At 40.9% G+C, this 144,179-nt stretch overlaps 2 protein-coding genes across 20 annotated transcripts; one reads left to right on the top strand and one right to left on the bottom strand.

Moving 5' to 3' along the window:
- Nucleotides 1–70,571: 70,571 nt before the first annotated feature.
- On the top strand, nt 70,572–111,926 carry COL4A6 (collagen type IV alpha 6 chain). Its single transcript, XM_080624703.1, has 41 exons — nt 70,572–70,616; nt 76,534–76,650; nt 77,518–77,586; nt 78,301–78,336; nt 78,760–78,822; nt 79,457–79,492; nt 79,619–79,660; nt 80,396–80,488; nt 81,523–81,576; nt 82,980–83,039; nt 83,788–83,832; nt 84,751–84,804; nt 85,472–85,541; nt 86,470–86,580; nt 87,369–87,518; nt 89,068–89,172; nt 90,061–90,221; nt 90,948–91,127; nt 91,697–91,880; nt 95,758–95,829; nt 96,255–96,362; nt 97,423–97,644; nt 97,885–98,046; nt 100,022–100,192; nt 101,127–101,270; nt 101,538–101,663; nt 101,992–102,173; nt 102,442–102,505; nt 102,997–103,071; nt 103,479–103,586; nt 104,312–104,419; nt 104,854–104,925; nt 105,454–105,579; nt 105,928–106,044; nt 106,660–106,821; nt 107,658–107,756; nt 108,030–108,176; nt 109,263–109,379; nt 110,123–110,314; nt 110,484–110,770; nt 111,618–111,926. Exons 1-41 carry the CDS (start codon nt 70,578–70,580, stop codon nt 111,876–111,878), a joined length of 4,791 nt encoding a protein of 1,596 aa, XP_080480829.1. The 5' UTR covers nt 70,572–70,577; the 3' UTR covers nt 111,879–111,926.
- APOOL (apolipoprotein O like) lies at nt 105,127–143,720 on the bottom strand. 19 transcript variants are annotated; one of them, XR_013957525.1, is made up of 22 exons: nt 143,681–143,714; nt 139,723–139,827; nt 139,001–139,120; nt 137,348–137,402; nt 136,353–136,451; nt 135,541–135,632; nt 134,847–134,933; nt 133,433–133,589; nt 125,613–131,709; nt 122,591–125,336; nt 121,841–121,946; nt 120,207–120,380; nt 118,950–119,049; nt 116,974–117,062; nt 116,151–116,289; nt 114,649–114,732; nt 114,194–114,275; nt 109,477–109,518; nt 109,314–109,390; nt 108,102–108,164; nt 105,431–105,602; nt 105,127–105,328 (listed from the first exon to the last, which is right to left on the bottom strand). XR_013957525.1 is itself a non-coding variant. In XM_080624704.1 (9 exons), the coding sequence occupies exons 1-9, from the start codon at nt 143,690–143,692 to the stop codon at nt 131,612–131,614; spliced, it is 825 nt and encodes a 274-aa protein (XP_080480830.1). In that variant the 5' UTR covers nt 143,693–143,714; the 3' UTR covers nt 125,364–131,611. The 19 variants fall into 19 exon arrangements, 1 of the variants encoding a protein (XP_080480830.1); XR_013957526.1 differs by lacking the exons at nt 109,314–109,390; nt 109,477–109,518; XR_013957536.1 differs by lacking the exons at nt 105,127–105,328; nt 105,431–105,602; nt 108,102–108,164; nt 109,314–109,390; nt 109,477–109,518 and having other exon boundaries at nt 113,319–114,732; nt 125,613–127,306; nt 128,778–128,798; nt 129,509–131,709.
- Nucleotides 143,721–144,179: the final 459 nt, after the last annotated feature.

The raw sequence follows: 144,179 nt of genomic DNA, 5'->3' as shown, positions 1-144,179 counted from the left end.
TGTTTATATCAGATCTCCAGTGCTACTGCAACTTTTCAGCTCTATTCAAGGATACTCTATAAACTGCAAACCAAAATGTTTGCTGAGTGTTTTGGATGGCAGTCATGCTATATTAAAAACAAACAAACAACTGAAAAATGCTGTGATTGTGACTGATTTGTGGTGGGATTTTGTGTTTGTTGGTTTGGTTTTGGGTTGGGTTTGGGCTTTTTTCTTTATTTTCCAAACATAAACGTGATTCGTAAAACAATAGATCAATAGATATTGGGCAAATGCCAGCAAACTAATTTTTTCTTTTTATTTAGAAACTCAGTAATAGGAATTGAATAATTTTCATTCTGAGCTGCTGGTACCAGAAGTGTTCTGTAGCTGGCTGTAGCTGTCCAGATCTATTCCCCCTTTCTTTCTTTCTTATCTCTGAGCTTGTGAAACAAAGGAAAAGGAGATTTTGAGGTGGGTTTTGTTTTATTTATTATTTATTATTTTTATTTATTTTTTTTCAGTCATCTTTGTGCGGTGATATTGGTTACAGATTTTGTTTGGATTCTGTGATACCACTGAATTTACCAAACCTTAATTTTGCTGAGGTAGCTGTATGTTGTGTGGTTTGTTATACGTTAGTGCTTTGTGTGTGTAAGAATAAACAGGCAAAGTATTTCCAACATCCGTTTCATTGAGATGTGTGCTTATAATTTCCATTTAAGAAATTCCAGTGAGAAAGTTATTTCCCTCCTCTTCATTCCAGTGGGATAAGCTCACTCATAGGAGGGCAGAGGGGTACCAGGTTTCGGGCCCGCATTCCTTTGCCAGAGGAATGTGCAGTGAGACACAGGTACAGGCTAGCTCCACGACACGCTTGTTTAGAGGGGCCCTTCTGCAACTTTACAGCAGCTTACAGAGCTCAGATTTACAACACTTCTTTATCTGCATGGGTTTGTTTGAAAAAAGAGGAGTCAGGAGGATTAATCTTTGTGAAGAAAGTTATTTTCTTTAATTTTCAAGTAATGCATATCGGGGTATTTTTAATTTCCCTTTTACAGAGTGGTGGTAAAAGTGTATTGTAAGACCCTTAATTGTTGTAGATGTGATATTAAGAAAGGTAGAGGCAATTAAAATATACTCGCTCTGCTGGCAGATGTACTCTATGCCATTGTGCTTGACTGAGGTCAGTGAGAATTCAGCCTGCACCTTACACAGTATGTCATTCGGGGCCTCCTCGAACTGATTATACTTTTAGAATTAGATTTCATGTCTGGCACGGGTAATCCTTATTTTCCTTATGTATTGAATATCAGTGGCTTCTTATGCCTGATACTTCACACTGTATCAACCTAACACTTGTACCAACTTATATCTGGAAAAAGTTGCAGAAGAGAACTAAAACTTATCCATTAGATAAGTTCATCGTAAAACTGCATGGGAAAGTAATTCAAATTCTGTTTGACACTGGATTCTCTGTGAGATGAAACCACTGCAATCATTTAGTTACTTGGCAGAACTGTGAAATTTACCATGCTTGCTCAGTTTATATCCACTGCAGCCTCTGGTAAGCTTGAAATCACTAATTCCTGTCTGATGATAGCAAGAAACTGTATTGAGACATTGACTTCTGGCAGGTACTTTATGGTTGGGGCAGGAAGCTGGTATTTTGCAGATAAATCACCAGGAGTTGGTTGTGGTATAAGGAATAAGCAAACCTAGTTTCTGTTCTCAACATAGCTTGATAAAAGACTTCATGTAACTTTCTTCAATGCTCCATAACATGTTTGTAGCTACCTGTAAAATAGCCATGCATATGCTGATCCGGGGGGGCTCTGTCTCTGTTTATCAAGGAAAAGAGAAATGTATTTAATTTTGCTTTCAAGCTATTGCAGTAGAGAGAACAGAGGAGCCTGCAGTGCAGGTGCCAGGAATCCTGTTTGCTGTTGCCACTGTCTGGCAGGAGGCTGTGCCTATGCCCTGTGTATGTCTGCCTGTGTATGTAGGGAAGGACGGAGGGCAGCTTTTATTGATGGTTCCTCAGCAGGCCTCTGTTATGTCCCCTTTTTCAGTTCAATGTATAATTTGGAGCAAACTTCTACACCTCCAACACAGCAAACAGAGTGTTGTGTTCAGCGTGAGGCGTATTTCTGTTGCTGGTTTATATCCAAGTAAGTTGGACAATTTATACCTTTAAGATAACTTATCTAACTAAATACATTAGGAAACTTCTTAGTCCACCCTTTATTTCCCACTTGTACCACTGTGAAAGCCTATGTGCTTTAAAAATAATCAACTTCAATCGTAGGGTTTACTTTAGGTAGTCCTATGAGGAGCAGGAAGTTGGACTTGATCATCTGTATGGGTCCCTTCCAACTTGAGATATTTTGATTCTATGAAATAAAATGTGTTCTTCCAATCAGTTACTCTTGTAACTGCCTTTGCTAACAGTTTGTTAGTGAAGGTCTTAAAACCTGAATTCATTTGGTGAAAAAAAGGAATTGAAATCTTTCTCAGTCTGTACATTTGACTGAAATTTGATGTGAATGAATTTAGCCTTGTTTGCCAAGTGCCTGTGGTGTAGAAGCTGCTGTTGTTAGGGGACTTTTGCAAAATCTGAAATGAAATATTTTCTGTTGAGTTCACTGCTCATGGATAAGTGAACACCCGTGTAACCTTTTGTTTGGTTTTCTATAGAATTTAATTTACAAACTTTGCTGGAAAGAACCTTTTGCCCTTATTAATGTATTCTGTAGCACAAAGGAATCTGCAGGGTGTCGGGGTGTACAATGTACAAGCCCTGCTCTTCAGCTGGAAGTTGCTGTTTGCCTCTGAGGGGGAGTTAGGAAGTTAATTCATAGGTTGAGGTTTTAGCTCGGATTGTATTTTTCCCATCGCAACTGTAGGTCTTGTACCCATCACAGCAAAAGGTTAATCTGTGTGATGAATGTGCAAGTATGGATAGCTGTGATTTTTTTCTCATGGCTAAAGGAAATGTAGCACTTATCAGAAGTCCAGATGAAGCATTTGTATTCAGATTTTACATTTCAAACCATGCTTATATGAACTTTGTTAAAAATCCGTGAGGTTTAAGTATCTCCATGCACACATAAGGGAATATCTGTTTCTGAAACATCACTTAGTGAAGTGAGCTTTCTCATGTTTGTATTACCACTAACGTAATGCTCACACCTGTGAACTCGGGTCACCAGGCCTGACCCTGCTGAACTCTTGTGCACGAAAAATGAGAATTGAGACTCAAACCCTTCTCCAAAAGATTTAAAACCTGCCAGACACACATGTAAAAACTAAAGAAATCATGGGAAAATACTGCTCAGCAAGGGGCAGTCTCATCACACAAACCATAGAACTGCACGGCTGCTGTTTAAGGAACAGTGGACACACTGCTTTCTCTGATAGTCATTCTGTTCAGTGATGGCAGCGCCTCTGCCTCATAAAGCATAGAATGCCTGAGCTAAATATTTTTTCTCAGGGTATACATATGGAGGTTCAAGCCTGATTAAAATCTCTCATTGCAGTAGGAAGATGATGGTAGTTAGCTGAGCAAAGTCGTGGAAGCAGTTGTCATTTCTCCCAAAAATGTTCTTTCTTCTCAGTCTTGCAACTGAGCAGTGTCAGGATGGTGAGCTCAGAGCACAGCTGTGCTTTGTGCTGTTGGCATGTAAATAGAGACCATAAAAAAGGAACCTTCCCGCAGCAGTGTTTTATTGTTAAGCTGAGTGTTGATGTGATAGCTCAGGTCATAAATCTTTTCAGTCAATGATCAGCGATCCAAAGGGATCATTCTCTTCCTTGCAACAACAGAAGCATTACTCTTCCAGAAAACATCAAAAAATTTCATATACTCAGGAAAAGTCTGCCCCTGTACAGCCACAAAAATGCAGGAAACCAGGTCAACCCAGAAAATACATCCCAGTGTTCACTCTAGGAATGATACACATGCCTCTTACAAAGGGAGTAATTAATCAGGGTTCTAATCCTTGGGTAAGATTAACATTCGAGTTTCCAAAGCTATTATACTTGATTCAAGTAAAAATGAGTGTGGGTGTATGTTGATATTCAGCTCTTGCTTAGTTTTTGACTTGGAAATCTCGAAGGACAGGAGCAGCAGGTGGACGGAGTTTTCAGGGTACATCTTGCATCATCTTCAGATTAGTTCAGTATCTGTCACTGACTTTTCATGATCTCTGGAAGAAGGCTAAAGGAGGAGATGATATTTTGCCAGTTTTGAGCTAATTTCTCCTTTTAGCTGAGGTGTGACTCGGAGAATTGCTGTTAACAACATGAGTCCTTTTATGGCCAAAGAAGGGTGGTAAGAGGGATAATTTGGAGCACCAAGGTCTGATGACTGGCTGAGACAGGGCATGTAACTGCTTACCTCTGAAAAAAAGATTCTATGTGCTATGAATAATGCTCTTGTGAACTGGTGTGTGGATGGGCAGTACATGGGAGATCAACAGAAAAGGGAGCAAGAATGGTGCACAGTACAGATGTTCAATTATTCTTTCTTTGCGGTGACACTCAGGCAACTCTAAAGGATTTAATCCATGTCCCATTGCAGAGGGTGTGCAGCCTGTCCACATTCCATCACTCTGGAGAATGAGGGCTCAGGATGGGTGAGCAGGTAGCAAAGTCTATTATAGCCTTTTTTAGATAATAAACAAGAGATGATGCAAGTGTTCTATCACTGTGGAGTACAGTGTATTAGATTCCTGCAGTGTTTGTGTTACAGCATACCCATAAATATTGCACAGCACCCTTGAATGGATAGAAGAATATATGATTTTTTTTCTGCAACAGTAAGGGATTTTAAGGAGGCCAAATATAATTGTTTGTCTTGGAATATGACCAGGATGCAATGTCTAATAACTTCAATATCTCTGGTTTCCTAATGGCCACCAGATGCCAGGACCTCTGGTTTTTATCTCATCTGAAAGAAAGGCAAAGTCATCAGAACCCCTGGTAGCTCAGGATAGACTGAGATAGAAATGCTTCCTGCTAATTCCCAGTCCTGCCAGTTCTATCACTCACGTTTCTGGTGAAGCTTCTTATGACAACACGGTTGTGCTGAGACTGGGATTTTTTGATGGGGGTTAGGTGCAAAAGGTTGCAGCTTTCCTGTGAGATACACACATTCCTTCATGTCAAGGCAAGGGTTATGGTGATTATTGTCATAACAAAGAAAAAAATACATCTAAACACATTTTTCTGAAAGATTTAAAAAATATTTGAGCTCTCCCTCAGGAATAACTTAATGGTCAGTCCTAAAAATGAGGATTTGTGCTCAGCGATGAATTCAGAAGTAGTTTTGGGGCCAGAATTGATAGAAACCAGCTTGCTGCTTGTAATTTCAAGGTGACCTTTCACTATTAGTTCTCTTCTTTCCATGAGCCTTCATTTCTGCCCTTTTTTCTTCAACTATTAAAAAAATTGGTCAAATACTTGACCATTTACAAGAAAATGTTTCATGAAGTTTTCTTTAGAAGTTTTCTTTCTGGTGTGTTTTGCAGATGTGTATTTGTTGGTGTTGTAGGGAAAATATATAAACAATAATGCTCCTTCTTCACTCTGATTGATTCCCTCACGCTGCTGTGTCACACCTTCACTCAGGAACTTGAGGAACAATAGGCTGTAAAATACTTCTCCAGACTTTAGGCAGTAAGGATATTTCAATGCTTTACTATTATTAAATACGTTAATTTTCCTTGCCTCTTAGGTTCAATAGTGATTATATTACATTGCATGCTGGCAAGAGGATAAAACCAATTTTGTTTGTGAATTGGAATACATGTAACATTTCTTCAATACAGTCATTTATTAGAAAGAGAACCTTAGTGCTTTTTTTGGTGCTTTCTGTATTTCTTTAGCTATCTAGATGCATGTGAAATACATAACCGGACATGTTTCAGGCACATTAAATAACTTTATCATGTTAGATTTGTTAAGGAATGCTGGGCTGGCTATGACCATCTACCTTCAGCTATAAAGAAACAAGTCTTTTCCTTTGAACTTCCCTTCTTGCATGCTGTATGAGCAACAATGTATGTCTTGCAGCCCCTGAAATTTTGGACACTATCTAATGTTCGAAAGGAGGATGAACAGCAAGAAGAGTTACCTTACTGAGCCCGCAAGCAGTGGGTTCATGTTTTCAGCCATCACAGATCCCTTAAAGTACAGGAACTGACCACTTATCTTCCAAGTGACTAAGTAGGAACTTTCCATTTGACCACTGTTTTGAAGTACCATAAATTCCATATCCTGTGGCATGCATCTTTGTTAATTGGAGAGTCGTGCCAGAAACAAAGTCTGTTATCTCTCTTCTTAGTGGTGAGTGGGACCTGATATGCAGAAAAAGCTACTAAGAGATATTATGGGACAGTATTGAGTCTGTGAAAAGTCATCCTACCACCTGCTGCGCTTCAGGATATTTCACTCCAGCTCTTGTACAATGCAAGTGCAGTGAAATAGTTCACATAAACTCAGTCAAACCAGAAGTAGAAAGAGGAACCTTATGGTCAATCACCTCTGTCAGCCAAAACCTGATCCTTACGTATGACTACTGGACATCTTCTGTTTCTCACTCCTGAGAGTGAGGCTGGCTTTACAGTGGATGTATGCAGAGGAGCGATATCTGTTCATGGGAATGGAAAAGCTATTTTATTTATTTCTATGTAAGTACCAATACTGTACTTTACAAGAACATCTTTAATCCTTAAAGCCTTGCAAAACCAGTTTGAGATACCTCAGCATTTGTGGAAGAGCTGTGAGCAGATTGAAGTTTTCCTGGTTTTATTCCCCTCTCCTTTCCCTGGCTAAATTCCAGCCCACATCTGCCCTTCCCCTGAGAGCTTTAAACCTTTCTTCCTTCTGTGTGACCTTTGCCCTCCCTCTAAGCAAGTGCTAGAGTGAGAGGGCCAGGGCAGGGGTCACAGGTCTTGTCCAGCTCCTCCCAGCAGCAAGAGTTCTTCCTGAACAAGGGCAAAATCCAATGAGAGAATCAGGATGTGCATTCAACCCAGTCCATTGTATGTTAAAGCCTTGACACTTGGATATTATCAAAGTACTATTGCCAATATTGAGCTCTGTTGTAGTCCTGTACATTTTTTATTCTTAAAATCAAGGTACAAGTGGGTACTTCTGCTCTTATTTTTGGAACTGAAGTACTAAAAGCAGAGGGTGGTGTGAACACTTCCAGGAGTTCCATCAAGAAGACAGTACTGCTACTGTCAAAATGTAATTGTTCGTGCAGCTCTTCTATCTCTAATCTCTCATGAAAATGCCTTAGGGTAGGCTACATTTGTACTTGGAGGAATCTGCCAAGAGCAAGACCTTATACGTTCCCTCTTCCAAACTGCATGTAATTTATTTTTTTCTTTTCAAAATGAATGATCTCTTTTCCTTTTGACCTTTAAAGGGGGACTGAGGACTGGGAGCTGCAGCTTTGAAACATGCTTCTGAAGTCAGAATGTTTGAAGCTGATAGTTACATGTTTAGTTAGGTGTTCTGAATCCAGTTCAGCATACGTGAACCGTAGGTTGCTGGTCAAGGTAGTACAGAATGACTAAAGAAATACATTTCCTCTATTCAAAATTCTGTTTAAACCACATGAGAAATGGATATTTGTTTAAACATTTTAGATGATATTGGAAAATCTTGAGAATACCCAGAATACTTCAGGGTTAAATTTACATGAAAAGAGTATTCGAACAGAACTTTTCCATTGTTCCAAGATGATGCACGTATCTACTGCACAGCATAGATAGTGGGTTTTGCTCAGAAATAGGAGGTAGGAAAAGTATGTGAAAAGTTAAATGTGTTGTATTCTGGCTCTTACTCTTTTTGTATATACCATTCTAGTAACTTTTATAAAGCACGAAAGCAGGGAGGGATAGTTTACAGTATCTAAGCTGTGAGATGGCTACCTCTGTCTATTTTGGGGTTTTGCTGAGCTATACTAATGCCAGGCTCATACACTTGCTATGTTATTTAAATCTGTTAAGAGATAAATCTGTCTTGTAGTTACTAAATTTAAAGGGGGATAGTTGCTAGGTATAGCAACTCTGGGAAGGTCCTCAGATAAAAAAAGAGTTGATGCTTTGAGGTACTGAGAGACTGTTTGGCCTTAAATAGATTTAAATGACCCGTTACATCACAGCAATGTGTTTTGTAATGAGTAGAACTGTAGTCCTGTATAAAAAAACGTGGAGGCCATTCCTTTCTGCTACATGCTGGAGAGCGTCAGTACTATTACTTACAATGCTAAGATATGCAAGGGTGCTCTAGTTGTATGTATTCTATTCTGAGCATGTCAGTGCCAAACAAACATGAGGCTGAAGGAGCAAGAAAGAGCCAAATGTATTCTTGGTTGTGTTGACTTCAGAGTCTCTGCTTGCATCAGTTGTGAATTTGGATGAAAGAATTCATGCAAATATGTATTTCTTAGAGACAAAATAACAAGGCCGGATGAGGTGTGTGTATTTTGTCTCTCCTTTCAAATCTCGACTCTCTTCAGGTTTTGACAATATCTAAGAATGACCTGAATATTGGGGAGAACATATAATATTCATAGAATATCGTGTGAAAATTATTGGCCAGTAAGACTCTTCAGCTAAAATGTGTGAGAGTTTGAATATTCTTAGAAGAGATGCTGTTTTCGTTTGAAAGGAACTGTATTTAAAAATCCCAATGTGTATTAAAAAGATCTGAAATCATCACATTTTATCCATCAATATGCAGTCATTCAGTCTATGGGCAAGGATGCCTTAAAGATCAAAAAAACCCTCAGCATTTGCCTGTATTCTTATGCTTCTAGCTTCAGCTACTTGGTGTGTTCTGCTGCCTTCAAGCTGGGTAGAAGTCACAGCTCTTCCTGTAGTACACCTATTGAGCTGCATGGGGAGATTTTATGATTAAAGAGGCCCTGGAGTGTCTTCACTATTTAAAACGTCAGTGTTTGTAAAACTATCCTTGAGCTGTCTTTAAACATGCTGGTCACATTCCTCACTGGAGAAACAAAAAGCAATCCTAACAGATACCCCTGACAGAATTCTGTTTGCTTTGCTTTAACGGTGACACCAAGTATTTGTTTAAAGAAAAAAAGATATATGTACGAATGAAGGCAGAATTGGCCTAATCGAAATGTGGGTGGGTAGGAGGTGAATAACCTTATTCTGTGAATGAATGTAAATTACTGTGGTATGGTGCCTTTAGATGGTAGTCTCCCAGATGTGTTCTTGTCATTGTTTGCATCTCATCAGTTCCTGTTTTCTGAAAACACTTGTTTGCTTCTCATTGCTGACATAAAAGGAGTCTTTGAAGATGGTCTGCTGTAAGAGAAACAGCCTTGAGTCGTCATGGAAGCGCCAAGCTGGGATCCAAAAAGTCAGACTGTGACTGTGGAAGCACTGTGTGACCATGGGTCATTTTTCTAACTCCCCTCTGCGTTTTGCTCTACAGCTGTCAATGGGAATAGTGACACAGTTGATGAAAAGCTGTTGGCTTACACTGATGAAGTATATAGTATTTCCAACATACTTTAAACTCTGAGTGTCAGCAGATGCTAACATTGAGAAACATTTTGCCAGGAAAACAAGTATAGAAGATGTAACTGTGCTGACACTGACGTATAAGTTGTCCTCAAGTTGTATGTTGCATCCGCATGTTGATTTTAAAATGACAGTCTGATTTTTGCAATGCTATTTCTGCTGGCCTCCAAAAATCGACCATTAGAAAAGGCATTTGCAGAGAGAGGGAGGAATCTAGCTAGGTAAATTACCTGAAATATTTGTGGGCAGTAGAGTGTGGTAGGTAGCGAAGAGGTTTTTTAATGCAGCCCAAGGATTTAGAGCTTTTCTTCTACAACATAAGGCAGTGCAGCATTACTGCAAAACCATGAAGAGAGATATTATTTCTGGTGATGCGCCAGCAATGTGTTAGGAAAGTGTACTCACTTTTAGTCAGGAGCTTTTACAGAAGTGTGAGTAAGATGATGTTTATGTCAGATTCATTTAAGTATCAAGTCTCTGATGTTACTTAACAGTGGTAAACTATGTTCAGGATAAATTATGCTTTCCCTTAAACTAGTGGAAGCACACAAGAAATCTGGAATGGTAGGTTCTCTGCTGAACTACTTTTACCTTCAGACATTAGTGGTAATTTTTCACTTCTGAAGTGATATGAAATCAGAAATGGGACTTGTATTTCTTTCACCCCACTGTCCACTTTTAAGCCAGTCACCTTTGCTGGCTTTTACTAGTCCATTGCTTCTCTCTTTAGTGAAACAAGTTATTTACTAGCCTTTGGATGGCAAGGAACTGAAATCTCTAAGCTAATTCAAGAGGAAAGACATTGGGGAGCTGACTGTCACATATACTGAGTACCTTCATCCCAGCTGGAGCCAGATGGGATCAGGTCCTCTTGAAACTGTAATCATTAAGACAACAGGCTCCATCCTCTGTGATATTGAGCTTCTTTAATCATTCACATGTCCACATGTGCATAAATAGTAAAATTTCACTCAATTTACTTTTAAAGTGCCATTTGAACCCAGCAGTGGAGCCAGTTTTCAGTGCATCTCACTGTCTGCTTGGTCAGCCTGTGCTTCATCAATTTCATTTTGAGGATGTTAAGGCAGACAGTGCTGGACATCTTCCTAAAGTCAAGATAACATCCAGTCCTCTCCCCTCATCCATCGAGCCTGTCATCTCATCGTAGAAGGGTGCTAGGATGATTAAGCATAATTTCCCATTCACAGATCTGTGCTGACTGCTCCTGATTATGTTCTTGTCTTTCATGTATTTGGGACTGGTTTCCAGAAAGATTTGCTCCACTAGCTTCCCAGGGACTGAGATAAGGCTGATTGGTTTGTAGTTCCTGATCTTCCTCCTTGCCTTTCCTGAAGACTGGAGAGACATTTGCTTTCTTGCAGGCTTTAGGCATCTCTCCTGATCATCATAACTGAGATAATCAAGAGTAGCTGCACAACATCAGCCAGTTCCCTCGGCAGTCATGAGTGCATTTGTCTGGTCTTATGAACTTGTGGATGTCCAGTTTGTTTAAATGTCCTCCATCCAGCAAGGGAAGTCTTACAGACTGCAACCAGTATCTAAGAGATACTGGATCCACAAGCAGGTTAGGATTCAGTAGAGGGCTGAAATGTTGTCTTTGTAAATGTAGTTGCGAAATGAATGAGCGTTGCTATTGTGATTTAGTTTAGAAAAGAACCTAATGTGACCTTTAAAACATCTGCTTATAAAGCGAGGGTGTTAAACAGTACTATAGGCCAGAGCACTATGTTCTGAAAATGACACTTTTGGAACTTCTGTTACAAGGACTGGCTGTTCTTTGCTTTGAGATAGAGCTTTACTGACATGTTAAATTACCCTCCCATACTGCTGCTTCTCTGGGCTGCTGTACTCCTGCTGTATGGTCAGGCAGAAGAATTATTTGCTTATAGGTTTGACAATAACAGGAAAGCTATTCAAATGGTGAAAGTTTACTAGTGCTGTACAGAACTGTTTAGTCTTGGCTTAACTTCCAACAGCTGAGGCAAGGAAGTTTATCAATCTCAGTGTAATTATTTACTGTCTTATGATGGTGATCTTGATGGTCTAGTAGCTAATGCATTGCTGGGAAAAATGCTTTTCCACCTGATGTAGTCTTTATATTAAATTCTGTGTAGGAGAGAGTAGCATAAGCAGTTTAGTCTGGAATGACATCGGTAGCTCTTACACACCACAGTTCAGTCTTGTGAGACCACTAGATTGCAGTATGTATATACAATGACTGGTGTCCTGCATAACATGTAGTTGTTGAGCCCTTGCTGTCATGCTGCAAGCTTAGCACGGCAACTTTGTCCTGTCATCTTGTGTGTCAGATCCACCCACTGCTCCCTTCTCTACATAGCTTTTGGTATGGAGTAAATGAAATGTAAACTCTACCATAGCATGGGAAGAAAGTAACCCTGAATAACATTAAAAACACCTGATCTTGAGAGCTGGATAGCTGTGGGCCCTCACAGTGCTTGGGCAGGAGATGGCTGGGAGGACTTACCAAATGCCAGGGAGCTGCAGTGTACCAAGTTCAAGAGATGGAAAATTGCTTTTGTTCCCTGATCGCTAAGAAGAGACAAAAAGAAAATGAGGAGCTGAGTATGTGAACTCCTTTCCTACATGGGGTGTGTTTGCTGAGGTCTGTCTTTAAAATCCATAGATCTTATCTTGATGCTGGTAAAGATGAAGATACCCACAAAAAGCATTTAAATATTGCTCATGGCTGTTACTTATAGATAGCTTTAAAATGTGGGCTGTATGGATTACTGTTTTTTGGTAGTTTTATATACATATGTATAGTTTTGTGTGTGTATGTATATACATAAAAAATACTATTTCTCATGTATGCCCGATGTACTCTGTCTAAATATCAGCTGAGGGTTGGGCACACAGTACAAAATATGCCCCTGAGACACAGCCTATACTCAGTCACTGAATAAAGTGGCATTTGGACTTGCCTGGGAAGGACATTTTGATAACAAGCCCGATCTTGCCTCTGTTGGAGTCAGCCAGAAGTTTCCATTGACTTCACTGAATGCAGGATTCACAAGTGCTTGCAAATCTTTAGTGAGGTCAGATTCTTTGCCCTTCATGCCAGTGCACCCAGCAAAGAAAAAGACTAATCCTGTGAAGAGCTGAGCCCATCAAAGTGAGGGAACTAAATACAATTGAATACTTAAATTCAAATCTTGTATACCCTGTCTTCTATGAAGTGCAGTCTTATATTGCACTTAATCCAATCTAAGTGTGGGCTACCCTATGTCCTGCTTATGATTTCCTGCCTCCCTTGTGTTGGATCAATTGATTAAAAAGTGAGTTGGATCGGTTGATTGTTCTGACAGAAAACTAGTCCCTGCTGCTGATGTGACCTCCTGTTAGCACTCATGTGGTTGCTGGCTCTGAAGAGGTGGAAATGGGAAGTGACAAAAGAGGGGGAGAGGAATCTGAGAGTGGAATTGAGGCTTGGGACAGCAGCCCAGAGTCCTGTGGAATTAATGTGAAACTAAGGATAATTATATGAGTAAAAGTTATCAACTCAAACCCGAGTCTGGCCTGTTCAGGTACCAAGAACTTACTCAAACTTTTATTGACTGAGCAGAGTGAAGGAACAAAGTCCGCTAGAATTGTGGCAATGAAGGTACTCTTCATGTTGTAGCAGCTGTGTTTTGTCCCTTGTATTAAGGGCTGCCATAGCACCAGTTTCCAGTTCCATCAGGTTGAGACTAGCCCAAGTGTACAGGCTATTTTCTTCAAGGAAAGTTTCGTAGCTGTTTAAACACTGTTCTTAGTAATCTACTAAAAAACATTCCAGCCTTTCACAGGGTTTACTTAAATTTCAGCTAAAGGAAGGAAGCAATGCGTATTGATGTAGTTTGGGTGCGAAAGGTGGAAAGAGTAGTTCAATCAATAGTTCATCCTTTCTTTTTTTTATGTGATGATACCAACTTTCCAGTCACTTCATGTCAGGACAAGACAAGTACATGGTGGTTTCAGTGGAGACTGTATTAATAATTTTCCGAGAGCAAATGAGTAAGATGCAGAAACTTTAACCCTGGAGTACTGTGCAAATAAAGAGGGACTCAAACAAACGTGCTTTTTCTGTCTAGTGCTGCTAGAACCAGGCAGTGCTGCGTGTCCTTGTCTCATAGGTGATCCTGTGGCAGAAATACCCAGAGGTGTGTGGAGGAGGTTGCTGCTAGCAGGATGCTTTCAGGGACTGAAGAACTGTACAGCTCTTTGTCACTATTGCTTGTTATGCTACCTCTGGAGCATGGTGCAGTGTTTGCATTTCATTATAGGTGTCCTCAGAGCTAAAGCCTGGAGACTCAGGCTGACTGTTGAGATGTGTATCGGCAAGAAGGTAGAGGAGCGCTGGATGCCGTAGGAAGCATGGCTGCTGTGAGGGTTCTTACTCATGTCACTAGTCAGTGGCAGTAAAAGATGTGACTGTGCACTGAGGCAAGGATGATTGATTGTGTATAGTGGAAAAGAACAGGTTTTGAAGTTACATTTTGCTGCTATTTAAAATTACTTGTTTCAGCTGGAGTTTTTTCCAATCTTTTTTTCTCCTTAATAATTGCTCAAAGAAATTTTTCATCATGCCTGTGTTGTGCTCCAGAGTTAGGTCTGTCGTGTTTGTGGTGGAAACCTCTGAACTTTATCAACTTTTTTTGCGGTCTTTTAAAAGGGAAAGGTCCCTATAAATGGTTGTTGCACTCACAGCCTACTTTCATGATTTTATTTGGTTTGTAGGTCTGTAGTTCTAATGCTATTTTAATTTTCCTCACTAGATTAAAGACCTTCAGCTCTTCCTGCTGTTTTTCCTCTCTGTAGAGAGCATAGTAAGAGTAAAAACCAGGGCTTTCAAGACATATTTTGTTTTCTGAAGTTGCTTTGACACCTTCAAGAATCTCAACCAGAATTTGTGGCTGGTTGGTTTGGGGATTTTTAATTATTACCATTATAATAGAGAATATTCCCTAGAGCTTTCATAGCTTTCTTGGATGTTTGCATACTGCAAGTCCAGGAAAGTGATGTCTCTGCCTTGTTGCATTTACTGTCTCCCCATCCATCCATAGCTGAAACAAGAAAGGAGATAGGGAAGAAAGGAGGCTGGGGAGTTTAACTAAAGTGTGTTCTGTGGCAGAACACACCTGGTCCGTTCAAGCCATGGGTGTGAGGTACCTGTGGTCTGTAATTATAACCTGCAGGGTAATGGCCAGGTCTGTCTGCAGGTATATGACTGCTGTAGTCTTGCAACTCTGGGAGTCACAACTGTTGAGAGCTGATGAGTAAAATCCTCTGCTAAAAAGGCAAATGTATTCAATCTGAAGTTACCGAAATGACTCTAGCAGACTCATTCTTACTGGCCAGTACAAAGTATAAATTCTTTCAACTCCTGCCTTTTCACAGGTTCCAGGGAATAAGAAACTGACCTTAAATTTCAGTCTCTCTGTTGTCCGGATCTAATCACTCTGTGCTGCTCCCATGTTTAACCCTTTTGAGAGGCTGTGCACTGGGAGCGAGGCAGGTCTTCACTTGGATGGGAGGAGGAATCTAACACATGGCCTGTGTGTTCCCAGTGCTAGTAAAACTAACAGAACAAGACAAAAAAGCCTCATCTGTGTGAAGGACTGTCCAACACAAAATTAGCCAGCTCTTTACAACATGTGCTCTGGTTGTCACCCAGCAGCTATAGTCCACTGTCACTGAGCACCTGGGAAGCCTGACAACAACCAAAGAGGAAGGAGGTGCTGGAGCAAGCGTATGAGGAGGCAAAGCAGAAGGTAAAGGGCCAGTTCGACCACGTTGTGGAATATCGGACCCCACAGAACTTAGTGTCATGGATGCTCCCTGGGGCCTACAGTCAGTGAACTGCTGAAACAAGGCTCAGCGCAGGCTGGCAAGGCAGACATGGGTTGTTCTTCCTCTCCCTGTACTACATGCCAGCATCAAGACTCCCCATTCTAAGCAGTGGGATTGAGATCCCTTCCTCTCAGACTGTCTGAGTGCATTGTCACCCTCCACTAAGTTTTTCCTGTATAAGTAGGAGAAACTGGAGTTGAAAAGCAACCATGAATGGTTCAGTGTGGAGCAGAGCGTTGTATTTAACCATGATTTTGAACCCCTTACTACATGACTGCTTTCAAGCTGGTTAAACAGTATGCTGGTGCTAATGCTTGGATCATTCCTAGGCTGGATTCTCTCAAGGAAAATAAAGAGAATGTAGGATATGTCTTTGAAAAGCAGTGATAAAGCATACAATCAAACCCCAGAGGCAGGCTGTCATGAGCAACCACGGTCTTGAAATATTCTCCTACATTGCAGTGTGTGTAAATGTTACTATGTGTGTTAATGTTTCTGATGGCTAGGGCAGAGCATTGGGAAATTCATTGCAGGTCTCTAAGTGTTCTGTCAGTTCACGTGGATAGAGTTTCTTTTTTTTCATGCTAGTTTTCCTGATTTTCCCACAAAATTTCTCCAGATTTTCTTCTTTAGGGTAGCAGGTTATCCTGGAGGCCACCCCTTTATCCTGGCGGCTGTAGGATCAGAATTCTGAAGTGAGCCAGGTTGCAATCAGTTGGCAGGGCTGCAAGAAATGTGGCTTTCATTGGGCCGTATGCTGGGGATTTTTGGGGCAGGGTTGGTGTGTGTGGCAAATTCAACAGTGTCTTAATAACAGGCTCCAAAATCAAATGAACTTGTGCAAGGCGAATCTATGGTGTGCCTTTTCTCCTTGAAAAAAACCCCCACCCACTGGCAACTAATCTGAGAGAACCCAACATCTCAATAGGACACGGTCCCTCCCCTCTGCCTCTTGGTCTGAAAGGAACCATTGTTTCCGGGTTTCAAGGTGGGCTCATTGACTTTCATGTTGCCATGGAACCAGCGTTTTTCTTCCTGAATGATACTTGCTTGTAATCTCAGAAGCTCTTTTGGCAAATTAGCACAGGTGATTTGTGAGTGGCCTCGGTTGGGCTGAAGGCCAGAGAAGGACCTGTGTGATCAACCAGATGAAGGAATACGAGGAGTGAAAATAAAAGTCTTGGGATAAGCCTTGGTTGAAAGAGGGAGGGCAGATAACCAGAAATGTTAACTCCCAGCTGCTATTCTAATACAGAAGGGCTGATGAATTTACCTGCTGGTTGGCTTAAATACAAGCAAAGCATGTAAACCTCTGTTAAAGCTTAGTACGGCTGGGGATTTAAAATTCTGTGGAGTTACCTAAATGAAAATGGGACATGGACTTCTTATAGTAATTAATGGCCACACAGTTACAAGCAAGATGATGTTAAGTTGTTTAATAAAGCCTACGCATACATTTACGTATTTTTCCCAATGCATATCAGCATCCTGTCTAATACAACTGCGTTTAAAAATCTAGGTGGGATAGTTTTTCTGCCAAACATGCTGATTCAGTGAACTCGAGGAATTTGAGGCAGTGGGCCAATTTTTGCTGACCTTTTGTGCAGGAAATGATAAACATTTTGATAAAGTCAAACCACTTTGCCTCTAGTCCTGTTGTAGGACTTTGATGTTTAGATATTCAAATGAAGATTGAGTGATTTCCTTAAAGATACATTGGAGTTCAAATAGGAATTAAATTGGGAGATGGTACAAGATGACTGAAGATGTGACTTTGTAGCACTTGATAATGTGTGTTTGAGCTGGGAGGTTAATCCTGGCTGTGGCCAGGTTGGTCTGGAAGGGACAAAGGTGAGCAAGGGCTAAAGGAATTTTGCTTGGACCCAGACTGACTTCTGTGATTCCATTCGTGAGTCTATACCACATTCCCTGGCAGTCTGGAAGAGTTCAGAGATGGGGTGGCATGATTTGGTAACGGGGTGCCAGCACCAAGCCAGTAAACCAGCCTACTGGGAAAAGAGGTGTAGCACCAATGTGAATGAATCTGCTTAAGTCTGGCAGTGCTGCTCAGTTGAGTTCAGTGCTGGGAATGACAGGCTTGGGTGCTACAGGCGTGTATCAATCTCGCGGTCAATAAAACGTAGTGATTTTTCAGCAGTATTGTTCGGTGCCTTATCTATTGGTCCTGGGAGAGTTCTTGTGCTGGTGAGCGTGCTTGTCTCACAGGATCTCTACAGGTTGCTTGGCGCTTGGTAGGACTAGTCCCTGGTGGGCCCAGTGTCAGTAAGAACTGTTCTTTTCTCTTCCTAGCATTTCTCTGTCAGTGATAATGGATGGACATAGCTGAGCCTGGTATTTTAAGAACATCTGTTCTTTCACATCACAAACCATGGTATTTTTCAATGGGAGCCAGTGTAAAGGTTAGAATCCAGTTTACCAACTAAGGAAAAAATGGAGTAGTCCTTTCTTAAAACAGTACAACTTGGAAAGTCTGGTCCTTTTCTGTCACCTGTTTGGTTTTTTATTGTCTCGTTTTCCAGTTTAACTTCTGTACTCTATTCCATTTTTATGTCCAAAAGTTTCACACTAAAAGAACATAGGACAACAAGGCAGGCTGTACGAAAAGCCACGAGAGAATTAGTAACCAATATAGAGAAAAATTATTTGTTCTTCCATTAGACTTTCTGCTTATATTTGTCATGTTGTTATGATGCTGGTGGCCAAAAAGAAATGCTTCTGAAGTTGACCAAGTCCTTAAAACAACTTGTTTGAAATAGTGTGGGTGCTAATTTCTCAGGAGAGTCATCTGTTGCACAACTGGATGGTGATTTTTTTTGCTTATAGTAGTAATCTTTATTCCTTCTATGTTTATTCATGAATTGCTGGGTTTGCTGTTCTGAGTGATGATGTTGAAGGTTGGATATTAAATTACCAGGAACATTCTAGTAGTATGCTTTTTGCACTGCATATACAGCATCTCTGGGTCTCATTGGTAGGTGCTGTGTGTATAGTGCAGGTTATCCACTATCATGCTCTGCCTGTCAGCTAACAACAAAGAAGTGCGCTCAAATTAGGACATTTTGAAAGCTTTAGATGAGTTTTTCGGTGGTACTGATTCTGTAAGATAATATATTGTGACAGTGTCCATTCTGAGTATTAACTCTCATCTTTTTTAGCAGAACTTACTTTGGATATGGTGGTTACTGCTATTTGAATGAAAAGCTTTATGCTCCAGGTCTTCCATGTTTGAGCAGTTCTAACTCTCAACAATAATGCAGTCCATCCTGAGGGACTGCTTGAGAGAGAGGATTTACAGAGGCAGTCCTAAGATGTTGATTTCAGTGGAATTTTGTGATTTTTATCACTGCTGTGTTGGTTTTCCCTGTTTAGGTGACATCTGTCCATTGTTAGCTTTAGTGGGTGTCAGGGAAGATGGGCAAGGTAATGCCTTAAACAGAATGAATGTGTTCTTAGAGGATAACTTGGCTATTTTACGGACTGACTTCTGTAAACTTACTTGCCTGGACTTCCAGAATCAAACCACTGTTTAGCTTTGCCCATTTCTTTACACTGATTGGTTGAGACTTCATTTTAGCTGCTCTGAGTTCCCGAGCTGCTTTTTCTCATCCTCCTGTGTGAGAAGTCCAGGCAGTCTGCCTTTAGTTAGAGAGCTCTGTACCCAGTAGGTATATGGGGGTTAGAGGGTATAAGCATTTTAACATGTCACTACTTCCACAATTGCTCACAAGGGCACACACCTATCGATAAAGATCTATGCCTGTGCCAAAAAAGAGTTATGGAGATTATATTAAGTAGGCGTTTCAGTTCTAAATAGCATCAGACTCCACAACTTCATTTTGTAGATAGTCTGTTTGATGATGGATTTTCCTTTGGGTGGTTTAATAAAGACTGGAAGAAACAGTTCTTCAGATTTTGTGTCAGATTCTGTGACAAATGAGACCTCTAAAAGTTGATGTTGCAAATGCTTATGATAGGCCTTTTCTTGTCTGTAAGACTATCTGAAGACTAAAGCCTGGCTTTCCATCCCCACACACATAGAAAGTAATACAAAAAACAATAATTCTTAAAAATGTTACATATATATAGAAAAATGAAGATTAAAAGATTAAATTAATCCTTTACCTTGTTTTCAATGTGTGAAGTTTTGTTAATGATGTCTCAAAAGATATTTTTCTTAGCTGTTGCTAAAAATAGTTTCCTTTTGTCTCAGTTTTTCCTTCCCTTATCCAGTCCTAACTAACCGTGACATTTGGTTTTGTAACATATCATTCTAAACTTAATTGTCTGCTTAGTAACCTAGATACACATGAAAAAATAAGATATTTGTAAATAAAACAGTACAGTTATTCTGCCAGTTCTGTTTTATCCTTTTTTGGTTTCCTTAGTAGAAATGTTTGTGGCGCACATTGTCTCAGATTTAATTAGTACCTATTCCTCAGCAAGCATGCTCTCATCCTGTCAAAATACTGCATCAGGCTGTACCTCCTCCCATCTGTTTAATCTAGATAAATGGTATAAAGGCATTTTGTCTTTTCCTGTTCCAGACAGGTAAGATTATCTGTAATGGAGCTTGTACATTCTGTCTTGGCAGAAGTTTGCAACATCCACACTTGATGAATAGACATCTGCTCTGCTTAGAAGTGTTACTTGAAATTAAATAGGCCAAACAGTAAATTAAATGTATGGGTACACGATGAAACTACTTAAATTTCCTTTGACATTTTATAGTTTGCTTCAGTTTATATTTTTCTCCCTTCCTCACTTCTCCTTTATCGGTGTCACTATGAAGAGGAGTTAGCATGAGAGCCATGGCCTTCTCTAACATGTGGAACACATCCTTTTTAGGCTTCTCAAGTTACTGTCTAATTTACATCTGGCTTAACCATGTAGTAATGTACTCTCTGGGTAGACAGGAGAAGAATCCTTAAGCAAATCAGGTCTGCACTGCAGGGAAGGGCTGGACTGGCTGAATTACTAGAAGGGTTGTTTTACCATGAAAGGACAGTTTGCTTGCCTTCTCTTGCAAAAGCAAAGCCTCAGTGAAATGAGAAGGGAAGCCCAGAAAATCAGGCTGAGCTAACAGCTGTAATACTAAATACAGCATCCTGTTGTGCACATTGTGCTGTATGCAAGTATGATGAAAGGGGAGTTATTCTGTAGTAATAAAATTATTAGTTGCTTGAACGTCTTGGATTCATTAGATACATCACAGTCCTCAAAGTCTTGAGTGATCATCTGGAATTGTGGACTGTGGTGCTATGTTCATTCACATGCATCCAACCAGGCTCAAAGAGAGGGTCCTGGAACCTTTTTGGGGGGCTCTGCCATTGTGATGAGAAACAAGTGCAGAAAAACACACTTGCATTTAGAGGTTCCTCTGCAAATTTGGCTTGCCCCCTTCTTTGAATTTCCAGGGCCCAGGATCAGGTCCCCACAGAGCTGTTGTATGAAAGCAAAGCTAGGACAGGGTAAATGAGAAGGCAGGAGCTGACTCTCTCAAAGCCAGATATACTCTGCGGGGGGGATAGGGAGCAAGTAGACTTGGCCGTAGCTCTGTTTCCAATGGGGGGTAGAATTTGAAAGGGGCTTTCTCTGTCAGTTAAGTCTCAAATCCTCAGCCCTGTGTCCTCCAGCCCTTTGGTATTCTTCACTGACTGTTCTGGAGCTGCTCTTTCTCCTTCGTGCACCCTTTCAGCCTTGCCATTTTTATCTGTGTTTGGGAATGGTACTTGCTTCTGCTTGCTTCCAACTGATGGTTGTTTTATTGGCCACCATGGGTTTGAAAAAGCTCCTTTTCACTGAGAATGCCGCTCAGATAAAACTTGAAAGGCCAAGGAATCTGTTGATGTAAATGAATGCTGCGAAGGAAGTTTCTCTATAGAAAACCCACCTGGTCTCTGGCTGCTTTTCTGTCTTCCCAGCAGCCTGTGCGTCCAGGTTTCACATGCTGCGGAGTATGAAAGGTGTGACCACAATTCTTATCCCAATGTTAAAATTAATCCATTTGATTTTATCCTGAAAAGACTAAATTTTCAGGATTTTTTTTTTCCTAACCTTTGTTCCATGTGGAATGAAAACAATGTCTGAAATGCAGTATTTCCAGTAGATAAAATTTTTGCCCTCCCTGTCTCCTCCCTGAGGTGGCTTGTTTGAATAATGCTTTGCAGGACCACCACTGTGTTTGCAGAGGACTTTGAGATAAATGTGCTACAGATAAGGTGCGCTTAGAAACACATGGTTATTATCATCAGTATGGTAAGAGGGCTCATCAAAGTCACTGTCTACAACAGTGGCTAGAAGAGGAGAGTTGCATAAATCCATGTTTAGTTATGTGGCCCTGCTTGCGTGGTGATATATCATCTCAATTGCATACTCTTGGGGTTTTTTAACATAACTTAGTTTTCCTGATTTTCCACTTGTTGGTTGCTTTTTGGAATTCTGATAATTCTATAGTATTGGAAAATTCTTAATTGCCAACTGATTTATCCTCTGTTAGACACTAACTGGGAAGCCTTTGTACTTCAAAGGGCATTTAGACTGCATTTGCTGCTTGGATGGGCCTTTTATGACATTTTTCTTTTGCAGAGTTGTAGGGCTACAGAAGAGCAAGTCTTTTATTATTTTTAGCGTGTTTGCTCAGTTTGGAGTGCATACAGAAGTATATACAGTTTTAAGGACATACTAGAGGCATCATTCATTATTTTTATTTCAACAGAACGGAACCGATTTTTCACTGACATTTACACTAGTGCAATATGTTTGCAGGTGGTACAGCTGACATAGTGGCATCTTGCCTTTCTGCTGAAGGGTAAATGACCAAATCAAGATTGCAAAGTAGTTAGCAGCCAAGAGTCAACACTTATAAGTTCCTGTGAGAAAAGCATGTTCTGACTTGTTAAGTCCACTCCCTGAAAACAGAAATAGTATGCTAGAAATAGCATTGAGGATGGAGAGGAACAGCTCCAAAGACCAACAACAAAAAAACCCAACAACATTTTTCTTGATTATGCTTACTACTACGGTGTCCAAACGTTAGTTAACAACAAAGACCCACTGTGCAGTGTCCAAAAAAAGCATAAAAATAAAAGACATCTTTTTTTCCGAAAAGCACAGCAATTTCTCAATGATAATACTCTTTGAAGTATTTTGTTGGTGGAGCACAGAGTGATTCCCTAGTTTCTTTTTGCTGTTTCATTAACCAAGAACATGCAATGTGCTTAGTACTTTCCAGAGTTCATGTAGTAAGCCTTGGTGACCATGATACAGTGGGATGCCTCACTGTGCTGTGTGCATGGGTTTTGCCTGTTCTTATTTCAGTTGTTGACAAAACCTCTAGAGATATCAATGAGGAGGTATCCAGGTATAAGCCAGCTCATATTTACAGGATCACAGAGTATAGGATTAATAGAGAGTAAATGAATAAATGGGGAAAGAAAGCATAGTGGTGAAGCTATAGAAACAGAGGTTAAAGGTTTAATCATGTTGGTCCTGTAACAGGTAGTTTTAGAATCATAGAATGGTTTGGGTTAGAAAGGACCCATCTAGTTCCAACCCCCTGCCATGGGCAGGGACACCTCCTAACAGGAGGTGACTGCGTATGTTTTTCTTTATAGAGACTGGGATTTTTTAGACTTTCAGCTTTTTGGGCATTTCGGCCCTTTTGTAGCTTGTGATATACATCCTCTGTTTAAAAATTGGGATGAGAGGTTGAGAGAAAATGAGTTGGCTAAGTTGTTTATCTGTCCCATCCCAATAAGAAGAATGACTGAACTTGGTTTAGATAGTGTAAGTGAACTGGAAAAGCTGGCTAAACTTTATGCCTGTGGGCCATAACGCTTTGCTAATGAAACCACTTCTGCGCATGGGAGTGGTTCTTAGTTGGGTCCTCCCTGTCTGCAGCTGATGTGTGCCATCCTATTTTAGAAATCTGATCTGGGGTAGGTGTATTAGTAACCTGAACAGACAAGTGCCACAGTTGTAATCATTAATTTGGGATGCAGGCTAATTGTTTGTGTATAAAATGGAAATGCCCAGTTCATCTGTGTATAATTCCCATTATTTATGACAGACTCCCAGCAGCAATAGTTTCCTGTTACAGGAACATTTGTTAAAAAGTAAAGCCAGTTCTTAATCCCTCATTTTCATTTTCAAAACTGCAGGCCTTTGGCCGTTAAGGATGGGACATAAGCGTCTCTTAATCAGTGTCTATTGATAACGTGACAAGGAAGTTGAGTGCAGGGCTCTGTGTTAGACTGTTCAGTGCAGATTGAAAGCCCTGCTGTAGTTATTGACAGGAGTGCTTGCATTCCTTCCCTAAAATAATGGATTTTTGTGTAAAGAATTATATGTCAAAATAATGTGGTTGTTGAAGGTAGCCCCAGGCATTTTTATCACGTACTGTGTCATGGGGAGGGATACGGGAGGTTTTCTGCGTAAGTACTCTGGAAATACTAGTGGCATAAAAATATGACTAAATCAGGATCATTTTCATCACTTTGCTGTGGAGAAAAGTATCTGTTTAGGTATTTTGAATGTATATGAAAATGTGCATACTTGGGTATTCAGTGCTGAGGGCAACCTTTTCCTAATCCTGACAAAGAAGGAATCTGGAATATTCCAAACAGCTTATTTTGTTCTTTGGGCTGATCACAAAAACCCATGTGCCACATTCCAGCTAAAAGCTACGTGGCATATTTATTTAAAATGAAAGTGTCAGATAAAAGAGGGAGTTCCACACGCTTCCATCGCTATGTTTTGGACTAACACTGCTTCTGTTACCTGGTAAAGGTATTTTTGTCATTCTCAAGTTCATTATTCCTAAGAGGCAATAGTGCAATTTGGTTTTTCTTCCCATGTCATGTTCAGAGTGATCCCTAACAGGGAAGGGCAGGCAGCGTGGTACTGCTTTGGTCTGAGGGCAACCATCGTGGGAGCTGAGCAGATCGAGGCTGCTCTCATCTTCTGCGCAAGAAAAGAGGTACTATAGACTCTCAGTTTTTTGCAGGATTGCTCTATGCTCAGGTGGAAGTGGATATCCTGAGACCTTCCCTGGGCAAAGCCACTGTGTGCCTAAGTTGATTTCTGTTAGTTAGATGTTCACCGATGTTCTTTGGTCTCAGTGAAGTCATCAGAATCAAGCATGGACCTTAGTGCGTTAGGGAATTGAGTCTTTCAATTTTTGCTTTCTTTCACTGAAGATATGTTTAACAGTGTATGGCAATGTGGAGCTTTGCTTTTGGGAAGGTAATGTTTTCATTAGGGAAATAAAGTAATAGTAAAGGCATTCAGAATACTGCTGATCTGTGTACTGTGTGTGCACAAAGTTGAAACAAAGCAGAACTAGGGGAAATTTGTCAGTTTCTTTTGCTACTAGTTGGTTTATTCTGTTTGGAGAGGATTTACTGGAAGAAACTGGAATGAAAATAATTGAAACCAACAGTGTTCCTCTGCACAGAATTGGTGATGTCTTCAGGAAGGGATGGTTACACAAGTTGTACTTTGACAATACCTTGAAGGATGCAAACTGAATAGCAAAGGAAAAGGAACCTGACTAGAATCAGTGCACTTGTTGTTTATTCAAGTGCAGCTCCTAGTTTACAACTTCCATCTCTGTAGATAGTGTTTTGGTGCTGGCTGAGCCAGCTCAGCCTGCAGACCACTTTGTCTGAGTGCAGAAATGGCTTAAAAGCCACTTGTGTTACGAGGTCCACTCATGTTCGTAGCTACGTGCTTCCTTGTGCTCATCCCGCTTTCCGCTGTCTCCCCAGGAGGCAGATCAAGCATCATGTACCAGCTGTCTCCTACAGCCAAGGCTACATTGACCCCTAGTGTAACTCCATTGGAGAAAGCAGTTACATCAGATATATATTTTTGTAATCTCTGACTCAAATCCAAAGGATACAGAGAGAGATCGGCAGTTAGCTTTGAAGTGACAGGTCAGGTACAGCTCCTTCCCTTGCTCCTTAATCCATCAACGTTTTGCCAAGAGCATCACCAAAATCACAGCCAGTTTCTACCGATGTTTTCCTTGGGCTTTGCCATTTGATTGTCAGCTCTGAAACTTTAATTTCAAAATGTTTTTTCACAGATGGCTTTGAGGAATGATGCCTTTGAAAATGAAATGCAAATAATGAATTGCTGCCATATTTTCCAAGTGGGTGGTCTGTGTTGCCTATAAAATTGGAGGATGAATCACAATGGACACGTTCCAGTTTATCTTCTGAGATGTGTTGCTGATAAGTACTGTGAGCATCCCCTTGCCTTTTGGTGAATGTTTTCCTCCTTTAGTATTTCTAATTCTTCATAAGATGAAGGAGCTGAGTCACTTGCAGGGCTGATCCTTGTCCACTGACCCAGCTGTATCTGGAATGAATTCAAAACTGTAGAAAGGTAATAAAAACACATACAAGGAGTTGTATTCACTTTGTTTATAGAGGCCTCTGGACAAGCAGTTTAGTTGAAATGGATGAAATTACTCAAGTTATTATTCTCCTGGTTTCTGTTGCGGTTGAACGAAAAGCATTTCTCTTCCAACCCAAACCCTTCATACCATTTAGAAGAAATGTCTTCAAGTGAGGAACTTCTCATGCAGCAGAACTGTGCAGATGTTGAGTATGGAAAAGCAGACTTGAAAACCTCAGCTGTTGTTGGAAAGCAGTGCCCTTAAAATATATACTGAATGCAGGGCTTTCCCCCCCTTTAAAGAAAGAAAACTCGATTGTGTTTGACAGGGCATGGTTAGTGACTTTGCAGTGGAGTCTTCTGCAGGATTATAATTGCCTGGGATTTCTTTTTGAAAGTAAAACATTATAGTGCTTGCAAATGCTTTCCAGTTGTTGAAGTTTGTGTTCCCATTTTGGCGACTTGTTAGAAGAGATGAGACTGTTTTAACGATAGCTCTAAAAGATCCATGTTAGTATGACAGGGTGATATCTGTAAGAGGACTTGAAAACTGCCTACAACACTGAAAACTTCAGCAGTTTGGGGGGAAAAAAAACCCACTAATGAGGGATTTTTGGGGGCAAAAAGTCATGTTTCATCTATTACACAGCTTTTGGAAGGTACTGTAAGTAGAAGAGGAGCTGGAATCACATTGTCCTTTCAGTCAATGAATGAATGCAGCTGTTCATGAAAACTTGGTTCCAAGCTATATTCATACCTGGAAGGTTATGTGAAATCTTCTGTGTATCACAGGGACATTTAAGGATACATTGAGAAGCTGTCTGAAAATGTATTGTTTGATGGAAGAGTGCACATTGTCTGTTGTGAGTAATTTTGGGTTTTTAAGACTTAATGGATTTACTTGTGTTTAGAAAGGCTTGGGTTGGTTCATGGTGCTATGCATCATCTACATACACTGCACAACATGTATTGATCGTAAGGCCCACCTCCTAGGACAACATTACTGATGCCTTTATCATATCCAACTAACTGGTAGCATGGGTTTTAGCAACTTCAGTACAAGAAATACCTGCACCAGTAGGCAATGCGTGTTAGATTTAGCCAGAGGGCTGTGATAGAGTTGTGTGAGGCTTAGAAAGCTGTTGGGCAGGTACAAACTTGGTAAATAGTTGTGCTAAACGGTATAAATAACACAGTTATCTCTGACTTTGGAATCACTGCTTTAGGTTTTATAACTTACAGCTCTGGGTGGCTGTGGAACTGGAACAATGCTTTTTCTTCTGGCATATCCCCAGCTTTGATAGACAGTAATGTAAAGAAAGAAGAATCTTTGCCAGCATCCTTAGTGCTTTTCAGTGTTATGTGCTTCAACAGTATGTGAATGGGTCTTAAAAATCACTTTTTTGTAAGTTTCATGTTGTTTCTCTCCATCTAAATGGACCTGTTTTGGGATGCTTAAAACCACCAGTGCCAACTTCTCTTTAAGTTAAAACAAGCTGACTGTGCATTTCTTTTTCCCTGAGGTGACACCATGTGTTCTCTACAAGCATTTTTCACTGCAACAGGATGCAATAATTCTGCTGGTCCCTGTTGTTAGCACTGCTGCATTTGCATGATAATGGATCGCATGGGTAGCTCTCTGCTGCCTTTGCACTGGTGTTTTGTGAAGTTAATGCAGAGAACTTCCACTCCACAGGGTGCAGGGAATGAAAACCTCTTTCCCTTGGGCACCTCAGCACTCTCAGGCACAGCGTGGCCTTTAACAGAGGTTCACTTTCATGGCTGTGTGTGGGTACTGCCTGCAGCCACATACACATTCTTTATGCCTGGCTGCATTTCATCTGTTAAGGAATACATTGTGAATTTCAACAAGCAGGAGAAACAAAAAATAAGTAAAGCTTTTACACAAGTTTGTTATGTATTAAGGGTTATAAATGATCTAATAGGATCTGGCGATGGGGTTGTTGCTTTAGAAGGGCAAGCTTCTCTCACAGGATCCTAAAGATCAGGAAACTTTCTCAGATTTTATAAAGTCTTTAAAGAAATGAGGGTAGTGTATAATGTTTTATAATACTTGCTGTAATACTGAGGATTTTAAGACTGATGGATGCTTATTGCCCAAACATGAAGCTGCTGGTCCAGTGCGTGGGCCACTCAGGTTGTTGCTGGTGTAACTGAAGGATACGTGAAGTCTGGGCACTGCCAAGCCTTGCAGGCTGGGGAGACCAGGTTGAAACATAGATGATGCTGATGACTTTCTAGCCAGTAATAGAGACCTTGGTAGACATGAGGAAAGAAACATTCCTTCTGTGTAGCTGCAAAGATAAAGCTTGTGATTTTCTAAACCACATGGAGCTATTTGGAATTTTATTACTCATGTTTTCAGACTAGGTAATCACTTGTTCTCTGCTTATGAATTTTCTAACCTACTAACACATATAATGAGGTTTGTGGTCATTTGTATGCCCCAGATGTAATAGTGTACTTGGCAGCTGTCAGAGGGGAGGTTGTGCTCTGAAAATCCTTTACTGGGAGAAAACTTCCATTTGTAGAAGTTGATCACATTGCTGTTGTGACTGAAAATTACTTCAGTGAATAAAAAGCCTGCAAATTCTATTGCTGAATTCCATCCAATGGATAAGAAATGCACATTTCCTCAAAACCTGGGAGTCAGGCAGCCCTTCTGTAGCTTGAAAGACATTACTTAGTTTTTGCTGTGTGTATAAAGTGTAAATTGACCTTTACTGTTTATTTTGTTTTAAATCTGTTTTTCAGTGCAACAGCACTCCTGTCTCACTTGCAGGAGTGAGAGCAGGGAGTGAGGATGCGACTGGATTTGCTTCAGTCAGAATTTGCCATTAGTTTCTGTAGGCCAGGATTTCCTTCAGGTTCTGTAACCTTATATGTCATTGAATTGGAGGAGGGTTGGGTTCTTGTAGTAACTATCATTTAGTCTCAGCTGCCAGTGAAGATGTTTGCCAACTCTATGAAATGAAGGAAAATACTTGAGTACATTGGTTAACCGAAGAAGTCGGTGAACCCTGAAATGAATTAGTGTCTTAGCTACAAATTCACGATTAAAGTGCCATTTGAAAGTCCTTTTGTGCAGTAAAGGGTAAGCTTGTGGCTTTGTCTTGTGTCCTTGCTCATGTAAGCTGTAAATAAACTGTCTGGATTTAACGACGTGTTCACTGACTGATAGACTGCTCAGAAAAAAGCATCTACAGCTTTGTGCAATCCTACCAACAAAACTGAAACATATTAGAAGATGGAGCTGTTCAGAGCTGTATTCAAATCTCTGGTCACTTTTTCTCTTGGATTGGGTGTACAGCTATGATGTAGTATGATGGTGTGGCCTGAAACAGATGAGTCCCTCGGGTGTGTCAGGTGAGGCAGTTTGCGCAGAGGCTTCTATTTTGGTAGTTACTCAGGACTTGCTCTTCGTGTGCTGCTTCCCACTGTTTACCCAACCCCACAGTTGGAAAAACATTCCTATTATTAGTTCCTAAGCTTGACCCAGCTCTTCATGCTATTCAAGAAACCTGACCAGACAGAGCAAGTCAAGGTTTGGGGAACCTCACTAAGGAAAGAGTTGAATTGAGTTCAGGTTCTTGATATCCTTCCTGGGAAAAATGTGTTCACATTCTGATTTTATTGAATGTTTTGCTGACGTGATTGATTTTATTCTCACCTGTTCTGTATTTCACTGCCAAACAAATCCCAGCGACTGCTTCCATACAATCTAAGTGGCAAGACTGTCCGTTTATTTCTGCTCCGTGACACCTCATGTTGGGAAGAATTACCGAATCCATTTGCTGCATCATGTTATGCTGTCTTTGATGGGTCACGCTGACATTTCTGAGTGCAGAGGTGGCTGTGGTTCCTGCTTTATCAGTTTTAGCCTTAAAGAAGCTCTTTCATGTCAGTAAGGCAATGACGTATTAACACATGCACAGCAAAGTAGAATCTGCTGATTTCAGAGGGAGGAGTTGAACGTATGGATAAGTGTTTTTAGAATTGGGCTTTAAATTCTGTGATTCAGCAACTAAAAGAATAATAGATAAAGAAAATGTTACAATGAATTTCGTTCCTAAAAGCCATGAGGGCTAAAAGAGGTGAGGTTAACACAGCAGCATTACGTAGCTTATGAAGTAGACAGAGATATTATGTTTCATTAGTCTTTTTCACTGTGAAATTTTACAAGACTGTCTGAATGTCTGGTGGTATAAATATAATTTCTCTGTTAGTCATCAGCAGATAACAGGATCCTGCACTATATAAAAGATGTTTATTTGAAGTATCCAGAGGTTTTCGTTGTGTTCTGTGTCCAGCTTTAGATAATGAAGTTTCACGTTAGGATTTTGCTTTGGACTGGGACAGTCCTTAGCTGGGTTTGCAAAGTTACTGGAAATAGGTCTTGGAAAAAAGTTTCATTCTTGCCATATCTCTTCACACAAGTGTGAGATTCTTTCACTCTCTGTTTTATCATCATCCACTTCTTTTTGTCGTCATCATTTTTTCCTCTTATCACAGGCGTGCTCTCCTTTTGGTGTACATGCTCCAATATTTGCATGCTGGCATTCCTTCGAATCCTTTCTTTTCTAAAAGTTTCCAATTTATTTTCCCATTATCACCCCTGCTATATTAACCTCATGTTAAAGATGATTTTTTTAACCTTTCTGCTGGCCTTTCCCCAAACATGCCTTGCTCACATTCCTCTGCTGGCTGTGGGTTCACCCTCCTACCTGATTGAAATCATGGTCTTCAGCCAGAGCATGTCACGTCTGCAGTTGACCCTTTAATACAGAACAGAAGTTTTAAGGCAAGATTGAGCCTGAGCTCATCCATCTGAGCTGTGCTTCCAGAAATCTCCCACCGAAATCCTGTGCTAGTTGCTTTACTCCTGCTTGTGCTGCAGGTACAGTTCTCTTCGAATGTGCAGGCAAGGTCTTCAGGATCATTTGCAGCTGTTCTGTGGTCCTGTGTGTTGCTCTAGAGAAGCTGGAATGAATGTGAGTCTGAACACCTCTTATGGCACCACAGCTGTTAGGTTTCTTTACTGTTTGGCTTCATTCCAGAATAAGCTGAAGTCTATGGAAAGGTTGGAATGGCACTCCATCTGAATGAATCAGCTGTGCATAAACACTTGATGGAGGTACACCAGAAGCGGGAGAGGAAAATTGTCCTTACATTGATTCTTATTTTTAAATGCCTTTTCAAAATAGTTTCTCACTCATATCAATGCTTCGTAAACAAAATGGGATTTTCCTACAGTGTAATACAAGTTATTTGTATGGAAGCCTGAAATAACTCAATTAAAATCAGTATGTGTTACTCAGTTTATATTACGGTTATTTATATCTCAGAGAATGTATTCTTTTTTTTAATAGTGCTGCTATTTTATGGTCATGTTTTCTGCTTTGAAAACCTTGGTCTACTTCTAGCCAATGAAATTACAATAGTTTAATTCATTTCTGTTATAATGGTAGTGCTTACCACTGTAGCTAGTACCCTTCTTTCTTTAATTCTTATTGTTTCTGAGAAGCCATATTCTTCAAGCTGAAATATCTCACAGCAGCTGGAAAAATCTATTCCATGCATACAGAGAACAAGTATGAAGGGCCCATGCTTGTGTTCAGATGGCAATCTATAAATATTCAGATGACCTGTGCATTCATATGTTAGAATGGAAAAACGTACTATACCTTTTCAGAAGAGAGCATTGTGGTCTAGAATCTTATATGAAGCCTTTAGACTTGTACTCCTAAATATTATGCAGATGGCTGTTTGCTATTTAAGTAGCTCTTGAGTGTCTGATGTCAGCTACTTCCCCTAAATAAAGTACTTAGGACATATAACACCTGGTTTGGAGCCAACTGGCTTTGGTTTGCTTCCTTTCCAAATGCTTTCATTCACAAGTGGGCAAAATGATTCCGTGCTGTTAAAAGAAAGTTGGAAATACATTGTGAACACAAATTTGCTCAAAAGAGGGACATATTTTCAGTTTCTAATAAACCTCAGTGAGAGTTTCATCCAGCTTCCAATTTTCCAATGGAAAGATTTCTTTTGACTTTGGGGAATTTTGACTAGAACCATATTTGCTAACTGTAGCGTGAGCAGTGGGGATGGAAAGAATCATTGGGTTTTGTCCGGTCCTCTGCTGCTGGGAAGGACCCAGTTGCCACCAGAGATGGGGGATTTCTAACAAGGTCAGCCTCAGTGCTCTGAGACAGCAACTACTGTGACACAGTGAGCCTGGAGGAATCCAGACCTGTGAGGAAATTAGTTTTCTTTGTCTCTACTCACTCTTAGGAGGCAAGCAGAATAAACAGTCACAGGACCCAAAGGCTTATGCAAATGACTGTTGGGACAAAGAATAATCTGGAGGAAAAATTAATTGGAAGTTGAAATCCTTGAATTATTTAAGGTTGAATAAATGTTTGGGAAGGTGTAATCTGATTGCCTGGAGGCATAATGCTCTCTGCTAAGAGTGTAAATGTAAAGTTAAGTGTCAGGAATAGAGGTGTACGTTGGCTAGCAATGAGTCCAAATTTCCACTGCTAAATATGCGTATAATCACAGCAAAAGGTGTGTCTTAGTGCAATACACTCTTCAGTCGTCTTACAACCAGATCTTAAAATCTTAATACCTGTGGTCAGAAATGACCTCTCAGCAGTATGTCTATTAAGACAGGGACCAGTTTTTATATAGTGAGCCCTTGCCAAGGTACATTGCTGACTCAAGTTCATGCTGATCATTCCTTGCCTGAGCAGACAGTTTGGAGATGCTCTTACAGTCTGTTATATCACTTCTAGATACTATTTTTCTCCTCTTCTTTGTTCTGCCTAGGTAGTCCAAAAGCCCCATATCTAATGGGATCTCATCTGAACAAAGCTGCCAAAAAGTCTGCAAAAGTACTGTTTGCTTGGGTTTTTTTATATTTAATGCCTCTTAGAATCCCTTGAAGGTTGTTATGACTATTTTGCAGCAAGAGATAATGTTCCCTTCAGGCTAGGGAAGTATGGGAGATTGAATTTAAGGCTTTTTGTTAGTATCTGTTTGTTCTATGCTGCCTTAAAACCAGAGGCATTTAATTTAGCAAAACAGTGCAAACACCAGGGTGCATAGAGGGATTTTTATGTACATTTAGCAGAAAACTCATCAAGTGATATCAGACTACTAGTTACTTTCTTTGAGAAAGCTAATGCAAAGAAGTTCAAAAGTACATGAGGAACTTGCCTGAATTGCTTTTCATTTTTCACGTTCCTCACTGACAGATGTCAGGACATTTTAAAGGCTTTTGAAATATTTTCTGTGGGTGCTTTTAGCAAGGAAATGTCCATTTCCAGTCTCAACTTGTTTCTGCAATTAGTTTGGTCACCTTGATATGAGGCACTTAAATGTTTATTCCTTTCAGAGTTCCAAACCCTAAGGACTGTACCTGAGCACACTTGGCAGTGAAAAGGGCTCCTTAGAGAGGTGTGTGGCTGAATTACAGTGCTAAATTGAGCTTTTCTCCAAGCCTGTTATGGCGTTGTCCATAGTGTTGCAGGGGTTTTGGTATCCCAGGACTTCAAGCCTGTTGACTGTGGGAGGGAGCGGGTCAAAATCTCTGAAGTAAACTCATGTAGCTGACTTCCATGTACTGGCATAATCTGTATTAGCTGGGAATTAAGTTTAGGATATGGGGACTTCAAATTTCCATAAATGTTGTAATTAGCCTTGAAATAACTAATGCTAGTACAGCAAATTCAGAATATATTTTCAGATTACATCCAAATCCATGGTGCTTTCCTACTGTCTTCTGTGCACGTCTATTCTTAGTTTAAGAGGCCACCTTGTCTCATTCAGGAATTTCTCTATTCTTACGTTCAGGGGGTGCAGCTTCTTGCTCTTAGAAATGTACAAGGATTATTAAGTTAAAATTTGTCTTGGTAGTTCTCACTGATGTAGAGAAACTCAGTATGCAGGATGGCTGAGGCACAAGTTCTGATTATTGCTTGTGATCCTAGTTAATACTGTACTGAGCATCCCAAAACATGATCTAGTTTTATGGGGCTTGGTAGCCTTAGAAGGCTCTCATCACCTTGCAGAATAACACCAACTTGTGTAAATTCACTTGTCCTCAAAAGATTTCTAAACCAACTCTTTCTGTCTGTTTGGTGATTCTGAAAATGACCCAATTATGGAGAACCTAAAATGTAACTCTACGTTTTGCCACTTCCCAGCAAGTTCACATGACAAATGTGACATACGTGGAAAGTGCTGAAACAAAAGGTTTCAATTCAAGGTCTTCAGCTGAAAAATAGTTACGACATTAAATTTTCTTCTTTTTTACTCTTTAACAGGGTGGGAAGAAGTCTTACAGTGGGCCCTGTGGGGGCCGCGATTGCAGCGCTGGATGCAAATGCTTCCCAGAGAAGGGTGCGCGGGTAAGTTTGTTTTCACGAATACAATTTGTCCTTGTGTCTCTTATCAACCTTTTTATAAATAAATAAATAAACTCTAAGCTAATATGTGTAATTCTTAATCTAATGACCTCATGAAACAAGAGGAGTGATGAAGACCAGCTGCATTTCAAATGTCCCTGGCCAAGATTTCCAAAGCTGCTCTGAAGTTTTACAGATTGCTGCCTTTGCAGTGAGTCTTCAATGGAACTGCATTTCTTTGTGTATCTGAGCCCTAGCTCAAGAAAGTCAGATGGTTTTTAAGTAGATTACAATAATTAAAAAGGAAAATTAAAATAGTATGGGCTTCCAGTACAGATTTTTGTTTGTGGAACTGTTTTTGACTTTAGCATTTGTTTGTGAAGGAACAATAACTCTGAATGAATCTGAGCTTTTCCCTTTGAGAGAGTCTTTTGTTTAGCTAAAGCTGCTCTCTGAAGTCTGCGTTTGAAGCAACCAAATGTTTAAGTAAGTTTTCTGTGAAAATCTTTAATTTATTTGTATTTTAGGAGAAGGTTATAAACATTTTATCTAAATGCAGCTGGCTATTTCCTATCTTAGGGTAATGCAGAGCTGCTGGTTTGACTCTGCCTTCAATTACAGTGTTAATTTTGGTCCAGATACCATGTACTTAGTTTTTTGTTTTAAGGTCTCTGTAGTATTTTAGCAGTTATCAAATTGAATCTTACGGGTTTAAGTTTTATGGAGATGAAAGGAGGTGCATTGTAGGTGCTTGAAGAATTAACTTGGAAGGACTTGAGGAGAAGGAAAATACACTAATTGTCTTGTTTAATAAAGCAGTGATTTTTGGTGAAATCATATTGAATAGTCATCCTCTAAGGGCAAAACAAAAGAAGTTAAATCTTATTTAAACACAAGCAATCCTGATTATTTTTCCCTGTGTGTTTCAGTGTCACTGTGCAGCTGAATTCAAGGCATCGCTTTCTAGGACTGAACTGAGTAAAATGTTGCTATTTAGAAATGATTGTCAGCATGGGCTTAAGTGTTTTTTTAATTGCAGACAGACTTGAGCATGAATTGTTAATTGATAACTGATGATGTGTTTGCTCTGGAAGTATAAAAATTATTTCAAATAATTATGTGGCAGAGTGAAAACTTGTCTCAACAGATAAGAGGAAGAACTTTGCAAGGAAGTTCTCAATGTAACCTAGAATATGAACAAGAGCCAATTGTTCAACACCTTTTGTGGTTAGGTACAGTAAGGGACAGACCTCATTTGGTTCTGGCACACAGTATCCTGTAAATGCTTTGACGTTTAGATGGCAATGAGCATCATTCTTCTGTCTCTTTCCATTCCCGGGCTTCAACTTGATTGTTTGAACTGGCCACAACACTGTTGACCTTGCAGTTTGAGCTCTTGGCATCTCTTTTGTTAAGATGTCACAAAGATTTTGGGCTGTTTTTATTGCTGACCTGAGAATTCATTTGGCTTTTAGCTTGTTTCTTATGTGACCTGTATTGGTAGGCATTTTCAGTCCTTCAGACTCGTGTTCCATCCTACTGAGACCTGTCTGTGGAGGAAACTATCTTCTAGAAGTGGTAATCTTTCCCTTTTACAACACTGCTTCCATGAAGCCATGCTGAGCCCTGCTGACACCTTCTTGGACATCTGCGGGCAGCTACTGGAGTCCTGCCATGCCAGAGGATGAGGAGGTGACTGGCTGAACTGGGAAAGGAGATGGTGTGATTATGTACCCTCTAGCACAGCTTGTTTCTTGGAGGAGACTGTACAGCCTGAGGCTAATTCCTTGGCTTCCTGCCTAGCTTCTCCTCCATTGCTACAAAACCTTTAAGTTCAGCACAGGCAAATAGGAAACAGGACTTTGCCAATGCCCTGAATCCATACTTTAAAAAAATACTCCAGCTGTCAATTTTGTGCAATTAACCAGATGACAATGAAGCTAAGCTTTCCTTTTAAATGAAAGGGAATAAAAGCATAAGAAAAATGACAATAAGCTGACAGCTTAATGAAAATAATATAGGCAGTGTCCTTAAATGTCCTCCTCCCTGAGTGCAGTTCTGATCTCATCAAGCTGTGATGAGTCTGTTTCTGATCAGACACTTCAAAAAGTGAATTTAGGCAGAAAAATGTTAAAAGTAAAAAAATCTGTTATGGAAGCGTCCTTCATCGCAGCCAGTGACTCAGAATAGGTCCTCTTATGTAATGGTAAGTTAATGAGAAGCCTGGCTCTATGTAATTGTATGGCTGTCATGGTTTAAACTCAGTCAGTCAATTCAGCCACGCAGTCTCTCTCTCAATCCCCTACCTTCCTCCCTCCAGTTCCTGGAGGGATGGGGGAGAGAATCAAAGGAATGTAACTCCCATGAATTGAGATAAGAACAGTCCAGTAACTAAGGTAAAACACAAACCACTGCTGCTGCCACCAATAATAATAATGATAAGGGAAATAACAAGGGAAGAGAATACAACCGCTCATCACCCACCAACCGATACCCAGCCTGATCTGAGCAGTGATCTAGCCCTTCTGGGTAGCTGCCCCCAGTTTATATAGTGGGCATGATGTGCTGTGGTATGGAATACCTCTTTGGCTAATTTGGGTCAGGTGTCTTGTCTCTGCTTCCTCCCGGCTTCCCCTCCACCTTGGCAGAGCATGAGACTCACAAAGTCCTTGGTCAGACTAAACATTACTGAGCAGCAACTAAAAACATCGGTGTTATCAGTGCTGTTCCCAGGCTGAAAGTCAAAACCACAGCACTGCATCAGCTACTAAGAAGGATTAAAAATGACTGCTACTGCTGAACCCAGGACAACGGCAAAACTCCTGGGCCACACTGTAGCCATTCTGCCATTGTCAGTTCTTACCCTGTAAAGATTCCTGGGTAACAGCCCAGTGATTTGTGTGGCAGTCCAGCTCTTACTGGGGAAGTGTTACCTTTATTTTGAAATATTTAAATAGTGATTTAGACAGATCCCAGCTAGGACCTTTTTTGGAGGTTTTCTTAGAGGTCAAGTGAAAAGATTAACCCGAGTTTGTGGCTTTTACTACTTAAGTGCACAAGATGTCCAGTTAAGCGTACATGTCATATGACAGTTTAAGAGTAAATGTAACAGCAGGAGTAGTCCACCAAACTGTTTTTGGCGAGTTATAAATCTCAGGTTTGGATATGGTTGTTCAGCTCCCCTAAACTGGATTGTTAGAACTTACACTGACTTTAACATGAAATCTGACATAATGCTGTGCAAAGAAAATGCCAAGTAGCACCACAGAGAACATGAAAGCCCCTGCCTCCAGCTGGAGTCTCCAGATGAATCTGTGGGTCATATAAACAGCTGGAGTACCACCTATCAAACTAGCACGACAAGGCAATTTTAAAAGGAAGTCTGCTATAAGAATGGAGGTACCCAAATGCACCCTGGTGCAATTTTTTTGGGGAGGGAGACAGTCTGAACACAGACTTACCCTTACTGAGCCCGCTTCTTGCGTACAAGTCTGGCATACAGTCCTCTCTCAGACCAACATTTGATGGGTAGAGAAAGCTCTTAACTATGAAGGACAAAAAGAAAGGTGGAAAAAGCAACTGTATGAAATCGTAATGTGAGGAAGGGAATGTGGATTCTGATGCTAGTCTCTGTCTAGTGCAGGGCTGAATGTCTAATATGTATAGTTGCAGTGCAGGGGAGTGATCTACTGGTAGAACATTTTTGGGACTGTCAGAAGAACTTTTTGTGTCTTAAAAAAAATTGGTGTTCACTCCCCTTTCTCACTATTTGATCCATAGTTTATGGGCAGGGGTAACTCTCTTTGGAAATTTCTTGCCATATTGAGGGCTATTTAGCTGAGAAATGCACTGCAGATAAGTCAGCAGAGATCAGGAGGGCATTTTCCCTTGTTGAGGGTTTCAAGAAGCTAGTAGACAGCCTGCACCATTTCATCTTTGCGGCTCATTTTGCATTTGTTTATGATAGCGTGGGCTTTTTTGTTTTTATATACTGTCATCTACTTTCAAACACTCACAAAGATAAACCAGCAGACACAGTCCTTGCTGCATGTATAGCCTCTCCTGATGCCTGTTCGCTTATCTTGGAATTTATAATAGTATTAGGGATCGTTTTAATCTTCGCTCGACGTGTGCTGGAGCTCTTCAGCTGATGCTAATCTTTCATTTTTTCATTCTAAGTCCTGTTCTCACCTCCCCCACCAAAAAAAAAGAATTTCGAGGAAACAAAAAATATAGGAATTGTTTCCAAGGCTTCCCAAATCACTCAGCAGAGGCTGTGTCCCAGGCAGCTGGGACAGCTTAGCATTGCTGTAAATTGGGAGAATTTGATGTTACCAATTCTATTTTGTTTTTTCCTGTGATCATGTCAAATAATGTATACATTTAATGTACACAAATAATGTATACATTTTTATGCATTGTGTGTTCTTGCTCATCTACCCTCCTCCGCTGGGTGGGATGGGGAAGAGAGTTGGAAAAAGGTAAACCTCATGGGTTGAGATAAGAACAGTTTAGTAATTGAAATAAAGTATAATAATGATAGAAATAAGAATGATAGGGGAAGAAAAAAAAAACACAGAAGGAATACTAAAATTCAGGAAACACAAGTGAAGTTCTATACAGTTGCTCACCACCCATCCCTGAGCAGCGGTCTGCAGCTCCCAGCCAACTACCCCCAGTACATATGCTGAGCATGACATCCGGTACTATGGAATACTCCTTTGGCTGTGTTTCCTCTCAGCTTGTTGTGCACCTGGTCACTGGCAGAACATGAGAAACTAAAAAGTTCTTGATTTAGAATAAACAGAACTGAGCAACAACCAAAACATCAGTGTTATCAAAATTATTCTCACACTAAATCCAAACCACAGCACTGTGCTAGCTACTAGAAAGAAAATTAACTCTGTCCCAGCAGAAACCAGGACACTACTTTAAAGCCTCTTTAAAATATGATGATATGATCAATTAGAAAACTACTAATGGCATTACAGAACCTCCTTCCACACAGAAGCTATTTCTAGCAACTGGTGTGGCTGGAAAGGGATGTATCTGTAGAATGAGGCAGTTGGTCTGAGAACATGACAGACACTGTAAGTAAATTGAGTCTGGTCCCATGAAGTGAAGCTCCATTGGAGTGCATCAGGTGGAGCCCATCTCTTGACCTAGTCTCAGTCAAAAGAAATCTTATTCTTGTACTCCAAAACTACACTGCAATGTGAAGTAAAGCACAGTAAGTAGGAAGGATTAAGTAAGATTGAAACATTATACTCCAAAATGCAGTCGCTATCTGAATTTAAGGCTAGTGTAGCCAGAGATATGTGAGAGTCCACAGGCTTTCTTTGAAGTTAAAATGATGATAGTAAGAGGAGTGTAGATTATCTGTGGGCAATCAAAAAGTTTTTGATAGAATTACTGCAGATCAAGCAAGCTGAAAAAGATAGATCCCCAACATCCATGCACTGAACAGCGTAACTTGAGGTCAGAACTTTGCGTGATTTAAACTAATTGCTATCTAGCATAAAGTAATGTCACATTGGCAAGAGATCTTAGATCAACTTTTGTCTAGAACTAATCCCCTCAACTTAATACTGGGTGTACAAAGTGTCTGTCTTTGATAATTAGTTGAAGATCGGTTGCCATTTCTTTGCAATTGAATTGTAATAATTACCGCTTGTATTTCTTAATGTTTGCTGAATTCTGCTTTGGCTGGTTCAACACTAATTGAAACAGTGTAGGGATTTCCTGATGAAAGGTCTTGGACTTTTGTATATGTCTACTTCATGACACTCCATCAGCCTGTCCACTTTCTCTCCTTTCCTCATCCTTCTTTCTATCCAGCAGATTGAGCGCTATCTCTAGGTTGAACACTCAGGTGGACCGACTACAGGGTAACTGAATGTGCACAGCAGCTTAGCAAGGCAGGTGGGCTGCTGTCTACCAAGGCTTCTGAGCATTAGCAATCAGCCAGCAACCAGACCCTTGTCCTCCAAATGTGACTGTAAGAGTTATACTTTGTTTTGAAGTATTTTGATGTGTTGCAGTTTTGACAATATGGCAGTACTTTCACCTTTAGTAAATACCACTCATAGAATATATGTAAATGATGCCTGATTTTTGTTCAAACCCTCTTCTGCTTAAATAAAATGCCATCGTTTGATTTGGAAGAGGATTATCTGTATCACTGAAAAATGTTGGCCATCTGTTTGCTGTCACGAAGTTCTGGCAATATTTTGAGAGAAAATGAGGTAATAGCAAAGTCAAACAACTTATGTGCCAGCTGCTTTTATTAACAACTGCCAAGATTATTTTTATTTAAGTAATAAAACTCACTTTGCCAAATGAGGCATTAAGCAATTATTGTACATGTCCTCCTGACCCAACCTAAGTACATTGAGGCTAGCTCTCTGATGGGAACCACACCGTATACTGACTAAACCAACTTAAATAGATCTCATTGTGTTTGAAAGTATCCCTTATGCAATGGGTATCAGACCAAACCTGTTCATATGTACAGTCTTGCCTCATCTCTCATAATCTCAAGTACATTTGTGAAGACTTCTAGAGGGGACAGGCATCCGTCTTACAGACGTCGTAGAATGCAGTAATGGTGAACAACCGTACTTAAGCAGGAGTATCTGGTAGCAAATAATGTTTCCATGCTTTCTTTTGCAGTTTGGCCAAAAGGACATGTGCACTAAATGAGTCTTAAATATATTCTAGGAAACATATCCCATTAAGAAGACTTCCACAGCTTTCATAACTAACCAAAACCATAGCATTGCTGTATCACTAGGGTGGCTGAGGGGACTCTGTGACCTGAAACTAAATCTGTTTCTAAATCTGCCTGCAAAGGCAGCATATTCTGTAACTGCAGTGGGAACCTGTGTTTACTTTTGAAATCGGCCAGAACATGGGTCCTCAAACTGTGCTTTACAGAACACTTCCAGATGTCTTCGAAAAGCCAAGCAAAGAACTATCTGTCACTGTTCAAATAATTGTGCTTCATGTGAGTTGTAACCCAGGATTTTGAAGTCTTTCCAGTGTTTTGGGAGGAAATGGAGCATTTTAAAAGCTCCCTGCTGCATCCTATAATGCTGTGAGTTGTCTTAGCTTGGGAAGTAGTTATGTAGTCTCACTATACCAAGGAGATGTCTTTTCTGTTTCTCCTTTCTAGTGTGAAAAGTCTCTGGTTTTCTCAAACTGAGTTTCTCAAATGTGAGAAGTTACTGGCATGGGTTTGAATTGAGGTGACTACTGAAAGTTTTTTGGTCAGCTGGTGGCGGTCAGATAGCTCTGCTGTGTGTTGTGATACGTCCTCCTCATCTGAAGACATAGTAAACTGTTACTCTCTCTGTTCTGATGCTGGCATTGTGAGCTGAGAGCACAGGCATGTTGCCCTGGGAATAGATACTTTATTATTTCTTGTTTATATAAGCTGTCACAGCTACCACTGGCAATCTGGGTGAGTAAAGCACTTGAAGCCAATGCCATCACTCCCATTGATTTCATTTTAAGTGTGTAGACAGATGAGAAGACAGAACCAGACTAATCTTCTCCCTCCCTCTTTGGAGCCTTGCCACAACTGGCCTTCTGTTCTAGCTTTGTATCTGTGGCACTTTCTCCAAGACCAGTATGACAACTTGTGCTACAGATTTGATCCGTATGGACAAACCAGAGTTCAACAAGAGTTTCCAAGTAACCTCCCCTGTTTCCTAAATTCTGGAGAGTAAAAACATCCCCATGTCCAATGTTTTCTTTATAAAAATGGTGTTTTTCTTGGCTATAGAAGGAAATGTTTGATGAATCTGTGATGTTTTGTTTACCATAAAACTCCTTAAAGCAGAGCTACCACCACTAGTCGTTTTTTCTTGTTCATTTGCTTATTCACAGTAGGTGAAGAGTTGTAAGTATTCTTAGAATTGTTTTCTATCATCCACTTCACCTTGCAGTCAGAAAGGCAATGAAGAGTTCCTGTAGGAAGAGAAACTCTCTGGTATCCTACCCAGGATAGGAAAAGCAAATGCTAATGTGAGTCTTTGGAACATATTAAGCCCAGTCTAGTTGGGCTTTTGCTGCTTAAAAGCTGCAGGATTTTTTCCTAATGATTCCTGCAATGATGTTTCAGTTGAAAAGAGATGATTAATGACCTCTTACATCTGAGAAATGGCACAAGACTTTGCCTTTCCTCTCCAAGCAGTTAACAGGGAATCATAGAATAGTTAGGGTTGGAAAGGACCTTATGATCATCTGGTTCCAACCCCTAAAAGAAGAAGGGTTAACTTATATCCTGCCTTTGGCATTTTCGTTCATCATACTCAATATCATTTGTGGATAGGATTTGCCACTTAGACATCTCTTAGTAGCCTTTTTCTTCAGGTTAAGTTCTCTTTAATATCTCGTTTTCTTTGTACCTCCCTTATCTCGCCCCATCCCCAAACTTGCCTATCTTCTAATTAAGTGTGAAAGTTTCAGAATATTCCTGGTACTTATTATTTTTTAAAGCTTCTTAAGATTAGAAGAGGTGTCCTTTGGAGAAACAAAAGTCTTTTTGAAAGAGTTTCCTTTGGCAGTAAGTGAAAGGTATGGCAGAGATTTTTCAGCGTGATCTCCCGAGTAAGGAATCACAGAAGAATCCCAGAACCAGTCTGTGAGCAAGACCCAGTTCTAAGAGATTTGGCCAACGGTCAGGTTAGGAGCCAATCCATGAGCCAGGAAAACAGCCGACAGCAGGGATTACTACAAAGCAAACTTAATTAGGCAACAGATAGGCAGGAAGTACGCCAGTCATGGAGCTTGCAGCCAGATGGAGCACACAATGGAGATGGTTAACCAGGCAAAGCTGTGTTTGTAGTGGTAAAAGAGGCTGTAGTGCCAATTAGTTGGAAGTAAAGCCAAATGCATGAGTCCCCCAGGCTAGCTGTGAATCCTTGTTTCTTTGGAAAAATGGGTAGTATTTTCAGTGTGAATGGCAGCTTTTCCCGATATGAAATCATAGGTTTCAGAAGAGAGAAGAACATCACGACATTTCTCAGCTGGTGAGTGTGATTGAAAAGCTGTTTAGAGGTGGTTTCACTGCTTCAGAAGAGAAAAGGTCATGTATACCTACAGCAAAAAAGAGTAAGACTTGTGAAGTAACTGTAGGTTAATGCTAATACCAGAACATAGTGGGAATGAGAAATGAAGGAATAGCATGATAATAAATACAGATAAATTCTGATAAATGCAGAACAATCTGCCTGAGAATCTGGGTATAAGCCTGAATTGTATAAAAATAGCTACAAAATGATGGAGCACGTAATCCTTAAGAAAGATGAGGGAACAGTGGGCAGGAATGGTCTGTTCTGAGCTTGTATATAGGAATGAGAGTGTAACATGGCAGTTTCTAAAAGATCCTGTATGAAAGCCTCCCAGGTTTAAGCTTCATGGTTTAATCTGAAACCAGGACATAAAGTGTGGAGAAAGAGATGCCAGTAAAACGAGGTAAAGAAAGAAAAGTATCAACCTTTCCCTTGACCTAATTCTGCAAAAACAAGAGGAAAAACTCAGGTATTTGCTGCTCTCCTGCTTTTAAGCTGTCGATTAGGGGCATTTTGGCTGTTGCTGTCAAATAATTCATTAATGCGTTACATAGAACAAGCATATTTTCACAACTACCTAATGTTAAGCTGTTTTTATGGGTGACATATTTCATATTCTTTGGCCAACTGTGGAATTGTCAACTTAAAAAATTTTGGAGGAAAGGTGTGACTTACATCAGGAATAGGATGCCTGAGTTGTACCAGGTATCTCATCCAGTTACTGGTTTTGTAAATAGGAACGTTTTAGTAGTCTGAAAAGGAGCCTAGATACAAATGTCATTATTATTCATGGGTGATTTTTGAAAGATTTTTTTTTGGTCTTTCTTTAAAAAACAGCAGAATGTTGCGAAAACTAATAAAAAGTCCAAGTAATTTGAAAATGTCTGGTTTTAATCCATAGTAAATACAGCACAAATGATACACAGCTTTTTAAGGACTATTAAAAAGAAGTCTCTGGTTGCCTGTTAAAGCTTCTCGTACTTCTTTTTAACTGATCAAAGAAAGCTCTAAAATGCCTCAGAGTGAGCTGAATTCTCAGTGTACAGTAAGTGAAGAGTTTTTTAGTACCTAGTGATAGCACTAAGGGTGATGCAATTCTGCCCTTAAGTTTTCCGAAGATCTATAAAGTTGTTACCTTTCAAGACAGAGCTTAGACTTGTGTTCACATCCATAGTGTTCTGCTGGACCTGTAAAGCAGAGCTTGTTCTGCTGCTTAGTTGAGCTGTGTTCTGTCCACCTGCTCCCAAAGCTGGGCTCTGTATTAGCACAGCAGCAAACCTGCTTTAACACAATGTTTGTTCTGCTCACATCTCTCTTGCCAGACCAGCAACATCTGCCTCTGTGTGTGCCTGGGTATTTCCATTTCCTGTCAGGTTCCCAAAACACAATCAAAGTTTCTAAACATGGAAAAAGAACAACAAATGCATCAGACAAGCTATTGCCCTAGCTATGTTTGCTGCAAAGTGCTGCACTTGAAATAGATTTTGGTGTAGAAGAACTATAAGCTCTTAGATATGCACGCAGAGCCCATGCTCTGTAAGGCAAAGTCACTATAGATAGCATATTGTCAGACTGTACGCTGTGGTTGACATAATGAATGTAGGTCATAGAAACAAAGAAGTGTCTTGGATCTGAGTGTCCTGTCCCCCTGTGGTCACAAGACTCATAAATAATCCTGTTCAGTAAAGTGGGTATTTTGTTTATAATGAATTTATTATTTGTAACTTGAGCCCTTAAGTGCAGTGATGGCAGGTTTGGATTGATGAGCAATGTCATCACACTTAAAAAGCAGAAGTTACAGCTTGTATACTTTGGCAGATACTTCCTGGGAGATGTGCAGTGTATTGGCTCCATTATCTGGAGTGATGCTCACCCTCAGCCCTTCCTGTGAATCACTGTGCACGCTTATCAGGAATCTTCTCATTGGAAACACTGTTTAATGTAGTTCCACAAATATATTCCACAAATATATTACCCTGTCATCACAAATCACACTTTGTGAATAGCTGGAATGTATATCAGGATATTCTCATATGAGTAATGGGCATTTTCTAGCAATTTTTTAAGCAGATCTTGTTTCTTCTTTGTACAGCTTGATTTCTCTTGATGGTGACTGTGTTTGGCCATTCCGAATACCTCTATGATGATGTTGTGGCATTTCTTTTATGATGATGACTAATGACTGAGAATCCCAGCTGAGATAGGGGAAGGTCCTGCAGTGCAGGGCAGTTGCAAACATACAGTTGGAGACAGTTGGTGCTCCAGAGTGCTTTCACTCTGTGAGAATTACTTTAGTTGTATGTTTTCTCAAGTTTTAGCTAAGAAATCTGTTACTTATTCAACTTCATTTTTCAGGAAAGTAGGTGAATTAACAGAACCTATTTTGAAATAAACCACCAAAAAGCTAGAATTCTGTACTTCTTAATGAGAAACCTCCAAAAATAGTTAATTCTTATGGAATTTATTTTCTCCCCAAACTCGGACACATGTGAAAGAGGAGACAGCAGAAGAGGTTGTTCTTGCCTCACTTTAATTAGGGCATGTCTTCCTAACAGTACAAAATGTTTTGGGAGGCTATCAACCTTTGGAATCTTCTTAGCAGTGGAAATGGAGCCCAGCTTGTCTCACAGCCCATTCTAAATAAATAAATAAAGTCTGCGTACAAAATCTAGGCAGCAGGTGGTCATTCCCTGTCTCACTCCAGCTGCACTGGAGCTGTAAATCCAAGAGCATTACAAAACTAGCAGTGGGACACCCAGTGGTTCCTGGTAGGCTTGGATCAGTGTTCCTGGGACATTAAAGGGAGTTTTCCTAAGACTTACTGTTTTCTCTTGAAACAATAGATGACATAAATGTTATCTCCGGACTTTTTCCAGAGCGGTGAAGTAATTGAACTTCTCCTGTTTTTCTAACATCAGGACTAAAACCTGAACTAATCTATTCTAACCATTGCCTTCTTTTTTATCAGCCAGAATGTGCGTTAACTCCTCAGAACATTTGGGTGAATAATAGTTCTGCTTACAGCGGCTTTATTTTGTGCGCTGGGTGACAGAAAGCAGTCAGGGTTTCCTTCACAGCATTGATGTAGCTGCTGTATTCTGCATTGGTTTTTCTTTCACAAACACGTGTCAGGGGTGCCACATTTACGTGTCTTTAGATTTGATGTTACCGGTATTATGAACTCTTCAGTCTATACTGAAGAGGAAAGCTGGGTTCCATTGGTGTTACTGAGGGATTTCCCATCAGCTGTAAGGAAGCCAGGATTTTAATTTCCAAACCTTTAAAGCAGTTTACTTTCAGGCTTCTACAAATGACTGCTCACCCAACCATTTACATGGGCAGTTTTAAGTGAATTTTGCCTGGGGGCAGTGGTTTCAAGAGAAATACCTTCCAATGTATTTTTCTTCACACTTGTTTAAAAGAAGTAGTGTGAAAGCTCTGCACAGTGTCGGCAGGAGGTTATAGCTGTAAGAACTGTATTTTTGTTAACCTCACCTCCTTTGCAAAATGAAGGCTTAAAGAGGTGAAGATTTTCCCTTCAGCAGATGGACAAATGGGAAGGGGCAGGGAACATTGTGGGAGTTTTTTCCTGTCATCATGGTGTAGTTTGCCGTGGAGAAAAGAACAGGCTATATGTGTCCCTTAAGGGTGCTGAAGCTTGAATAGTCCTTCCATCTTGTGCAATAGGCTTCTTTGAAACCTCCAGATATATGATCTTTTCCAGACCTCCTCTTTGAGCAGCACAATTCTGCTATGGCTTCCAGAGCCACATCAGGAGAAGCATTTAAAAGTGGTTTCATTGCCTTTGCAAAATGGGCTTGGGATTTTTATGTTCATTTTGTAAAATGTCTTAATGACTTCTGAGCAATTGTGGTGCTTGTTGTATTTGGTTCAATGATATCTCAGTGTTTAAAGACCTGCAGAGGAAAATGCAGCTTACACACAGTCTTTTAATTTCTTCCATCTTAAGCTTTTTCAGTAAATGCATCTCTTGGCACGAGGGAAATTGAAGTGGGAGGGTTTTCCTTAAAAAAAATACTCTTGTTAGATAATCCTGCACTTAATTAAGTTTCCGCTGGTTTAACTGGACATGGAAACAAATAACTGTGGCAAAGGTTCCCCTGGAGAAGTTGTTTCATGTTTCTGTGACTGTTCCATTTCCGTTTATTGCTGTCTCAGCTGTTTATCCTAGGGCTGTCTGGATTGTCTTCAGGAGCATAGGTCAGAGACTACGTAAGGCAGTGGTGTGTGACTTGGCACACCTATAAGGACATCAAGAGTATAGGTAGCTCATAAGTCCCGTCAGTGCTCATTTCATGCAAGAAAGGGCCTTCAACTGCTTCACAGAATCATAGAATAGTTAGGGTTCGAAAGGACCTTAAGATCATCCAGTTCCAACCCCCTGCCATGGGCAGGGACACCTCACACTACACCATGCCACCCAAGGCTCTGTCCAACCTGGCCTTGAACACCGCCAAGGATGGAGCATTCACAACCTCCCTGGGCAACCCATTCCAGTGCCTAACCACTCTTACAGTAAAGAATTTCTTCCTTAGATCCAATCTAAACTTCCCCTGTTGAAGTTTGAACCCGTTACCCCTTGTCTTATCACTACAGTCCCTAATGAAGAGTCCCTCCCCAGCATCCTTATAGGCCCCCTTCAGATACTGGAAGGCTGCTCTGAGGTCTCCATGCAGCCTTCTCTTCTCCAGGCTGAACAGCCCCAACTTTCCCAGCCTGTCTCCATACAGGAGGTGCTCCAGTCCCTGATCATCCTCGTGGCCTCCTCTGGACTTGTTCCAACAGTTCCATGTCCTTTTTATGTTGAGGACACCAGAACTGCCCACAATGCTCCAAGTGAGGTCTCACGAGAGCAGAGTAGAGGGGCAGGATCACCTCCTTCGACCTGCTGGTCACGCTCCTCTTGATGCAGCCCAGGATGCGGTTGCTTTCTGGGCTGCGAGCGCACACTGCAGCCGGCTCATGTTCATTTTCTCATTGACCAACACCCCCAAGTCCTTCTCTGCAGGGCTGCTCTGGATCTCTTCTCTAACTTCTTCTTGCTTCTACTTCCCACACCAGTTATGCTATGTAACAGCAAGGAAGGCTGAGTTTTATGGTTCAGCCTGGGGACTTGGACCTGTCCCTTCCAAGCTGCATGAGAATGAGAGTGTTATTTTCCTTTGCTATACCCAAGCTTATTTAAAGCCTACAGCAAAGCAGATGTGCGCTTCAACCTGCTTGGGTGCCAGCTAAGTGTGGACTTCAACTTGGAGTTGGATCTCCACTCAGAGTACAATGTTCATCTGTCTATATGTTTGCCACTTAAAATGGCAGAGCACATGGATAGAGTTTAGCACAGGGAAGAGCCTGATCCTGTTTGAGGCTGGAAATTCTATCAATAAAAGGGGAGTTGCACTTCCGGATAAGTCTATGTTTTATATTTCTGGTCTGACTTTAGAAAGTGAGTTGAATCGTGGGCACACACAGTGAAAAACTGGTTTTTGAATGGCAAATAACCATCGCAAGGAGGCTTACTAAGGCTGTTCAAGATACATGGTAATGTAAATAATTTACTTTCTGCCTGTCCTACTTCTTATTTCTTAAAATAGTCCTCTGGGATGTTAAATGTAAGTTGATTCACTTCCACAAGGAGTTTAAATAATTCCTCACATACTTATTTTATGCGTGGAGATGTTGGTCTGAGAACAGATTTAAAGTAAACTGGGAACAGGAGAGTTATGAGACTTTTACACTTCCATGGGATTTGTAGCTGCTTTTCCATGCCCTCAACAGAAGTCAGCAGTGAGAGTCTCTTAGGTACGTGAGTATGTGAGTTCTCAGCATTGTAACGGTAAGAAGAGCTGTAGGGAGACATTCAAGCCTGCAATGTGAATACATAGGGAGGGGAGACTGTGCGAGAAGGAAGGTAAAATGTCCTGCTTTTCCTGATGCTGCTTGTATCATCTTCAGTGTTAGTCGTTGCTGTCAGACCCAAGTTCAGGAATACTACTGACAGCCTTGCTGTCATGAGCAAAAGCAGGGGGCAACGAGGACATTGCAGGCTTAGGTCTTCAGATCACTTTTCTTCAGGCAGTTAATGAACATGTTTGAAGTTGTTCAGTTCTAAGAAATCTGCCTTGTTGGTCCCTGTTTGAAGGGGCTGGTGAGTGAGTCCTTTAGCAAGCAGAGTGATCATGAGTGTGGTGGCATCTGATTTGTGTGGGGATACATGAGGCCCAACAGCATCTTCTCCTGGTGTCTGCTATTGATTTTTATTTGGAGTCGTTTTTCTCCCTGCCAGTAGAAAGGAACATGTTGCACAGGAAACTTGTCTCAACAACCTTCAGGAAAAGGTGAGAGGAGGTTGCAAAATTGAACCTTATCCACATATGCTCTTCAGAGTAAATCCTTCCTCTGCTCCTATACATTACGTTATTGGTGAAATACATCAGCAAATGTTTATAGTCAAGGAAAGTTTGTACTAACAGTGTGTCATGCAACTAATCTGTTTACGTTATAAATAGGGAATGCTAAGTTAGCTCCATTTTGCTCCAGACGCAAGTGTCTTATTAAATATTTATACATGGACTAGACTGTTTACTTTGCACCTCATAGTATAGTTGTATTGGGAAGACTCAGAACACCTGGGGTTTAGTGAGGTCTTAAGGAAAGTTTGCTAACTTTCCAAATTAAAGCTTAATAGCTGACTGAATGGGTGAGTATATGACAGGAGAGTTTGAAGTGGAGAAGTATGAGTTGTAGAAGTAAAAAATCGTGATTAGCGAAATATTGGTGAATGCCAGATCTTGATTTCTTTCTGGTTCTGCTGCATTCCTGCACTTCTCAGATAGAGAAGTATCGGAAATATCAGAGAAATACCAGAGTTTCCTCTGGTTGAGCTTTGTGGGAGGTCTGTTCTTTACACTGCTGAAAACCAGTTGCTAGCATTAAGTAGTCGCTTGGCTGACTTCAGTGATGCTACTCTAGGTTTATGTAGAAAAAAGTAGATTAATGGGATCCTGGACCACAGTGTTACTTACGGGTGTCCTGGCTATGTAAAGTGTCCTCTCTGTAGGCTGTAGATCTAGCCTTGCTTTCCATCTTAGGTGTAACTATACGTAAGGAATCTGACATCCAGAAGTAGAGACCAGTGTGAGAACAGTTCACTGACAGAAAGCAGAAAAAAGCCTGATCTTATTTTGCAGAGGATAATCCAGTTTCTTGGTGTTGAAGCTCTGACTGCCTATGCGTTTAACAGTTGTATTACTTGGAGAAACATGTACAAACCTCAATGTTTTTTAAGCTATTGAAGTGTGAGTGAAAAGCTTCACTGATGCGTAAAACAAAAGCTATAGCTGTTCCAAGTGAAAGCTGGTTGTTTATGTATAATCTTGCTAGGTTATGCATTATATTAGAGAGACTGGGGAGCAGTCTCTCTAATACAATATTAAGTCACTGTCGGTGTTTTTCAGTGCGCTCCCTGATCTTGCTCAGTCTGTACAACATGGAAGCATTGCTGCTGTCCAGTCATTTTGCAAATCGAGCAAGAGCTTGTCTGATCAGCACTCACCTCCAGCACGTATCTGCTCACTTTGCCATGAAATATGAACATAAAGGAACGTTAACTGTTTCTCTTGAGTGTAGTGGATTGGGGTCTTAGGCAGCTTTGAATATAAATTGCCTCAGAACAAATTTACGCACGTTTCTAAGATGTAGTGCCCTTTGCTTGCTCCTAAATGTCACTAAATGTTCCTGCATATCAGAAACTCCCTACCCTAATTCTTTCTAAGCATAACTAGCTATTCAAGTTGCAAGATTGGAGGGTTTCCAAGACCATAGCAAGCACCACTTGCTTGTCAGAACTAGTAGGGCTTATTCTTTTTTGCTAAACATATAGCATTTGATTTGATTTTAGCTTTTTTTGTTTAGGCACAGTATTCCAGGAGTCTTATTCTTCCAATGCAAAGAACTAATGAAATGGTTTTCTGGTGAGTCTTTCTGAGCTAATGCTTCCTATGTTTAAATTGATTTCCAAATATTTTGCACAAGTTCTGCAAATAAACAAAACCCACCGTTCTAGGTATGTACTCTTAAAAACTCTGCTTTGCCCCTGCATTTGTTTGGATAGGGTTTGAGAGTTGTACGGGCTGTATAAAATTTGTATTCCAGTCTAAACAAAAAGTATAGTTATAGATTGACTGCTTAACTTTATTTTTATGGGTTTTGCCATGCAACACACTGTTTGAGATACTATTCTCTTGCTATATCAGTGTAAAAATATCAGAATTTCCCAATACTTTTGTGTTCAAACCTAACTAGAAAATTGAATTGTGGCAGAGATTTTGTTTAAATCAGTTGTTTCACTTACGTGTTACTTGACTACTCTTTCCTTGCACTGAACTTGCGTACTACAACAAGTACTGTAGAAGTTACTTACACCATCTCTGTGCATGAATCAGATTATTCCAGTAAATTAGAAATATATCTGTCCTGTAACAGCTGTATTAATGTGGGAGGTAAAGCACTACTTGCAGCAGGATTGGAAGACACCATCCAAACGGGTCATATTTTAAAAAGGAGCATTTGTACAAAGACACTGGTTTCTTTGGTCTGATGATTGTTTTCAATATTTATAGTACAGCAGGGCCTGGGGCCTCAGTTACACATCAGGATCAGTTGTACTTTGTATAAACAACAAAAAAAGCCCTGCACCAAAGAACTTTTCTTCTAAGCCTTAAATGTACTGATTTTGAAGAAAAGCACACAGCTGGGACAAAACCATGGAACTATCCCAAACTGTAGCTGGACAGGAGGCCAGATCTGGATTTTCATCCATCTGCTTTCAACCGTGGAGCATTTGGACTTAGTGTTCCCTGCAGATGTAATAGGGATGTTTAAAGATACGTTTAATGGATCTGCAATGTAATTAAAATTAAATGATCCCACAAGCAAAGACACTCAAGAAACATGGGCCAGAAAAGGAGCCTGAGAGTATGTTGGTACAGTTTGATTTAGGCAAGCGTGTAAGTTTAAGTGGTCTGTACCCTGGTGCTGGCTCTGAGCTTGGAGTGGAGTGAGGCAGCATAGAGCTGTGTGCTCTCAGAGCATGAGGCTCTCAACAGAGTTAAGGAACCATAAAACCAACACAAGAAGCTGTGGCATGTGCTATTTGTAATCATTAGAGCATGGATTGAGTCTTAACATTTCCTTTGTTTAATTTAAAGATAGATAGATCACTAATTTGACCTTTATTGGATAGCTGAATGTATGTAGATGACATAATTTAGATAGAGTTACAGTCAGTGGTGCAAGGTATCTTCAAGATAGTATTGTGTTTGCAAGCACTGGCCTGCTAAGTGCTAAATAGAGGTGAGGATCCAACCTCTCTTAGAAGGCGGCTGGACTTGGAGATACTTAGGAAAAAAAATGAAGCCTTTGAAGCTGCTGACATTTGGAAAAGGATATGCACTTCACATACTGCTTCAGTGGAGAGGAGAAGTAAAGTAAGTCAGTGTTAAGGGTTAGTTGTTTCTTTAACAAATACAGGGTGGGCTGTTAATACTAGAGTGGTGTAGTGATGGAAAATAACTATCAAACTAAATAATATTGATTTGATCCTGATAAATCATGACCAAAAAGATAGAACTCCCAGATTTCTTCCCCACTTCCTGTTGCATCCAATAACATGAAGACAAAGAAAACGTATTTTTCTTTTCCTTTATTTGTTTAGCAAAGATGTAGTTTTGGGATAGTTAAATTTCACTTTCCCAAGATAAAAATCACTGTTATTCCAGTTGACAGATAAGAGATTTTGCACTGCAGTGTTACTTGTGTCAATAGGAAAAATCTGTTTCTGGAAAGCAAAGAGAAGACAATGCCTCTTTTGAGACTCAAGTAAAATCCCAGTGTTCAGGATGCAGGTCCTGTGCTTGGGCATGTCCTCTCTGAGAGCTGGCAAAATGAAAGCATGGCTCTGCAGCCTGCCTTTCCCATGACCATGTGTGAAACTGCCAGTCAGCGTTTGCATGCTGGTTTCTTGGCTTTATCATTTGGGGCGACACTAAAAGCAGGGAGGTGGCAACCAGATTCACATAAAAACCAACTAGCAGGGGTCTCCCATGTGCATCCGCAGTGCTTAGTTTCATGATGGGAACAAGGACACAGGCTGTTTCCTTAGGACAAGTTGAGGCAAAACTTCACCTTTACCCTGTGTGTAGAACTGTTGACTTTTATGGGCTTCTCTTGTGTTCTTCCTCTGACATCAGGCTGGTACTTCACTAAAGCTGTATTTGTCTGGTTTGATGCTGTTGAGAGACACTGGAGTCTTCATATCATCCAAAACTCCATAGAAGCAAATATTTATTGAAAGATCCAGATACAGACAAGGCAGTAACTCATATTCACTGTTTTGCTGTTCTTGCTGGCTAAAAGATAGGCCATTCTAAATACCTACAGGGATTATGAACAACTTAATCTGGTGTCTGAAGGGGGCTGGTATGTACATGTGTGGCTAAGGGCACAGTTTATTGCACATGCAGATAGAGCATGGTGTGAGGCTTTAAAAAAATACCCTGGCTAAAACCACTAGTGCAAATAGCTGTGGTTTAACTGAAATTGGAGGCACTTAATGAACAAGGGAAATATGAAGCCAGTTTGCAGCAGTTGATCAATAGAGGATTCATTTTTTCTCTGTTCATTTAAAGCATACTTTGCTTATTTTTCTCAAACAGCAGTCTAATGACTGTTCCCTAGCTGATGGCTCTAGGGAGAGGGCTTAGTGTACTTTGTGTAGCTCAACAGTGGCTGTTCTGGCTGCAAAAGGAGCACTGGCAGCAACTTCCAAAGAGTCCTGCTGAGTTTGTGCAGACCAGATCCGCTTCCAGTGCTTGTCCTCCCAGGGTTTCTGGGGGGCTGCAATCCTTTCATGAGCTGCTGGGAGGCTATTTGCAGCTCTGAGGCAGTTCGGTTTCTCTAAAATGATGTGTCATCATGTTGGCATGTAGTAACACTACTCTTTGATGCAATAAGATGATGCTGAACCAAAGCACTGCTGCCTTGTGGTGCACTGGTCCCATTTGGTATATTTTGTTAGCAGAGTTTGCTGTCTGAAACAAAGCCATTAAAGTGACTGTGTTGTGAACTTTGTATCTCTCAGGCCTTAGCTAATTCATGTCCACTCTAAATGAGTGCAAAATGCAATGAGAAATGCAGTATCATCTTTCAGACCAGTATGGCTACATCAACATAACTAATAAAAACTAGAAGATGTATTTGCTGTTTGAAATGAAGAATATACATGCAAAGAGAAGGAAGCCAAACAAGATGGTAACACCTACTACCTTTAAGTGAAAAAGAAAAAAAGGCTAGACACTTGTTCTTGTAAAATGTGCTGTCTCTGTCTACAGATTTGTCCAATTTCCACCATTTTACTGCCCTGGCTACAGTAATGCTAACTACTGAACTTCTAAGCAGACTTAGCCAAAGCTTGGAGATGCCAACTGTCTCTAAGTTAGAACAGAGTGAAGGCAACTCTCCTCTGTCCCATATAGACATCAAGATTAAGGCCTACTAAAGGCTTCTGATTTTTCAAGTGAGAAGCAGTGGGACTTTTGTATGTATATATGGATAAAATGTATTTGATATCCTTGAGGTGTTTAAATTCATGCTGTTATTTCAGGCCTTTTTTCTGTGGTTATATTTTTCCTTTCAGATACATAACTCTTAAGTGTTCTGAAAGCAATCAGAAGCAATTTCAGCTTTGATTAGCAGCTAATTTAAAACAACTGATGAGCTAACATACACCTCCCTTTGGTTTGTTGGCATGTTTGCTTAACGGCAGGATACATTTCTAACTCTCAGACATTTCAGTTCTGCTTGGATACAGTGAAGGCCATTATCTGGCTTATGTTCTGTCAGAACAGGGAACATTTTCTCCTTTCATTTTAAGAGGGAAGAAGCTGCTGAACTGCTTTGGAAGTAGCGGGCTGGTTATTGTCTGCCTAAAGCTCCCTAGACCTGTGTACAGGACAGCACCAATGCGGTTATCCTGTCATCATATACAGATCGCTGATTATCACACCCCAGTGTTTGTGATCTTCTGCAGCACTGCTTCCTTCTGTCTCTCATCAAGGCCCAATGAGCACAGACCGTGACAGGTAAAATCTTCTTCCAGACCTCAGATGCTCCCATACAAAGAGCTATGCTTAATCCCTGGCCTAGTGTGTAATTTAGTAATCTGCATGGTCATGAATTCCAGGGCTATATGGGCAGGAAGCGCAGAGCAGTGTGGGTAGCAGGGCAGGCCTACAGAGTCATTTCAGCCTTTGTTGTATTGTGTAGCAAGGGATTTTGGGGACAATGAGACCTGTCTGTCAAAGATTAAGCAGACTGGAAGTGTGATTTATACCAACAAATGAATGAAGCTTTTTGGAGTGTTAATACAGCCACGTAGTAAATGTCCAAAGACTTAAACATACAATTTATGTGATGACAAGCAACATTGGAATTAATCATTTATTCTATATACCTTAGCCAGTGGGAATTCAATTAGGTGAAGAGTTCATTTCCGTCCTTATCTTGATCAATATGCAACACTTATTAGGAGAAATGAAAAATCCTCTGTTTTCTCTCTCTCCCTGACTTTGGTTTGAAGTTATTTTTACTTATTGCAGTTATTCCCCTGCACTGCCTTGTGAACCAGCCCCTGACTGGCTGGCGCTTCTTATCAGGCACTGCAGTAAAATTTTGCCTGGACCTGCTCTGTTTAAACCTCTAGAGATAACTGGAATCCTGCCAGATGTTGTGTTTGTAGATTTGCAGGCCTCTACTACCTTCCACTCCTGCTTTGGTCTATATATTTCCAAGCAATGTGTAGATGAGAATTCACAGACTTCATTTTTCCCCCCTTTAAAGTGAATTGTTTACGTGTTTGCAAAACTCCCCTCAGCTCTGCTGTGTAGCAGGTCCCTGGGAAGAGATTTTGTTCTAAATCTGCTATCTTAAATAAGCAAATGGTTCCCATCTGAGTTTTAAATCTTGACGAATATTATTTGTTCCAACAGATAATTTTGGTTTTAGCAGAATGCTGTGCAAGGAAAGCTGCTCAGACCTTTCTGAAGTGCCAGGAACATGCTGGGAAGGCTATGGGATGCAAAATGTAGGGGAAACTGCTTGCAGAGAATCTATTGTTCACCACTGACCCCTTACTGGACAGATCTGTGAATGGCCTACTTTCCCTGCCTGCCTTCTAACTAGAAGCATCCTCTGGGGCTGAATGACCTTGGTGGATAATGAGAACTTTTGCCGTGTTTCAGTCTTGTAAACAGAATGTTTAGGATATGGAACATGGTCTGGTGACTAAAATGGGGGGTTTTAGATGTGTAGAGCTGTATGGTTTACATGGGGTTTTTGTTGTTTTGATTGTTTTTTTCTTTTACAAAAAGGCTTACTTTATTCACCAGATGAATAATGTTAACACATGATGTGTTAGTAGGGCTTAGAAGTAGCTCCGTTCTGCATAGATCATGCACCATGTTCAGACTTGGTTTCAGCATTACATTGTACTAAGCACTTAAATTTGGTTGTAATAGCACAAAGACCGGATACTTGGACAGGGGAAGGGATGTAAGTAATACATCAGTAAGAGCAAAGGGAAAAAAGCCAAGATCGTTTTCTGGAACACTGGTTATGGCAATTCATATATACGCATTTTCCGTGTAACAGTGAAATTCGATAGAATAATTAGATTAGAAAAATAATAGAAAAATTCAGTATGATAAAAGTGAGCCAAAAAGCAGCCTTAAGATCATGGTCCAGAATAGGTTAGGCTATGACTTGGATTGTGAGCTAAGCTAGAGGAAAGGTTCAGATTTTAAATTCAGCTATCTCAGCATCTTATAAGATAGCGTGTTCTTTCAGGAACTTGAGACAAATTGGGAGAAACTCTGAAGGACACGAATGGATACAGGCATGCATTTAAAACTGCTTTTAGAATGCCAATGTTATGCTTGTGATCCAGATCTCTATTGTTCACTTTCTAATGATTCACTTGACATTCTGCAGAAACAGAGAACACCATGACAAGCATTTAGAAAGTCATCTTTCTTATTTATCATATTAGCTACCACCTGAAAAAACACAGCTGTGTTTTATTGCAAATACTAAAATAAACCTGAGCTATTTTAGTTAGTATTATTTTCTGCAACCAGCTCACCTCAATATCTGAATTATTACAAAATGCAGTAAGACTAATATCACTCTTAATATAAACAGCCATGTTACTAGCTAAAATATCTGCTGATAGGCAAAGAGTAATAAGAAAAGCTTGAGCAACTTTAATGAAGACTCAAAGGCAAGCTGTTAAATATGAAGGTTGTTTTCTTAGTTGATAATTTTTCAGAATTCAAACCAAGATAAGTTTTTCTGCTTTAGCTGGAATACAGTGAAAAGGTTGGCAGCAACATAGGAAACTTCCATAAGAAGTATGAAAACGAGGGGAGCAAAAGAGCTACAGTTGCTAATCACAAATTAATGTGATATCATGATGTCTCCATTAAAATGGTCCTCAGTTACGATCCCTTGAGAGAAGTTGTTGCTCGATGTGTCGTACACTACATTAGCCCTTTTTGCTCAGATTACATCTAGCCATTTTTTTGCTATGATCTGTTCAGATAAACGGCAGGTCCAACATTGCCAGTTATCAGTTTGCTGATCCAGTTTGTTGAGAGCCACCTTCAAAGCAGAAATCAAGTGGAAATTAACACAGCCTCTGGAAAAAAAGACAAGACTCTTTCCTATCGCTGTGATGAGCCGAGTGTTTCTTAGCTGTCCAAGTATCCCATTCAGTTTGAAAGTGTTTGCCTGGCAGAAAGCGTTGTGGAGGTTTTTGAATCTATGCAAAGTAAACAGATACTTTATTACATGACTTTTCTTTGAATGAACACCCCCCACCCAAGCCCTTAAATTTAAAACATGGATTTGATTTGACATCACAGAATCTGGGAATGGATGAGCCTAGCTCAGGCTGCACACTCCAGACTGGAGTCTAAAATTGCCTGAAGACAGGGAATATTGCTATTGCTAGCCCAGACGAAAACTAGGGCAGGATCCTGCTTTTCCACTCCAGTGCTTAGCAGGCGACCCAGCTGGTGAGCATGAAATAATTGTCCTAAAGGCTGGTACCCTTGAACTTCTTCCTGGCTCTTGTTGATTAGTGGGTGGTTTGTCTCTAGAAGTGCATGAAGCATTAAATCTTTGCTAGAAGTATTTAACTGACGTTTTTGCAACTCCTCTTGTACATCTCCATCTTCTTCCCCTCTTTGTGACTGTTCCTGTAAAAATACTCCTAAATCGCTGGTCTTCAAAGCATCTTGGGGAAACGAGTTCCCCCGGATAAGTGCCAGGATTTAAATAGACTGGGAACTTAGTTTAGGTGCTGATAGAAACTAAAGCTGGGAATAGCTTATCTGTAGCTGAAACTGCAGTGATGTGAAAATCATGAACTACTTTTTGTCTCCAGCGTATGGCCCTTTAGAAAGGCCAAGAGGACATCATGGGAGGTAAGTGATCACAAAAGCTCTGTAACTGTGCCCATGCATGGAAACCTTAAAGGTTTTTTGATTTTTTTTTTTCATTACTGGTTTCTTCATTGCTGTTCCTTTCTCTTCTGATTGAATGCCACATTTGGGGAAGTTCTGGTGCAAGAGGACGCTGTTCCCAGAGCATAAGGGAAATGGAAAGCTCTCTGTATCATCCACAGAGCAGAAGGGGCTTCCGTAACTCCATTGTCTCTTCATTTCACACTTCTGGGTCTGTTTCTTATCTCTGAGTTATTGGGGGAGCAGAATGTGTCTTGACTGTGGTTGATTTCCAGTTTTCAGGCAGAAAGAGAGAAGTCATCAAATGCAGGTGTAATGTAGTAGTAGAAATTGTGGGCCAGTGGAGAGGTACTTTTGAGCTTTTTAATACCATTTCCCTCATTTCTTCCTTCCTGTCTCGGGCTTCCATTTTCAAAATCCCACGGCTTTTGTTTGGTACTATAGAGGCTGATAGACAGATTTCTGTATGTAAAAAGAGTGAGTTGTCCACTGAGAAGTGTAAGTTCCTCATGCTCGTTTCCTTCTTGTAGGGTTCAGTTGTCACTTTCCCAGTGCTCAGCCTGGACTGTCATAGCCAGTGCCTTTGTGGGATGCATGAAAGTCAGCAGCTCTGCCCCTTAGTGCAGCAGGGAAGACCAAACCATCCTATCTGCTAAGGAATACATTTACTAGGAAAGGCTGGTATGGGCAGTCTCTTCCTGCTGGACCTACTCGTTGTGCACATCCCTGTTCTGTCTCTGAGGAAACGCTAACTTTTCACAGCCTTTGCTTGCAAGGGGAATTAGAAATTTAAAAATTGGACTTGTTGTAAAGGAAAGAACTGGAGAGGAGCCCAAAGCAAATTAACAGATCTGGACACAGCAGACCCTGAGGAGGTTTGGAGTGTGTTTGGCTTCAGCATGTGGCTGAACCCTCCCTGCCTTTCTAGATACAATGTCCCTTTAATAGTCTTAACAGGCCTGACACTGGCAAGATTTCACTTATTCAGTACACTACTTAATACAGCTAATTTTCTACTGACAACATTTTTTTGCAACAATGAATCTTCTGTCACTTGAATCCATGAGGAAGGCAGCTTGGAAATGCCAGCCAGAGGGGGAGGTAGCAAAACGGTCATTGTAGATGTTCACTTAAACGGTTCTTTAGAAACACATCAGGCTGTTTTGGTTTGTTCTGCAGGGTGCTAGGGATAAGCGGAAGGGAAAACAACACAACGCTGCCTGCTCTTCTTTCCTCCTGAGCCCATAGCAGATCCCTGAAAAAATTGTGTGTTGGAGGGTGTATGTTAAGGAGAGTCAGAAGGTGTAGTCTGACAGGCAGAGGTTTTGATGTGACTGCCCGTGAAATCACTGTGGTTCAATATCAGCTTTCCCCAAGGGACTTGTCTAATATCTATAGTTAATGTGTTATCATCCTCAGTAATGAGTTATATAGAACTCATATAAATGGTTTATGAAAAATAGTTTGCTTGATCTTAGCAAATTTGTTGGAGAGGCAATATATCTACACACACATATATATTGTATGTATATATATATATACAAACAGTATGTACTGCAAGGCCTGCAGCTGGGTACTGGAAGTTGTATAAACTTAATAAACCCCAGTGTGTGTCTGAAGCTCATCCATGTTGTTTATCATGTGAAAAGCAACAGAGAGAAACATTTAAAACACGAGATCAAATTAAGTGATCCCATTTGATTGTCTGATTGAAACAAACAAGTTATTGAGTAAGAGACAACTTTAAACACAAAATGTAAAAGCAGGCTGCAAAGTATTTCTGATGGTAATAAAAGTAATGCCAGAAGTAAGGATGTAAGGCTGAAGAAGATGAAACAAAGTGAAGTTGTGTGTAATTGTGGGCAGCTCTTCATTACAGGTTATGCTGGTGTGTAGCATAGCATGGGTTACTCAAGAATGAAGCAATTTTAATTATTCTTTCAATACACACAGTTTTTGGTAAACATGAAACCTAATCATAAGTAGTTGCTGATCGTTTTGCTAGAGCAGATCATCTAGATGTAGATACCTGCTGTTCTGTGCCACTTTAAAAGGCTTTACTGGCCTGTAAGGGCCAAAAAATAGTTGACAGGAAGAGCCAGCAGCATCTGCAGATCATTGTGGTTAGAGAAAAGCCCTGCAAGCAAAGCCAGCAGAGTCAGGGGCTTTGACCCTCACTTCTCATTCTCCCTATCTCCTCTTTGGGGACTGACAGCTGAGGAGCCGTCATTTGGTTGTTTCCTACTGCCATGTTTTCACCAGGGACAACTTGTGTGCACTCTGGGGAAAGAATGCTTTTCCTGTGCTGCCTTGTCTGCTTTCCTGTACAGCCATCAGGGAAACGGAAGGAACTCCTAGAGAAACCCGTGTTTTCTCCTGAAAGAACTAATTCATTTGTGCTAAAATTCAGCTTGGGACTTGTGCTGCTGTCAAGAGATGTACACAATATTCACAAGTGCCCTTCCCTCAGTTAAGGGCAGGAAAATGTTATGACAGCTGCTGTCCTATGTGAACAGGTCCGGGAACTGTAAAGGCTTTCTAGAACATTTTTTAGAGATTAGGCACCAAAGACTTGAGGGAGAGAAGATGAACTGAGGTTGCAAAAGACCATAAAATCTCATACAGCGCTCAAACCTTTGGCTGTACTGTGGCCTTTTGTTAAATCAAAAAATGCTTAGTTCATGAGTAAATTGAAGTCAGTCAGACCTCACTTGCTGCAGCATTTTTTGCTAAGATTTCATAGTTGTGTAATCTATCCTTTTAATATAAGCCCTATTTTTTCGAATGTTGATGAGGGTAATGTAATGTCAGAGCCCCCATGAGGTGTGGGAGCTGTTCCTGCCTGCTGGTGCTCACCTCCTCCTTCATGCCTCATTTCCTCAGCTGCCTCTAAGTCAGGCTTAAACATGTGTGTGTGATTTCAGAGGAGCAGAGCGAGTTGTTAGCCTTGTGTGCTGCCTGTGTGAATTGTTCTCCATTAGTGTATGAACCTAGCGTTGCCCTTCCACTTTAAAACACAAAAAGGCTCTCAAGGTATCAGTCAAGCTGGCAGAAAAACCTTTTGCTATGGCAAGTAGTGAAAAGTTCCATCTCAGATGACCACGCATCACCTGGGCCTCATTGCCGATTAGCTTAAACAAACAGTGGGTAAGTTGGGGGGATTCAGGGGTGATCACCTCTGCTGCTGTGATACCTGGGACACAGTTCATCACTATCTAGTTGCTGCAAGCCATAATAATTGTTTCATGCAGTTTCTGCTGAAATAACAGCGTATTTCTGAGTGATCATCATGAAGAGGGCATGTGTCATTAGAATATATAGCATAGTGCCTTAAAAAGAAGCTTTAATTCATAATTTTCATAAAACAGTTATTAATTTAACTGAACTACAACATAAGTCATTGCTATGCTTTGTGAATCCTGCTGCTTGTTCTTTACTTAAAATATCCCCACAAATAATACCTTTATATTTCTATAGTGCCTGTCATTCTGTGTGACACACAGCGATGCTCATGGATCCCCTTCTCTCTGGAGCACAGCACAGGAAGGCTCCTGCCCAGTCACTGCGTCTCGTATGGCTGTTACAACCCACAAATGACTCATAGTTACTTTCATGTTATCTGTGCTCTCTGTGGCCTGGAGCTTTTCCACATGCTCTTACTTTCTTATCTGTTGTCTTGGATGTTTCTCTACATCAAACAAAAAAGCAATCAGACTTAAAGTTATCCTTTTTGACTCTTACGTTTTCTTGAAAAAGTAGTTTCTTTAAAGGTTATGAAGTATAAGCTGGAATAATTACTTGGATTTAACACTGAGGCACTCCTGGCATTGTCTGTGGTGGGGAAAAAGATGACAGTATGTGGTCTCTTTGTGTGCTATAAATAGAAATAGCAAATATGTGGAATTGATTGGATCAGGATGTTCCATGAAAGTTTTTAACTGGAAATGGAGCGTTCTAAAGAACTTTTCAGAGATTTAAATGTAATAGGGTTTATATGCAGTTCTGTATTTATAATGTGGTAACCTTCCATTGCAACTTGATGTTACTGAAGTACAGGATTCAGAAAGCAAATGGTTTATTGAATCAAATTTCATTAATTTTTTTAAGCAGTTTAAAGATAGGGTGTCAAACCATATATACACATACATGTATATTGACCTACATTTTCTACTTGTGGTCATGTCTGGTGATGCTTGGTGGAAATAACAGTTTGAAAATGGAGTTTATCACATGAACTAAAATTGGAATCACTCTGAGAACAGGCTGCAGTTGCTCATTACTACGTTAAAAGATTGCTCCTGAGATGACCAGGGCAGCCTTGGCAGCCTGCAGTATGAGCATGCCAAGCGCTGCTTCACATAAACAGAACACTCCTGAAATGAATGATGATATTGAAGAAAAACGTGTCTCTTTTCTTAAAAATAAATTTAAAACCAAATTATTGCCCTGATAACTTTTCTTAGAGAACAGAGAACAACAAAGAAGATTTTGGGGAAGGTGCTGGATGTAACAGGATTGTTGCACAGGCTGGTTTTTCCGGTCCATTATTTCTGTGTGCATGTACAGTTTTGTGTATTCATCTCATGCTGCGTGGGTAAAAAGCTGTGTAGAGCAACCATAAATTATATGACAGGAAAAAAAAGAAGCCATTTTGAGCAAGACTTTCCCTAACTTTTAGAGGAAAAACTGAAGAATAATTTTCTTTAAAAGTACAAAGCATTTTTCAGTAGGGAAAATAATTACTTACTCTGGAATGTGAGCGGGGCACTGGATACCTGACCTGTAATTTGGGGAAATAGTGCAGGGTTTTTCATCAGTAATTGTTACAGTAGAACCGTGGGGCCCCAGCTGAGACCAGGACTCTCTTGTGCTAGGCACTGTCTATCCAGCAGGAGATAACCATTGCTGCAGGAATCTTGCAACTAAGGCAGGGCAGATGGAAGAGAGAAGGGAGGAAATGGAGGAGGAAAGAAGTGGTTAGCCCAAGGTCATGCTACTCTCTAATGGACTTGCTGCTTTGCACTGGTAGACGCTTCATCTGAGTTCAGTCTTTTGTAAGATGGCAACCCTGATCAGAGAGAATGGCCATAATCTAAGTGGTTAATGCCATTTGCCTGCATGAAAAAGCATCTCGAAGGGTCCCTCTGTTGTATAGGCTATCCTGTACAACATGGGAATTGGGTACATAGATCTTCCTTCCAAGTTTCGGGCTGCATGCTGCTTAGTGTATGCAGTACATGAGAATATAGATATTTTTTTTTTAGGGCTGTAGTAGTTCAATGCTTGGCTCTTTGGTTTTCCTTAACGTAATCAACTGAATATAAGATTTTTCAGACTGCAAAGGATTTCTTGTGAAGTAATTCTTTGTCGCTGAATTCTCATAGAGAAAGGAACTATGTGTTAGTTTGAGAAAGCATGAGCATCTTTAAATTCAGTTGCTCTTTTCATATAATGGACCTTAATTTTGCTTAGAAAAATAATAGTAATGCTTTGCTGCTTGAAATATGGCGGTATACAAATTTACTAACTGAAGTAGGGATCAGTTCTACCCTACCTCTATTCTGCTTAGTTATTATCTTACTGTATTCTGCTAAACTATCATACTTTGTGAGTTCCAGTATCCTTTTTTATGGATGAATCACTGAGCTAGTATGTGATAGTGAGCGAGGCTGCTGGAACTGCCCCGAAGTAAGCAAGCACTTGTGTTCTTTTTTGTCGCTGAAATAAGGGGCATGTCCGGTGGTTCCATACCACTGCCACGTGTGTTCCTTTGCACAGCGATAAACCAAATAGATTTACTCTGAATTCTCCAAGCTCACAGAGGCAATGGGGAAAAAAAAGAATGTTTGGAATTTGCAGTGCTATGTGTAGCAGCTCTGCTTCAGTGGGCGAAAATTTATGTGGGGTATTAGAGTTGGCAAAGGGGTAGAGACAGTAGAGAAGCTGTGATGTGTTTGTGTAGCAGTAGAGAGGCCCCATCATTATCGACTGCACAGGCCTTTCCTCATGACACCCTGGGATGCAGATGAATTAAAAGGGTGAAGGGAAGGCGGCACCTATTGCAGAACCTTTTCCATCTTGAAAGACACTGTCATCAAATTACGTTTTCAGACTGTTTTGTTTTACTGCTTTCTGCAGTGTGGTGATTCAGGAGCAGTGGGAGGTGTCTGTCCCTGCCATTTTTCCCTCTTGGTTACCACACACTGAGAATGGAAACCTGAATGTCTGAGACATCCCTGTATTTTTAATGTGTGTAACAGAGATGTGTATGACTCATACGGAACTTGTGGCACAAACTTGGTCAAAATCCTGACATTATCTATGGAAGCACCACGGTGTATCAAGAAATAATGCAATTTTTCGCCAGTGTCGTATTCATTACAGAGAGGCAAGCAGCTCATTTAGTGCTTCTTGTGTAATATGCACAAATACTTTTGAGAATGCAGGTCATGGTATTCAAATATATGAAATTCTAGTGGGCATTTGAGAAAACATTCACCAGTTGCAGTAATTTCATAGACTTTGTCCTTGCTTGCTCTTAGGAGCATTCTATAATTTTCCTGTCACACAGCCAGGAAACCAAAATGATACCATTTGCATCAATTACTAATGGCTTTTCTACAGGCTACCGGACTCTCTCTGTATATACTGAACAATAAAAATAGGGGGCTGTGTTGATTGACTGTAGTTTCTGTTTGATGTAATCCACATTTTATGTTTAAGCATTTCCTCACTTCTAAGAGATGTTTTATTCTTTTTATCCTTTGGATAAGTAAGAGTGATCCTGATGCCAAAGCCTGGTAAATATTAGACGCTTAACTTTGAGCCACAAGGTAAGCTCACTTAGGTCAAACAGGAGTTCCACCTGGTGTTGAACCCTCTAAGTTTACCTTGTGGTAAAACTTGACTCTTCGTTGTCATTGTGCTTTTACCCTGGAATTGCTCCTGCACACCACGGGGCCTGCTCCTTATAATGCTTTTATGTTGGGACAGTTCATGGGAGTGCTACTGAGTGACGAAAAATGCTGCTTTTTTAGCAGTGGAGGCAAGTCCTTTGTTTCAGCATAGAAAACATGATTTCCATCCACACAGACTTCAAAAGAAACAGTAGGAATTCTTGAGAGCCTGATTATCATAGCATAATCACATTATCAGAGAGATTAGAAGCACTTTACTGTGTCTTTATGGTTTAGTGACACTCTAAGGCACTGGACAGAATCTTCAAGTGCTGTTAGAATCTTTCTTGTAGGGCACTATTGAAAAAGAGAGCTTTTTACCTAGGGGACCTGAAATCAGAGAGCACGCTTAATTCCTCTGTCAGAGAGCTGCAGAGCTTGTAGTTACTGGTCTTTGCTGTCTCATCTAGATATATTTCTCAAAGTGACCTTCAGCAGAGCACAACAAAAGCCTCCTAAAATGTTAATTCCTATCACTTCCAGTCATCATGAAGCACTGTTGTTAAGCAGGCAATCAAACTAATTGAATACCGAAGTGCTAGCAAGTCAAACAAGTGAGGAATTCACAGCATTTTTTCCTCTAGAAACCTTGGTGCACTTTAGGATGCTGTTGCTTGTGTGAGTGGTGGCTGGCTATAACACTAACGTGCCTGTTTTTAGGGTATGTCTCTCCCCTGCTGTATTGTCTTAAGGTAAACAGTCCACAACCCGTGTCTTCTAAGTGAGATGTTGCCTGAAAGACTCCAAGTAGCTTGTGACTGTGGGAAATTAAAAGTTAAAGCTAAGACTGAATGTGAGAACATTGCATGTGATTTACGTAACATGTTCCTTGTTGTGTATGGTTGTCAAGGACCACTGAAGATTTTGGGGGATTAATGTTATGATCATATGGTGCCCAATATAAAGGATTCCATTGATGATTAACCCACAGTGAAGAAAGCTAAAAATATTCAACAGAAAAGCCTTTTCAGATGGGAATCTGTGCCTCTGGAAGGGCACAGCGTGGACAGTGTCCAGGCAGAAAAGATATGAAGTATAACACATGCTCTTGACCTCTGTTAAGAGGCCAGGATGAAGCAGTCACAACAGAAAGGGTGACAGTGGGAAAATAGCTGCTTCAGTAGTGAAGAAACATGGAATATGGGATAGAATGGTTTAGCCCGAATAAGTACTAAAAACTATCCTGGAAAAAGAAGTTTTAAAATCAATTACCATTTGTTTCATTTTGCTTGGTTATCACCATGTAACAATGCATTTTTAAATACACTGTAAAGTCTTTTACCTGCCAACTCGTGGAGTCGGGACTGTGTGTGTCTCCAGCTGAGATTACTAAAACACTTGCAGCAGGGAGCTGCATTCCTTCTGCTGGTTTAAGGAGTTAGGGAAAGAGAAGGGAAACACAGTACCGTGGGCATGAGCGTAGAGGAGGATTGAAAGGAGGGAGATTTGGGCGTTTTTAACTTCCTCCTCCATTCTGTATCTTTCAGTGTGAAAGTTTGGTTCTCTGCATGGATAACTTCATGTGGTCCACTGTCTTGCCAGTAGAAAGCATAGCCCTAAGCTGCCATTTTCTACTGCCAGTCTGGGACCTTAGGCTCTGTTGATCTTTTTCAGATTCTTTCAAAAGGAACCAAATAGGAAGTACAAAAATGTTTACAAAAAGCTCTGTGTAAAGAGTTCAGCTGCCGAGAGGCAGCTCCTGAGGCTACTAAAAATTAAAGCACCTACAGCAATTTCTTTTTAAACCTTGGCCTGTTTCGGGAACAAGTACCCAGCTGCCCTGCACATCCATATAGAGACAGAACAATGAGAGCACATCAGTGCCCTATGAGCCGCTGCAGTTGTAGAAAAGGCTGCCATCTCCGGGCACTGCTCAGTCATTGCACCCTTTTTGTGCTCAGGGAGTCAAAACCCACGCCCCAGCTGTAAGGCAACCAGGAGAGCACAGTGGAATCAACCCCAGTCTTGAGCCAACCAGTGTACTAGTCTCAAATACTCAAAAGCGTGTTTTCTGACTGCTTGTGACCAATGCACTTCTTGCACCTTGTGTTACCTTTTTGTTGTGCTGGATCTTAAGTATAAGTAAGATCTTTTTGAACTATGCAGCTTGGAAATAGAGGTGCAAACTCAAGTAGCAGCAGCCAGTTTGATCTCAAAACACTGTTGTCTTCCCCTGTTCCTTCCTACAGCAATATGGGTTATAATAAATCTTCCAGGAAAAAGGGGTGTTTTCTTGCTATTACTCGTGACTTGCCTGAAATAACCTCTAAAAGCTTTATCCGAGAATGTACAGGGAAAACTTTAGGATGTTCTCACTTCCCTGAGAGGTACCAAATTGCATTAAAGATTGAGTTGAACAGAGTAATTGCAAAGGAGTTTGTGAACACCATGTACTGACTTATTGTTTTCTTGTGTATTAGGGTCGACCAGGACCGATTGGGCTTCAAGGACCGATAGGTGCACCTGGATTCACTGGCCCAGAAGGTTTGCCAGGAGCAAAAGGTGAGAGAGGAGCAGTGGGCCCCCCTGGACCGGCTGGACATAAAGGTGACAAGGTAGGATCAACAGAGACTTGTCTGTCCCTGTAATACATCTGTGGCCTTGTATATATTTTTGAATGAATAAAGATAATCTTGGACTATGTGCCTTGAGGTAAGAACACAGCAGTATTTCATTGGTATCTTTAGAGAATCCCTGCTTTTATTTTTGAATTAGAACACAGTTCCTAAAGCTGCTGTACACTTACTCATCCCGGTAGATGAACCATCACCAAATGAGCATTGCTGTTGCAAATAGTCTTTCACTTCACATGCCTAGGGATAGATGGGCATTGTTAATGCTACATTGAGAGAGAACTGGAGCCGGTTCATGTGTAGGACATACGGAGTTATCTACCAAAGGAATGGATACTAAGTGAAACCTGCAATTCAGTTTTGCAGGTCCAAAGTTATTTATAACAGAAAGAATATTACAAACTATGTCATATTAAATGTAATAATCTTTAAGGTGTGGGTGTCAAATAATGCAGTGTGCAAGAATGGGCAGAACAGCAAACATAGAAACATCTTAACGCCCTTAAGATCCATTCTGGTGTCTCTTCTTAGGAAGGAAGTATGAAAAGGGGAATTTGGAGCTAGGCAAAAGAACGAATGGAAGTATGAACAAATACTTCCAGTAATAAAGAGTGGCTACATATGGGTAGTTCATCTTAAGGAAAGTTTACATTGTGCACCAGGCACGTCTTATCATGAGGTTTGAGTCGCATGCAGAAGACTCGTTAAGTCTCATCGCATAGGCTGGAGCCACGTATGTGCTCCCACCACAGAACCTGGCAGAGGTTGTGTAATGAGTTATAAAATGGGAAAATCTGATATTGTCCGATGCAAGGACTGGGATGAGATTCTTGTGTGGTTGGACAAAAGGAATATTTCAAGGACAACAGCTTGAAAGCTTCAAAGACAGAGGAAGTCCTGCATGCTGTGCATGGTTTCTAAAATCTGAAGGACATCTGGGTCATCAGGACAAGGGCTTGCATTCTGGAACTATTCCAGAGCATCTTATCATCTACTTGATGCAAGGTCCTCAGGTCATGTGTGCAAATAAGACAGACAGATGTTACCAGGACCTGCAGAGTAAAGTTTGTCTGCCATATTTTCTCAGCTACTGATAGGTGAGCTAGCTCGGTGTAACTAGTTCAACTGTACTTTCATATGCTGCAGTTACACTCTCTTCTCATTTAATATTAGTCAACGCCTTGGAGTTCTGTTACCCTTTCTCGTAAGATAAAGAACCACGTGAACTGAAAGTGGTGACAAGGAGCATCATGGCTTTGGTGTTGCATTCATCTGAAAGGCAATGGAGGATTCAAAACAAGGACTGAGACCTGATACAAGTGATATCTTTTTCATAATTCTAGCGGGTAAAATTGAAATCATTGAACCAGACTTCGGAAGGTACAGAAACTCAGGATAGGAATTAGCCTTTCACTAACAATTGGAACCAATTTCCTTGCACTGAAAAAAAGCCTTATTTACTCCAGAACTGCTGTTTCTGTCCACTGAAATGAATGCGTATGCAATACCAACATGCAGTAAGATTCTGTCTTTTTATCCCTCATGGAAGCAATACCTTTACCTTTCCAAAGCAGGAGTTTAAGCTTGATATTCAGCTTACGCAGTCTGTTTTGCTACTATCCAGAGCACAGCAGTAGAACCAACAAAGTGGTAATTACTTGCAACTCAGCCAGGGGTGGTCTGAAGTTAGTACGGTGGTCTGCATATCTCCGGATGGTACTATCCAAGCATAGACAGAAAACCCCATTAAGTCCTGTTGAAACTCTTGGAAGGTCAAGTGTGACACTGAGAGTTAAGCTTACACTGGATTGTTTATTTTCCTGGCATCTTATTTTCCCCAGATGTGCAGTAGGAGATTATATTTTTACTTTAAATTGCCTGATTAAAACATTCCTGGAACACTCATTTGGCATCCAGTCAAGCTGAGATGCTCTGTTCCTATCTTCACTGACCCCTGTGGTCAGAGAGAATCTGCATGAGAAAGTTTGGTCCTGAAAGCTGAAGTCCAAGACCAAAAATGTTGGAGTGAAAAGTATGTCACAGGTAACTGAAATATACGATTGATGAAGTGAAATATAATGGGTACTCTTTTTCTTCAGGGCCCAATGGGAGTTCCAGGATTTCAAGGCATCAACGGGATCCCAGTAAGTTTGCATATATAAATATAAATCACCAGAATTTAGTCACAACCAAAAGCACATAAACACAATGAGACTGTCCTAGCACATACATAGTGTATCTTGAAAGTGGTTACTTCTCTATGGAGGGAAATGGCAACATTTGCTAGTCTACCTGGTGATCCCATGCTGTTTCATAAGAGGTTTGATTCTTTTTATGGGATGATAGGAAGTTGATCTGTATCAGCAAGTGAGCTGAATTATGTGGGAATCCACTGCATCATTGATAAGCTTTTCTTTCAGCACCATGTCTAGAAAACACCATGTCATGAAGTCATGGAGTTGGAAGGGACCTCAGACAGTCAAACAGGCATGATCAGCTCTGCTTCAGGCCATTTTTAGTATGTGTTTCCTAACCAATTCTTAAAACTTGGAGATGGAGACTAACTTCTGTATTAGAAAAGCTTTGCTAATGCCTAACTTGAGTCTCTCTCCAGTTTAAACGTTTTAGTTCTCATCTTACTCATGATGAACAGAGAGATTATTTCCCTATGCTTTGTAGTAACCTTCTTGTATGTGCTGTTACCAGGTTTCTCTCAATCTTCTTACAATGTGAATGAAAACAGTGGTTAGAGCTGAGGCTTTCCAGGGTACTTGCTTCTCCAGTAGGTGCTAGTGCTGGTTTAGATTTGAGCCCTTCCAGAAACCTATGACAGGAAAGAGACAATTGCTGCATTTTCAGGTGATGGGGGTAGGTAACCACTTTCCCTGACCATTATGACTTTTTTCTCTTATTCTTTAGAACTGTGACATTCCAGTGTAGCTGTTTCCTTTACCATTCAAAATATTATGTGCCAAGAGTGTTTTGGCCAGCTTTCTTTTGCTTTGGTTTTCCCCAGTGAATTTTGCAAAGATTCTTACACGCTCTTTTGCTCAGGGGAGTTTTAGCTGGGATAGCTTTTAGAAGTTGCCCCAAACGTCCTTGCTCTCTTTACTGGTATTAGAATTCTTTTCTTGTTGACATTTTTCCATCTTCTGTGTCCTTGTGCCTTCAGACCATACTCATGCTCTTTCTCATCTTCCCTACTTCTTCAGCTGGCCAAGTGCTCCAACAGTTCAGCAGTGTTTTTCTTACTTCCTATCAAAAAATGGAATTGTTTTGCTAGATTGGCTGAAAATGCACGGTTGGCCTTGTAAGAGCTTCCTTGGTTCCAGTTCCTTCCTGGCCGTTGTCCTTTTCTCCTCCTCTGCTCATCCTTCCCTGTTTTCTCTCCTGCTCTACTCCCTCGCTGCTATTTCCTTCTTTTCTCACCAGCCAGCTCTCCAGGTCTGAAGAGAACAAGCTGTTCCCATAATACTTAATTAAATTGAACACACTGTGGGAACATGCTGTTCTCAGGGTATTATTTCAGACCAGGCTGTGGAGAAAGGGGATTCCCAGCAATGAGGGGAGGCAGAGATACAGTCATTGCCAGGTAGTTGGCAGCGATGGGCATTCCAAAGAGAGGGCAGGGGAGGTAGATGAGAGAATCCAAAGCCTCCAGCATATGCAGATCTACTCTATCTGCTTTATTGTGTTTTGCAGGTGGGTGAATAGGAAAAGGCAGCTTGTGCTGCTTGTGAACAGCAAAGTGCTCACCACTGTGGCTCTTCTGTGCCACAACACTGCCCCACAGAAAATGCGAAAGGGAAACTGGTTCCTACTGTTTATGTTCTAGCCATTGAAATAAATACTTCCTTTCTAGGGTGAAAATAGCCACCACCACTGCTTCATACTTCTGCCAGTTACATTTCAGGATAGGGAGTAGCTGAGGTTTGTTGTGAAATGTATATGAACACACACATGTTGTATGGATGTGTAAAATACAGAGTAAAGGAGAGAACACATGTGTGCTGATAGATGTAAGAGAATGTAAAATATATTGCTATGTCTGCACAAGGATTAATATCTAAACATGAAGAGAGATTGTTTGTAGCATGCAGGTATGTCAGCGTGGGTAGGTACATTTTAATCAAGGCCAAATGACTGCAAGGCTGTGATTTGGAGGGGAATCCCACTTTTGACCTTAAGGGAAGTGGTGTTCCACAGAGTTCCCTTGGGGAGGTGGAACAGGCTCCCCACGGCACCAAGCCTGTCAGAGTTCAAGGAGTGTCTGGAGGACACTCTTTAGTCATATGATTTAGTGCTAGGTAGTCCTGTGAGGAGCAGGGAGTTGGACTCGATGATCATTATGGGTCCCTTCCAACTCAAGATATTGTCTGATTCTGTAATCTATGTTGTTGCAGCTGGCCTGACTAATCCCTTTAACCTAATAAATACAGCAGCTACATGTGTTTATTGCTAGCCTTTTATGTCACACTGTAGAAGAATCAAATCCTTTTGATTTGATTTGATCAAAAGAAATCAAATCCTTAGCCCAACTCAGGAAGTTTACTTTTTCCTATAGGACAAGATTCAAGGACACCTCTGGCAGAGGCTGGAACTGGAGATGAGAGGTGTATATAGCTTTTCATGAACTGTCCAAGGAGTTCTAGAAAGAAATACTCCTATGAGGAGTGAGTCCTTGTCTGTACCATGAAAGCTAGAGCTACATGGAGAGGCAAAGTTCTGTATTTTAGGATCTCCTAGAGGAAACACAAGGACTTGATGATGGCTTGACTTGGTAAAAAGGTCACTTTGTCAACTGTTTATTCAGTTAGTTTTGTGTTCACCCTTAATTGCATTTGTTTCCCTGTTTTAAATATTTGTTGAGCTTCTATGTTGAGATTGCCTTTGTGCTGTTTGATTCATAAGAGTCCCCTTGGGATCACAGCCTTAGTATATGAGCAAGAGTCGGATGAAGCAAGGGCCTAGATGAACAGTTCATGTTTCCTTATCTGTCTCACAGGGAATGTCACCTTCTGTGAAAACAGAGAGCACAAGTGATCTCTCCAGCCTGTGTTTTAACTCCAGTCTGTAAACTAGTCACCCTGCCATGTATAAGAAAAGGCTGTAAAAGTCTTCTGCCTTAAATCAATTGAGGTGCTTGTGCTGAATTGACACATCTGCCGAAACAGGAATTAGAGGAGGTGAGAGCAGTGAAGCTATTAACCACTGGGTTTCTGGTCAAAACATCTCTTTAAATCAGTATTTGAAGTCCCTGGGGAAAAGGTTCATTTAAGGCAGAACTTTATAAGTCTCCAGGAAGTCACTTGTGGGTGCTCAGTATCTGCTCAGGTAAGGTTCTTAAGACATTGTGAACTCTAATGGCAGATTAGCTAGGAAGTAGGAAATCCTGTGATTTTGTATTTCCTAAAGCAAAAGAGAGAGGATGTGTGTGTGCCTGTGTGGCAGTCTGTCACGCTTTGGCTCAGAACCACAGACATGGATGCCATGGGGATTAAATGACAGGGCCACAGATTTATTTAATACACATAAGAAATCGCTGTGATTTATTTAATACCTAAGAAATCACTGTAGTCACCATACTTTGTGTCCCCTCTTTGAGGCCACTCCTCACATACAGAGAGGATACCAAAATCCTTTGGGCTGCTTGCAGACTGTGTTGGTACGAGAGTCAGGAGATCTCACCCAAAGTGTTTCCCAAGATGTGAGGCCATCAGTGAGCTGCCTGCCACAGGCTGGATCTTGGCCAGCTCTAAAGGATTAGCAGCTTGGCTCCACCTTATCTTGCTCTAAGGGGCAGATGTTGGCTGTTGAGCTTCACTAAACCTTGCAGCTGGTCACCTTATGTTGTAACCAGATACATGTGCACTTGTCCCACATCGCTTCTGGTTTTGTTGATGCTGTAAACAGGGTGAAAGACCTGGTAGCCATTGCTCACTCTGGCCTCTCTCTGCAGTCACAGCCTGTCCTATCAGAGACTTGCTGCTCCTGGCTGGGACATCCTGCATGGATGCAGGAGGGTGGGTTGCCTCTGATTTGTTTTAGCTTTGGGAACCAAATGAAATAATTTCTAAGAGACAAAAAGTGGCAATGAATTGGTGCTTCAGCCTTCTCCTGTTGCTTTACCAGGGCTTGGCAAGTCTCTGCTTGCACAACACACATGGGTGTTTTGACAAACAAACTTTAATCATCATGGCAACTGGTACAATGTATGTAGTGCTGCCTGATGCTAATGCTTTGGGATGACTTCATTCCATGTCCTCAGGCTTTGTTTAATCTCAAATTTATACTTGTCTGAGTGAGCTGCTTTGGTCCTGTAGTGGAGACAAACTTCACATTCATTCAGTTTGCACCTTTTTAATGGACAGAGGGCAGATCTTTGTTCTCTCCCCTTCTCTCCATTTTGTTGGCACAAGTCACAGTGCAGGAGTCAAATGAGCTGGACCAAGGAGCTCTTCTGGCTGAAAATTAACCCCATTAAGAAACAGAACAGTTATATCTCTGCTGTGTTGGTTTCCTGCTCCAACTTGCCCATCCTGCCTGTGCTTACACCAGCAAAGGGAAGACGTAGGTGTGAGTAAGCAGGAGTGTGCGATGGCTCTCCTGGCAGCAGCTGAGACCAGTGATCAGCTTGAGTATTTGCATAACTATGACCTAACTTGCTCTGCATCCTTGGGAAAGTCACTCTGCTACTGTGTACCCCCAGCTTTTCATGCGTAAAATGAAGATTATAGCATTCCCACATTTTTGCAAGGCATTTTAAGATCCTCAGATATGAGACTTTACGTTACTGCAAAGTTCTTCCTGAATTTGGTCAGAGCATGTGCTATTGGCTTGGACTGGGAAGACCTTTAGCAACACAAATGTGTTTTGTTTTATCAGGCTTAAAACATGAAGGATTGTTACTGTTCTGTTTTATCTCCATTTTATCCATGTTTGTTTTTTTTAACTTTCCTAGTGTGAGTCATGACTTGTTTAGTGCCATATCTTAAGGGTGAATCTTTAGGATCAAACAAAAGTACTTTTGGGATGAGTCAAGATCTGGGTGTTCTGAGCAGAGGGAGAGAACTGTCAGTTACTGATACTATCTCCATGAGTTTTAATTTTCTTCCTACACAAAACACTGTCTTTGAGGGCCACAGAACTAATTTCTGTGAAAAGGAGGCTAGAATAAGGAGCTCCTTGAAACCTGGCTAGTGTGACTGACAGTTCTGCCTTTCTGTGTTCTGCCTACACATACCCATATGACACTGAAGAAAAAGTAACCAAAGTCTCAAACTTTGATCTCCTTTGCACCAGTACCATGCTGAGTAAACTCCAGTCAAATTAATTGAGCTATTAATTTGGGCAAGAGAGGTGTGAAATCAGAATTAGGTATAATTGTATTCTACTCTGCTTGGTTAATAATTGACCATAACAAATAATTTCCTTTAAATGTTGCTAGTTTAATTAGATCTTTCTACCAGTTGCTTTGCCGAAAGTTTTAAGTTTAATACATCAAGAAAAGCTCTTTTCCTTGAATGGCCTGGTGCTGGAGCTGTAACATCTGTTGAACTATGAAAGGGAAGAATCCACACTGGAGAGGAAGAGAAGTCACTGAAACTTTAAGCAGATTGGAATTATAAATGCTCAGTATTGTTGAGTCTGCCTCTGCCCTTGTTTTCACATGAACAACTTCCATTCCTGGTGTCAGGTGCACCCTTGCATGCTGTTTTACACTGTGTTACATGCCATATGTTTCTGACTGTGTTGGGATGAGTATTACCCTTTTGGGGCCTACTCATGCACAAATTATGTACTAAAGAAAATTATCCCTTGGAGAAAAAGGTAATCAAATGAATACAGCCAATGTTCTAGGATTGAAGCTTTGGAGAGGATACACAATGCTGGCTGAAGAAGCTAGTTCTGTTGCAGTCTGCCATACACTGAACTTGAGTGGGAGTTGTGTGTTTCTTTTGTTTTATGTTGCCATTTGGAAGATATCCACTTTCTGAGGACAGTATTACTAATAAAATAGTGCATCCTGTCAGTCATTCTCTCTTTTTCCCCTTTACACAGGGTCACCCTGGGCAACCTGGACCTAGAGGTCTGCCCGGCCTTGATGGCTGCAATGGTACCACTGGGAGTCCTGGTGTTTCCGGATCAGATGGGTTTCCTGGCCTGCCTGGGCTGCCTGTATGTCCCAGCTTGAGTATGGTGTTTTGTAGTCACTAAGCTAAGATTTGCTTTTCATGCCTTTGTTGGAAAAGTAACTCCCAAGTGCTTAGGAAGAACCCTAGCATTGTTAGAGCTCAGTATCATTGTCTCATAGAAAGCCCACTCTGAGGGTAAAGTGGAGGTCCTGTGAATTTATTCATCTGCACTGGCGTCTTACAGGGAGTGGTGCTTTTGAGACCACTTCTGTCTCTGTTTGTCAGGATGAATTGTTTTTGGAGACACCCATTTTTCTTCATTGACTGTAGAGGACAGCCACTCCGTACGCTCTGATTCAAGAGGGTAGGATTAGGTACAAGAACTCCACTTTTAGATGCATTTAGGAATTATAGTCCTTTATAATAATGCATGGTTATTTTTGAAGTGTGAGCAAAAAATATTTGACTTTACATTAAATTATTTGAGTATTTTTTCACATTTGTCGAACCCTGGTCTTACAAACACAGGTTGGGTGACTTGAAATTCATACGATGTTGAAAAATACTCTGAATGACGTTGATACGTATAGGAACAAGAGGGCTGCCCCATGTCAAACAGATTGAAATAGGAGCTTAAAAGTTGTCGAAGACCTAAAATAAAAGGGAAATCTGATCTAAATAGAATAATACCAGAGAAAATACTTGCAGAACTTTATTTTAATAAAGCTGCAGTAAGTTGTGAGTTCTCATAATAACACAGCTCTGACAAAGCTGCAGTGGCACTTCTGCAGTTTAGTGGAGCCAGGAGTTTGCCTTGTCCATTATGCTGGATATAAAGTAATTCAAAACTAAATCAGTATTTTTTTCCTGAGATTTATTTGTGACTTGATTTTTTGTTGTTTTTAATCAGGGTCGCCCTGGCCCAAAAGGCCTTAAAGGAGAACCTGTTTTTGCTCAAGGCAGCCTGAAAGGAATGAAGGTAAGGCTTGTCATCATGTAGGAAAAAATGAAGTACAAGGGAACACTTTAATGTCCTACAGGTTGCAGGGCTGATGCTGCAGATCAGATTGTTCATAATGTTAGAAATGGGTGTCCTGGGTATGTCTGAATACAGAGCTGTGAAAAGGTGGAATAAATCTACAAAGGATTTAGTCCCTCTTGTGGGACTGAATTCCTCAATATTTAGCAGCCTCATGCTTTGTTAAATACTGAAAATATTAAGAAATGTGCTGTCGTATGGCTTTGGTCAAAATTAAGAACTTTTATAACATTCTACGCACATTATATACACTTATAAGTTGTTAAAACTTAGAGATCTTTATTTTCTTCAATATTTATGGGAAATACAGATAATTTGGTATAATAATGCTTTTACATATTTGATATGTATATTGGTTTTGTAATGAAATCTTTTGTAGTGTATTATTCAGTGTTTTTACAATTAATATATTTTTTTCTTCATACCGCTTTAATTTCTCTTGTTATCCATCAATAAAATGGTTGTAATTTCTCTGGAGTTTTGGAGTCCAAAATTTAAATGTGGAAGCACGGATGTAAAAATATTTTCCCATATACACTTGATCTAATATTAACTAACAGCAAATACTTCTATTATTCATATAAAATTTAATGTTCCTTATAGTTTGTTACAATAACATGGTGTAATTCTCACTCATGTATTTATAATTTTTAGGGAGAAAATGGTCTTCCTGGATTGGATGGAATTGCTGTAAGTTACTTAACTTGGGGAATAATGATTTTAAAGAATATTAAGTAGGTAATTTTCCTTGTTTGGTTCTCAAGGACACTCTTCATATTAGTGGGCCATGTATTTACATGTGTGATACCGTTAGCATGAGCAGTTCCAGATGTGTAGTGATATGAGTGAATCCGTGTTAGGGTAGAAGGACTCAGATTTTTGCTATTATCTGTTCACTTTGTCCTTATTCAAATCCAACTCACTTCTACTACTGAATTCTGTTCCTTTGATTTTCAAAATACATCTAATACTATGAAATGGATTTATTATAGTATTTTAATTGGCATACTTAATTAGGGGATATTGTTTAATGTTTCCTGAGACTCACATTGTTGATGGGGTTTGATAGGGTAAGTGCTACACATTCTGTATTTGCCCTATGTGCTTCTACAGGGTCCAAAAGGTTTTCCAGGTCCAATAGGTTCTGCAGGCCCTATAGGATTACCAGGTTTGCAGGTAAGAGACCTCACCTGTTGCACTTGTTGAACAGTTCAAAATGTTTGCAGTTTTCCTTCCTTGTGTTTGTCATTACAACGAGAGTGTGTGCATCTGAAAGGACTGAGCACAGCTTACTTCAAGCACAGAATATTTGAACTTAGGTAATGTGATCTAATCACAAGAGAGAAGGCTTCTCTCTGGAGTAGTGTTCAGGTCAGCAATCATGAATGAGGGCTCCAGCAAAGCCCTGGAGTGCTGTCTACAAACACTACATCATACTGTTGTGAGCACTTCCTTATCTTGGGACTAGAGAGAATATGCTGACTGCTGACCTTTGCATGTTCGGAACCTTTGTCATCATGAAATGTGCTAAAGAGCTGATTTTTCAAGGTGCTGCTAGAGAGTTTCCAATGGGCAGAGGTAAAGACAAACCGCATGTTTGTTGCTTTTGAACTGAAGTTTGCTTTTAATTAACCACAGCACCAAAAGGCTATGCTGTCTATTAAAGACTTGAAGATCATGTTTATCTGTTGCTTTTGCTTTGGGGCAAGAGATCAGAGTCCAGGTACCACTGCAGATCCCAGCATTGTTCCAATTGTGTGCCTCCTAATGAAGTCAAAAGAAATAAAATCTTGGTCTTGTTCACTTTTAGGGTCCAGTGGGTCCCCCTGGGCCACCAGGTCCAAAAGTAAGTACCTACCTGCCTGCCTTCTACTCCTGATCATTGGCTTTTTTAATAGTGCTGTAGGCATAGATGGTGCTGCTGTTGCTGTTGTTTTATTACTTGTTCACCATTGGTGTTTTTCGCTCCTAGGGTAACATGGGATTAGGCTTTCAAGGAGAGAAAGGAGAAAAGGTAGGTGAAATCTGTTATGGAAAGAGCATGAACTGATACCCTAGTGTTCCCATCATAGCTTGGTCCTTTAGAAAGTGGATAGGTTCTAGGATTTTCTTCTTTTTCTTTTTTTCTCTTGGACCTATTAACAGTCCCACTACCAGAGAGTCTTGCTGGTTCCTTACCTGTTGGTACACCACGAAAGGATGGGAGCTTTTTTCTGGATGAAGAGAGGAAGGGGAAAAATGTCATTTCAGCTCAATATTTTCATGGTTATGGAGAAGTGATGTCCTTTGACATCTTAAATCTCTGTCTTTCCATTTCTTTGGACCCTCACCTCTTGTACTGAATTATTCTACTGACTTCATTCTTTTTGGCTTTCAGAATATTCTTTGGGTCAACTGATGTGTAATTTATAGTCTAAGTATCTTAAATGGTGTCCTGCAGACTGTGTGAGAATTTACACTGGCATAATGGGGCTTCTCCAAGTTCTCAATCTGGGGCTTAATTCACTTTGCATTCTACGTCTCTAATTGTTTATTGTTTTCTTTTCTTTCATATTTGTCCCCAAAGTTTTTCTGGAATGTTTTCCTGTTCACTTTAATTTTCAGTCTGATCTTATGACTTCCGTGACCAAACTCTGTGCTAACATTCAGAAGCACAGATATTATATACGTGGATATAATTAGAGTAGCTTTTTCTGATTCAAATCAAACATGTTTTGCCTATGTTAATAGCTTTCCTTTTTGCAAATAGGGTGATGTAGGGCTGCCTGGCCCACCAGGTCCTCCACCATCCACTGGAATACTGGAATTCATGGGATTTCCAAAAGGGAAGCAAGGAGAAAAGGTCTGTAAATGCAGTTTATAAACCCTCCCCCTCCCCATGCTTCTTCATTCAAGGCTGAATGAAGTTAGTAGGCAGTGAGGGCTGCTATATTTCCAAATCAAAATTGTTTTCTGTACTAATTTAATCTACCGGGTGGCTATTGGATAAAAATATTCTTAGCTCAGAACATCGTAGACCACTGGAGAATGCATACTTCTCAGAAGGAGAAGTCTGAAAGCTATTTAAAGAGTTTTGTCATTAATACTAAAACTAAATGAACTGTATTTTGTTTCTGTCAGACCTGTAAAATTGTGTCAACTGAAGCAAAAAACCTAAATCCATTTAAAAAAATAAATGCAAGGCTCCAGCTTTGGCATGATGTGCGCTACTGAAATAATCAGATTTCTCTCCTTTACTTTGTTATCCTGGCATTTAGAGAGATACATTTTTTTAGCTCATCAGTGTTTTTATAGAAGCTGTATAGATCTTGAGTTAAAGATTCTTTACATGCATGAAATTTAGGCATACTGAATTAATGTGGGACCTATACAGGCTGGTTTGGAGCCCAGCCTGAGCTTGCCTAAACCCCTGCATAAGTCATGACAGATACTGTCTTACTTGGTGGAGTTACATTAGTGTGAGGTGATACTCAAACAAATGCCATTCCTTTTGGCTCACTCTTGAATTTGTAAGCAGGACTGTGAAGACATTATGCTGTCTTATCATGTGTTATTTTGCTGTTTTTCACCAAGTATCATCTATGTCCCAGTTCCCTAGATGACGCTATGATATGCCTCTAGTTTGACTTCCAGCAGTGGAGGGCAGTAGAGCAATTCCCAAGTAGAGGTCTCTAAAGCCATGAGATGTAGTAACAGAGAACTTGTTCCATGCACCAGCACTGTGCTGAGGGATGCTATATCTGGCACACGATGACACAAGTCAAGTATACTTGCTAACAAACAAATTACAAGGCCTTACTTTAGGAGTCAGGAGCATGATGGGGGGATTGGAGAAAAGCACAGTGATTTATTGTGTTTACCTCTTCCCCTTGTCAGGGTGAGCCAGGCCCCCAAGGATTCCCTGGAGAGAAAGGATTGCCTGGCATCCCGGTAAGACAGAGGAGAAGTTTTGATGCATGCCTAATGTGATTTAGGTGGTACAACACCCTGTGAATAGCTCACAAAGTCTCTACAGGAGTTCTAGGAACCAGAGTACTTTGAAAACCTGATAAAAAAGTCCACAAGACTTTTTGAAGAGTGTAACTGCAATCTGATCGTTTTCTGTCCTGGAGATACAAAGAAAATAATGTCCTACTACCGAAAGAAGATAATGTTGTCCTACTACAGACGTTACAAAGCAACTGTTATTTCAAGTGCATGTAATTTGTAGTTTGCAGGAGACCTGCAAGTAGCTGTACCCTTTACATGGCCACTTGATGGCAGTGTTTGTTGATGTCCCCCAGAGCTAGACATATTTAAAACAAAAATTAATCTTTTAATTACGTCTAAACATATTCTTGTTATTTTACGGTAAAGCTGTGAAGAACATGCAGGTCTTTCTGTCTAGATATATATCCAGTTTTAAAATAGGCTGTTTAACATTAGTGCTCGTAAACTTAGCAGTGTGTAGCATCTTCTCTGTATGAATCAAGAACAACAGTTTATCCCTGGATTCCAGAGAGTTATTTCCCAGCTTATAACCTTTTGTAAACACAGGTTATTTGATCAGTTTAGGGAATAAATATTTTGTGGAACTTCTGACTAATAAGATAAATTGTTTGCCAGTTCCTTCAGTGTACAGATGTTCTTAGTAGGACGTGCAAGAGAAAACTGTACATGAAGCACAGTTTATTAGCCTTTCTGGAAAGGTGCCATTATCTGCATGTTTCGCTTTATGCATCACAAGAGGCCCATTTTAGCTGGTGGGGTTGAACATATGTGTGAATTTAACCATAGCTATAAGATATTTCAAGATTGAAGCCTGAAAATTGCTTAACTACTGTAACTCTCCCTGAAATTAAATCCTAGTGTTCTCTCTCTGGGTTTGATACTTCTTGCTGACTTGGAAAAGCACCAAACGCTTTCAGTTGTTGAGTGTGAAAATGCTTGTTTTGTGTCATTTGTAGGCTTTAGAAATGGAAAAGAGTGCTCTGAGCAGTCCCTTGAGCTGCTGCTGTTAAGAAATGAGATTTGAAATAATTTCTAAATGTAAAATACAGTACAGAGTAGCAGTGGCAAACTGCTGTTTATAGCATGGGGTTACTCGCATTTGATACTGAGAGATCTGCCATGGTTTAAGTGGATAGAAGTCATGAGAATGAAGAAGATAATGTACTGCACATACTGCCGATTTGGTTGATACAGGTTTTCTTTCTGGTGCAAAAGAGTCCCAGCAGAAACAGTCTTTTCTCCTTCTCTCTCTGTTAATAGATGGGTTTGTGCTCATTTTGTTGTAGGGCTGTGCTATTCAATTCCAAATATGTCTCAGATTTAACACTGATTTTTTTCCTCAGGGCTTTGGAGGTATTGGAGAAAAAGGAGAAAAAGGTGTGCCTGGCTTACCAGGTGGCAGGGTAGGTAATTTTGCAAAGTCTTTAAATGCTTGTTCTCCAACACATGAAATGGGCCTTTGATCAGCAGAACCATTCCCAAAGCATGTAGGAGTCTCAGACGTAGGACTCTATCCCATAGTAGTAGGGGTGATACAACAACAGAACCAGGAGGTCCAAATGAAGATAATAAAGAGGCCTTGCAGAGATTTTAGGGAGCTCTTAACCAGTACCAGATCAGTCATGAGAGAACACAGCTGTATGTGTGAGAAACAGGCAATCTGGCAATAGCTGTTGGTCTAACCCGTCACTGGGAGTTAACAGCATGCTCAATCCCATGCCAGTCATAGAATCTTCAAAGCACCATGACCCTGCAGAGATGAGCTTATACACAACAGGAAGACCAAGGCATTTTGTTCTGTATGTGCGGAGTAAATTGTCAAGTTAGAAAGTCTTGATTGTTTCTCATGGCTTTATAATTGCAAACTACCTACCAGACTTCCTAGAAGGTTGAGACTCCATGGCTTACTTACCTTGAACTGCTGATTAGAAAGACAATGGCTGAAGAAGAGAAGACTTTTTGTATCAGTTATTCTGCTGAATTCTCTCAATTATGATTGTTAATATTTGGAGGTGTGGAAAGTCAGTGGTAGCTTCTCCTTTTGAAAGTTTTCCCTTTTTGTTCTTTGGTGCTGAGATATTTGGAGCCTGATACAATAAGACCAGATTGAAATGGAGCTTCTGAAAGTTAATCTTTTTTTGCTGTTCCCAGGGTTTTTTGGGACTGGATGGATCCGATGGGATTCCAGGGAGAAAGGTGAAATTTCTTTTATTTTTTTACTGTACTTAAAGAAGCCACCTAAGTGCTTAAGATTTACTGACTTCCTTATCTAGTGGCTTCAAGTTCTCTGACAGGCTAATACATCTGCCTTATTAAACTAGTGAGAGCTAAGTCGAAGGTCCATGTAAAACTCTGTATCCCTTTAACTGTTGAGTTATCCCTAGATGTCCAGAGGACCACATCCACAAACTGGAAATTGTAATTCCCTCCTGGAATAATCCAGGTTCCTCAACAATACTGTGTATAGCTTATATTGGGGCCTACAGCTGTCTGAGACTTCTGAATCACAGACAAGCTCTAAAGTTAAGGTTCTCTGCTCCAGAGCTCTTGAAATATCCCATTTTGCCTGCAGTGGCAGTGTGATATGCAGTCCATACTGGGCCAGGTTGAGTATGTCACCCAATAGAGAACAGTAGATCACTTCTGTGTAATTTCTAGTCACGCATCCAGACAGGGAATTTTGGTGTCCCTGAGAATGCTGCCAGGAAATAAAGAGCTGGATCTCCCTGTGTTACTTTAAAGGTTTTGATCGGAGGGGAATATTGTGGAAGGGAAAGTGTGGGCGACAAGGAAAATAATGTTCTAGACTCCTCACTCCACAAGCATTTCCACAGTTGTGTGAAAACTCCAAGGTGTCCTGGTTTGGACACCTCCATGCCTGCTCACCAGTTCTCACCATCCTTGCAGCACAAGGAGACTTAAAGGAGATCCCATGTTTTGTGAGTGCTGAGAAATTGATGCCGTCAATTTTCTGTTTAATCCTTCTGCAAATGTTTGGTAGGACAATGAATTAGGTTTGTGATTCAAGTCCAGGTGCTGCAGATGTCTCAGCTAATGAATGCTACTGTCTTACTGTCTCACTGTGTAATAATGTTCCCCTATGTGACTTTGCAGGGTCATCCAGGCGTTCCAGGCTATCCAGGACTGGATGGAGTTGAAGGCGTGAAGGTAGCTTCTCACATGAAAATACTAGATTTCAATTTCTGTACTATATATAGGCAATGTGTAGCAGACATTTGCTGGGTATCTCACAGTGTGGGCAGTCAGACATCTGGAAACTGAGCGGAAAATGGTTGGACGGTAGTTTGTTGTGAAAAACTCTTATCTGCTACCAAGATTTGTGTATGGTTGGCATACATGTGAAATGCTAGCACTGAAGGCCTTTTTTTGTGCAGAGCACATGGAAGTAGTAGTAGTACAGGTTTATGGGCAGAAGAGTATTACTGGAAGAAGCAACAATGTGTACACTGCCTGGTGTTTATATTATAAATATGATGGCAGTTTGGACAATGATCAATGATTTGGACAGATTTAGCACTTGCTATTTCAAAGAGGATTTGGTACTGTTATAGTGAGAGGAAGGAATGCCTTCAGATAGCTGGATAGCAGCAAACACTTTCTCTGAAGCAGTCCTCAGTTTCATCTGAGAGGAAGTAGGTCAGTCAGGACAGCAGGTTAACAGCAGAACAAAGTATATTCTTCACCAAGACAAGGAGTGATGGTTAGTCAGTGAATGACTACAGACATTGCTACCATAACACAGTCTGTTTCTGGACAAGCAGTCTTCCCCTCCATCATCCATCTGAATGCGGTGTGAATCTGTTTTCTTCTACAGGGTGAATTAGGTGACACTGGTCCCCCAGGCCCTCCTATTGTTATTGACAGGGAAGGTTTAGTCATTTCAGGTACATGTTTCCATTTTGTTTTGCAACTCATCTAAAGCCCTTTTTCTGATCGAGCTTTCCCTCTTACCACTTTTCCAAGGGTCTAACTCATTCCTTTTACTTCTCCTTTCATTTCTGTGTTGTTGGTATACAGATACCATTGTCCCATGTTTATAGCTTCAGAGTTTACAATAAACATTTCATCCCCACATTGCAGAATGATATGTTTCAAGGCAGAACAAAATTTAGTGCCTAGGAGGCTGACTGTGAGAGCACAGGGAAGTGCTGTGTGTCTACCTGTGGGTTTACGCACACTTGCAAAGCCCTGTAGCGATAGGTGAGGGATGAAATGACAGGTGATAAGGTGTCATTGGTCACTCAAGATTGACTCAGGAGATGACAGTCTTGTTCGGAAGCATCCTGAATGACTAAGCAGCCCTTTTTCCATCCAGATTTGCCTATCCCACATTGCCCTTTTAGTCATCATCGCGCTTGTAGTAAGCGTGGGTAAAGCTCTTCCCAAATCTTCATTCGGGAAGCCAAGCCATCAATCAATGAAAAATGGGTTCCTTGTGTAGTGTAGAAATGGGTACTCTGAATGTCATTCTGCTTTTATTTGTCATTCAATGTGGTAAGGATATTGTTGAGAAAATGAGCTTGAATAACACCACAGCTGAATGAGACCTGGATGGGAACAGCCTCTGAAGCTATAAAGATAAGGGGACAAATAGTATGATCTCTCCTATTCTCCCTCCTTCACTTGCAGTCAAGTTTGAAACAACCTCTAACAGGTCAGAAGGAATTTTCCCATTGTTGTTAATGTTGATAGCAGGCAGCTGCTAACAGCTTTACAGCCTTTGCTGTCTATGAGATCAGTAGTTGACCGAACAGCCTTTCAGCAGTAATTCTCATGAGATTTTCCTCCTTGTTTTCTGTATTTGTCTAATAGGTGCCCAGGGTGACCCTGGAAACCCAGGAATACCTGGTCCTCCAGGAGATGAAGGGATCAGTGGATTACCAGGACTTCCAGGAGCTCCAGGGTTTCCAGGCTTGGAGAGAGGTAAAGCAGCTGCTAACAGTGCCCTTAGCAGGCTGTTTTGTGTGTTTGTTGCTGAGAAGACTCTGGGTAGTGACCTGGAGATGGTGAAGGTATTGGAGCAAGCCTCTCCCTGCTTCTTCAGCTGCCTGTTTTGCAGACTGCTGTGAATGTATGAGACGTAGCAGGCAGGGATATACACAGGGAAACAAAGTGGAATGGAAGCAGAATTAGTCCCACAATTATTACAGCCCAAGTAAGGCTTCAGGTGTGAATATTTGGTATAGCAGCATACACAGGAGGTTGATTCTTTGATTTCTGTTTCAAATGAGTTGATTGGCAGAACCTTTCCTATATTTTAAATAACAGCAAATGTTTTTGAAATATATTTTTAATGACTTTTCATATTTGCAATTTGGGTAGAAAAAACTGCTGTAGGTAGAACCCATTTGCCCCATCAAAGATTTCACTTGAAAGTTCCTGTTTCACTTGAATGCCATCTGTGAACTCCTTGCCTGCAATGATCCAGAGACTAGGCGCTACTCAGGATATTATCACAATCAAAGATTAATGAAAGTCAGTCTTACATGGTTCATTGTCTGACTGATCAGTGTGACCTTAATGCAGCCCTGTGAAGATTTTTTGGTGACCAAGGGAGCCAGTTGGTGCCTCTGATTAGTGAGGTTTCCTTTGTGTGCAGTTACAAATTGTTCTGTGCTAACATGGGTGCAGTTCAGGGCACAGCAGTTATTCATTAAATGCTAGAATGTGTTTGCTGATGGGGAGCTGATTGTTGTGTCCTTGTTGTCTAGATGGAATGGGTCCTGGAGGGTCTCCAGGTATTCCAGGTGTGAAGGGTGAAGTGGGAGAACCAGGAAGAGCAACGATTGGATTACCAGGCACTCCTGGCAGAGGTGGTTTACCAGGTCTGCCGGGAGCACCAGGATTGCCCGGGTCACCACGTATGTGTATTTTATCGTCTATTTTCATACTGGATTCAGAGTGAAACAAGACAATCATTTATAAAGTTATTTATTTGCCAGTGAGGATTATTCATCTGTAGATCTCAAATGTTTGATTGACACCTCATTGTGACTGTAACTCACAACTTTATATATATGTATCAGCAACCACCCCTCTGAGGTAAGAAAATACAGCTAATTATCGTATGGGGGGGAGTTTCCTGAGAGACCAAGGCACAAGGTTGTGTAGGCACAATTTATGACACAGAGGACATTGAAGTTCCGCAGTAGTCTCCTGCTGGCTTAGATAAAGAGTAGACCATGATCTTATGAGCACCTAGGGTATATATCTAGTCTTGTGAGTAGGTTATTTGGGTACCAGGAGTCAGATAGGATGCCTGAAGAAATAGTTTTCAGGCCTAAGGAAATGTGTTTTTATTTTTTACGTGTTTATGTGTATGGATGCCCTGATTGGATTAATTATGCATGGATTTGTTTTCCTCAGAAACTGAGTATTATCTTAAAAGGGTTGATTTTACACAAACCTTGTGTTTTACCAGTCTGGCATAAGCTGAGTTGAAACAACCTGTTCTATTTTTGAGAGCCAGCCTTTCAAAACCGGGCACGCTGCAGTGATGGAGCCAATGAGCATGGTCTGAAATGATTTTCTGTGGAGAAGAAATAAATGCTCTCTTATCAATAACTGTTTGCTAGTCAAATACAGCTTGTTTTTCTGCAGAGTCTGTAAAGCTCTTGTAGCTGTTTTTAGCTGATGGTTGCAGTTTGTTTCATAGAACATGAGATGGGTGCTGGTCAGCACTCCGTCTTACTGTTGTCACTGAGGGGAAGGGTTTTCGCACACTGTAGTTTTAGATTGTTAGATCACTTTCCACTGCTGTTTCTGTCAGCTCATGTTTCATTCTATTGAGCATATAAAGAAATGTAGAAAATAATGCTACAGCTACAAAGTGAGTTGACCTTTTGCCATTTAGTCTCTTTCCTGAGCTGCAGCAACTTAATGTTTAATGCTTAAAGGGTAGGTAGCCCTGGGGATGGCTCTGCCATGCCAGAAGCAGCAGAGACATTGCTCATGTGTGATAGCTTCTGTGCCAGCAAAAAGGACAGTAGCCAGTCATCTCAATCACCAGTATGTCCCTTCAGCTTCTATGCATATGAGTGTCACTGTCTCCCAGAGCTGTAAAGGCACATCCGCATGAACTGAGTCATTTGCTTTTCTTTATACAAGCTGTTCATAGTTTGGTTAGCTCTTCAGCCAACTGTTAATTCTTTAAAGTGCAATGAAAGAGGAGTAAAGGAGTGAAACTTGCATCCGCATTTTGAGAGTTTTTGCTTTTCTGCATGAGACACTATAAGCAAACATAGGGCAAAGGACTGCAGCTTGTGATACCAACCAGGTTCCAGCTAACTTCCACAGTTGCAGTTTGATCTGGTGCCATTTCTGTTACTTGCATAACTGACATTGTGAGTAATGAATGAGCTGGAAATCCAGCCTTCTCATGGCTTTTGCTTGCCTTATTTCTACATGTAGGCCCTTCATTCCCCCCTGACACGATCCTGGATGGAAGGACTGGGGCCCCAGGGGAGCCTGGACAAAGAGGGCTACCAGGAGCTTTGGGTCCAAAGGGGTATAAAGGTGATTGACTCTTGTTTTGGAAAGAGCCTTTTAACAGTCATTGGGCCTCAGAAAGGTATTTACATGTGGCTGATATCCTAAGGGATGAGGTGGAAGTGTCTCTATGACAAATCACAGGAGGCCAAGATGGATTTAAGGAGCCAACAGCCTTTAGAGTTGTGCTCAGCACTCCCAGCAAAATCCTATTTCCTACTTCCTACTCTGCTCAGGCAAATAGCAGATAAACATCTCATACCCAGGAAATTAGCTAGATAAATTATACTTTAAAGCCATAAGACACAATGAGACTTGGAAATAAAATCTTGTTCAGTGCTTTTTGCTATATAGGCTGGAAATGACAGAGAAACTTAATTTTATTCTCCCCTGTGCTAAAAATGATGAGACTTTGGGTCCCATTGTGTGACAGAACCAGTGGCAAAAGCCATGATGATGCAGATAGCACTGTGCTGTGTGATTGTTTGGATCCAGTTAGAATTCAGGGAAATACAAATACGTCCAGATGAAGGTCATTGTAACCTGCTGTGAGTGGGAGTCTGGATTTGCTTTCTTTAACATAATAACCTTTTTAAAAACATACAAGACTTCTGTCTTAAAACTCTCCTAAAACCATCTGTGTAGGAGAGTCTAAACCTTTGGGAAGAGGTCAAAAAGTGCTGAAGTTGATGCTACACATGTTGATTTGATGATGTGCATTGCATAGAAATTAACCTGGACAAAACCTGGGCTCCATTAGCCTGCCCCATCACCTGAGCAGAGTAGGCACAAAATCAAATCGTATGAGAATGGCTTTGTCCTAATTGAATGAAATACTGCTTTTGGAGCTCTTGCAACTGAAAAGGGGTTTTATTCAAATGCAACTGAATTTGGGGTGTTCACTGTATTTTCCAGGAGAGGCAGGTGATTGTGCTTGTGATGGAGGAGTTACAAGAACTGGTCTCAAAGGCATCTCAGGTCCACCAGGTCCATCAGGAAGCCCTGGTTTGCCAGGGGCTAAAGGCATTGGTGGAGACCCAGGCACTGTGGGTGCACCAGGACTGCGAGGCCCTCCGGTAAGGCAGGAAGAGTTTATATTGTTGGCAGTGAATTAGAGAAGAAAAAGTACCCATGCGCAATTGCAGGTGTTGATTGTAGTTAAAGCAGAACACAGTTTTTAGCATAATTTCTTGTTTGGATCTTTAAAAAAGGAAAAGGGGAAACCAGAACTGATCTGTGAAAAGAAACTGAAAGTAGAGAAATTCTCACCTATAAAAAATGGGAGAAAAAGCTGTTCTTAAGTTCTGAGAACTGTGTATTAAGCAGTCAAGAGAAAAACAGTAACATTATTCACCTCAGGGCTTCTTGGCTAATAGACATACATGGATTAGACCCAGGGTCTTCCTAAATAAGGGCTGGCTGGGGAAGCAGATATACAACTGCCTGGAGAGAAGACCTTGAAAAATCAAGTGGTGGGATCTTTCCACATCGTTGCTCATAGCTGTAAAAACTGTGCCCTAGATGCAGTCTCCTTCTCAACTGCTGTATGCTAAATGTGTCAGTGAGAGTTGAGCTGTGGTTTTATGAAACAGCGCCCATAACAAACAGGATTTTCTAAAGTGCTGAACATTGCTCACGGGTGGTGTTTACTTTGAAAATCACAGTCCATAAAGGTACCAGTCTTTTGTCTTTGGAGTATCCTTATCAGCATCAGTAAATGCAGCACACCAAGTTATGGGAAAGAAGATTCAGTACTTTCTCTGCACGTTCATATTCCTGTTGCTTTATCTTTTGATCTGTAGGCTTCAGCTGGTCAGCAAGGTCTTCCAGGCTTTAAGGGAGAAAAAGGGGACTCGACCTATGCAACAGGCAGAGGTGCGCGTGGGGACCGTGGTGCAACAGCACCCAGAGGACCTTCAGGCATCCCAGGAACGCCTGGCAGGGATGGACTTCCAGGCTTGCCAGGCCCACCAGGCCCTCCAGTAAGTTCACATTGATTTAGCAGCAGTGCTTCAGAATTCAAGTGAGGATCAGAGACAATAGAAAAGGCCTGATTAGCCCTATGGTAAGTCTCCAAATACATAAAAAGCTCACAGTCCCTGTGTGCAGATTTGTCTTGGTCAGGATTAATAATTGGCATTCATTATGCCTTTGGCTGCCCATTCAAAAGATAAACTTCCAGTACTGGAGTAGACCCTAGTGCTGGTTTATGTTGTGTCCCAATTACACTTACAGTTTCATTTATTTTTTATGAGTCAAATCTTGGAATACAAAAATCATAACAATCTTTCTTGTTAAAAAGAAACTAAATGTGTTTCAAAATATGTAATATTTGGCAAAACCAACATAAAATATTGTATTTAATAGTCACTGAGTTTTCCTGCATTTTGAAATAATGATGGATAATGTACAGTGGTTTCCATGTACCTTCCCAGGCCCATCTGAACCTTGCACAGAACCAACTAAACTCTAGTGCATCTGTTAAAATGATAGCTGTGTGTATCCTTTTACATCTCTGACTTTCGGCTGTCATTGTCTTTGCTGTGCACAGGGTGATGGTGGGCTAGGTTTCCCAGGTGAAAAAGGACTGCCAGGATTACCAGGCTCCAAGGGGCATCGTGGAGAAATTGGTTCTTCTGGTGTTGGGTATCCAGGTGCCAGTGGACTCCGTGGGCCGCCAGGTGACCCAGGGGTGGATGGGCTTCCAGGACAAGCAGGTCTTCCAGGCCCTCCAGGTAGGTGTTGCTGGGTCTGCTCTTAATTTGGAGAGGTGCAAAGCTGCTACGAGTCAGATGGCACTCAGCTGACTGCTGTGCTTGTACCCAGGCCAGAAGATGGTGTTAAAGATTTCTCTTTAAATTAATTGAAACTGGTTTGTGAGCTCCCCAGACCTCACACAAAAGTCACAGCTTTCTCAAGTTGTCATGCTCAGGAGGACACAGATAATAAGCAACAAATACTGAAATAGTACTCAAATACTCAGTGTTGGATGGAGCTACCCGCTGCCTACTGCTGGAGCACCATTTAGCACCAACGGCAGTTAGGAGGGCTGATAAAATGAGCTTTTTAAAAAGCACACCCTACTTCATTGTCCAGGTACAACTATTGACTCACTGGTGTCTGAGACTTCGGAAGCAGTGTTCAGAACTATTACTATAGTACTATTCATAGAATCATAGAACCGTGGAATAGTTAGGGTTGGAAAGGACCTTAAGATCATCCAGTTCCAACCCCCCTGCCATGGGCAGGGACACCCCACACTAAACCATGTCACCCAAGGCCTTCAGTTCAGGACTATTCAGTTCAGAACTATTACTGAATTAAGAAGAGCTCCAGATTTTTTTAAACTGTAGTACATTGTATGTATGAACAGGCATTGGGGAATAAAACATTGCCAGGGTAAGTCTGGGTGGAGGGAGTTCAGTTATGACTGAAGCTGATTGCCTCCTGAGGCACCACAGCTTGCTCAGTTGGTGTGTCATTCTATGTACCTTAAACATACCATAATGACAAGTGATAAGTAAATGTAGGTTTGATAATGTTTCGTTTTCATTCTCAAAGTGATTTACATTTGATTTACAAAATCAAATGTCTAAACATTAATGGGAAATGTTTTCCTAACAAAATTACTACAGAGAGCAAGACGTAATGTCTTGATTCCATGTCAGCCATTTAAATGTAATTCAAGATAAACATAATTTTTGTCTTTGCTGCTGCTGGTTTTCAGTGTATTTTCCATTCTATGTATACTTTGGCTTCTAGATTTTTAATTCTCTTGGTATCAGTAACGCAGAATCAATAATATATTTGCAAGCATAATATTATTGCATTGGTTTCTGGGCTGATAAACTGATGTTCTGAATTCAGAAACCTTGGCAGTAAGACCATGGCAGTATGAGGAGTTGGTGGAGGGAATTTAAGCCCAGAGAGTGAGGCCAGAATAGCACTGGGAAGGTTGCACAGACATGTGGGGTGGCGTGTTACCTCACATCAGTGCCATGTTGGGTTGTTATTAGGATGGGGTGAGGAGACAGCCAGTGTTAATGTTCCCCTGGAACAGTCTGCATAAGGTTTTTTTCCAACTCAGGTCACATGCTAAATGCTAAAGGCTTTACTAATTCATAGCTGTGAATGCTTACATCTTTGGTAAATTGCCTCCTACAAAATCCACTTAAATTAAAATTGCATTGTAAGATAAATAAAAGTAAAATGCTCTATGCACGATGTGAGCTCTAGATATTCTGAGAAGCACATCAGAAGCCAGCTTATTATGAATGCTACATCAAAGCTTTGCTAACACTGAATGGTCCTTTGTTAGGAGAGTATCTATAGTCGAAGTATGTGGGAAAGTGTGAATAAGTCATTAGCCAGTTCAGTTTGCACCTCCATAGAAATGTGTAAGAAAACTTGTGAATGCATCGTTCTACTATGAAATAATTTGCATACATTAAAAGACCCTTTGATGTAGTAAGTTTCATCTAATATTAAAGAAATGTGTGTGGGTGGAAGAAATCATCATTTCTTATACTGCTCAGACTGAAAGGCCTTATCATGAAAATGAGGAAAAACACTTAAAAAGAGGCTGTGACCTACTGAAGTTACCACGTCAAAGATACCACTGAGGAATTTTGCTTGAGTTCATGCTACGTGCGTTAAACCAGGGTGAAATAGCCTTGTTTTGGGATGGTCTAACTCAGTATTTTGTAAAAAACCTAGACTAATTTTACCTGGTCTTATGAGATTGCTTAAAAATGTTGAAATTGCCCATATTTTGCTTTTATGTCTGACAGGATTTTTTTGTAATTGTTTCATTTCCTTGATATTGGGATAGTATTGTGTAAACTGTGATAGGGTGTTCAGTAGCTGGGCAACACTGTTTTCCCTATGTAATTTTAAACTAAGCCTTGCTTACATCATTTTGCAAAGCACACAAGGAAACAGCCATATTTGCATTTCAGTTATCCTCACATGAAATATCTGTTGCTCGAGTAATCCGTTGTCTCTAATTGGAGATACATGTTGTTGGTGGATGGACCACTCAGTGCATAAGGATTGGCTGGACTGGAGTTGCAGTCAATGGCTTGATGTCCAAGCGCAGAGCAACGACAGGTGGTGTTCCTCAGGGGTTGATATTGGGACTGGCGCTGATAAACATCTTTGTCAGCAGCATGGACAGTGGAACCTAGTGCACTGATAGGATTGGATTTAGCCAGGAAATAGTTTGACTCAGGGTCTTTCTTGAATAAAATTTGTTAATCAACTGAAAACATTAATCTTTTCTGAACAAAAATGTTGAACTTGTGCTGCTGTGCTGGAAGAAATGCTTCCAGTGTTGCCTGGTTTAGACCAGATGACCTCTTCAGGGCTGAAAGCAGTCACTATTTGCAGTGCTCGATGAATAGATTTTGCTTATCAGTCTGGAAATGGGGCTTGAATAGAAGGATCCTGCAAAGAGAGTTACAAGGAAATGGGAAACAGTGTGTCTGTGATACATGATTATCTCATCCCTAATCAGCCTTGTGGTTAATGCCAGATGTGAATTAGCAAATATTGGGCAGCAGTGCAGTTAGGCAGCTGCTTCTCTGTGCATATAAAAGTGCTCAGAGTAATGAAAAACCTCACCTCTATTCCCCAGATGTGCTTTCATAGTCATCTTTTGTATGTAATCTATTTAAATAGCTTTTAAAGTCCTTTAGATTCAGTTTTAGAATGTGTATGAGCATTTAAGGCTAAGTCAGCTGTTACAGCATAGGAGCTAATTCTCTAGTTCTCACACAGACTTCTCTTAAAATAACTGGAAGCATTTCGTGATTCAGAGTCTCAAATCAGGTTTTGTGATAATCATTTCTGTGACTCTGGGAATGTGACTTGAAATTGTTGGTGACCTGCAAGGAAGAGTGTTGGAAGCGTTTGAGATCTCAGGTAAATCTGACGTGCTGGCAACTCTAATAATGCCACATAAATTCCACTCTGCTGAAGAGGGATTGCTAGTACAGAGAGGTGGAAGTCTGCAGTTGCTGAGTCTTGTTTGCTGCTAATAAACTTTTAAGCCTTGTAGCTATTTCTTAATCTGACACACTGTGGAAGAAGCAGTTTGAGTACAGTTGTAATGAACCCCCTTGCTATTCCAGCCTCCATGCGTGCATCTCTCTGGCCTAAACTTCTTGGGTGACAGGTTTTTTAAACACCCATCAATATTCCCTAGATATGTATTTTACCTTGCATGTGCCATTCATTTTAGAATGTCACACTCTAGCATGGTGTTTGCAGTCAACCTCAGCTCCCACTGACTGTGAAAGTCCTAAGCTCTCTGAGTCCCAGCCCCTACCATAGGGAGGACCAGTTGCTGAGTAGGAGCCATGGATATCATGCTGTAAGTAGGCCACAGCAGTAGCTGCTACCTTTCAGTGGTCATGCAGTAAGCCAGTAAGTAGTAGGGATGAGATTCACCAGGTTCCAAATGTCTGTTTGAGATGTGAGCACTGTTTGATGTAAGTTCACTCACAGCCACTTCTGATATGTCCTGTAAAAAACATCTGGACTCTTAATGTTCCTCTTCCAACAGTCTCTCTGAAAGGGGCTGTGTGTAACGTCAGTGTTCCTTTGTTTCAGGTATCACCTTGCCCTGCATTGTTCCTGGAGCATATGGGCCCCCAGGGACTCCCGGCTTTCCAGGATTGCCAGGTAGGGAGACAAGCTGATTGTAAGGCACTGGCTGACTACCAGGAAGCACTTATTCCTCAAGGAAGAAAATGCCTGCTAATTAATCTCCTCTGAGTGATGGTTATTCCAGAAAGTTAACTGGCACAACCGTATTCTTTTCTGTTGTTGTTGTTCAGACTAGTCTTAAATCCCATGGAGGATCATAATGACTGCACCATTCTTTCCCTTTCAAGTAGCCCCTGAACACAAACCCTCTCCTTCTCTGTTTATGTAGCTGATGAAACTGCCCTAGCTTTGAGACATTTTATTTAGCTTAAATTGTGTATCTAGCAAGTGTTTTCAGCACTAGCTTTGCAGAAAAGATTTGACCCTGTTTTCTTGTGCTGTGCATTTGTCTTCCACTGTTTGTTCATTAAGATTATTTATTAATATATTTTTACCCTTAGGTCCCAAAGGCATCAAAGGCTTTCCCGGCATTCCCGGCCAACCTGGATTACATGGGTCAAAAGGACAACCAGGGTCTCCAGGAATAGTAGGCTTGCAAGGGGAACCTGGTAAGAGGGAAGTTATTGGAGTTCTTTTGATTGCCTGATTAATGTGTACAATATTCTTATCAAAAGAGCTCCAGGCCACTCTTCTGCCTGGTACATTCATAATGCTCCACTGAGAGCTCCACTGTGCTCCTTCCAAATCCAATCTCTGCAAGCAAATGGTTGCAGCTTGGAAAAAACCAAAAGTAATATTCAAGATCCTTACCTGCCTATAGTGTTACATTGCTGCTGGAAGAAAAGAGGACAGGCAGCACAGTTTGTTTCTTCAGGGACCATAGTCATGTTCTATGTTGTAGTTCAGGTTAACTACAAGTTTAATGTAACCTTGTTTAAGCCATGTGGTACTCTGGTAAAGGCACACTGCACACAGTGTTTTGGCTCATTTTAGCTGTGGGAAGTTCTGATGGTTGTATAAATAAAGAGCAAGAAGCTGAGGTGGTGAGGGAAGCATCCTAAAGCCAGGTTGCTGTGTATCCATCAGGTTTCTCTGGATATGGCTGAAGGAATCTCTTATCCTTTCAGTTTATCAAGGGGAGATAGCATCTTAACGAGGCTGCTGATTTCATGGCATAACCCCTGAGCAGCGTGGCACATCCACACAGCAGTGCAGTTTAGTGTCTGCCCGGTACAGTGAGAGCACTTTCCAGTCCTACTTGTACCAAGGCTGCCAGTGTCTTCTGCTGCACAGAGCCAGAAGTTGTCTGGCGCAGAGAACAGAGTTAGAAAGCTGTGATGAATATAACATCTTTGCAGCTTTTGTGGCTGATAGTGGTAGTGAGATACTGCCTGTCCATAGCCTGAAATGGCCACCTTCCTCCTTTTTGTCCTTTGTTGCCCAATCTGCCATGTAGTGAAACCAAGCCTGTAAAGCTGTTTTCAACAGTTTCATCACTTTCTGTCACCAATTATTGTTTCTAATTTGGTACCGAAACATTCTGCAACTTTCCAAACAAGTTTGTCTTGCACATAAATGTTTAAGATGTTGATTTTGTTGTTAGAGATGCAATTGGAAGCAGATCTTCCGCGCTTCTGCTGAGTGACGTTTTCTGGTTTTCTCTTTAAGGCTTCCCTGGGCCTCGAGGAGAGCAAGGCCCACAAGGACTTCCAGGGCTGGATGGAACAGATGGTTTCCCTGGGAAAATGGGTGCTTCAGGCTTAGCTGGGACAAAAGGAGCTCCTGGAGATGTGTTTGGTGCTGACAGTGGGGCCCTGGGAGAGCGTGGCCGACCCGGACTCCCAGGTGATAAAGGGCTTGCAGGTGATCCTGGATTTCCAGGACCAAAAGGTAAGCACTGAATACTGCTTCTGTGTGGGAATATCAAGCTGTTTCCCTTTCAGAAAGCTTTCCTCTTTCCTACCTCTCTTTAAGATACTGTGTTAGCTGTCCTCTAAGCTGCTCACAGGTGGCAATTTGCTAGTTTTCTCTTTGAATCTAATGTAACTTAAACGCTTTTATTGAAACTCACTTTTTAACAAAAAGTGTGAATTTTATTTGTTCTGTAACCTCCCACCTCTCTGTTCCCAGGGTTAGATGGCAGACCAGGCCTCCTGGGTATTAAAGGAGAACAGGGTAATCCAGGATATTCGGGTGTCCCTGGATTGCGGGGACCTCCTGGTCCTGGAGGTCCTTTTGGCATTAAGGGAAAACCAGGACCCTTGGGGTCAGTTGGCCTTACAGGAGCACCAGGTACGTAATGTCCTCAAATGAAGATAAGTAGCTAAGATGAATGCTGTAATGTTGAGGAAGTGCGGAAGAGATTTGGTATGTGCTAGGAGTGAGCTTCAGGGGTAATAGAGGGCAGAACTAGAGCCTTTTGCCTCTGACTGCTGGACAGCTCCTGCCTAGAAAAGTTGCCCCAGGGCTGTAAGGAGTACAGCAGAAAGACAGGAGAAAGCATCTGAAATGTCTTCATGTTTTGAACATCTCTGCTTTCACATGCTGGCTGCTGTATCACTGACTAATTCTTATTTCCCATTTTCTTGATGATTCATATCTAATGTATGAGGTTGCTTGAAATGTGACTTCTGATAGATTGAAAAGTTGTTGGCTTCCTCAGAACAAGCACTTGTCTCCTCTCTCTTTGCTGAGGCAGAAGAGAAATCTATTTCCCTTCATTTTAAGGGGGAGAAAACCCCACCACTTGAGTTCAGCGGCATTGCTCAAGCTGCACTGACTGAAGTGTTTCACAATGACAATATAGGCGAGACTTGAGAACCAAGCAAAGAGGGACCTGGGAATTAGTAGATAATGATCTGTGACATAACTCATCTGTTCGGACATGCAGAGTGACAGTGCTGGAGCACAGTGCTCCAGTGACAGCAAAGGAATGAAAGCAGTCATATGTCATATGAGATGAAAATCATAGAGGTTGAAAGATTATTTAGATACTGACCTTCCTTTTGCCTCTCCATTGTTTTACATTTTTCAAGTGTATGCCATATAGGACATTCCTTCAGCTGCTTTTAAACCCTCCCATTGCTAGGATGGTAAACTCTAAATGATGAAGTTTTTTTTGCAGCTGTTGTCTCTCTGAATCATTAATTTCTTTTGTACCCTTGTTCTTTCTGTTTACATATTTTGTCCGTTTTTTCGTTCACCATGTTTCTATTCCATTTATCATCAACTCTCCATTTCTGATGTCACACTGTTTGGTTGTGGGTTCTTCACATAGGCTGTCAAGGTGAGAAAATGCAGTGTAGCATAAAAGCTCATGGACTAACAACCTAGCTTTTAAATGCTACAAGAATTGCATTGACTATAGGTGATACCCCTTATTATTGCTAATCAAGCCAGCAGGCAAAGAACCATTGTAGTGAGAATGCTCAGACAGTAACAAAGCCTGAAGCCTATAAGGAAATCTTTAATGTGTACAGATTTTAATTGTGTGTGTTTTGTCTTCAATGAAGCAGCCATTTCATCTTCTGCTTGGTTGTAGCTTTAAGCATTTAAGCCCTGAGTATAGCAAAGCTCGCATATTGGGTGCTACTGCTGTGAATGCCATTTTTCAGAAGACACCTGATTTTTCCTTCTCTTCCTCCTTTTGGATCTGAGCATTCTGTTTTCAATGGTTTGAGCCGTTCTTTAAAATGAGAAACCATTACAAAGCTTCAGCTAGAAACATTCTGAAACACTTAGGGTCAAACCACTGTGTACAGTGTTGGTTTTGTGACAGCAAAACCAGAGGCTTGTTCCCTTAGTGAGCAATTTGTTCTTGAGAACTACATTTTAACTACCAAGGTGGAAAAGAAACTTGTTAAAACAAGCCTCTCCAACTGATCTCACCCAGAGGATGGGGCAGGTAGCAGAAGCTGGCATTAATGATGCTCCCCATTCTGGTTGGGCAGCCTTGATGATAAAGGTAAGACTGGTGAGCTACAGTTTAGGGCCTGGTAAAGGACACAAAAATGGACACACCATAAGGGGTTTCACTCTTGCCAGTTGTGTAGTGATGTAGGCAGTAACCCTTTTCCTAGGTATTTTATTATTAGATGACTAATGCTTTTGCAATTCTAAGCTTTATGCCTTCTAGTAGGCTGCATGTGCCATAAGGTCCATTTGTCATTAAAACAGTGCTGTGTTTAAAGAGTTTGAGAAGCTGTCCGCATATTGTCCTCCTGCTTGTCTGATATAATCTACTGAGTTCTTCCTTGTATTGATTCAGGGCTTCCTGGAATCAAAGGCTTGATGGGGGATGTAGGTCCACAAGGCCCTGCTGGTATGAAAGGCTTCCCAGGTCTTGATGGTGCTCCAGGATCTCCTGGGGAAAGAGGATTCTTAGGGCCACCTGGGCCTTTTGGTCAAGATGGGCGTCCAGGTTTCTCTGGGCCAAAAGGTATGTGTTCCACTAGGGAGATAGTCTGGGATTACTGGGCCCATGGAAAAAATAACCTTGTTAATACTGATTTTAGGCCTAACTTGTCAGAAGAGAATTCCCAACTAGTGTTGGAAGGTATTTGTTTTGCTGCTGAGTTATGGATTACAAATGATAGCTTTTTTTTTACTCCTGTATGTATGTGCCTTTCCACAGCTGTCGAGCTTCGTTGTGCCATCTGGAATGGGTTGCTCAGGGAGGTTGTGAATGCTCCATCCTTGGCGGTGTTCAAGGCTAGGTTGGATGAGGCCTTGGGTGCCATGGTTTAGTGTGAGGTGTCCCTGCCCATGGCAGGGGGGTTGGAACTGGATGATCTTAGGGTCTTTTATGAACCTAACTATTCTATGGTTCTGTGATTCTAATTATCGAATCATGGTCATAAGGAGATCTATCTTAAAGGCCTCAGGCCCTTGTGTAAAAAGCATTGTGTAAATCAAGGTAGAAAAACAAGAAATTTGAAGAATTGACAAGCACTGAACAAAATTTATAGAAGGGAGAGCATGAAGGCACAAAGCAAATGGGAAGTAAAACTTTACAATCTGCATGGTCATTAAGCACCAATGCAATAGTTGGCTACTTGGAGAATTCGGAGTTGTTTGAGGAGGGGAGCAATAGGGCCATGTAACTGCATGTTGCTTGGAAATTGATTGGGTTTTGGTCTCCAGTGGAAGCAGGACCAGGCTCTTGAAGGTGAACTGAGAAAGCGCAGGTCGAAAGTACCATTAGTTGGAGACCTGTAAGAGAAGTGGCTGTTATGTGCTTGTGCCATGAAGTTTTGCCACCCAGCGGTGGGTGGTTGGCCAGCCCCATGCTGCCTTCACCTACCAGCCATGTGGGTGTGCAGTGTACCAGAAGAACTAATTTTCCCTTTCCATCTCCCAACTTCCCTATGCAGGTGAGAAAGGGTCCTCTGGCCTGCTTGGTTTCCCTGGCATGCCAGGCCTGCCTGGTGTCCCTGGCGTGAATGGGTTTAAAGGAACTCCTGGCACAGCAGGAGGAAAAGGGAGCCCTGGAACTGTAGGACTTCAAGGTCAAAAAGGTGAGAAGCAGGTGGCTGTGCGCAGAGGGACTTAGGAGGCCCTTCCGCCTCCTTCCGAGCTGTCTGCGTGTTTGATGTTTTCTTCTAGATACTGTGTTCTTTTCTTCCTTGTGGAATACTTTGGCCTGGTGGCCAAGATGCTGAGCACTTACTGATGAATTCACGTCTGGAGATACAGAAGTTCTGGTTTTGTCCGCCAGATTCTAGTGTTGTACCCTGTCTATGTTGGATTATTTTGCAAGGAGATTTCCTCACTTGTTGCTTCAGGTGACAGAGGTGATGTAGGTCCACCTGGTCTTCCTGTCCTTGGGCCTCCAGAACAGGCACTGCAATTCAAAGGAGACAAAGGAGATCCTGGATTAGCTGGACTTGGAGGATTCCCTGGGCCTAGAGGTATTTCATGTTGTAGTTATTTGCCAGTATCTGTTGTTCAGTAACTGGTTGTTCTCATTGGAGTGTGGTCTGGCTGTTGACAGTGCCTGCAGTAGCACTGTTTTCTGTTCTGCCATTCACTTTCTAGCAAGATTTGCCTATGGCAGTTCTGAATTTTGAGAAAACACTTTTTCTTTGAAGCTCTGTTCTGCAGAGCTAATTCCATCCTTCCCCCGCTTTAAGGGGAACTTTGCGTAACAGGTCAGTTGGCCCAAATATGCTGAAATGTCTGTATAATGAAATGAAATTTAAGTAATGAAATGAAGTGACACTCTTTTGTATAAACCAGGTGATAAAGGAATCCCAGGAAGCCGTGGACAGCCTGGTCTCCCTGGTCCAATTGGGTCAGCAAGCAAAGAGAGAGGTCTTCATGGTGACCTGGGCTTCCCTGGTCCACCTGGACAGCTTGGGCTGCCAGGACAGAAGGGTACACATGGTATCACTGGATTTCCAGGAATGCCAGGAGAAAGGGTAAATACCTTCTTAAGTATCTTCATCTTCTCCAAGTGGTCTCAGGAGAATCCTGTGTTCTAACTGGTACTTCTGTAGCAAAGCAGCAGAAGCTGGCAGGGCTTTTCCTTACAAAACTTCCAGATTGTTTCTGTTTGGCTCATCCTGTTGAAGGACAATTTGGACCTCCTTGTTTCTTCCAGCTTTGCAGCCTGTTATCCCACACAACCCAACCTCGGAACAGCAAGAATAAAAAGCAAGGGCTAATTTTGGTTGGGTTTTTTTTTAGGGTTCAGATGGTATCACAGGAGCACTTGGATTCCCAGGACCTATTGGCCTCCCTGGCCCGAAGGGTAAGAAATCCTTCATAGTGTACGTGGTCATTCTGTACACACAGTCCTAATATTCATGACTGAAATGAATGAGTAGTGTTCTAAAAATGGCTCTCAGTGGCTGACTCTGAAGTTCATGTCCCCTTGTAAGGGGCTTCATTCAGATGAGACCAGTCCCAAGCCTAAATACTTTATGGTCCTTTGAAAGCTTGGCCACTGCACTGTGTGAAGTGTGTTGGGCAGTATTAGGGGCACCCTTCTCATCTCCTTGTGTCTCAAAAGTGTAAAAGATGGGGTGTTGTGGAATTACCCTTAAGTGTTTGTCTTATCAAGCATTTGCATGAGTGAATTTGCATCCTCTGCTGTTTATGAGCATTTTCAAATTCAGGTACATCACTTACTGTTATTGCTCCATGGATCTGAAGCATGGGCAAGGTTTATTTTCGTAAACAAAGCTATTGAGCAGCCCTGAAAACTGCTTCCCAGGGTCAGTTGTGGTCTTTCTCTTCCAGGTGACCAAGGAGAGACTGTTGGCATTCCTGGCATTGCTGGAGTGAAAGGAGAGCGAGGGGACCCGGGGTTCCCAGGTGAAGTAGCCCTTGACTGCTTACTTCAAGAATAAAAAATTCTAGAGTTTAAACAGGATTTAGCATTGCCCAATTTGGGTATTTTTGTAATCTATGTATCCAAATACTTTAATGCTCTCCTGGAAGCGAGATTTAAGGAGTCTGGAATCCAGGAGGGGTACGTATCTAGGTTATGATGAATACGTCTGAGAACAGCCCAGTTCCAGCGCTGGGTCCCACTTCACTTCTTCAGATGGAACTTGTGAGCATACACTGGTATTTGGCATCCAAGAGTCCAGTCCAGGGCCCAGACCATGGCTGGGCAGACACAAGTGCTGCAGCCTCAGCAGAATGTGTTTCTCATTCTCTTCACACCTTCCACCAGTTTGACTTGTGCTCTACCATGCTGTATGTTTTTATCCTTTCAGGAGAGAGGGGGAGAGAAGGACCCAAGGGTGAACCAGGCTACCCAGGAAATACTGGGGTGAATGGACCCAAAGGTGGCCCAGGAGATCTTGGCCAAGAAGGACCAGCAGGTACGGGACTTGGCATCTAAGTTCTGCAGTTCGGGGTATGATGGTGGAACAACACCACCTTGTTTCCTTAGCCCTGGTTGGTCTGTCTTAGCTGAGGCTTAAACAAGAAGGTTGCCAAGATGATGAGAATTACCTTTGACACTAGTGTAAGGTGTCACCTTATCCAGTTGTGAATGATCCTGTGGGTCAAACGTGGTAAATCCTGCACAATCGAAACCTAAAGGAATTCCTTTAACAAACAGGGAAGACCTGTTAGATACAAGCAGTAGCAGCTTGTGGGCATGGCTGCTCTAAAATCTTCGTTACAACACTTCTGTTCATTCCCTCCCAAACTCACCCAGATGGATGGCTACAAGTGTCTTTGAGTCATGGTGTGACAGGTAGATTCTCAAATTGTTATCAAGATTAAAGCTGGGAAAACAGGGAAAGTCATTGAATGTTTTGTTTGAAAAGCAATGGCTTAGTGGTTCAGTACATGAACCAGTGTGTCACTTGGTGGATGGTGGAGAACGTCATTGCTATGATTAAGAGAAAGCTATCAGTTTGGTCAGTGCTCTGCTAGTAGTGGTAGTGAGGAGAGATTTGGACCTAGTTCTGCTTTATCTAAATAGTAGTTTATTCACCCATCTTGCGAGTTAAGTGCAGGAACAGAAGCTCTAAGAGGGAGCTAAGAGCTGTTCCAGCCTGCATGTGTAATACAGAAGCATTTTTCTTCTTGGTTTTAGGAATCCCTGGAAGTGCTGGGCCGAGAGGAATCCCTGGGCCACCAGGACCTCCAGGGCAGCCAGGGTCTGTTGGATTCCCTGGAGCTCGTGGAACAGCAGGACCTAAGGGTATATCTGGAGCCTGCAAACGGAGGGGAGAAATTGGGTCAGAAAACTAGGGTTTTGGCCAAGTGTATGAGCAGGCAGGCAGGCAGCGCTCTGATGTGTGGGCCAGCTGTGCGTGGGAAACCAGCTCCTTTCTTGGCAATGTTAGTGCAGGCACCAGCTGCTCGAAATGAGCAGAGAAGTGGTTGGAAAGGGGGAGGCTCTCACGTGATTTGGATCACTGATGGGTGTTTGCTGAGGGTAAAACCAACGGGAGCAGTGGGAAGAGTTTCCATGAAGGGAGCCTGTGTGAAGGAACACTTTACATAGTGTTTCCCTTCCCCTGTGTGTCAGCTTTCTCATATATGTTCTAGTCTCCACAGAACATCTTACGCATTTCTACCCAGCTCTATTATTTGCTTATTTGCTCACTTTTGTCTTCCCCAATGTCTCTTCAGGGTTTCATGGATTTCCAGGTTTAAATGGTCTGAATGGCTTGCCAGGCACAAAAGGATCTCCTGGAACACCAGGTAAAGGCAATGTGTAGTAATGTCATAGCTGGGGAAATGCATACACTGGTCCATCAGAAGAGCAGTTTTTTCTCTACGAAATTCCCCTATTTCACCCAGTTCTGGATTTAATCATAACATGAGAAAAACCACCAGGATACAGAAATGTGCGTGAACAAAGTCTTTAATGCCAGTGAGAATCGGATGCAGCCTGTGGGGTTGGAGAGGTTTTTCTGGTGATGGTTCTCCTTGAATTCCTGAAGGACTGGGTCACTGCTGGAAAGTTGATGGGATGAAATCATAGAACTCTTCCCTTCTGAATGGATGTTTGATTTTAGCAGGGCAGTATCTTCTCTCAGCATCTTGCAGATTGTTTCAAGTTCACTGCACAACCTGAGGCATCAAGTCTTTTTCTGTTGCTCTACTGAAAACAGCAGAAAGAGTAATAAAAGGCAAATTGCTTTATTGCAACTCAGTTTCTGTAGTAATTTAGCTGCTACAAGGCAATTTGAATAGGATCTCTTACCTTTGCTAACCATGTTTAATTAGGTCTGAGTGAAGCTGGACTGAAAGGCCCTGCAGGTCTCCCAGGTCCAAAGGGTGAAGAAGGTTCTCCAGGTTTGGGCAGAGGACCTGCAGGATTCCCTGGACCAAAAGGCTCATCAGGAGACATGGGTAAATGCTGATGTTCTGGAAGCCTAGCAGTATTGCAGCTCAGGTTAATGTGTTGCATGGTCAACAGAATTACCAAGGAGAACTCCTGAAGCCACAGAGGTGGTTAGGAGTTTGACAGGTAAATGTTAAACCTGTGATGTGGCTATGTATCTGAGAGGCAGTTGGTTATACCGTTCTTACAGTGTCTGTATCTCTCCTGAACAGCAGAATGTGCGCTATTCCCCCTCATGCAGTGAGATGTCTCTGTTCTCCTCAGTGTAAATGCTATTCAGCCTCTACTTCAGTCCATATCTGTGAAGATCACTGAAGAGCTCTGGGTATGCTCTCACTTTGCATTTCTTATTCTAGGTCCCCCTGGTCCTGTGGGACTGCCTGGCTTGCCAGGAACACCTGGAGCTTCTATTCCTTCTGATATACGTGGCAGACCTGGGGATGCTGGCCATCCAGGAACTGATGGGAGCTCAGGTATGAAGAGAGGCTTCTTGAGCAGGGCGGACTGAGAGAGTTTCTGTTCCTTTATGTACTTCATTTGAAGAGCTCTGAGGGGAAATGACTTGGATGGGTACTGTCACTTTAAAACCCTGGGGTTTAGATTAGGGATTGAGAGAGATCTGTTTTAAATTCCTCGCACTGAATCTTGATGTAATTTAGCCTGTTATTAAAGCTCCCTGGTCCATGTTCATTTCACCTATTGGGTACTGATTTGGGCATTAAGGTAGGGACTTTGGTCCAGCATTGTATGTCTGAATTTGGACGCCAGCTCCATTTTGGACTGTGGCTTCCACAGCTGTAACCAGCGGCTCTGTATGAAGTTTAGAAGTGTCCTGTCTGAGCTGGGAAGTAGCAAAGCTTCATTGCTCCTTAAGAGGCACTTGCTGAATAACTGTTGTTAAAAGGGCTTAAAAGTTTGAGACCTAAGTGGGTGTAGGTGCTGGGGTCTGGTTCTTTTCCTTTGGGAGGACACCTCTGGAAATACAGACACCCAAGCAATGACTGTCCTCTACAGACACACACTGGGGATGGCACCAGCATTCACTTTGCCCCAGGCGTAATTGTGCTAATAACCTTTGCTGTCTCTAGGCCTTCCAGGTCCTCCAGGACCACGAGGGCCCCCTGGACCAGCTTCTGACCAAGGTGACACGGGCAACCCAGGTTTCCCTGGTGTTCCTGGCTTGCGAGGCAGTAAGGGTGACGTGGGACCCCCTGGCCCAATTGGACTCCCTGGGGCATCTGGACTCAAAGGTAATCCTGCCCTGGAAGGATCTGGGTATGGTCTGGGAGCTGTCACCTTGATGGTGTGAATGGCTGTCCCGTGGTTAGTGTGACAGCACTGCTGAGCTTGTTAAGTCTTCCCTTTCAGCCCGTGCAGGTTTTACCTACTGCCTCCAAAAGCAGCAGAGTGAGGGCAGCTCCAGCTGCTCTTCAGTGTGTTCCTAATGTTTTTTTCCCTCTTCTCTTTGTTCACCTGCATATGCTGTCCAGGCAAAGATGCGATGCTGTTCCATACCACCTATCATGTAATGCTCAGAGGCATAGGGTGGTGGATTTATGTCTCCACAAGAGGCTAAGAGGATTGTTCTGGGCTAAGGCTGGGAGCAGCTTGCTTTCTCTCTGGTCTCTGCCATAGACGAGGAGAGGACAGCTGCAAACAAACTCTAGCAGCAAGGTTTCAAAGAAACCACACACCTCAAAAGCCAGGTTCTTCACTATTGCAAGGTGAAGAACTGCATGCTGTCCTTGTGGGCTGGCAGATCCCCATCTCTCTGTGCTGTGCATAGAGATGGATTACAAGTAGAAATGATGTCTACTCCTCAGCTTTCCCTGGTTACCCAAGGAAGGGGAAGAATACTTCAGTGAAGTGTGGTTATGTAGCAGTGGGAATTCTTGTGTTGAGGCTCTGCAGCCATCCTGGACATCGGAATGGGCACAGAATTCCCTAGGGTCATGGTCTCTCTCCATCTCAGAGCTGAAATGCTGCTGCCATTGCTGCCACCAGCGTGTTTCTCAGTGCCCCAGCTCTGGTCAGGATCAGGACCCGCTGCTTAGTCCCTGGGTTCTTTAGCTGTGTTTCTTTGCAGGTGTAAGAGGTGAGCCTGGCCTTATGGGGATGCCAGGTAAAGATGGGCCTGTGGGGGATCCTGGTTACCCTGGGCTGAAAGGTGAAATGGGCCGTCGAGGTGAGTGCTGGGGATTTGAAGTTGTACTTTATTGCACATGGCTTGGGCTGGGGAAGATTTCAGAGCTCCCTTCATGGGCTTACCTGGGGGACTTAGCTTATTAGAGACTGAAATCAATCAGAAAGAGCTCGACATGCCACTTCTTACAAAGATACCCAGTGCTGATGTACTAAGGCAGTCCCAGGTGAACACACTGCTCCTTTGTGTCAGTGTTATCATCAAACCTGAATCTTCCGTGTGGGGTACTTACACTGTCATTTGCACCATGTGCAGGTCTCCCTGGCCGACAAGGGGCTCCAGGTATCACCCCTCAGCCAGAGGAAGTCACAGCCCCTGCAGGCTTACCTGGTCTGCCAGGAATTGATGGTGTTCCTGGCTTTGATGGAGATCCTGGATTCCAGGGCCCAGCTGGAAAACAGGGTAAGAAGTACACTCAGACCACTGAAATGCTGGCCTTCTGGAAGAACATCACCACTTTCTCAAATGATTTAGAAAGCTTTGCAGGTTTTTCTACTAAAGGCAGTAATTCCAGCAAAATGCATACAAATAGCATGTTTTACTATTATTAGAATGTACTTGATAAATTCCATTCCTGCACTTTTATAGTGTTTTTAATTAGGTTTCTAGCATTGGCTGCAGCAGCCTGTGCCACAGCTGATGTGACGCCAGCTTTGGTACTAGCAGGTGGAGTGGTCATGAAAAGGATTCACCACTGAGAGTTGTTGGAACTGCCACTTAAATGCTATAGCTTGAGAAGTGCTGGGAGCTTCAGCCCGCACCACTGTGGCTGTTTGGCAAAGCAAGTTGGGCTGGCTCCTGCACCCGGTGGCTCTCCTGGGCCCACGATTCCTTTCTCAGCTCTGCCACCGAGGGAATTTAAATGTTGGTAGAGGGAGTAAATGCTGAGTGAGCCTTTAGTAATACTGGGCAGGCAATCGGGTAACAGATGCTGCAGAGCAGTGAAAAGAGAGGTTTGTTGGGAAATGATTTATACTATTTTTAATGCCCAATCTGTACAGAAGTTGTGCAAATGTTCACCCATCTGTTTTCCAGTCATGTTTCCTTATACTAATATTAACTTTCCCCATTACTGATCACACGCTCAGTATCTGGTTCTGTGCAATTCCCTTCTGCCTCTATACCGTTTTGTTATATTTTAACTTGTAACTTCCTGAACACTTACTGTTGGTTCGTTCAACCCATGCCAGAGCTTTCTGGTTTGGGGTCAGGACAGCCCTGAATGGATTCTGAGCGTCCATAGGCAGGCACCTCCTATTAGATATCACTAAATTCTAAGCCTTTATATTTTGAGCACCTTCACTGCCCTGAGACTTTTTAAAGATTGGTCAGTCAGATACTCATCATCAAATATTGGGAAAGGTGAAGAGATGGGTTCATTTAGATCAAGCCAATGGCTTTAATTATACATCATATTTTCTGGAATATGATTGCTGAAGTCATTAGTATTGAGGAAACAATGGCAGTAATAATTGTATTTGATTTCAGGTGCAAAAGGTTTGCCAGGAAGATCTGGTTTGAAAGGACGTGATGGTTTACCTGGATCACCTGGCACAACTGGGGATCCAGGACCTTCAGGTGCCCCAGGACCACAGGGATTTGAAGGTAACTTTATGCTATGGGAGCACAGATCAGAGGGATGCAATCAGCAGAGTTCTGTTGGCTCCTGGTTCTGCAGAGACTCTCCCCAGCACGCAGTTACCTTAGGAAGACCAGGGGATGCACATGACCTTGTGCCTTGTATCTGCAATGAAGTCAATTTAATCTTCAGTGAGGAAGATGTTGTCACGTCACTGCTGGTGTTTCCCTGGGTACAATTCTGAGCATCTTTTGGGTTTAATGTTTTGTAGATGTGGACCTTGAAGATCTAAAGGCTAAATCTGGCATTAACAGTGAACACTGCTGTGAGGGGTGCATAGCAGAGGGAAGGCACAGGGACAGACAGAAGGGTTGGATTCTGCCACAGACTTGTAAAACTTTTGACTTTTCTGTGTCAAAGGAATATCGCCATGAAGAGCACTGTAGCAAAAAGGAATTTATTAGGTTTTGGTTGGTACTTAGAGATCCTGAGGATTATTGTACTGTGAAGTATGTGCTAATACAGTGGCACCAGAGTTTTGGGGCAAAGAAGTGAAATGAAACGAGGTAGGAAACAGGCAGGTGCTACTGTGAAATGGCTGCTTTTGGAAGTGCAAAGTCTGGTTATTTATATAACAACCATCAAATCTGGGAGTCCTCGCTGCTGTCATTGTGTACATGTCGGTCTGGGATAATGCCAAAACTGGGTACGGACCCAGCTGATGTTCACACTGCGCATCAGTAATAGTGACTCCTTTTCTGTCTTCTAGGTGTTGCTGGAAAGCCGGGCTTGCTTGGTTTGCCAGGAATGCCTGGACGGAGCGTGGGTGTTGGATACACACTAGTGAAGCACAGTCAGTCAGACCAAATCCCACCTTGTCCCACAGGAATGAATAAGCTCTGGGATGGCTACAGCTTATTGTATGTGGAGGGGCAGGAAAAGTCACACAACCAGGATCTTGGTGAGTTGGCAGACTTCTCTCAGGCGTGAACAATGTAGGGCAAAACCCTGTTTCAAATGAGCAGTCTCTATTGGGAGTAGCATCACTTGTGCCATCCTCCACCGCTCCTCTGCGATGTACAAGCTTGGAGCACTGGCAGATGCTCAGTGTGACTTCTCCCACTTTCCAGGTTTTGCTGGCTCATGCTTGCCTCGCTTCAGCACCATGCCTTTTATTTACTGCAACATCAACGAAGTGTGCTACTACGCCAGCCGCAATGACAAGTCCTACTGGCTCTCCACCACTGCTCCCATCCCCATGATGCCGGTGGACAGTGGCCAGATCCCGCAGTACATCAGCCGCTGCTCGGTGTGTGAGGCACCGTCCCAGGCCGTGGCTGTGCACAGCCAGGACATCACCATCCCACAGTGCCCCCTTGGTTGGCGCAGCCTATGGATAGGATACTCCTTCCTTATGGTAAGGATACTATTGCTAAGGTAAAGGCAGCTTTAAACACTTCTAGATCTCCTCTTTGATTAGGTGACTGAGACCGTATTCTGTGAGTTGCTTACAGAGAACTAGAGCCCTGTAACTTCCTCACCTCATACATGTCTTTATCAGCTGGCCTGCTGTAGGCTTTCCAGGTTTGTTCTCATTCACCTGGCTGCCTCACCTGTGCTTCTCAAGCTCAGTAGTACCATTGACATAGTAGTACTGTATTGTCACAAATACTCTTTGTTCTTCAAACCTTTAAATATGGAAATGCTAATTAAGCTACTGCATTGTCTTAATCCCCTCTCTTAGTAGAAAAAGTAGAACATTTTCCATTGCACTCTCCTAGAAGCTCATTACTGTAAGAGTGGTAGAAAACGATGAAGTCAGCATTATTGTCTCAAAATTTTCCCATCTTGCAAGGGAAAAGCTGGTTTTCCTTTGTATACTCAGTACATGTACATTCCTTTGCTTCTTCCCTGTGAGGGTGCTGAGGCGCTGGCACAGGGTGCCCAGAGAAGCTGTGGCTGCCCCATCCCTGGCAGTGTTCAAGGCCAGGTTGAACGGGGCTTGGAGCAAGCTGCTCCAGTGGAAGGTGTCCCTGCTTGTGGCAGGGGTTGGAACTGGATGAGCTTTAAGGTCCCTTCCAGCTCAAACCAGTCTGGGATTTTGTGATGATTTACCTCTATCCCTGACTCAGAACAGATACACACAGCCCAGGTACAGCTGTGGGTGCTTGCTTTATTCCTTTGAACCATGCAACTGGAGGACTTCCCTCTTTACCTCCCACTCTGTTCCTTCACACTCCTCTAAATCACCATCTTCCTTTCAGCATACCGCGGCTGGTGCAGAAGGTGGAGGCCAGTCCCTCGTCTCCCCTGGCTCTTGCCTGGAGGATTTCCGTGCTACTCCCTTCATTGAATGCAACGGAGCGCGGGGAACATGCCATTACTTTGCAAACAAATACAGCTTCTGGCTGACGACGGTTGAACAGTCGCAGCAGTTTGTCAGTGCTCCTCCCTCAGAAACTCTGAAAGCAGGACAGCTGCGAACACGGGTCAGCCGCTGCCAAGTGTGCATGAAGAACTTGTAGTAACAAAAATGCAGTAACAGCCTTTGTTACCTAAGACTAGTCATCCCTGATGTGAAGAAGGATCAGTTCATAAACCTGTTTGTGTGTGGTTGATGGGTGAATCAAGACAGCCAGAATCCTACAACAGTCAAGTGTAAAGTCCAGGAGTTTGACTGCACACAGAGGAGGGAAACACCAGTGCTCTGAAACCTCTTTTCTTATGGAACATGGTGCTATGCTTTTACTTCAGTGGGGTCTTCCCCTCATTTATGGCTACCTCAGCAAGACTATGCGCATTCCTTATTCAGACTGAAGAGTAGCTGATGTCTCTCATTACACCCTTCCTCTGTCCAAGACAGACTTCTCATAGAATCATATGATTTTTCAAGATCGTATGACTTATCAAAACTTACGCTTTACTAATGTCCTTGCAAGCAGTATTTGGTCTAGTGTTAGGGAATGAAGGCTCATTCTCCTATGAAATACAGAGGTAGCTGCAATTCATCAGTGTATTGCATGTGACTTAGAAACACTGAGCATTAACGGTTGCAACTGATTTACTTAGGATGACTCAAAGATTAATCTGTTTTGCTTTCCTTATTAAACAGATGAGCTGTTCTTTCCTTCACAGCCATAGAAGAAGGGGTCCACTCATGTTTAATAAAAGGACAGAGGCAGAAAGCCACAATTTGGTATACAGTCAAAATCCTAAACTTATCTGTAACTCTTGCCTCTATCAATATCTCAAGTTTTTTCCTCTCAATTCTCCTCTGTGTATTTAAATACCACGAAAATGCTTTATTAGCATCAGCCAATACAATAGTAGCAGTCACTTTACAACCCTCTAGTAATATTTTGGCTGGGTTTTTTTGTTTGTATCATTGCTATCTTGCCGAGGAAAGTACATTACCATCCCATCCCAAAATGAAGGATTTAATGGAACAATTTCTAAATTGAGACTCCAGATTACCATCTCGAGGCTGAATTTTTTAAATATGGATGCAGCTGAACTTGTTTTCCTTTTTTAAAACCATAGTTTTCTTTCTGACAAGCTTGTTTGTTAGAAGCTGTTCCAGTTCTCTGGGCCAAAGCTCTTCCTTAGACAGGGCTCAGGTGACACCAAGCACTGAATTACTATTGTAAATAGTATTTTTTAAAACCAAAGCTAGTAGTTGGCAGTTTGGCACTACCTAAGAACACACAACAGCTGAGAAACTTGCAAAGGCCCAGGCCCTTATAGACACTGCTCTCAAATTTACACAGAGATTTACTCTTAGCTTGCTCTTCCCATCAAAATATCATAAAATAACTATTTACATTTTCATTTTCTTTCTTGAGAAAGCTTTCAGGGCTCTTCAGCAAAGGATTTTAAGGAGGGAATAAAAGAAACCAGCAAGCTTTATTTGACTGGTAAGGAAAGCCTCATTCTCTGTAAGCTGAAACAGCATAAGGGCCTGCCTTCCAGGTAGCTTCTCCTGCCAGGTTATTTGTATATTTGCCAGGGTTGCCTTATCTCTTTCTCCTGTTCCTTTTCAAAGGAGTGGTGGAAAGTCAAATTGTAATGCCAATATTTTCACCTTTCTAAAACCTTAGATCCTGATTTTGTCTGATAGTTTCACATATTACCTAAGGAAAAAACCATTTAATAGAAATGTTAAAATAATGTGCTTGAGACTCTTTGGAAAATGGGTAATGTATATCCAGGACTTCAGTATCTTTAATTTGTTTGTTAGTGTTTAAGGTATCACTGTTCCATAGCTTCACTTATTGGCATTAGTTACAAAAAAGGTTACAGACAAAGCCACTGCATTTTTTAAGGCAAACCATTTCTGTTAGGATCAACAAGATGACAAAGGAAGACAAAGTGAAGAAGAATCAAGGGACAAGTGAATGGGCTTAGAAGCTGAGGTTGCTACATTAGTCAGTACTTCCGTCACATTTGTACAGTACTGCCAGTGTCAGTGAAACTCCATGGCTGTGCCCGAGAAGAGAGCCTTACCTTCTACCTAATTCTGCAGGTGATTAGCGTAACAAGAATAAAGATCTTGCTACACAGGTCAAAACTGTATGTGATTTGTTGTTTTCTTTTGTTAAACACTGGCTCTTTAAGGGGAAAACCAAATCACTGTCAGTCAGGGTACAACTGGTATGTGCATAGGCTCTGCATATGATACAACCTTCATAATTACAGTTAAGAGAAATTCATGGTCCTACGAGGAGCATTCATTTGGAACCACAGCTCACCAGCATGCAGAGGGGAGATCATGACACAGAGTGGAACAAACATCACAAATAAACAGGTGAGCCAAATGGACACCAAGAAGCAAAAACTGTACCTGGCAAAAGCTGCCTTTGACAAGCCTTCCCGAGAAATATGAACACACACAACCCCTTTCCTTCTGATATGGATTAACCATCCTGGGAAGCAAACAAGGAAGAATGATGATTAACGTCTATTTGTCATTTCTCATGCTGTAATTTGAGAAGAATTCTCACGAGTTTCTTCTGAGTAAGGGCAGCTTTTTGTGATAGGTACTTATCATCATTTAGGCACAGGACATACGGTTAGTAACAGAAGAACCTCGTGTCCCAGTAGATGTGCAACAAGTTAAGCAACACCTAGAAGCAGTTGTGTAACCTGTAAAATCAGGTATGCACAAAAAGTTGTCAACAATTACACAGTAAACAAAGCAGATGCCAATTATCTTCCATGCCTTTTCTTTGCAATAACTTTTAGTGCTTTCTAATAGTTATGGTTATTTCCTCTATGTCCCAGCCCACGGGGTCTTACTGATCTTTCAGCATTTGGATTGTCCATTGATCATGCAGCATTCCACAACATTTCAGCTATAAGAAGCACTGGTGCTTAGTATTTCTGTGAAGAGATTAGAATTAAATCAGTAGCATGACATAGGCTCTCCAGTCTGCTTGCTATTAAAATAATGTGTGTCTAATCTAACTAGATCTGTATGTTTCTTTTATTAGTATCTCAATATTGTGCTGCTTCTGAATGCGTACTCACTAAGAGCTTTGGGAGATGATATTCATGCAAATAACTGAACGTATTAAGACTGCACACAAACTAAGGAAGGGAAAGGGAAAGAACATCCCTCAGGTGGGTAAATTAGGTTGCAGGCTCTGATACAATGCATGGCTGCAACAGATTTACTTGTACAATAAAATATACCGGTAATATTCTCACCTTCATTAAAGACAGTCAAAGCATATCGTAACCCCTTTGGATTGAACTGTTCTCTCACTTACGAAGCCCCCACCCTTCTAATACTTTTCTGCAGTTTGAACATGGCTTTCTGAACCATGGGGTTTCTTTTTGTAAAATGTTAATGCGTTTTTGCAATAAACTTGACCCATTTTGTCTTTTTTTGCACTCCATTAGGAAGAAAAATGCCTGTTTTTTTACTGATAATTTATACCAATTATTGATAGCTTCTGTAGAGAAATAACCCAAAGGCTTAAACCAACTGTAATGATGGAACAGTGATCTATCAAGAGCTGGGCCAGGCAGATGTTGGTAGCTGACTAACACATTTAGCAATTTTGGTAAGGCTGAGTGTTTTAGACAAAGGAAGGTCTTTCTTACAGTAAGCACATCTGTTTATAAATCATTCAATTGTTAGGGGGTTAAAAAAGCCTGGTAGATCACTTGGTTATAGAAATGATTTCAGAAGTTCTGGAATAAATAATTTCTCTGTGTGTCACACTATTTGTATGTAAAACACACAGTAGCAACTTCCTGTGAAGCTGTAGTAAGTTTGAATTATGAAGTGTTGGAGGGAGGCGAACAGAAGCCTCAGAGTCTCAAAGGAAAGATGCTTCCTACAAAGAAAGTACCTGACAGAACTATTAAGTCATCTTTTTCATGCCGCAGTGGAAATTTGGTTGTATCATTGTTCAGGATTTAGAGTCAGAGCATAGAATTCTAGTAATTCCTCTGCCAGTGCTGCAGGGATATCTCTATATTGACTGCAGTGGCTGTTCTTAGGGGGCTCTCTGGTGAAAACCCTTTTGACAGGAGGTGTAGTATCTAAGTGTAAATGACTCAGAAAATGATTGAAGCATTGCAGAACTGATCCAGTCTTGAATGGAATTAGTGGGTATTAAATATTCCTATAGAAAACAGCCATATAGTAAAAGATGGGGTTTAGGCTTTTGATTAGCTCACATCTTTCCTTAGTGACATAGATACTACCAATTTGGATTATGATAACTCATACTCAGTACCAAGACAGAAGATGATATAAATATATAAATAGCTATGTTATTAATACATACTTGATACTGTCTCCCCGCTGCATAATCTGCATAAGGCAAATCAGCACTTGGATAGGCAAATCTCTCCGATTGATGTCACTGGTTAGAGAAATAGTCTGTTGCTACATCTGGTCTCCTTAATGGCTGAAGATGCATGGGGCTGTGCAAAAGAGATAAAGGTTATTAAAACATGGAATAATATACTGCAGATTACATGAAGGGTTAGTTTCAACTGAAATATAAAAATAACAAAGCTCACTTCTGCATGCATGCATTACATGAAGACATGTAAAAGTTCTGCCTTTAAAGTTCATTTTACTGTCAAACCCTCATTCTGCAAACACAGGTGAAAGTGAATTTAAAGCAGCACAACGAAGGACACTTGTGTTTCTAAAAAGTAATGAAAATGAATCCATTTGTAATAATGAGAGGAAAGCCATGTGAGCCTTTGGATAAATCTGTGTTTCAGGATTTAGCTTCAGGAACAAGATAAACACACTTTTTTCACTGGGGAAACAGACTAAGTCTTAGACAGCAAGTTGATAAATCTGGTGCCCGTGTGGTAGTTCACGTTTAGTAATGATGTACAAAATAATAGCCCCAGAATTCCTGCAGCGATGCCATTGGAATTATGCAAGGTCCAGGAGAATAAAGGAAAAATTCAGAAAAACAACTTCTATCAAAGCCTCAAGCCACAAAAGTTACATTAATGATGCATCAACAGCTTCACTATTTATTGGATCTTTGTCAGTTGTGCCACTGGCAAAGGTATGAAGTAATTCTTAAGTCTCCAAACAAGAGTGTAAGTGAAAATGAGCAAAAAGACAGCAAACCATCAGCATACCTGCAATTCTCTGATTGATTCAGGCTTAGGACATCATCAAAATCTTGTCTTCTCAGTACGGGTTTTGGAATTCCTTCAACATAGACATCCTGTATGTAGGGGATCAGGTGGTTACACAGAGCAAAATGACAGCAAGTCACAGAACAGCTCACTGGGTATGTCAGCAGTTGCCTTTGGTATAAAAAAGCTGTATAAACCCATTTATCAGCTACAAATTATAATGCTTGTTAGAGACATTCTGAAATGTATAAATTCAGTTTATCTAAAAGACTCAGCAGAAGAAAAGCCCTTACATACTTGGATAATACAGAAAACATACCTCTAAGCTATAACAGAAACATTCAGCCCAATAAGTAAGTGTCTGCACAATTAAATAAATCAGGTAATTAAGGGTTTTAGCAAGGCCTGGATGCTTTGTTGAGTCTTTTATGATTACACATTTCAGAAAGGTGCTGCTACTCCACAAATAACAGTGAATTTCTCTGATTTATGCAAAACTGAGTCAAAAATTAAACTAAATACAACTAAGATCAACTGAATATTGTAGCTTGCAGACTGGCTGCTGTCTTACCAAACATATTGCTGGGGAAAGAAGGAAAACACCATGAAGAAACAAACTAAGTAAGTGTTCCATGTGGTTCATAAAACTAGTAAGTGATGTTCATTTGCTAAAGGTGGCTTTGTTTAAAAACATAATGACCTGAAGTAGTTTTTATAACCAAGGTACCTTCTAGAGAGCAGCAGTTCAGGGGAGTTCATCTGCAGGACCTGATGCTTTCAGATGCAGATTCTGGTTTCCTCTCTTGCCTCTCTCAGACACTGCTGCCTGACTGGCACGACAGCAAAAGCTCAGAGAATTATCAAGGGTTTTCTACAAGCCCACGTTTTCATGACCACCACATCCAGCCAGGAGATGAGGCAGAAACATCCCACGGACTGCAGCTTGCAGTTTGGAGCAGGAGAAAGGAGGACTTACTACAGCCCTTTAAGAATTAAACAGCACCATCTCCTGGTGAAGGAGGCTCATGTGCCATTTTTCCCCACTGCATATCCAAGATATTAATACTTTACAAATATATTTAACAGGAAATGATGTATCAGACTAGATTATTTTCTTTCTTTTCTCAGCCAGCCTAAAATGTTTTCTTCTCAAATGCTATTCATTCCTTCATATGTGGAATAACCACTAAAGTCCCGAATGAGGAAAAGAACACAGACACAAATTCATTCCCTTTCATGCTGCTTTGTATTTCATATTTCCTGTACTGTTTTTGAAATGCATTTACCCCTCTTCTGATATCTACTAGTTCAAGCAATGATCTCTATATAAAGCACATGTCACCTAATGGAAAAGGCTGGCATGGCAGCACCTGAGCCTGGCCATAAAGGTGGCCGCTTTCACAACCTGGTCTGTGGGCACCAACATTCAAGTCCCAGCTCGGTCCTAGACTACTTTTGCAACCTTGTAAAAGACAACTGTCTACTCTGTCTCACAGGAATGTTGCAAAGGTCCCAGTGAACCATTCTGCTACAGAGGGGATGCAGGGAATTCAGTTCAGATTTGATGTAGGAAATTTCTCCTTTCTAGAAAAAAATAATGGCCAAACATTCTAGCCCCAAAATGAACTCAGTTGTAGGCAATGAATTTTAAACAAATAAATACAGCTTGAACTCTGCAAGGGCTTATGTACTACAAGTAGTTACATGCTGTCATTCACAGTTCATGCAGCTGAGAGATGACAAACAGTACATTTAGTACAGTCATATCCTTCTGATCATGTCCACTGATCCCCCCAGCCTCCAAAGCATCACTGGAAAGCATCACTCCCAGTAGGAAAAGGACACTCAGATTACCTTTAATTTTACCAGATGACCTTTTTTGTTATTTGTAACCCATTCTGTTGCCTCACAAAATCCTGCCTGCCTTCTGCTGGAATTAGGAACATGTCATATCCCCACACGTCAACATCACTTACCCTTGGTGACTGCTGGTAAACGTGGCCCAGGTTACCAGCCATTTCAGGAGTAAATGCACGGTTCTGGTGTTCTTCACGGTATGCAGAATTCATCTGGTTCCTGGTTAGAGCAACAAGGAGAATTTAGAGCATGAGTGACAGTTTTGAGGGTCTTGAAAAATCATTCTGTGCTGCTGGTTGGTTCAACAGCCACATCATAGGCTTAGATGTGCTGTGGCAACGGCTATGTGAGAGCTATGTCTTACTAGAATTTTCTATAACAGAGGAAGTACCAGTGACACACACCAAAGGGGCTCAATGAAAGGAGAAATAAGAGCATGTTGTCTATATACCTGGGACAGGTGTTGGTGGGGGAAAAAAAGATACAGTGATGAAATCAAAAAGCAGCTCAAATTTCTAATGCCTGGGACCCAAGAATGGGAGGAATTGTGTTTAAACACCAAGACTCTCATCAATGTTTATTAGTCTTGGTTTTATCTTGTTTCATAGAATCATAGAATAGTTAGGGTTGGAAAGGACCTTAAGATCATCCAGTTCCAACCCCCCTGCCATGGGCAGGGACACCCCACACTAAACCATGTCACCCAAGGCTCTGTCCAACCTGGCCTTGAACACTGCCAGGGATGAAGCATTCACAACTTCCCTGGGCAACCCATTCCAGTGCCTCACCAGCCTCACAGTAAAGAATTTCTTTCTTATATCCAATCTAAACTTCTCCTGTTTAAGTTTGAACCCCGTTACCCCTTGTCCTGTCACTACAGTCCCTGATGAAGAGTCCCTCCCCAGCATCCTTATAGGCCCCCTTCAGATACTGGAAGGCTGCTCTGAGGTCTCCACGCAGCCTTCTCTTCTCCAGGCTGAAGGCTATAGAAGTTTCCATGGAAGCAACAACATCCAAAACACTTGTGGAAATAAAGGCAACCATTAATAGCAGATAAATCAGCAAGACAGATTTGGTAGTCTTGAGTTAAAGTTGTAGACATATTTATCAATTTTAAAGCTTGCCTGGTTAGCCTTGAAGAAAAGAAGCAATGACACAAAGTGAAGTTCTGTATGCAGTGGTAAAATGCTGAAGAACTGTTAAACGCTCTGCTAAGATGCTTTGATTTTAAATTGAGTATTTTGGCAGAGGATGCCAGATGTTGATTTAAATGTCCAGCGGTTAAGAATTAATCAGAATACCATATTTATTTTTTATTCTGCTTTACTTCCAATTTGGTTAAAAAACCCCTTTTAACTGCATCCAGAGTAACTTACCCAGCCTTTTTGCTTTTGCAGTGGTAGACACAGTAGAATATTACAACAGCTATGATAACCAGTGCTATTGCAGGAAGAGTAACTACTAAAATGAAATCTAGAGTGTTCCAAAGGTGATTACATTTGGGGCCCATGTACCAATACTCCTGCCAGTCCACTCTGTAGTAATCACATCTGCAAATGAAAACATTGTTTTTTTAGCAACATTCTTTTAATTTAAAAATAACTAATACCAAACAAAAGTAACCTATTTTGCTATAGGATTATTTATTACTGAATACTACAGGGGTCAAGGGATTCCATATTTTTCCTGCCTGCCTGAAGATATTACTCCTCTTAGTAATACACATCTTATTCCAGATTTGATGCAAATGCACTCTGGCAGGCTCTAGGTTAACCAAGTCCAAGTTAGAGTTCCAGTAAGTCCAAGATAATAAGCTTTGTTGAGAACAGGGTATATTGCCCGAGTCATGAGTCAGGCCAAAGATCTCTTTTTTATCAGCTGTAAGCATGGCAGAGCTTCTGCACTTGCAAAACAGACCACGCAGCTATAACTGAGACATCACACTTCCATCATTATGACACTGATGTACCTTCTATGAAAAAGCACCACCACCACCCACAGTAGATCACAGACTGTGTCCCTTCTGCTTTTAAGAGTAAGACTTCAAATGGGATAAGAATGGTGCTTTTTCAAAAGCCAAGTTCTTTTCATTAATTCAGGGCTTCTTTTTTCCTCTCCCAAAGCATCACTTCCTCTGCTAATACAAAGGACATCACTAGAACACATTCTGTTCTTGTCCCAGCAATTCTCATGATGGGAAGGTTCTTTTGATAAGCATTTTGCAACATTTGTTAGTGCAAACCGTCTGGATTTGGGGAACCTGAAAGTTTAACCTTGATCTCCCACTACAGAAAATTCTTCTGTTCACAGGCAGTATTTGTATGGATCTGGATATGATTAGAACACATAATTATAGTTTCAAGAACGTAGCTTTCTATTTCTTTGGAGTTGCACTAACGTTTAGACAGCATACTGTGTTGGCTACAACTGGAGGTTAGCTGCACATTCATAAACAGACTGCATCAGAGAGAAAGTAGTGCCTTGAATCCATCAGGTAAATCATATGGGCTTCATAATTTTCTTGGTAGTTTCCTGTCAAGTCTAGGGGTCAAGCTATATGTAAAAGAGAAATATGCTGGATCTAGGAACAAGATTCTCTGCTCAGATGACTAGATTGTTTTAAAACAAGGAAAAAAACCCACTACATAATGAAGATTAGGATTAAGATACCTGGAGGGTTAAGAAATTCTGGTCAACCTGCAGAAAAAGTTGCCATTACCCAGCATAACTCAGTTCTAAGGTAAAATATCCAAGACAACAGTGAGCATGTGAAAATTGAGCATTACAGTGACTACCTACCTAATAAATTACATGGCTTACACATACTCTAAAAAGAAAATGCTGCACTCAGAGCCCAGATTTGATGCTTCGTATGAGCTTATACAGATCATGAATGATGACCAACATCTACTTTCATGAATCACAGCATTGCAAAGTCATCATTAAGACTATATTTGAGAGCTGCATTTACATAATATATATTTAAACAAAGAAACCACCACCACCCTACCTGCAGAAAGGTTTTTCATTTTTACATTGGCAAGAAATATTGCTAGGACAGAAGTTGTCTGTATTACCCAGGCAGTCCCCAAAGTCCTTAACTCCAGCGCAGTTGGCTGTAAATTAAAACAAACCCAATATTTAGTTATTGCAATTACACCATAACATACTGTTTTAGTGGGCTTAATTACCTCCGAAATTTAATTCGTAGGATGAACTGTGGCTATTTGGATGTTAACTCTTGCTTTCCAGTGACTTGCCCCTTCAAAGTCTTGAAATTATTTGAGAAATGGTGTAGCTGAAGTTACTTTACTCTGACTTGTACCCATCTTCCAGTTAGCCAGTAAACTGTATGGCTTATGTTATTAGGATTGTCATCGCATCATTTAAGTATGGTTGTATCTGAATTCCATTACGTATCATCTCTGGATTGTTGTTGGCAAAGGCTAAAACTCATGAAACCCACTTGAGACTCAAACCTTCTAATTAATTATAATCCAAATTAAAACCTTTTTCTGTGTTTTGCATTGGGATTCTTCCTTATTTTGGTCTACAAAAGGATTTGTTTTGTGTTACTGTCAGTTCTGCTCCATCTCTTTTGCTGTGTAAACATTGTGGGCTGTAAATCATGTTCCAGAAGTTAAGTGCTAACAGTACTTCACAGGCACAGGGCTGTCTAAATATAGCTTCCTCATCAGCAAGCTAATAAAGATATCAAAAGTCACCATGTTTGACAATCAAGCACTACATTCTCTCCTACCTGTTTCTTTCCGGTGTGGGATTCAGACTGAATGCTTGTTGTGATTTAACCCAGCAGGCAGCTGAACACCACAGAGCTTCTTGCTCGCTCCCCCCAGCCCAGTGGGATGGGGGAGAGAATTGGGAAAAAAAGGAAAATTCATGGGTTGAGATAAAGACAGTTTAATAGGACAGGAAAGGAAGGGAAATAGTAATGATAATATCAATGATAAAATAATCAGAATATACCAAACAAGTGATACATAGTGCAGTTGCTCACCACCTGCCAACTGATGCCCAGCTAGTTCCCGAGCAGCAGCTCCCAGCCAGCTTTCCCCCAGTTTATATGCTCAGTATACCATACGGTCTGCAATATCCCTCTGCCCAGTTTGGGTCAGCTGTCCCAGCTCTCCTTCCCCCCCAGCCTCCTTACTGGCAGGGCATGAGAAGCTGAAAAGTCCTTGACTTGGTATAAACACGATTTAGCTGCAACTAAAACATGGGTGTGTTATTAGCACCATTCTCAGACTAAAGCCAGAACACAGCACTGTACCATGTAACTAGGAAGAAAATTAACTCTATCCCAGCTGAAACCAGGACAATGCTGTACTCATCATCCATACCAGCAAGCTATGAGCTGACACAGAGGTTCTGGTGCAAAGCCACTGAAGTCTATGACTTATGGAGATAAACCTGACATCTCTACCTATAATGCGTGACCAAACAAGCAACTGCAAGACACCACTGGAGATGCCGAGAAGAAAAACCAAAACTGTGACTGTACATTGTAAGGCCAAGCACCATTATGATACTTGAAAAACCGCAATACAGCTGAATAAAATTTTGTGTAACTTTTTATGATAAGATGCACATTTAGAATGAAGCCAGAAAGTTAGAACTGGAAGAGATCTCTGAGCAGATCCTTCTGAGCCTACCTGGCAACTGACAGGAAGAAAGTCGGTATCAGAGCATCATTAATATCACTGGTTTGCTATTGTAAGAGGGATTTTCCACCAGCAGCAGATGGATTAACAAACTCATGACTAATGCATTATTAGGTAGAGGAACTATCCTATGAGCAGTCTTTATTTCAAAAAAAGATGGAAACTCCCTTCCTCCCCTCTGGCCAAGGCAAAAGCATTTTCGCCTTGCATAGCTGTGTCTGTAAAATATCCTCATGCTCCTTGGCAATAGAGAACCCAAGAACTATGAAACACTTCTTACACAGGCAAGCAGTTGTCACACAGAGATCTTAATATTTTCACTGTCTTCCCAGTATTTAAAATAAATTCCACCTAAGCCATAAGGAGAATTTCCTCAGAGGCAATACCGTTGGGATTGCGATGCCACAGCAGCACTACCAGAGGTAAGCCCAGAATTTGACAGACACGTCCCTATTCTGACAAGTTCTAAAGCGAAAAAGCAGCCATGCCTTACGTTCTAAAGCATCTTCACTCAGTGCATCGCTGGCCACAAACAGGATGAACAGCAAGACTTTCAGAACACACATCCTGAAGCTGACTGTCGCAAAGTTTCTTCCAATTTTTGCTAGCAGAAGAATGCACTCTCCTTTCTGTAAACTTCTCCTTTCTCCTTACTGTAGCAAGATAGGGATCATGGATTTTGAGCTTGTTTTACAGCATCCTCCTCTATAAAGAATTACTAATTAACTTGGAACACATACTTCCTGATAACTTCTCCAGCATATTTTCTTTTATGACAGTGGGGTAGTTCCATAAAAATGCCTCATCAATCTTGCTATTTCTGAATTTTCGAATACATACATGAAGTATTCCTTTAACAACAGAAGCTTCAGCACACAGAAGTATCTGTTACAAGTATTTATCTGGTCTCATTTTAGGGTTATGTCACCTTTTAAAGATAAACTTCAAATGTATTTGAAGATGAAATTCCTTGAATATACACTGGTTTAAAAGACACATCAAAGACCTGGATCAAGAGTATAAAAATTATGATTAAAGGTTATTATCAGGCTGCTCTTTAGATGTTTTTGCTCCTAGAAAAAATGAGGTTTTGCTGCAATAATTACTGCTGCTCTGATCACAGCTGCAGCATGTAGAACATTGCCAACACTTGTTCCTTCCACCTGTTTCATTACAAAACATGGTTGTGAACTGTTTGATTTTCTTTCGATTTCCTGACTTCCAATATCATTTTACTTAAACTTCCCCCACAGTTTGGCATGAAGTATCACACATATTCCTCCTCATTATTGCCAGAACATCCGTTAATAGCTAGGAGAAATAACTATTTCAAATCATAGTGTTGATATAGGAGTCTATACCAAGACTACTACTTACAACTTAATGATAATTCTCACTAGGATGTTGCTAGTGACTCAACTCAGCGCTGTTTCATTTGTAGTATCCAAATGCAGCACAAGTGGAAGCTGTAGTTCTCTTTCAGATATAGATTTTTTTAAAATAAAAACATTCGATAGGAAAAAAATTTAAAACCCCCAAGTTTAATTTTAAGAGTACCTTAAACAGTATATACCCATATATAAAGAGATATAGAGAAGGGATAGAAAGTAAAAATCTGATTGCATAAAATGGGGAGATGAGTTTTGGGTAAAAGAGGGGAATGAGAAAGTCAATACCTCAAGTTACATCCCAGAGGTTTATACCTCTGCCTGGAAGTTTCTGATTCTTTGCTGCAGCATTTTCTTCCAAGCCTGGGTTTGATGTTTGCACCATGAGCTGCTTTGAAATTTGTCCAGCAACACCTCAGGACTGTCTTGAAATTGTCTCAAAGAACAACAGGAAGAAAGACATCATGAACAGGAATGTGATGTCTTTTCCCAAGATACTGCCTTCCCTAGATCACGTTTTAAAGGCTTACTAGAACCTTCCCTGTTCACAATTTCCAAAGTGAGCATCTATCCCAGCTACTGCTGAAGTATTTTGTTGTCATTTATACTGTTCAAACCACCCACAAATGACTGATCCTCAGCCCTGTCAGAACAGTTCTTTACAATAGATCCCAGAATCACACTCACAAAGAACAGAGGAATTAATATATACCTCAGTAAAAGAAGAGGCGTGATCCTTCGTCAGGTGTAACGTGTTCACACACACACTTTGCTCTTCCAGCTGACAGGGAATTTCCTCTCTGGTTCCAGCTCAGAGTTGCCGAGTGCAGCTTCAGGTTGTGTGATAAACAAACACCTTTACCTGGGGCTTTGACACTGGATGGATGACACTGGACAGGGATGCAGAAATTGCCTTTCTGTGACATTGTTGGCATTTTACTGAATGCAACAGGTTTGGACCAGGCCTCACAATGGGCTGCAGAGACCATCAGGAGGTTTCTTCTTTTAGTGTCTATTTAGGTAACAACAAATAAACCAAATGCCATTAGGCAGAAATAGAAATTACCTTTACATTTCACAGTGTACCTGGTTCTGTCTCTTATTGTCTTGGTTTCTGGAACACAGCACAATCAAATGGAAAGTTTTGCATTCCACAACTGCAGTCTGGGTAGACTACCCCTAGATTCATTTTATTTCCTCCAATAAAGAGCTATAACTAAAGCAAAGTTACTGACCAAAATTAATGGTGGAAGCCAGTCAACTGCTCATTAACTTTAACTAATTTCAGATTTGCTTCGAGACAGCTTTGGAGAACACTTTCTACTACCATTGTGTAGCCAAGGTTCAGAGGGAGGCACAAACAGAAAGCAAGGCACTTATTTCTCAAATATTGATATTAGGACAACTACAAAGAAAGCACAAAAAAAGTTACCAACACTTAAACCCACAGTAGCCTCAATTTAGATCTATTAGCTGATCACAGCAAGGGAAACACAAGGACTTTCTTTTCACTGAGTAAAAGCAATCTCCTCCACCCCATAAATGAAAACGACAAAGAACTGATTGCACCTTGATTGACTGTGGTCCAACTCTGCCCTGCAGTAAACTCAGAACTCCCAAATGCATGTCCCTTTCATCACTTCTGAGCCAGTGATGAAATTTCCACTTCCCTTTCCTTTCTCTTCTTCTATAATGTGTTAGTATGTATCGATATACTCATTTTTTGCAACACAAAATAGATCCAAGCCAGTAGACTTTGAAATGCAAAGAAGTTTCTTCAAATGAAAAGTGTAACAAGATTTCCCAGCTTTTAGATCTCGTCCTCCTCAGCATTTCAGTTTGATTTGTATGCTTGCTCTGAAGTGAAGAGCACATCAATATATGATAATATAAATAATACCATAACTTCCGGAATGGTTCAGTGAAGGTCTTTCTTGACAGCAGCTCACCATCAGCACGTATCTGAGCTTTGCTTCTTAGAATCTCTGCAACTTAAAATAAAAACTACAACCTTGTGCATTCTCGTGTTCCTTTTTATAAAGTACAGGCTTTTTGGACCCCACTTTCTGTATTTCAGTGTATTCAGAGATACTCTGAACTTTCACAAGGTAACGACACAGATACATTAAAATATCTTTACAGTATTTCTTAAGTTATTCAATACTCGTAACTATGATCTGCCATCAAAATAGCCACATTACTTATTCACACATTTTTTCTTCTTTTAAGTAGTTACACTCTAGGTCACATCACGTATTACATTATTTATGACCCCTGGATTGGCAAATTACTTCACCTGCAAGATTACCATGGAGTTGTACTGAGAGAAATGTATTTGCTATCTGCTTCTGTCGTTCCTCCAGTACAGATGAAAGCCTTCCTTCCCAAGCTCTGAGCTACAGCATCCTTAGGAAGAAATCACCACGAAAAGAAAATGGAAGCACTCCTCAAAATTTAAGACACATTAATGCTCAACATTCCGGATTTTACATGTGCTGTATGTTACCGCAGTGATTTCACCAGGAATGTATGTTTCAGTACCTCAGAGGTGAAGTTTTTGCCCCTCAACATAAGTGAAACAGGTGTGATGCAGTCACGTTTACCAAATTAACTCTTAACACGTACTTTAGAGAAAAGGCATTGACAATCTTCCCTACAGAGAAGACAACATACAAAAGTTAAGCTTAACCTTTAAGAAGTATCACATCACCCTTTATTTGCAGGTGCTTCACAGCAATATGACAAAATAAAGGATAACAATCATTTTAATGCAAATAAAAAATATCAACAAGTTCCAGATCTCTGTATATCCAATACAATCGTAAGTAAAAAACATGCCTTAAATTAACACTTTCTATATTATAAAATGTGATCCCGTTAGGACCTTGAACTTTTTACAAATGTATAAAAATTGCAGTATATATTCTTACTTGTATTATATTACTGTATTACTGCATCATGAAAGAAACTGTAAGTGACCATTCATGACACATTTGAGAGGCATTTCAGTGCTTCAGTATAAATTAATAAAACCATGTCTTGCACTGCAACTCCCTGCATACCCACATTAGGTTTTCATTGTTTAACAGGTTTGTGTACCAGGGCTGGAATCCTGAGATCAAGTCAGGCACACATTTAATATGAAGACTCACAAGCATGGCATAATGGAGATTTGCTTTTTTAAAGCCATTGCATAGCACCTTTACTATAAATTACTGATAGACAGATATGGCTACAGCTCCTTATAGTTATCAGGACCAAGCCATCTGTAGAGTATTATACAACATGTAGAGGTTCAGATGTTTGAACTGAAGAGAGCAGGCACCTTTTTACACAGAAACACTTCAGGAACTGGCAGCCAAGGAATAAAGATTCACAGTCACTATTCCACTATTTGCACAAGAGCAGATTAGTAAACTGATTTGGGCTGCCTTCATTTCAGCAAATACATTCCAAGCCTCTCTACAATAACCCGCATCTTTTTTTGGTACCTCTAGAAATTTCTCTCATCAAGTATCTCACATGGGTAGACAAGACAATGCTGACTCCAACAGAAGTGATGTTAGCAAGGCACCATTGCATATTCCAGGCTTTACTAAAAATTTCCTTCCCACTACTGATAAAAGCTATGCTCCAGGGCAGAAATACCAGCTGAGAGATCAACCATGGTATTTCTGAAGAGCAGAGAACACATCCAGACAGGATACAAAACTTCTCATACTTTGTCCCTTTTTCTTTGGCTGCAGATAGGGGAAGAGTCATCTCCAGCTGTAGCTGTTTCAGTGCCAGCACCTAAGGCACTAATTTTATTCCCAGTGTTTCAACTGTGTGGGGATATTAAACAAAAACTGCTGACAGAAAACAAACAAAAACATACCCTTGTCTTGTAGGAAAAGACCTGAAAAAGAGAAATGTCATCTGATGAAAAAAATTAATGAAGAAGTGATAGTAGCAGGCAAACACTGTACTGGAATAAACCTGTGCTCGCACACTCATCCAAGAAGATATGACACAGCACAGGGATACCATTTTATCAGAAGTGTATTCCTCATACTGTTCACCCATCAAGGTGGGTAGGAGCACTAATTTTAAGTTATGTCCCAGAAAATGCATTTAAGACTTCTGAATAACAACTCTAAGGTATAGTTCTATTAGAGTTTTACCCTAAGGAGTAATTTCAGACCAAAATACAGCCTAAGGATAGCTTTGTTTATTATGTCCATTTATAGCACAACTTTTTTCTAAGACCAGGGGTTGCAATACAAACTGCTTGCACAGAACATCTAATTCCTGACTGTCTAACCAGCACAGAGTCCAACGTACCTTTTGCAGACCAGACACTTTCATGTGTATCATGAGATCTGAGTAGTAATGACCTTACAAGTATGGGAAGGACCAGACTAGCTTTTGGCACTGCAGGTAGAGATTCTTTTAAGGCCTACTCTTGCCTGGAAAGGGCAGACATACTTGTTCCTTAACAGCTATCCAAGGAACCTTCTCTCCCTGCTCCCAGGAGACTAATTCTTGTGTGCAGTTCCCCACTATGTACTAAAAAAACATCACCACAGTAAAACCCTACTAAACCCACTCAAACCTGCATCATCTTACCTTTCTTGTTGACTCAAAGGACGTAAGTTAGAATTTAAACAGAATCTAGGAGTAGAGCAGATGGTTTTTGCATTATGTTTTTTTAATCCAGAATCTGATCAAAAGGTAGACAGATAATGCAATTTCTGTCATCCAGTCTTGCACTTGTAAGTAGTAATTTCTTACCCATTTTCACTTCCTGCCTTACATCTTCATCTGCTTCCCTGGAAATGATATATGAAGCCCACATACTTATTTTTCTACTCCTCTCTCTGTGATGGAACACTAAATGTGTCTTGTTCAGGAGCTCTGTAAAGACTGATATCCTCTGATTGCTGCCTGAATTCTGAGTCTCCTGGACCTTAAGAGACAATTAAAGAAACAAAACACATTAACTTTTAAGTCAGTTGTCCTAAGCAAGTTTCACTAATAGAATTTTTCTTCTTTAAACCTCACATTTACTGACTTCACCTTACTTTAGACTCTGTAACAAAGTCCAACACTTTGCCTGAAATTTGGATTCCAAAATATCAATACTCCTCTGTTTCTGAAGCATCCTAAAAGCCTTACTTATTCTTTCGCTCATTCATCATGTGTGCTTTGTGGACAACACACTGTGCATCTCCTCACAAGTTCTGCTAGTCCCTCAATGACACTAGGAATGCTGCTTGCCTGTATTTCACTAGTCATTTGCCTTTACATTAGCCTCAGAAGAAGGAATCACGTTGTGAAATCTCTTCTTATGGAGAACATGAGCAAATACCCCTTCATATCCCATTCATCATCCAACCAAACTATGTGTTTGTCTAAGTTTGTTCTTGCTTTCCCCTCAACTTTACAACAAAGCACATTATTTTCATTAACTGAAAGGAATTCAGTAGATCGAAGGACAAAGTACAAGCACAGTGTCCTTTTGTAGTTTATATGTTAGGGAAGTGCCACAGTGGTACAGGTTAGATTACCTCTAGGCAGCAGGGTGATCATCAGTGTGAGTTGCACTTTGTTCCAGGAAGGCCAGCAGATCTGTTCCAGGAAGGCCAGCAGATCTGTTCCAACCTTTGTATGAGTTGTTTTGGGTTTTTTTAGAGAAATGGAGATCAAACAGCACTAGAGTGCTATACACAATGATAAAAGCAGCACTGGAAAGTTTAATCCTAGGAAATTTAATGTCTAATTTCATTCTTGTGCAATACCACAGAATTTTACAGAAACCCTACCAAGATCAATGGGCACTGCCTACAAACTTTCGGGAAGAAAGAACTGGCTGTCTATTAATTCTGCATTTTTAATATTTGTGAGTACTTTAAGCCTCAAAACTACAGATGGTTTCCAACTTCCTGAACACTACTAATACATTCTATATAAATTCAAGCAGTATCAGCTTCGTGGATTAAGAAACTTGCATACAGTTCTTCAATGTATAAGAAGTAGATGAAGTAGATGAAAACTAATGCAGACTATAAACGATGTTTTAGAGATTAGTTGTGTGTTCTTCCAAACTTAAGTAACATTTAAATGCAAAAGCAGCATGCAGGACAAGATGCTGTTTCCGTTCACCTTTGTGAAAGAGGCAGACAACAAATGACTTCAAAATGAAAACCAAAAAAAAAGTGGCTTATTTATACAAGCATTGAAGATAATGCTATTGGGATGATGTTAACAACTGACTTTTTAGGGCTAATCTCGTGCCCTTCATTCCAGAGCTGAAAGAAGAAAAAGACAACGAAACTTCTGCAAACCCCATCCATCACATTCTTCTTTCAGATCAATGAACATCTGAGCCCAACTACAGACGTATGTTTATATTTTCAAATGTCCTTTCTGAAGCGACATTTATTAACAAGCTTGGCACAGAGAAACCTCATTGTGAGAAGACACTGCAAAGGTCACTTTCTCAGTGTCTCACTAAAAAAACTGACAATAAGTGAACTCTCGCCACTTATAGGTAGTGAGAAACAAAACATTCACTAAATAGAACCATGTAAGTGAACAATACAAACTGGGATATAAGAAAATACCTGATGAAACTATACATCACAGAGTACGTATCATAAGGAATATTCCTTCCCTTCTTTCCCTCTCCCTATCTGTAACACTTTGCAGAGATTTGTAAGCATATTTGTCTTAGCTTCTAGTACTGTACATATCCACATCCTCTGGGCTGGATTGACCATGGTCCGTAAGTTTTGGATCAGGCTTAAATTTTGATGTCTTCACTGTTCCTGTTAGAGATATTAAAGGAATCTAATTAAAATATATATTTGAGCTGTAGAAAAAACCCAATATATTGGCACATTTTGAGAACTACTGTATTAGCAAACAAAAGATCAAAATAGGTACATTCTAGTTAAAACTGTGTAAGCAATTCACGATGATGAAGGTATGTTCTAATTATTAGCATACAGCACTGGATGGGGAGCAGCTCTTCCTTCTGCTCTCTATACCTTAATGCTACTTCTTGAACACAGCAGAATGAGAGAAGAAATACTGATGCTTTGCCCTATACATGTAAAAAAGAAGGGAAAGTTTGGGACATGGGAAAAAAATCTCTAGTCTTCTCCTGTTGATCACAGGAACAGATCTGTCTCTCAAAACCAACCACACCAGTATCTTCCCTGAAGCTGCTGTCAGATGGCAAGAATTCCAAATTAAGACAAACTCTTACCTAGTTTCACTTCATGACTTCCAAACCCAATGAACTGTTTACTAAAGCACTGAACCCTCACACTCACCCTGAATGACAATGCACAAAGACTGACATATTTAGTGATACTGTAATTCCAGAAGGTCTCAGAGAATATAAAGGCAGGTTATCTAGGACTGTGTCTCCTACTAGTAGCCTGCTTTTCTTCCAGCTACATCAGCTGGTTTAACCAAGGGTGCTGTGCTTTCCTGAAAGCTCTGCCCTGTTTGGACTAGTGAAAATAAACATCTCTGACAACACTAATTAATTTAGGACATGCGCATTTTTGGCTGTATTAGGGACAAGAACTAATGCCACGAGAGCAAAGACAGAGGCTATCTCTACACATTAAACCATCGAAGACAGTCCGGCCTGAAGTCAATGTAAAAATAGATCAAAGCATTCCATAACTAAATCAGGAAAAATACAGATGCAAAGCAAAGAAAGATGTGAATGTACATTATAGTGAAAATAAAGGGAATAACACTCCCATTCAAATATTTTCTGCTTAAAAAAAGAATGCTCTGGTAAAGAACACAGTAAAAAGAAGGAAGCAAGTTTCAGCAACAGGTAAAAGTCAGAAACTGCCCCTACAAAAGGTAACTATTTTAAAATTGATTTAGTTCTCCTTTAATAGGTAATTGCACTATTTCTCTTAGCAAGTGGCCTATCAAAATAGTCATATGTTAAATATGCTTTTACATCATCTAGTCAATTATCTCAACCACTTAAGCTGCACAAAGAACACCACTGCAAAAAACCTAGCAAATAAAATCCGGTGCCTCATTTGGCAATTACACATTCCTCTTCTACCAGTATCTGAAGATATAGAAGCCATATGGAGAAGTGAACAGTAACTCAAATTAGCTGTTCTCACAGAAGTCCAGCAGTAATCCTGTAAGTTATACTTATGGTAGTCTGATAACAGAAAGATAATTTAAAGTAGGTATTTAAGGGAAGTACTTGACATCATCTCATTAACTAGCAATATGGGATATGGTCCACACCATATGGAATGAAAAAAACATTATCAAGAGAGAACAACAAATATATAAGAATTCTGACAGTGTGACAGGGTCCACAGGGAGAAAATTATCACCCCCCCAAAGGCTCTGAAGTATATATTAAATAACACCTACAATATATTTTCAAGAATAATATGCTATAACAGTCTGATCTATTATAAAGCAAGGGTAACTACAAAATGAAGTAATTGGATTTGCAAGTTGCTCTGAGATTACACTTGAAATGTTTAAATTCACCTGATGAAGGCACTGGATCTTCGTTACTCCAAGACTCTACTGGAGAAGATTCTGTTCTGTTAAATGATCTTGACTCAATAGCAGACTCAGGGTTTGTACTAGAAATTTCTTTCTTTTTTTTATCTTCCTGAGTAACTGATATTGCCTCTTGCTGCACCTGTGAACCAAAAAGCACTTAAGAAAAAGTCACATGGGTATATGCTTAATACTTTATGGCAAAACAAAGCTTTCAAGTCTGAAAGCTTATCTTTTATGACATTACTTTCAGATATAACATCATACAGTGATACTCAACTAGTAATGTTAAAGTCAGCTGCAAGCAAGGGACACAGATGGAGAACCTAAAACACATGAAAGAACCTCACAGCTCACATACAACTTCAAATTCACATGTAAGGAAATTTACTTTGTCATCAGTATATACTTCAGTCTGATACTGTGCTTTTACCTGACCCCCTCAAAGTCCTTCACAAGGAAGGCACTGTTCATTCACAGATGAGGAACCTAGAGCCTTGCACAAGACTGGAATAGCATTCAGTTTTTTCAGAACACTTACTCCCTTATTCAACAGAAAATGGAAAGGTAAGTCACAGTAATATCCTAGTAATGAAAAACAATATATTGTTTTGGGAACAGGCTTCACTGAGGGGAAAAAAATTAATAGAAACTGTCTTTACCACATCAATTCTTGGTTCACTCTCAGTTTAATGACATTTATCTGAATCTCATTTTGAAAACTCCTAATTCCATTTGTGCTCCTCAGTCAAAATATAAGGTGAGGACTGTACACAAATGAGTATCATAAATTTAAATCAAAATACTTCTAAATGTTAATATAAATGAGAAACTTACATCTTCTTTAAAAAGAGAACAAGAAACAAATCACTGTGCAAACCTGAAATTTTACTCAGGAAAGCACTACTCTTGCCAAGAGTTTATATATTTTCACTGCAGAAAAGCCCTTTCAGGTTGCAGAAAAAACATGTTTAAGTCCAGATTGTACTAACCCAAATTCCATATATAATTTACACTGACATGTTTAAGCATTAAGCCAGTTATACCTACTGTAATTCTTTGTATCTTTATCCTAAATTCAGTGGTCACCTTAGAACCAAAGCTTGAATCAAGAATGGATTATTTTTGTCAAGATAAAAAAAGAGCTGTAAGAGAAACTTGGTTTTCTCTTGTGCATCTTATCTGTTTTGTAGGACTACAAAAGAGATCTCAGTATATATTGGCGCAAAAGCTGTAATGACTATAGCATCAATTAAACACCGAAGTTATAAAAGGGTTTTGGTGCCTCACTTAACACAGTAAGTAACCTTAACAGTATGAGCAACCAGTACTTGACCTTCTAATGTACTTTTTTCATCCTCTGCATTTATGAGTTACAGACATTACTGAGAAAGCCTACCTTGGTGCCATCTTCATTTATTGCCCACAGTGATTGCAAAGCCCCATAGGTTTGATGGCTTGCAGAAAGCAACTTTTTCCCTGCCACCTATTTAGAAAAATGTAAATTAAAAACAGCTTTGAAAATACTAAAATACACAGACCATTTAAATAAAATTAATATTATTTGCAAGATCTAATGCATATTACTCTTACGTCAAGCATATCCTAAATAATGTTCAAATTGGTGTTAGAAATCCACAGGTAGCATTCACATGCTATATTCACCTACCCAAAATGAAATCAACACCTGATCAGCCAACAGTGTTTTGGCAATGTCAAGTAAACAACATCAAGATGACAATAACTGGAAACCAAGAAATTCTAACAAGAGATGTTATCCTATAGTAACTCAAATTGCATATCTATCAAGTTCGGCAAGGCTTTATTTTTTATTTACTTTCATTTCAGCAGGATAAAGTAATCTTCATTTATTTGAGAAATAAGCATTAAAAATTGAGATGCTGCATTTTAAAATTCAGTTATTTTACTACTTTTTATAATTATGCAATTAATACCTGTGATGCATTACAAGTTTTAATGAAGATGCATGTGAATTCTGACTCCTAGTCCCACGACACTTGAAATTCAAGAGAAATGGGAATACTAAGACTAAATTCACTGTTAATTCAGTATTAAAATAGATGTAAACTTACCTTAGCAAATACCACTGACTGAGCTGGGTAACAAACAGAAATTCCTGAAGCAGTAAGTCCTAGTGGATAAACAATTTTCTTCCATCTAGAACCTGCATAAAGCCAAATATTTCAAATAATCAGATGCCAAAGAAATGTAAAGCTCACTACTTGCATCAACTAAGTGCAGTTGTTTAACCCCTAACCATTGTTTGCATCAAACTTATCCCCGTAACAGCTGGAGAAGAGTATACAGAGCATGATAATAGTTTAGTACAGTCATGTTTGTAGGAGACACTGATATTCTGAATACTGGCTTCTAGAGTGAGAAAAAAGCCCACACTAGATTTTCCAATACAGTGAAAACTGGTAAGAAGGCCGTGTCATTCAGCTGTATCTAATAAAATTACCCTTCTGGCTTCAAAACTGTTGAAACCATGCCTTCTGACATGTATTCTCTTATACTTGTTAGCCAAATGCCAACATTCTTTAGCATCTTCCCTCTAAATTCCCTTAGTTTTCACTGTAGTAACCTTAGTTGTTAATTTGTCTCCAGGTTCCTACCATACACACAGTTTCTCAAAACCAATAACGAGCAAACTCAAAACAAACGTCCTACTTAGAATTTCTTTTGATACCACCATTGAAAATGTCTATATAACCCTGTTCTATTAGGTCTTAGCCAGCGTCTAAAAAAAGCATTTGATAATGTCCCTTCAATTTATCAGTTACATAGGTTTTTACCTATGTTTCAGAAAAGCCTTTTGACCACTGAAATTATTACATGCTACATATTCAACACACCAACAATGAAAACAAGCAAAAAACCCTACCTTTCCTTGCCAGCGCTAGGCCCGCCAAGCCTGACATTGTAATGATACCAACATTGGGAAGAAAGTCTGGTGGTGGATTCTTCAGGTAAACGTAAGCATCTTAGAATTAAAAACAACAATTAAAAAAAACATAGCAATTCAGTATTAACCCTTTATTTCCCACTTAAGAAACAAAGATGGAAGCAAAATGATGAGTATCTTAAACTGAAAACAATACAAAGCTGGATTTTTTCTTAATGACTGAAGATGCCTGATTTTGCAGATGCACACTTCTATAGCCCTTTAGACAGAACTAAAATCACAGTCCTCAAAACACAACAGCAAAGTTTTTCTCCTTAGAGACTTCTTTTGTGTTTTAGAAGTCCTTTATAGGGAAGGCAGAGATTCAAGCCTTCATTTCACTCTAAGTATACATTAAATGAGACAACACATATTTTGGCATCTCCCAACATACTGTTTTTAGGGCAAATAACTTATCTGAAAATAAGAGTTTCTGATACTGAACTTGAATGCAAATACTGCTTGTAACTTGTGCTACAATTAAGAAGCCATTTTTATAACTAAGATGGGTTGTGGAATTTCCACCCCTGCAGATGTTCAAGACCTGACTGGACAGAGACAACCAACTTGCTTTGGCCTTGCTCTAAGCAGGTGACTGGACTAGATAATCTACAGAAGTGCCTCCACAGGGAGACCTAAGGATCTAGAGACGTTCCAGCTTCAACAATTCTTAGATACTATGATTTTAAGAGCAATGCTAAAATCAAAGGACTGAGAAGTACTATTTAATTGTTCATTTTTCTCATTTGAGAACAGAAACGAAACTCCATTGTAAATTAAGAGTAATACAGGTTTTCTTCTCCCACGCTTGCAGAAAGCATTTCCATGCACTCCCCTTTCACCCTTTCCCTCTCCCTGTAACTGGAATTTGCTGTTTCAACCATCTAAGCTGCAAGAAGAGACAATAGAAAATGCCTACTACGAGACTTGCCTACCTTTTCCAAATTGAATTGAATCCATGATTCCATTTTTAACAAAGAGAAAAGCATCCTACCAAAAAATATAAAACAAAACAAAACCAGAGGAAACGTAAAATATTTGCAAAAGTAGATGCTTTCAGTAAAGAACTACTTGATTGATACATGTGGCTCAGCATAATGAGACAAAGAAATAGTATGTAACTCTAAAAACACCCAAACCAGATCAATGAACTTCTACAGAGGTGAGCGGAGATCTAGCCCCTTTTTGACGACCATATCTATATTTTTAAATATATATATATAAATATACACACTTTCATCCATATTTCATTTTTTTTAAAAAAATCTCTTTAATGTAGCAAAATCACTTTCAAAATTAACATCTCAGGAACAAAACTGGAGGGTAGCAAAACATTTGGACACCAGCTGTATAACATAAGGAAATTCAACTATAAAATACATTCTCCTCTTCCTTACGGAGCCTTATCCAGTAAAACTGACTTTGTCTTTCAGTTTGTAAAAACAGTGCTCACCTTCACTAAATATAAGCAATACTGACTAGGACAAAGACGTGCTCAACTAGTTTGCAGTTGAAACTCCTTTTAAATTGGTCAATTTATTTAATTACAAGCTTTTTCTTTATCCAGGAAAAAATCCTTCTCCTACCATATTATTAGTATCACTGTCCTCAGATTGCTAAATAAATTGAGTAAAATTCTTTAACGGGGTTTAATTGAGTAAAACTCCTTAAAGGAGTTTAATGAGAAGAATGGCATCTTGAGTAATTTCACCAAAATCACTTGTTTGGAGTAGTGCAGAATTTGTACCAGCAGAGGTCACTGCTAGTCAATCTCGGAAACAATGATCAAGGACCTGGAAAAGTTTGATACAGATTTATAACTAAATGATTTCAGTTACACAGTCACTGGCAAAATTTTCACATCAAGAAAATGAGAATTTAGAGAAAATACAGGAAGGCATTTTGATTGATCTGGCTTTTCAAATAATAAAGTCTACTTTGTTTGTAAGAGAAAAATACATGCATAAAAATGCATACTAACAGCAGCCAGCGTAAAATTGTTGTTTACCAGCAGTTAAGAGAACAGTGATGGGTATCGCATCTTCTTCTGTGCCCAGACTATTCAATAACAGGCTGTGAGGCATTTTTGATGACTAGTTATTAAGAGCCTGCTTTAACAGTGACATGGGATGCACTCATTCTGTCTTTCCTGAAGTACCTGAATCAGGTCTCTTAACCCATGCTTTGGAAGCAGCTCTTTGTGGTCTGCACCTGGAATTTCAGACTCTTAAACACTACCAAGTTCTGCGAGCAAGAATTTACCTACACAATTCTTGCTGTAGAAGTTAACCAAGAGACATTTCTGAATCTGACATTGTGGGCTGACCTAGATCCAGCTTAGCACTGGCTGGAGGGAACCTGTTTTTCTTGCTGCCTTTGGATGTGGGAAACAGGGAGAACACGCATGTTCCCTGTTACAAGCACAGCAGAGAAAAATGAGAGAAAGGTTCATTTCTACATCTAAATTACAGGTATATGCTACAAAAGGAACTGCAAAAATACTCCAGGATGAAGCATGCTGGTTTTTCAACATTTTACTCTGGTTCTGTCTGGAATTGTAGGAAACTTTGGATGCAAGAATTTCTTACCTTGCACCATCCAATATAGTGGCCAGCTATCTGTCTTACTGAAGAGAATTGCTTCTGCAGGTAACCAGGCTGTTCTTCGATGTATTTTGACTTCAGAGGTGGTAGACAGTAAACTGGTAGCTGGAAAGAAAAGTGTAACTGTACTACAGGGAGATAGTTTTGTACACTGATTAGTATTTACATTGACTAGTGTTTTTCAGGACTGAAAATCCTTAGCGCTCCCAAACCAAAAGCTCTATATTGAATTGCACTCTTTTGTATTTACAAACTTACTTTTCCACAAGTGTGACTACTTCAATACTTACAGTATTGAAAACTGAAAGTACTGTATAGCTTCTAAGAAATAGAATTACTATGATAAAAGCAATCTTTTATTCACAAAAAGCATGACCAAGAATAGTTGGAAGACATACACACGTATTACCAGAAACTGTACAACAGAAAAACACTACCATGATTAGTGTTACATCTTTTACCTTTGCTGGCTTAAGCTTGGAAATAACATAATAATGAAAATGAGATAAAACTTCACTACAGTTCACGTATAACACTTCATTTTATTTGTGCTATAATGGTCAGTTATTTAGGAGGTAATTTTTATTATCACATATTATTTAGGTATGCATTTTATATACCAGGTAACATAATTCAATGGAAAGAGATGGTGTTTTGTAGGTTCTCCTAGTATTATTTAAAAGACTGACACACAGTAAGATTCTTACCTGATCTGGTTTCACCAGATGGCTTTTTGATTCCTTCTCTGTTGCTGCATAAACAGTAAGACATGTGAGTGGTAGACCCGAAGAAAGAGCTGCCAGCTTTGCCACCTGGGACAGACAGGTGAAAAAAGGGAGTCTTAATGAAGAAATTAGAATTTCCCTCCAGTAAAGTCTGGATTTTACTATTGTGTTGTGCTTGATTAAATACAGGATTAAGCAAGTGACTTTTAAAACCTTTTTACATCAGTATGCCCTTTAGGAACCTCTTCTGTCATACACACGGATTTTCTCTAATTACAATGGCAAAGAAAAAGCTGAGAGATCATGGACAACAACAGCTGTGTCTAAAATACCTGGAAGAATTTTATGTTCAAAGCCATGTTGATCCTTCCATCATCCCTTAATGTAAATTAAGTTCTAATCTATACAACATACAGACGCTCCAAGTCAATGAGTTACTCTTGTTTCAGCAAAAAGCACCTAGGTTTTATTTACAGGACTTCTCTGTGGCATCAGAAAAAAAATGTTATCTGCTTTGCAATTCAGAGAATGATTCAACTATTGTCTGCCTGGAATAACTGCGTGCTGGCAACCAATGAAAATACACAGCAGTAACTGAATCTAAGAATTACCATTGTAACATGCAATCATGTATGTTACAATGTCAACTACAGAGATACAGCTTTGGTCATGAGACTTTGATGTCTACTTAGAACACTGTTTGGAAATAAACACTGTATATTCCACAAAGCTAAAACTCAAATACAGCTTCACATGAGTATTTTTTAACTGACTGCCATACGATTCCAATGGGAGCTGGCATTAAGCACACTGGCATAGCATACATTAAAAACTTGCCACATGTTGAAGCACCACCAACTTTGGTGTGATGGTTTTCACCTGAAGGATTTTTGAAACTCTAGAAATGTGAAGACAAGGATGAAAAATGCTCCCAGGTGCAGAGCAGACACTTTGCAAGTTAAACCAGCAACACACCTGTATATGAAGCAGGGCAGAGGGCGAGACACCAAAAGTCATGTTACCAAAGAACTGTGTTTTTCCCACGTTGACCTAACTATCCTGGGAATACAGCCTGAAGGAAGACAGAGGTGATACCACCTCCAAAAATCCATAGGGAAAAGTCCTACACATATGAAAAGAAACCACAGTCATGCTGATACCATGCATGCTGACCAGCACTGTGGAAAAACTCAGTCACATGTTGACAAAAGGTTGAATGTATTTCATTGAGCATTAATGTATCATAATCGCTTATTTCAGCACAAGGTGATACCAAGACATCACACCAACTTTCAGTAGATACTAGAAGGAAAATCAAATTTAAAAGTGAGAAAGCATGAAGAAGTTGTATTGTTCATTTAACAAATCTGATTCATTTGTTTGAAAAAGTCACAACAGAGTTTACTGTGCTAAAAGAGAAAGCTATCCTGGGAAAGATGAAAGATGTTCAATTCCTGACTGACAGTAATTGCTTCGCTTTTGGGGGCCTGAAGACAAATGCATAAATGTTTAAAAATCCAAGTGAACATCCGTACTATCTAACATTTATGCTGGCACAATTATTCCAAGGTTTCACTCTTTCCCATTGAAATCACAAAGAACCAAGGTGAACCAAAAGCAAAGTCACCTTGACTACACTAAAGAGGCTTCACTGCGTTGCGCTGCTTATCCTCTTTATCTAATGCCTAGGTATATGAAAAAGATCTCAATTAGCCAGTATTATTAAATCTACTTTACACAAGTTACTTCGAAGGATACTATGGATTAAACAGGAAAAGCATACATTGTTTAGCTAAAGAAACTGAAAGTCATTTTACCTATGATACCTTCTAAAGAAGTCGCTGAGAATTACGAAATGGCAGAATCACGCATTTATATCAAAGACTAGGAAAGAAGTATGGAGAAAAACATCTGCAATAAGCTCAAGCTGTAAAAATCCTGGAACCCCACGGTCAGCCAGCACAATGTCTCCAGGTCAGTTGGTAACTGATTCAAACCTAGCCCTATGAAGCTAAGAAAAGAAAATCACCCAGTCCCTAATGGCCACAGATCCACAGTTCCAAAAGTCAGGAGCTCAGATGGCATCTTCTGGAGAAAAGTTCTACACAAACACTGACCTAAACATCACCAGCATTACAGACACTAAAAATCACTTGCCTTAATGCTCTGGTCAGTGGCAAGAGTTAAGACATTTCCTGTGCACCTCTAACACTGCATCACACTGCAACACGTGCCACCTGTAGCATGGCATAAAAAGCACAATGGTGGTTTCAAAGCACTACCAACTGAGAGAGTTTTATTTTTGATGAGGCACAGCTTTATTTCTGATGAGGAGACTGAACAGCAATTATTTGCTGAAGAAACTTATTACATGCTCTCTAGCAGAAAACTGTTGCAGCTGTGCCTTTCAATAGTAGAACTAGAGTAAAACTAACCAAACAGTAACAATAAAACTGCCAAATGTACCTGGATGATTTCGGCTTTAAGCCTTTGCATTTCAAAACCAGTCTACTTCAAAGCGTTAGAATCATATCAAAGATGAAAAGTAAGATTCGATGGAGTTAAAAACCTGCATTGCAACAAAGAATTCACCATGGTCGACTCAAAAGATCCAGAACACAAACTAAAGCATAATAAACCCAGATATTTAATTTATGCTCATTTCCAAGACCTTGCTACTGAAACTGCAAATCCTGTATACCTGCTTCAAGAACTGGAAGCACGAGTAAGGAAACTTGCCCCTAAAGGTAGGAAGAAGCCTCAAAACAAAACCAGGAGCATCCTTCTGCTTCAACTCCACTTCCTGATACTCCATGGATTCGTTTTCAATCGTTGTTTGCCACATGGTAACCAATGGAGAGTAAAACCTTTAAGTATAAAACTGTTGATTTTTCATAGTAAATAATAAAGAACACACATAAAAGTCCATCACTTCACTAGAGGTATCGAATCGTTCAAACTACACTGCTTCAAGGTGACCCAGCCATACAGCGAAGCCAAAGTTTCTTTTTCCAGGTACTTGTCTCTTAATAAACTAAGGTCAAGTGCTTCATTTTCACTCCTCTGTCCTCTTTGCATCACATTTTCCACACACATTTTAAATACTTTGCAAAAGTAAATATAAAGATTCATGTGAGAGCAACCTATTTATCAAATCCACTGTGAAAACTGGAAAACCTGTCTTAACTATTTGAGAGAAAGCCTTGTTCATCGCAGGTACATTCCCTCCCTGCTTAAAGACACTGCATTATCTCTACAACTGAAAACATTTTAAGATACTTGTGAGCCTGTTAGCTTGTAACAGTATGATTTTAACATCCAGCGATACATAACACGACTTTACAATGCCAACAGCAAACAAGTATGTTGATATGTGATCTCTTGAGTAAGGAGTGGAAGGCTGTAAGCAGGTGGAGAACTATCAGAAGAGAAACACTTCTTTCACTCCCCGCTGTACAACTGAACTGTCCTCTTGAACCAGCTTCATCTCTGCCTCTGCAACGGAGAACACAACCCTGACCCCTCATACTTCCCTGCTCCTCCCGCTGAGCCCTGGCTCACAGGCTGCAGGGATGTCCCTGCTCCGACAAACCACGACCTTCTCACCCCCGTGCTGGAGCAGCGCAGGGTACCGCCGGCACGGCTCCGGCCCTGGGGACGACTGGGCAAGGCGGCCGAGGGTCTGGGCGAGCGACCCGCCATGGAACTACTCAACGTCGTGGGCCTACCCGGCTGCCCCGCCGCCCGGCCCGGCCCAACCAGCGGGTGACCCGCTCCCTGTGTGGAGCTCACAAGGGGCGGGGGAGTCTCCGCGAGGCGTCCTCCGGCTGCTTCCCGGCCGTGAGTGCTTCACAGCCGGAGCCGGAGCCGGAGCCAGAGCAGGAGCCGGGCCGAGGGAATGGCAGCAGTAACGCACTCCTGTCCGCCAGGCGACACTCACCTTGGCCGCCATCTTAGCGGCAGCGCCTACAGCGAGCGAGGAGGGGCTGGCGCCCGCGGGGAGGAGCCGCAGCGCTCGGGGCGGGCTCACTCCAGCCGGGCCGGGCTCGCCGCAGCGGTAGCAGCGGGTCCGGGAAGCAGCTGGGACGGGTCCGGGGAGGTGTGGGCGCTGCCGACTGTGGCGGCTTTGTACCGCAGCGGGAGCGGGGCGCGCACCGGCACGGGCCGTTGCTCAGTGACCAGCACGGAAGTTGCTGTTGAAGTGGCATCTCCCCGGTGCTTGGTTTGTTGTGTTCGGGGGTTTTTAACGTTCTGACCCCAACATCTGCTCCAGAGTGCAAGGTAACTAATTCTGTTCCAGTCAGAAAAGCGCAAATCCCACATGTCCCCGGCTTAAAACATGAAACAGAAAGAAAACCCCACGTAAGCATATTTGCTGTGGCCAGGGGAAGGGCCAGAAGAGCTATCTGTGGGCTGCTCATGCGCAGCAGCCACAGCTT

The sequence above is a fragment of the Psittacula echo genome (assembly GCF_963264785.1).
Source record: "Psittacula echo genome assembly, chromosome: 8".
NCBI lineage: Eukaryota > Metazoa > Chordata > Aves > Psittaciformes > Psittacidae > Psittacula > Psittacula echo.
The sequence above is the reverse complement of the archived record's forward strand: the minus strand, read 5'-3'. Positions and strand labels throughout refer to the sequence as shown.

What these genes read in the sequence shown, in the direction of transcription:
- APOOL (XM_080624704.1), bottom strand. An exon ending in TTCAATTCAATTTGGAAAAG is followed by an intron (nt 136,452 to 137,347) that starts GTAGGCAAGTCT and finishes TTTAATTCTAAG; the next exon opens with ATGCTTACGTTTACCTGAAG. An exon ending in AGTCAGTGGTATTTGCTAAG is followed by an intron (nt 134,934 to 135,540) that starts GTAAGTTTACAT and finishes TTTTCTAAATAG; the next exon opens with GTGGCAGGGAAAAAGTTGCT.
- COL4A6 (XM_080624703.1), top strand. Translation starts at nt 70,578, where the DNA reads ATGGGAGTTCCAGGATTTCAAGGCATCAACGGGATCCCA. An exon ending in GCAGCCTGAAAGGAATGAAG is followed by an intron (nt 77,587 to 78,300) that starts GTAAGGCTTGTC and finishes TATAATTTTTAG; the next exon opens with GGAGAAAATGGTCTTCCTGG. An exon ending in AGGTCTTCCAGGCCCTCCAG is followed by an intron (nt 91,881 to 95,757) that starts GTAGGTGTTGCT and finishes CCTTTGTTTCAG; the next exon opens with GTATCACCTTGCCCTGCATT.